The 144,179-nt window shown below is 39.5% G+C and overlaps 1 pseudogene; it reads left to right on the top strand.

Moving 5' to 3' along the window:
* Nucleotides 1-41,945: 41,945 nt before the first annotated feature.
* LOC149166859 (uncharacterized) lies at nucleotides 41,946-115,301 on the top strand (annotated as a pseudogene).
* Nucleotides 115,302-144,179: the final 28,878 nt, after the last annotated feature.

Genomic DNA, 144,179 nt, shown 5'->3' with positions numbered 1-144,179 from the left:
GCAGCTCCCATGAAACCAACATAATGGAGAGCAACAACCAAGCATAATGAAATGGCTTGGTTTCATCCCGCGCCTCGTGGCAATTTGTGAGGAACTCTTGGCATAGGTATTTGGACGAATTGAACAGTACACCTTTTGCACACTGAGCTGCTAGAGACACTATGGGTGTCAGAATCTCATCTGCGTGGCATTTCCTCATTACTCTTCCAGCTAATATCTGTGTAGCCAATTAAACTGTGGGGTCATTTATTGATTGGATGGAATACCTCCGCGCCTTCTTTACTAGTTCATAGTCCTTCTTCATTAATTTAGCAAGATCCTTCTCCCTTGTCTTTCGGCCAAACTTCTTGACAGGGTTCAAACCTTCATGCGATAGGTGGGTAATCCCATGGATAAGCATATATGTGATGGGTATAGGCCCTCCTAGCCATAAACACCCATAATGCACCAGAGTGAGCAGCTGGCGTATGCAAGTTGTGTTAATTGGGGTGTGGTGGTAATGTGGCACCCAAAGCAAGTTGAGCAGCCCAGATTTCTCAACACCATGGGACCCATTCCTCTATTTCCAGTGCTGTCACACCCGTGTCTTCATAGTATATGTGCTTCATGAAGTTATCTGTCGCTAAGTGTGGGAACTTAGCGTGATCTACTAGGTCCCAGTCCTCCATCTTCAATAATGGGACTCGCGCAAGCTGCGGACCTTCAAAAGGCACCTAATCAGGTAGCAAGGGTGTGGAGATGGTGAATTTGTACGAGTCGGGGTATTTGGTTATATTTTCCTTCCCCTTTCTCGAGTGGATATACCCTGAGAGCTTCGTTATGGGCTCTGCGCCTTCAAAATCGATATCCTCCGTTCTTGGGCCTTCTTACGCCTCAAAGTCTACAACTTTCTGCTTTCATTTTCCTGGTTGTTTATCTTTCTTCTGGGCTGGTGTCATAGTATGCTTCCTGGGGAAGGCACATATATGTACCGGCCTCTTCTGCTTCTCTTTTGCTGCAAGTTTCTTTTCCTTCGCCATGGATTGTTTCGGCCTTGGTGACCTTAACACCGTGGGCACCACAAGCATAGCTTTTGCACTGTATATTTCAGGTCTTGTGGCATCAGATACGGCTGCTTCCACACTCAAAGCCTCAGTTGGGTTGGTGGCAGACATCCTATGCATAAACAACTGATGGCCTTCAAGAGACATGTCTATGTGGGCGAAGAATTCTTCCCAAAACACTCGGCTCATTGACAAACAACAAATTTCAGCAAAAACTCTCAGGTTGCAAAGTGTTCTCTATTGGATTGGCATGCATAATTTATAGGGGTGTTTGAATTCAAATCTGACCACCCCCCGCAAATTTTGACAATTAATGTTATTTTGGCGACAAATCTTTAAATATTTTGGCCTTAAATGCTGCCAACCCGCTCCTCTTAACCATCTTCTGGTGGTCAAGTCATGAACAATGACTTCAATAGTCACTTTGTTGTTGTGTTGTGTGACACCTCCCTCCATAGTGAAACTTCATATATTGCAACTTCACCATTTTCTGCGTAACCTGCCTGGTGCGTAGTCCTCTGACCCTGGTAGTGTAGTTTATAGTCCCGCGCTCCCTTGCAACTTCCTGGAGCACTAAGATTGTCCTGTCGTGATATAGTCATTGGATAGGATCCCCTGTATACAACTTTAATTGACTTCCATTCACTCTTCCTGGAAAAGGCTCTCCATTTAGCTTTACGAGCTGAACTGCACCTCCATCTGTAATTTCTTTGACAAAAATATGGCCCCAGCTAATGCATCTTAAATTTACCTAGAAATTTAGTAAACTTACTATCATATAAAAAGACGATATCATTAATCTTGAACGTGCGAAGCTTGATGTGTCAATTGTGCCATGATTTTTCACATTCCTTTTGTACCTTTTGATGAAATCCAACCAAAAATCTATCCTCTTCGAGCTCCATCAGCTGCGCGAGCCATTTCTCCAAGGCATCGTGATTAGCCATATTCGTCATTACCACTATGCATAGACTAGGCACAATATATTCCATTGGCATGACAACTTCTATACCATCGACCAACCTGAATGGTGTTTGTCTTGTCAGCTTCTTACAAGCAGTCCTATATGCCCATAACACTGCAGGTATGCGCACATCCCAGTCATTTCATTGCACATTGCAGATCTTCATTAGCGTGTTCTCGAAATTCTTGTTGAATAATTCAACATTTCCATTGGCCTGTGGGTGATACGGTGTACTCCTCTAGTGGTAGACATGGAATTCCTTTGTTAACGCAATGATTGTTTTGTTCAGAAAGTGTGTACCTCAGTCTCTCATCAACACTTGCAGGAAGCCAAACCTAGTTAAGACATATTCAAACAAAAACTTCGTCAATCCTTAACTGGCTGTGCCTCTACCCATCTAGTTAGATACTCCATTGCGATGATGATGTAGCACGTACTTGTTTTCTTCCCTGGGGGCTGAATTGACCCAACAAAATTGATTGCCCATTTTTCAAATGGTTGCAAATATACTTGAGGATTCAGTGGCAACTCGTCCCTACGCGATGGTCTACTAGTTCTTTGACATCCATCACATGCCCTACAATACGCTTTGGAATCCTTATGCAACATTGGACACCATAGACCTGCGCACAAAATCTTCTGCGCAGTTGCTTTTCCTACATAGTGTCCTCCCGCAGCCCCTCCATGAGCTTCAACGAGAATGCTATTCCTCTCAAAATCTGGCACATATCATCAAAATATATCATCTGCACCCATCTTATACAGATGTCCTGCAATCACTGAAAAGTCTACCACGCACACTACTAATTCCTTCTTTTGCTGACTTGTATACCCTTCTTGAGCCATCCTTGTAGTAAAAAAGTCGATGATATCAACAAAATGATTATCTGCTACATGTACCATGAAGAGCTACATATCTAGCAACTTTATCCACTATGGCATCGTCCCAATAATCCCCAATTTTGGAAAAATTTCATTCTACTTCAGTCCCAATGTTGACTCGCTGATGAGTCTCATCATTGCATAATTATATGGGCCTTAATTAACTTCCTAGCATAGTTAAACCAACTTTTCTCATAACTTATTACATGTTTTTTTTATTATATTTTTCTTATGAGGTGAGTTAGAGTTGGATATTATGCTTAGTGGATTGATATGCATTGAATGCAAGATTAAAGGGGAAATTCAAGGAATTTTTGCAAATACTAAGGTCAAAAATCGAATGGGACAAGGGAGAGGGATTGTAGTGGGTAAATCCTCCTCATTTACTACTCCTCCATTCGAATATTCCTCCATTCATCACATCAGCTCGGAGTGCAAACAACCAAATCATGAGGATTAGAAGGAAGCCAAGCAACTGAGAGACAAAGCAATAGTTTATCTCGAGTTTGGGAGCTGAGCCTCCCTAATTTTAAGGAAGTTGTTGGGTAATTCAGTTGTATAAGTATAGATGCCTAGGACCTCAGTAGGATTTTGATTTTTTATTGTAAAACTCTAAGCTATTTTCGAGCTGCAATACTTGTGAAAGTTCTATTGATGTAATTTGATGTTTTGGTAATAAGAATGAGTTTTGTTTTGAGCCAGCACTGAGTTAACTCAGAGGGCTGAAGCTCTTTGTTTAGGGCCCAACCCTAGCAACCAAGGCTTCTCTTTCTTGTACGTGTATGTTTAGTGTAGTTTCATAACTTCATTGTTAATTTTCTTTGTAGATGCATTTCCATTACAAGTAGTGTAGATTAGATTGGTTGTTTATTAGTTTGCTTTAGTTTGTGCCTTACTTCAAGTAGTAGGTTAGTAGGGATAAAAAGGATCACCACAAGGTTTTCAGCAGGTGTCTTATCCTCACTTCCTCCCTCTGGGATCTTGACTTGAGGAAGGGACCCTTAAGCAACACCAAAAACACAGATTTCTAGTTCTTTTATGAGCTTTGGAGTTTGTTGTCTTTAAATTAGTATTTGGTTAGTTTTGCAAGGTAGATTTCAATTGTCATATTTTTCATCTCCATTTTGTTAGTAGATCTCATCCATGCTTTCATTTCTTTTAGCAACTTTCCTCATGCATAGTGTAGGCAATTAATTCATTAATTCTGCTTTTCTAGTTTATGAAAATGTTTCTTGTTAGCATAGCTTTTTGGAATATATACATGTTTTATGCAGAGAAGGTGCTTCAGGAGGAGATTAAGACTTCATAGCTAGTAGCCAGCTTCCACTCCATCCACCTTAGCCATCCCTTGTTTTCACCATCACCTTCACTAGTTTTTCATCATCTTTCATAGAAATTCTTCCAAGAACATTGAGCGAATCCAACCATCTACTATCTTGGATATTGACTTCTGAGTGATCCTAGACCTTCTCCCACTCCATTCCACCCATCACACACTTTTCCTAGGCCTTCCATCACCTCCAACAACTCACATTTTTCTCTTGGCTGTATCCTGTAGGTTTCTAGTACATCCTGTAGGTTTTCCCGAAATGGCCTGTTTTAAGGCCAAATTGATGGAAAACCTCTAGGAAGTCACCAAAAGCATTCCAAGGGTCTTCCACACCATCCAACCATCTCATAAGCCTTCCACCCATCCTCAAACATGCTTAATTCACCTTCCACATCCACAGAAGTAATTAGTTTGCGTACTTGATTCTGCATGAAAAGACAAAAAAGCAAAAACAGATTTAGTTCAGTCTCTTTAATTACACATTAGTGATGTTTGATGCTTCTTACTTCTATAACTTAGATAGTACCATTTGTTTCATGTTGATTTAGCATTTCTGCCAAGCATAGTTTCTTAGTGGTTAATTAGGAAATGGTGTGATTTAGCATTACATGTCGACCTTCTCCATTATTGCAGTAGAGTAACTCTCTCTTAGAGTAGATTTACCTTTCTTCCATCAAAGAATCAAGCTTCTTCTGACTCCATAGAAGTCTGGCTTGGAACCCCAGTGGTCTCTCGCCAGCTGAATAGTGAAAACAGGTAGAACCATCACTTTTACTTGTGTATACAACATTGTCACCTCCAAGTTTGTAAAAACCCTGGCTTGATAAAGTAAAGCTAGTAGTCTAGGAGTTGCAGTAGCCTTGCTGTAATACTAACGCTCATCACTTTTTGGCATCATTGTCAGGGAGGTGTCTGAGTAAAATGTGATTACTGCCTTCCTTTCTTCTATTTCTTGTCTTCAATATTTTGCCATTAGTTTATTTCTGCAAAAGTAATCTAGTTCTTTCCTTTCTTCCATTTTGCATTTTCTGCTTTCCTTTCCATTTTGCAAGAAAGATTTCAATTTAGCAAGTAGATTTTTCATTCTATTAGTAATTTTCATTCAGTGAACAATTTCAATTCTGCAAGTACTTTCCAAGTTTGAAAAAATACAAAACCAAACCAAAAATATTTCCTTTCATGCCTCGTAGGAATAGGGAAAGTTTAGGGAAATTTTTTGCCAAATACCTTCACTGCATCAAACAACCAACCTTCCTTGTTCTTAGGTGCCTATGAATTGGAGGAACCCTTAGGTGAGCAACCTAACATATTTGAGGAACCTACAGGGGAAGAAGAAGAAGAAGAAGAACCCATTCCTACTGAAACAATGGCTGAAAATAGAAATCATAGAGGGAATAGAGAGAGAGTTGAGGGTGACTTCCCCATCAGGGAAACAAATGGGGACACTAAGATGAAAAATATAATCCCCTCTGTCATACCTCATTTCCATGGCCTGACCACAGAGGACCCTGACACTTTCTTATTTGAGTTTGTTGTTATATGCCGAACCTATGACTATACAAATGATGAGAAAAATTTAAAACTATTTCCATCTACCCTCAAGGATGCAACATTGTGCTGGTTCATGGGTTTACCTGGAGATAGAATCACAACTTGGGCTTAGATACAACGAGCCTTTAACAACAAATATCGAGACTATTTTCGGTCAAAGGATACTAAAGAAGAAATTTTCAAGATGACCATAGGCAATGATGAATCCCCAGAGGATTACGAGGAAAGATTCCAGCTTAGTTACAAAAGGGCTAGGTGCACACTTGACCCTGAGTCACTAAAGATGGTCTTGTTTATGGGAGTAAGGGAAGATCTTCTGTATACCCTAGATTTGTTAGTAGGAGGAGATATCTACCAATTACCCTATGAGGATATCAAGACTGTCTTTATAAACCATTCTAGGGAAGCTAGGAAAAAGGGTAGGGGTAGTCAACCTATGGTTAGTACATCATATTCCAACTCATCCATCAATGGTGAAATTGGAAACATGTTGGAAGATTTCAAAAGTGAGATGTTTCAAACCCTTGCCTTGCAAATGGACACCGTGCACATTAAGAGGAAGCAAGAGGAATCATAGAGAGCCTTGGCCATTTCTTGTCCTAGATGCACCAGGAGGCATCTTAGGAATGAATGTCCATTGAATTCTATTGAAATATGCCCAGTTTGTGAACAAAACCACTCCATAGACAAGTGCCATTTTTTGTTTGGACTCAAAGCTGTATATCAAGGAGTTGAATGGGTCATTGAGCAGCTCTTCTATATTAACCAAAGGAGACCTCATGGGCCTAGACCTACTGGCAGGGCATACAAGGGTCGTCCCATACATATTGGAACCCCAACCAAACCATAGCCATACCTTCTTGAGGAACCCTTGCTCATCCTTCCTGGTCTACACCCCCTCCTTGGTCGTTTGCATCTCAATATCACTCCCAGCCAACCAGCCAGTCATTTCAACCTTATGCTCCACCACAACCTTAGTGGAATGCACCACCCCAGGGGTGGAGGCCCTAATACAACAATGCTCCAGCTCTATTGCCTTCACCACCTTCTGAATCACAACTTGTTACCAGGAATAGTGTCTATGTAGAACTGCTAATCCCACTAAGGCTGGTAGCTACGTTAGAAACAAACAAATTAAAACTACTTTCGTTTTCCTTTATGAAAGATATATGAGAGGAGAATAAAGGAGACCAACCTCTGTCTTACGCTTGGTTCCTTGCTCGATTCCTCTCTCTTCTGATAGTCCTTTGCTACTTGTTTTCATACCCAGCTTCACAGAATACCTGTAGAAACAAAGCAGCATAACACTATACGAGAACATGGATCTATTATCATAAGAAATATAGGATCAGATGTATATTAACCACACAAATGCATCAAACATCAATCGCACAAGTGTATGGAGGAAAAATTGAATAGTTTTATTGATAATCAAGAAAGAGCCAAGAGAATTACAACCGATTATTCTGACCCAGCATCATCCTCTCAGCAAGTAAGCCCTTCTTCACCTCATGAAAAGCTTAGATCACCCAACACTATGATGTTGTCTCAAGAAAACAACAGCACTTCCTTACAAGATGAAAAATTCCATCCTCTGGATCTCTGGGATGAGGAATCCATATATAGATGTCTGCAAGGGAGGTGAGTCAGCTCGTGATTTGATTAGTGTCTTCCCTCTGATAGTTCTTGATTCCACTTGGAGATTGATGATCTCTTACTCATCCCTGGTCGAATTCAGAGAGGCAAGTGTCACAGGAGAAGTTTCTGGAAGATTCCATGCCTCTCCACCTTGCGGATTGACCCTGCCATTTGTCCCTTCTCACCCATCGCACCCAATAGAAGGGATTTTTGAAATGCAATGCACCTACTCTGTGTATTTAGGTGGGATGCAATGCACTTTGCCTATGGAGCAGGTGAAATGGTCCAGTTTTGACCAGTTTTGAGTAGTTTTTCATGGAGAACTTCTGGGAGATGCTGTAATCAGTTAACCTTGTTCTTTTAGGGGTTGGAAAAACACCTTTAGGGACTTAGGAGCCCTTGGTTTATGGACATTTATGCTTGGGGTTGCAATGCCCAAAAATGTCTATAACAGTTGCCCCCTAAAGCATGAGGTCGTTAATCTTTTTATGTCGGGTGAAATGCTTTATCATGAGGATCCGAAGTTCTTTCAAGCTAGAAGGAGACCTCTAATAAGATACAATACAATACATTATCTTCATAATATTTTCATGATCTAGCTGAGGCGGGCATTCCCATGCTCAGATTTATAAATTCATTTTCATGTACATAGGACAGACAATCGTCTGAGTGTAGACTGATGATTCTGGTAGAGCCATCATCCCTTAGATTGGATGATTATCTGTGCAGCAATGATGTACATTTGATGTCTTTATTTTCTTGAATATATATCACAGCCTAGATGGATGAAACTAGATACGGGGTCTTCAATCTCGTTCGATCTTCACTCAAAGTACAAGTCGATCCATGTGATAGATGTTCTGGAGTCGAACATGGAAAGACATCGCCCGATTACCAACCAATGATGTAACTTGTTAACAGGCGCGAGAGGAATCACCGATAATGATAATGATCCTCAAGGTAATGCAGTACAATTCACGTGGTGTGAATAAGGGACTTGGCATTGAACACCACGTAAAATATTTTGGTCGAAGGCCATTGATGTAAACCTGTCGCCAGAAGTGAGAAACTTGCCATTGAGGCATGCAATCTTCAAAGTACTCAAAGGGTTGTTCCTAGATAGACTTCTTGGATAATGAGCTGATGTCGACAAGAAGCGATCCATCATAGGAGGGCCTTAATGAATTCCACATCAATGACATGGAATGGAGCAAATTATTTTAATGGAGGTGAAAACAATCTGGTGATATACAGTTCAGGGTGGCGGTCATGAAAGAATGGAGCGAAAATGTATTATAGTGGGTGAGACACAGGTGAATTCTCTAAGCGACTTCTCTTGAACATATCGACGACACTGACATGATGGATTGGTAGCATTAACCCCAAATGTGGATGGTGTGATGGAACCATGGTGATATGACCGGTGAATGGAACGACCCAACCCGACTAGGATGCAGAGTGAAAGTGTCATGTTCAAGAGCGACTTGCTACCAACAAGTTTCTTCAAGTTTTCTTCCCAATTTTTCCCCAGTCATTGCTGACCAGTACCTCTTTATTTTTGTCAAGCTTGAGGAGGATAACATATGCTTGTTCTATAATTTTCCCTTCGGGCAAACCCATCGCTATGTTTTAACGAGCCTAGCAATAGTGAAACTCGTTCTTGTCTGTTATGGACAAGTTTGTCGCTATTAGGTTTTAATGAGTTTAACGACAAAGATAACTCGGTCCTTTTCAATTTTAGAGAGTCTGAAAAGGAATGTAAAGGAAACTCCAAAATCCTTTTTCGTCATCTAATCCTTTAATTCCGAAAAAGTATAAAATAATACAAAAGGGATGAATTTTCGGTAATTTTAACGAGTCGAACAAGACAAGCGCTCGATCTTTTTGTGTAATAATCCCTCAGGTCCAAAAAGATTAAAATCTAAAGGAGGGATAACACTTCTGGTCACTTTAACGAGCTGGAGAGGCCAATGGCTCAACAATCTTTTCATATTTTACGAGTCAGTTGAAAAGAGCTTAAAGGAGACTCATCTTTGAGGAACGAGTGATAAATTCGGGTAGCAGCTGATTCCAGGTAAGGTTTGGAATTTTCCAATCACGGCAGTGTCACAAGGATGGTTAACAAGATCACTCTTCACAGCTGTTCCTCAAAAGGGGTAAATAATCAAGTGGAGGTGAATGATCGGCCAATACAAAGTGGAGGTGATGATGAGAACACGAACAAGGCTTCAAAGGCTGAAGTACTACATTCACGATGGTTATTTACCAGAAATTGGTTCATCTTTTATTTTAAAATGAGCTTAAACGCTGGGGGAAACACTTGCTCATTGCTTATGTTTATTTTTTAACGAGCATGAAGTCCACGTTAAAACTGCTCGATCCAGTCGTATAATAAGAATGTCTCATCTAAGATGCCATTTTTGTGGAGCTTGCACCTTACAAAGCTTTGCTCCGGATCCTTTCTTTATGCAAGTTAGGAAACGACCAATCCTATGAGTTTAAAGGGTTAGAGGACCTACAAATTTAAAAAATAAATGGTCGCTCTTCGCTTGCATGCCAAAAGGTTTGCATGCCCCCAGGTATAGTGAAATAGAGTTTCGAGGTTACCCCTCAATTTGTAGACAAAACATTTGTTTTATCAGGAAAGGCCTACCTCTTTCGGGTTACCAAAGATTGTTCTATCTGTGTTACAAACAAAACACTTCTTCGGCGATGTCTACCGAAATAGACAAAGGTGAATGGCACAGATGCCTCCACTCACATAACTTTGATGAGGGAATCTTATTCCAGTCTAATCCCATTTTCCTAAATGGACGAGTTTGTCAGACTAGTCATATATCCCTCGCGGAAACCTACCATATACCTGAAGTTCTCCTGCCGAAGCAGACCAGGGTGCATGCCCCCTGGGTTTCAGTCATATCCTCCGAATCAATCGCGCTCATCAAGAGGACGGACTGGGGATTGATGATACATTCCTTGTGTGAAAAGACCATTCAGGGGTGGTATATGATTATTTGCTATGTGTGAACCGGGGAATGAAAGCTAGTCTACAAGCTTGACCACTCTTCCTTTGTGCGGAAAACACATACTCTAAAGAGTGAGGAGACAATGGCTCCCACGCAATAAATATAGTCTCGTCAAAGGAGTAGATTATAATCCAGGGGTCCTTGGACTACCATTACGTTCATGTGAATGGTTTTCCCTCTCATTGTTATGGGCACATCGAGAAGGATCCCTAACGGTCGACTGGTTCCTTTGTCAAAGCCTGTTAGATTTCTCATTTCAGGCAAAAGCGATGGTGAGCCAAGCGCTTTCCAAGCAGTTGAGGAAAGGATACTCACAGAAGCCCCTTCATTTATGATGGTACCGGCCATAACCATTCTATATACTTGAGCGATGGTTCGGAATGGTACACTAGTCAGTAAACGGGGTCTGCCTAGTAGATTCCAGTCAAAGGAAACAACTAGGTTGCTTGGAGGTGGGGCTGAATAGACGGCAGGGTACGACTCTGACGAACTTCCTTCCTACGGTAAAGGAACCGGTAGACTACCCCCATGTTCATCGGAGTCTGTGTTTACGAAGAGAAATTGAACGGTGTCGTTCTTGTCCTCTTCGGTGACTGTATCATTTGAAGATTGATCCTCTGAAGGCACGATCGGGTCAACTGCCACCTCGACCTTTTGACTTTCGTCTGGTATGGATTTAGATGGTTTATCTTCAATGATAGATGCTTCAGCCGACCACAAGGGTGTGTCAGCCAGATTTTCAACTAGCGACGGATTCGGCAAGAGTTTCTTATATCCGGGAGGAAGCCGTAATGGTGAAACTGAACGGTCGTCCAAAACTCTTTTAGCCTCATCTAAGAAGGGACAACGGTGGATGGCATGATCGCCTTCACACAGTTTACAGGGAAATTTACATTTTCCTTTTTGTCCAAGGGCTTCACTTTCACTAGTTGATGGTGTAATTTCAACATGATCGTCAGAGGTTGACGACACTGGGTTGTGCAAACGAGGAGACCAGCCCCTTAAGATTCGAGGGATGCAAGGAAAATCTCAATGATAGTGGTCTCCTTTGCAAATGACACATGGCGATTTAGGCCTGGTCGGTGCAGTGTGTGGATTTTCGCTAGACAACGCTTGTTGTCCCCTTTTCGCCTTTGGCTCCTCCTTCTTCTTCTTTTCCTTCTTCTTCTCAGGTACTTGATTTTTGGCTTTACCAGCCTCATCAAGCGAAGAGGAAGGAGGAGAGGAAGAATTGGACGAAGTAGAGGGTTGGGGGGTAACTCTGGAATCGTTTAGTTGCTGACTCGATTGTTCAGGAATCGCGGTGTTCTGAACGACGGAGGTTGAGAAGAGCCATACGAGCAAGCCAATTGTCAATCCTGGAAGTGACAATGTGGCCATATGGGGTGCACCAACATCTCCCCAAGAGGAGAAGGGACTAGGATTTCCTCCAAGGGGAAATCCTTGGTTGGTGGACTCCATTTTCCTCAACCTAAGACCAACGTAGGAAAGGTGATAATTATTATGTTTAAAATAAATTTTTAGACGCTTTGACACAACTTGTTTTTTTAATTTTTAAGAGTCCAGAAAAAATGAAAGATGACTCTAGTCGCCTTTGATTTTTAATGATCCTGAAGTGACAAGTGCTCAGATGGACCTTTTATGTTAAGGAGTCTGAAAAGGAATGAAGGGGACTACTCAGGAAATCTAGACAGAGGGATTACTAAACCAATCACAAAACTACAGAATACTTTTTACGATATGGCAGTCAATCTTCCCGAATGCTGTGTTCAGTGCATTGCGATCAATAGGGCAGTAGACACGACTTCCTATGGATAAAGGATAAAGCCTATTGTGGTCTCCCAAAATATACTCGACGGTACGTGGGAGCACAAGTCCGTACTGGCACTTATCGTCTCAAAATGGAGGAATCACCCAACCAACAGTGAAAACAACAATTACCAGGCTTTACGACGCCGGAATACGTCTCTAGCCTAGACTTCTAGATGTTGTGCGTTAGGTTCCAAAGCGTTTTTAGATTCATTAAATTTATTTTATAGTTGATCTTGCTTAAGAAATTTGCCTTTCAGGTTCACCGCGTGATGCAGATGTACAATTCCTAAAATGAAATCTAAGATGATAAACAGTCGTTTAATCTTCCTTTTGCAAATGAAAATCCTAGCTACTAAGGAAAGAGAGATGGCGTTCTTTCAACAAAGAGCAAAGAGCACACACTATATGCACTGTCCTAAATCAAACCAACAAACAATATAAATGAAAATGCACGTGCATGTATTTGTTTTCAGCCTTCTTAATGTGTAAATGATAAAAAGAAAGCTAATGCGCAAATCTGAATTATTTTTCAAAGTGATAATTACTAACAAGCTTCTTTTCAAAACAAAATGAGGACAATGACAACACTTTGCGATTTGGAATTGAAAACTTGCTTTCGACACTAGAAAAACTACTAATTCAGATCATATACAATAGTAACAGGGTAATCGACTATCAAGAACAATCAGATTCTCTTCTATGATTGAAAACGACACTTGTGACACTTTCAAATCAAGAAACGACAGTACAATTATGCTACTTCTTTGTAAAGGAGAACTGAAAATGACTCAAAAAATACATAAAAACATTTACAGTTCTTTGCACAATGGAGGCGGAATATCAGCAAGGAAAGGGGTTTCAAATAGAGGTGTACTGACTACAGGCAGCAAAATTCCTAAATAGATCTGAAAAGAGTGAACACAAAGACCAAAATTTAGGAACAAGGCCTTGTCTGATCAGCGCACCTGTAACACAGTGAAACTGAAATGCAACGCACCTACTACACTCGGGAAGTGCGCTGCATTTGAAGTTGACAGAACAGACAGTGCGTTGGACCAGGGACGAGACTTTGATTATATTTCGGGTCACAGTTTGTAGTTTAGTTCAAGGATTTAGGCCAAGCAAGTGGTAATCAATAAATCAATCATAGGGGTAGATCTAAGGAGGTTACTAGAGCCACCATGAGGGCAATTAGAAAGCTCGTAAATCAATTGTTTAATTCATAAAAAAAACCCGAAGATTGACTGAAGCCGCATTGATCTACTTTGCACTTGCATAACAAATGCAGTTCGAAGGTTAGCTGGCTTGACTTCAGGCTCCGTCTATAAGTTTATAAAGTAAACAAATGTAGATGAACAAACAATCTACTCGCTCCCCAACGGAGTCGCCATTTTGTTACAGGGAATAGTGTCTATGCATAACTGCTAATCCCACTAAGGCTGGTAGCTACCTTAGAAATAAACAAATTAAAACTACTTTAGTTTTCCTTTATGAAAGATAGATGAGAGGAGAATAAAGGAGACCAACCTCTGTCTTGCGCTTGGTTCCTTGCTCGATTCCTCTCTCTTCTGATAGTCCTTTGCTACTTGTTTTCGTACCCAGCTTCACAGAATACTTGTATAATCAAAGCAGCATAAAACTATACGATAACATGGATCTATTATCATAAGAAATATAGGATCAGATGTATATTAACCACACAAATTCATAAAACATCAATCACACAAGTGTATGGAGGAAAACTTGAATAGTTTTATTGATAATCAAGAAAGAGCCAAGAGAATTACAACCGATTGTTCTGACCCAGCATCATCCTCTCAGCAAGTAAGCCCTTCTTCACCTCATGAAAAGCTTAGATCACCCAACACTATGATGTTGTCTCAAGAAACCAACGACACTTCCTTACAAGATGTAAAATTCCAGCCTCTGGATCTCTGGGATGAGGGATCCATATATAGATGTCTGTAAGGGAGGTGAGTCAGCTTGTGATTTGATTAGTGTCTTCCCTCTGATAGTTCTTGATTCCACTTGGAGATTGATGATCTCTTACTCATCCCTGGTTGAATTCAGAGAGGCAAGTGTCACAGGAGAAGTTTCTGGAAGATTCCATGCCTCTCCACCTTGCGGATTGACCCTGCCATTTGTCCCTTCTCGCCCATCGCACCCATAAAAGGGCTTTTTGAAATGCAACACACCTACCGTGTGTATTTAGGTGGGATGCAACGCACTTTGCCTATGGAGCAAGTGAAATGGTCCAGTTTTGACCAGTTCTGAGTAGTTTTTCATGGAGAACTTCTGGGAGATGCTGTAATCAGTTGACCTTGTTCTTTTAGGGGTTGGAACAACACCTTTAGGGACTTAGGAGCACTTGGTTTATGGACATTTATGCTTGGGGTTGCAGTGCCCAAAAATGTCTATAACACAACTCCTACACTTTACTCCAACCAAGCAACCCCAGATGCTTGCCCAGCCAAATCCGAACCCGAACAATAGGTAGGCTCATCAAGTATACAGTGGAGAGACATCATATCCAGCTTATGCTGTGGAAATCCAGGAGATTAACCTGAGATTTGGGAGAGTTCTCGCAGATAACAAACCTCCACCTCCACCTAGGGAGGTTGAGGAACAAAGAGAGGAAAGCAATCTTAAAGTGAATCCACCCTTTTCTGAGAGATTAGCCCAACAACTCCAGCCTACCCTAGAAGAGACTAAACTTCGAGGAGAATTGAAAAATCTATGTGTAAATATTCCACTTCTCCAAGCGATAAAAGATGTTCCTATTTACAATAAGTTGATTAAGGAGAAGTGCCTCAAGCATCCAGGGAGGCGAAAAAGGGATGCCCCTACCATTAATGTCATTGGGTAGCTGTCCGACTTAATGCTGGGGTAGGTAATATGTCCAAAATATTTGGACCTTGGAAGCCCTGTAGTAGATGTGCACATCAATATCACCATTGTCCCACACACTCTGATCGATCTTGGGGCTTCCATTAATGTGGTGACCAAGGACACCATGCTCAAGCTCAACCTCCAAGGTTCATTGAGGAAGACCAAAACAATTATGCAACTTGCAGACCGCTCCACAGTAACCCCTTGGAGGATTGTGGAGGATGTGATGGTCTCCATTGACTCTTGGGATTACCCTACAGATTTCCCAGTTCTCCAACCTAAGGCTAAGCTTACTGGTTATCCTCCCATCCTTGGGAAACCATGGTTGGCCACTATCGATGCTTACATTAACTGCAGAGATGGGAATATGACCATTAAGAATGGGCATATGTCCAAGCAGTTAGTCCTATACTTTCCTACTCAACCTTCTCTAGAGCATGATTTACCTTTATGGTTGGAGGAGGAGGAAGAAGAAATTTTATCCGCCCAACTTTATACTTTAGAAAAAATCATGAGAGGAGGACAGTAGGATGAGGATGACTTGTTTGAACACCTACTCCAAAGTCCAACTCCCAGTTCATTTCCTTAGAATAAGCAGTAAAGGAAACTAGAAAAATCATCCAATTGACTTATTCTTGGCCATTCCAACCGAATCCATGTCAAAACCATAGAATTCGGCCCAGAGAGAACCTTGAAAATCAATCCATCTCTTTTTGCTTTCTAGGAAGAGAAGTTATGCAACATGCTAAAGGAAAATCTAGAAGCCTTCGCTTGGATTTATAAAGAAATGAAGGGAGTACACCCCTCAATGTTTATTCACCACATATACATCAAAGAAGGATGAAAGCCGGTCTGGCTACCCCAAAGGAGGATGAATCCAACTCTTAAATATATTGTCAAAGAAGAACTGCAAAAGCTATTGGATGCAAGATTCATTCACCCTATCTCCGATAGTGAGTGGGTCTCTCCTTTGGTGTTAGTTCCAAAGAAAAATGGTAAGTGGAGAATTTGTTTTGATTACAGAGAGTTGAACAAAACCACAAAGAAGGACCATTCCCCTCTACCCTTCATTGACCAAGTGCTAGATGACCTGGCAAGGAAAAGGTTTTTCTCTTTCCTAGATGGATTCAGTGGGTACAACCAAATCCAGTTCAGCCCGGAAGACTAGGATAAAACCACCTTTACATGTCCTTAGGGTACTTTTTCCTATACGGTCATTCATTTTGGCCTATGCAATTCTCCTGCCACTTTCCAGAGAGTAGTCCTTAGTATTTTTGCTGAATTGGTCCATGACGTGGTGGAAATTTATATGGATGATTTTACACCTTATGGTTGTGATTTTCAAGAAGCTCTGTCTAACCTAGGCAAAGTACTGCACAAATGCATTGAAATGAACCTGTCTCTCAGTCTCGAAAAATGTGAATTCTTGATGACTGCAGGGACCGTGCTAGGTCATTCAATATCTTAGCAAGGACTGCAGGTGGACCCAAACAAAATAGCTATCATCCAAAGGGTCCCACCTCCTCAAAAACAGAGAGATGTCAAAAGTTTCCTAGGGTTAGCTGTGTTAGATACCTATAGTAATAGGTTTCATATTTCATGATTGATTATTGAAAATCCAAATATGCTCTGCTTTGCTACTACAAAGATCCCATATTTCCAGAAAATCAGAGGTGTGTGAACTATTTCAAATATTGAGGACCTTATTACAATTTTTTGGGTGATTCAACAGTTCAAACTGGATCATGCCATGTTTCAATTTTGAGTTGTAGAATAGAGAAAGAAGTCTGTCCAAACAGCTTAATCTTGGCAGACAAATAGTTCAGGTAGAGAAACAAAGGTTCCCAAAAGTCTAATCTGGGACCTTGAAAGAGATAAGGGTAGAAGTAGATAGAAAAAGCAAAAGAAAAAGCCAAGGAAAAGAAAAGGCAAGTAAGGGTCTGCAAGTCCAAATGCACCCTCCAAGAAGAAATAAAATGCTAGGCAAGTAGCTGGGTAGGTAGCAGGGGTTGCAGAAAGGTATCCCTATCATTGCAAGGTTGGTGATGGTGGGCAGCAAGGCAAAAGATTACAGCTGGAAGCATGACTAATTTCCCTCACTCCCCTCCAATTTCATTTCTAACATTCCCTCACTAGCCTGAGATTCATGGAAAAGACTAAGTTTTCATGGTGGTTCTTGATCTGTAAAAGCCACATTTCTTATCTAAAGTTCTTTTCATTTTGATCTACTCTTGAAACCAAGCTTGTTTCATATAAACTCAATGATTTCCACATCCACTTACCCCCTCCTCCACAACTAACACTAACCCTATTGTACAAATCCCTTATATCGCCTTTCTCCCTAATATTACTAACACCAAGGTGTATAAATCCCAGCATTATCTACATATTCTCCTTTTGGCATTATAGCCAAGTAAATGGTCCAAGGAGACTTCAGTCCACCTGGGACTGTGGTCAACCTTGTCTTGGATGTGCTCTGACCCCTGGTTATGAGCAGAAATCCTGTCCCTCAAGCCCTTACCGTCTCTCTGCTGAAAGCGCACAGAAAACCCCCTTTTCCTATGAAAACCCCTGAAAAGGCCCAAAAAACCCAAAACTGCGAAAAAACCCACTTGCCTATAGTCCTCCGCCCAAAAATTAAACTGAATATTTTATTGCGCTGGCGGGACCCCTCCCCAACATGCTCGACCAGTCGGAAGGCCCGCCAGCCGTCAGATCTCCGTCGCCCAGATCTAAGGGTGGGCGGTCAATTTCAGATCTCGATGTGCCGACATTTAGCGTCCGGGGAAAGCGGTTTTACCTATCCCGTACAATGGACGCGTGGCGGGCGGTAAGGTTGTTCGGAGCCCTCCTCCCACTTACCGCCTTTGCCCAAAGGTGGTGCGGGGAACCCACTTGCCGCCACCCCGTATACCGCTAGCCTACACGTCATGCCTACACGTCATGTCCACGCCGCTCTGACGTCACCCCGCCGGTGCCCGCCCCATCGTCCCTTGGTCCTCCACGCGGGCCCGCCTTTGCGCCCGCCCGCCACCGTGTCCTACCGACCTGGCTAACACCTCAGCATCCACGTCACCCCTCACCTGGGCCCCGCCATGACGTCATGCTGACGTCATCGGCGGAAAAGCGCCAAATTCATACTTTTGCCAAATTTACCGATTTAAACGACTAAACGCATATTTTTCGCTTATTTTGCATGCGAAGCTGAACTAGCCGTTGTCAAGCCTGCTGCCGCGAAATCTTGCATTCAGCCATCAAATTCGACGAGTGAACCGTTCAAAGTTCGAGGCTTGACTGCATTAAGCCTTTGCAACCCAGCCCGCAAGCTTCCAGGTCGATTTGCCAGGTATTTTGCCGTCTTCTCCCATTCTGCCCGTGAATTCCAATTTTCTGCAAAATCACCATTAAAGTCTGCTAAAAACTCTAAATTTAGCTCTACCTAAGCACCCAAATCAGACATAAGCAACCTGTGCCATCCATTAGCCCCAATTTAGCTCTGTACAAACCAGCTCGCGGGTTAAAACTGCAGAAATCGCCCTGAAGTACCCGGCATTGTTCCTTTTGCCAAGTACTGGTTACCTACACTCTTCCTGTACAAATACTAATACCTCAGTAAGCATTCCCTTAGACAATCCACATTCCTGAAAATCATCAGTACTTTGCTAGCTTCAGAACAACTTCACACCAGAAGAAGACATCACACCAATTGCACCTACCTGCTGCTCAAAGTCTTCAAGAGATTCATCAAAGCTCTGCATCCTGCTGCACACTTTCAGACTGTATCATGGCAGCATCTGCATCCTCCTCCCTCAGTGTCACTCCACTGAGTCAAACCAATAAGGAACTGGAAGCTATGCCATTAGTTGACAAAGACTGTCTCATAAATGATTTTGAGGGAAACAGAAACTTTTTGAAGACCTTCACCACATTAAGGGAAGACTATAAGGCAGGACTTGGTACAGATGGGATATGGGAGTCAAACCTGCCCTATTACTGCCTCCCAGCTGTGAATGTTTTCCCTGAAATCATTCACTTATGTGCTCAAAATTATGATCAGGAGCACAGAGCTGTCAACACTCAACTAGGGAGGATTTTGTTCTATATAAACGCTGACACCATCAACAAAATGCTGCACTTTGAACAGACAGAGTTATTAGTCCCTTTCTCCATGAGATCTTTAATGGAAGCAGGTGAGAAGATGACCAGTGAAGAGCTGCAGAAGGTCACCAGGAACTACATGTGGCCTGAGAACCAGCCTACAGGGCCACCTCCTTATCCACATGAGCACTTCAATGACTCAGGCAGGCTGCTCCTGGACATGATAGCCTATGTGCTAGGCTACCAGAACAGCAAGCATGTGGATCTAGCCATGCTCGTAATGCTATCTGCCTACAGCCCACGACAACCCCCTGCCCGAAAGTACAACTTTGCCAAGTTCATAGCCAATAGGATCCATGATCAATTGTGCAAATTGGACAGACAAGGAGTCTTTAGATATTCAGCATACATCTACCACCTGTTCATGTATCATCACTCTGAAGCTTTCCCATGCTACATCAGAAGGCTGGACAACAAAGGGGAGAAAAGATCAGTCATATTCTGGACCTCAGTCTATCATGAAATCACAAGTTCACCCTACAGCTATTGTGAATTTGTAGATCAGTTTGTATACCCAGTCTCCAGCATACTTATGAAATCCCCTCCACCTAGAATATCAAATGAGATCAAGAAAGCTTTACAGCTTTCTAAGAAGTACAAAATAGGTGATTGGTACCTATATGAACACCACACTGTGTTCAGAGTGTATGGGTGTGAGCTCTGTCCATACAGACTACCCAAGTATGTTCCCATGAGATTATTTGCCTTGGAATATTACAGGCAATTAATCCAGTCAGACCTCACTCACTTCCACAGCTCAAAGAAAAAAGCACACCTTAACTACAAAAATGAGCTGGGCCCTTTTATCATGAATAAGAAGGAAGGATGGGAGGCTGCAGATTTGATCCTAAAAGACAAATATAAGTTGTCTTACAGTTTCCGGTGGGTCCCATATGACCCTCAAGGTTTCATCACTGCCAGGAGAACAAAGTACAGACTCCTAGCCATCAAACACTGCCACTATCCACATCTAGAACAGTATGCAAACTTACAAGAGTGGCAGTTGGATACCCTTGTTGAGAGCTTGTCTGAAGAGGAAAAAATAGCTAAAAATATGAAAGAACTTGAAAAAACTATTGACCTGGACTATGTGATCCAGGTACCTTTCAGGCTGCCTCAAACATCAGGAGGAGGAACCTCAGTTACCAGGACAGCGCCGCCAACAACAGCACCAGGCTTGGATAAGGGAAAGGGAAAAATGGACGCTGAAGATGAAGCAAAAAAGCAGCAGTCAGAGCAGGGAAAGCAACAACCAGAGCAAGAAACAGGGCAGCAAGAAGAACAAACCGGTCTGCCACAAACTGGGCTGCCAGAAACCACCTTATTGCAGACACCACCCCCTCAAGTGGAGCCCCTAACCACTTCAATTTTACAGACCCCGGCACATGAAGAAAGGGGGACCAAAAGACAAAGAGAAGAGTCCACTCCCCTCAGTGGATCCTCCCAACGACCAGAAGCTAAAAGGCAGAGGGCAGACTCCCCAGAAGTAGAAGACATTACTGAAGATGTCTTCAATGATACAACCAAGGATAGGGAGGGCAGCCAACACACAGGGACTAGCTCCTTTCAGCAGGAGCAGAATTTACAACTTGGCTTGGAGGTATCATCTTCTTCTCAACAAAGCCAGAAGCTCAAAGGTGCTAAGGCCACCTTCAAAGAAATCAAGGCAGCAAATGAACTATTGAGGGCTGAGGTTTACAAGCAATTTATAGATGCCACTCCAGCCCAACAAGAAAGATTGATGTCGGTCTACGACTTCAAAGAGGAGAAGATGATATTCAGCCATTTCAAACCTAAGGGGCCCAACCCAATGTCCACTGCTGATTTCATCAAAACAAGGGTGGAGGTCTTGGCCAAAGACATACATCCTATGGACCAAATTGAGCTCCATAAGCAGACTAGAGAAATGGTCTATGCCACCTTGGTAGATAAGGCCACATTAGCTCATGAGCTGAAAGAATCCTTGAAGCACACAAATACTCAACTGGATTTTGAGAGATTGTCTTCCAGGGCCAAGGATAACAGGATAAAATCTCTTGAAGAGATTATTGTTGATCTAGGGCATAACCCTAGTGACCCAACCGGGGTAAAAGCCCTCCTGAAGAAAAAAGAGGATGATCTCAATGCCATGAAGAGGAGATTGAAGCTGTCACCTACAGAACATCCTCAGACAGCTGAACTGCAAAAAGAAAAACAAGTTGATCAACAACTTGATCTACTATTGCAGCAGGATCAAAGGATCCAAGAGCTAGAGAAGGAGCTGGAGAAGTCATTACAGGACAAACAGGGAGAATCCACACTACCAACTCCCCCAACAGATTCTACAGCAGCAACAGGCTCTGGGGCAGCAGTGGCCCCTACAACAGCAAATACAGTTGACCAGCCCAGCATAGAAGAACTAACTAAGGCTGTTAAGCAAATGGAGCTACAAGCAGATGAGATAAGGAAGGCAAAAGAAAAACTGGCAGAGATAGATGCCAAGTATGACCAGTCTAAAATGACAGTGGCAGAACAGGGCAGACAGATCAAGACCCAAAAGGACAGAATCAAAGCCCTGGAGAAAGAGCTTGATCTCAAAAACACCATGGCTGAGATCAAGAGGATCTTATGGAATAAAATCACCCAAAGCATGATTAAACAGTGGAAATCACTCAAAACAATCCATGAACATATGGATTTAATTGTGCAAGCTCAGATAGATATCCAGAGGGCTAAGACAGCACTAGGAAATAGACCTGAACAAGCTAGCCAACTGATAGACTTTCTGAACAGGCAAGACAAAGATGAGCTGGCAGCAGTTGGAATCACCAACAGAACGGAGGCCATCCTTATGACCAAAAAGGTGCTAACACTCAGAGGATATGTGCAGACAGCAGAAAGGAGGAGCTATGAGATACAGACTGAAGTTGAAGACTTCAAGCTCAGAATGGGGATGCTACAGGCAAGAGGAATGCCTAGCCTATTGAGCGGTACAGGGAAATTGATCAACAGAGATCAATTTACAAATAGGATGGCCGCGTACATAGAAAATCAAACCACTGCATCCAGCAGTGCTTCTGAAGAAACTGTTCCTCCTACAGGACAGAGTTTGTACACTCAGCTTGAAGGGTCATTTTTTATTGAAAATGAAGTTAATCATCTATTTGAAACTCCTCCCAGTTTTTTCAAATACACAGAGCTTGATGAGACATTGATTAAAATGCGAAGGCATCAAATGCCCAAGGAGGACTGGTGGCAAGCCATGCTCCAGATTCTGCCACAGTAGTTTCAAAACTCCGGGTCAAAAGCCAGCTCAGGTCACCGCAAGACAAGTATAAAGTGGTCGGTGACTGGAAAATATCTAAAAAGTGATTCATCACTAACAGTGACAGCTAGCCACATTTTGAAACACACGCCTTCAGCCGACTACAACTGCTACAAATTCAACAGCATCTGACAGATTTTGACAGCTAAAGGACTAAGAGCTATTACTGCATTTACTTCTTCATTTACTTCTTTGGCTACTGCTCACTAGCAGTTGGCAGCATATTTATGAGGCATTTACTCTTCTTTCAGATATTTTTCCAAATGTAAATCTGTATATATACCCCCCTTAGTAACGCATAAGGGGTTGCTGGAATTTTCTCTTGGATAACTTCCATCTGCTGTAATATTTTCAGAGAATTAATACAAAGGAGGAATGGAACTTCCAGAAGTTTGGTGTATTTGATGTCTGGTGGTGAAGGATGCATGTTACAGGATTCCATGGGTGTTGCATAAAACTATAAGTATTTTCAAATCTTCTGTTATGTGTTTTTTGAGTCTTTTGTTCTCTTTGGTTGTTTAAATGTCTTACACTTGATAGTAAGGTGAAAGAATAGTTTCAGGATTTAATCAAGCATTACCCTGAACTCAAACCTGAACTGTCGTCTATGTTTTCTTCAGAAACAGTAATAGAAATTGCAATTCTTAACTGCTGCACTTCAATCTGTCTCTTTGCTGTAACAGACTATTCCCAGGGATTCAAATTATTGCCCCTGTGACCTCTGTTTTCTGCTCCAAATTCTGTCACGTGGAAATATGTAAACAATAAGTGGAAATTCTTAAATGCTTTCACTTCGTGCTGCCTGTTTCCTGTCACTTAGCCAAAATATGTTTTAACAAAGCACTCAAAAGGCCCTGTAAGTTCCATCTTTCATCTCACAGATTCAAACACATTAAGCCACAGACTCCATTGCCCAATGATATTCAACATATCTGAAAGCTACATCACTGAAGTCTAAGGGAATTTCATCAACCGAAATACAAACATAACCTGTACTCAATACCTAGCCTAAAACACCATCACTGTAGATATAAATCATAAAGAGAGAGCCCTCTCTGATCACTGTTTGGCTAGAAACAGTGATTAAAAGATTGGTTAGTGGTTACCCCGGCCGTATTCCCTTGGGAGTCATAGGGAACAACCTGGGTGTTAACAAGCTGGATACTACTGAAGGTTCATAAATGACTTTAGCAAGTTGGCCTCTCCTTTATTGGGTTTGTTGGCCAAGGACTCTGAGCTTATATGGTCAAAAAGCTGTCAAGAGGCCTTAGACATCCTAAAGAACAAGCTAACCACTGCACTGATTCTCCGAGGCCCAAATTGGGCCCTCCTCTTTCATACTCATGCTGATGCCTCACATAAAGCCATATGAGCAGCCCTAGGTCAGATAGGTGAAAAACTACCTTATGTTATCTATTTTATCAGTAAGAATTTGTCAAAAGCTGAATTAAATTACACAATGACCGAAGAGGAACTCCTGGCTATTGTGCATTCATTGAACAAATTCAGGAATTATATTGCAGAATATCAAACATTTGTGCATACTGACCATGCTGCAATCAAATATTTAATGAAAAAACCAGATGTGAATGCTCGAATTATAAGATGGTTACTTTTATTAAAGAAGTTTGATCTAACCATTGTTGATAAGTCTGGTAAGGAAAATTTTGTTGCAAACTTTTTGTCTAGAGTAAATTTTCCTGTAGGTGAAGAAGGAATGGTTGATGATGAGTTACTAGACGAGCACTTATTTTCCATTTCAGTTATCTCACCATGGTTTGCTGATATAGCAAACTATTTGGTATCGGCATAGTTCCCACCAAACTTGTCCTCCAAAGAAAAGAGAAAGATAGTAAGGAAGAGTGCCCCCTTCACTTGGATTGGGGGCAATCTCTTCAAACTTGGCCCAGATCAAATCTTGAGAAGGTGTGTTAGGGAGGAGGAAGTCTTTGACATCCTTCTGACCTATCATGATGGACCTTGTGGAGCTCACTTTGCAGCAAAGAGGACAACATTCGAAGTGTTACAAGCAGGATATTATTGCCCCACTCTTGACCAGGATGTGAAAAAATATACTAGTCAGTGTGATTGGTTCCAATGGATGGGAAGGCCTACTCCAAGAGATTAAATGCCTTTGCAACCTCAAGTGAATTTCAAGCCATTTGACAAGTGGGTCATGGAACTCATTGGGCCTATTGACCCTCCTTCCAAGCAAAAACAATACATTATTGTGTGCACTGATTATTTGACTAAGTGGGCTGAAACCAAGGCAATTAAGGAAGCAATAGAGGAGAGGATGGCTGAGTTCCTAAGGGAGAATGTATTCTACAAATTTGGGTACCCTAGAGAGCTGGTCACAGACCAAGGTAGCTACTTTACCTCCAACATGATTGAAGACTTGCTCAGCCAGCACAAGATCAAGCATAGAACCTCCACTCCCTATCGTCCACAAGCTAATGGGCAAGTGGAGGTGACCAATAGAGCACTGGAGGGCATCTTGACCAAAGTGGTAAGCAGCAACAGGAAGGATTGGGCAGATAGACTAGTTGAGGCCACCTGGGCTTATAATACCACATGGAAGGTCACCACTAGATTCATACCCTATGAGCTAGTCTATGGGAAAAGTGCCTTGTTGTCCATTGAATTTGAGTATAACACATTAAGGATGGCAGCCCAACTAGATATAGATATCAATAGTGCACAAAAAGAGAGATTGTTCTAGTTGAATGGTTTGGATGAATTTGGAATGCAGGCCCTCCTACATACAGAGGTAGTTCAACTTCAAAGGAAGATCTGGCATGATAAAAACTTCAAGGAGAAGCAATTTCAGTTAGGCGATTGGGCATTGCTATATGATTCTAGGCATAAATACTTCAAGGTCAAGTTAAGGACAAGATGGCTAGGACCTTATGTTGTAGAAAGATGCCATAATAATGGTTCAGTGCAGATCAGAACCATAGATGAAGAGGCCATTCCTTTGTTTGTTAATGGACACCTGATTGAAAATTTACAAGAGACCTTTATCAAAACAAGAGTTAATTGATGATATCAATAAAATGCGATGATAGTGGAGCAAGTTCCAGCTCCTCCCTCATCAAATCACTGAGAAAAAGAAAAAAGAAAAAAAGGACACAGGTGAAAACCTCCATGAGGCATGTGAGTCCCATCATTGGGTTGAAACCTCTTGAGGTGGCCCAATGCTGTCAAAACAAAAAAAATAGAGAGAGAGAAAAAAAAGAGAATAAGAAAGATCCCTGGGTGAAAACCTCTCTTGAGGCACCCATGGAAAACAACTGGGGTGAAAACCTCTCAGAGGTAGCCTAATTGTTTTTCATTTTTTTTTAATTTTTAATTTTAATTTGATTTTTAATTTTTTTAAATCATGAAGTTTCCATTTGCAGGTCACCAAGAAGGATGGTCAAGGAGAAAAGGAGGATCACAAAGAGACCCTTGTCACTCGGATATTTATTTTTCCCACTCATTACCATTCATTCCTCCACCATTTCTGTCATTTTTTCCACTCTGTTGCTTCAGTTTACAAAGGGACTATGTTTTCTATATGATCCCCTAAAAACTTACAAGATGATCCTGTAGGAATTAGAATGACCCAGAAATCCTATAGGAGGCAGTGCTAAGGCAAATGAATGACTTGCTAGGCCAAAAAAATTCAACCCTTTCATCATTCAATCACCATACCTTGTCCACCATCATCACCCCTGAATCACCATTAAAAAAAATTCACTTTCAAGAGTTTTTTGTTTTTTGTTTTTATTTTATTTTATTTTATTTATTTATGTATTTATTTAATTTCTTTAATTATTTATTTATTTATTTATTTTTATTTATTTATTTTTTAATTTTATTTTTAATTTTATTATTATTATTATTATTATTATTATTATTATCATTATCATTATCATTATCATTATCATTATCATTATCATTATCATTATTTATTTATTTTTATTTTTATTTTTATTTTTATTATTTATTTATTATTTTATTTTATTTATTTATTTTTTATTTTATTTTTATTTTTATTTATTTATTTATTTATTTTATTTTTTATATTTTTATTTATTTATTTATTTATTTTATTTTTTTTCAGTCTTCGAAAAGAAGGGAAACATGGAGGAATAGAGAGCATCACCTGAGTATTCCTTGTTCTCCACACTCCTATTCTTTCTCTCCATCCATGTCACCATCCTCACAACCCCAGCAAAAAGAATGATTAAGAGTTCTGAGGGAGAAGCAACTACAGGACATCCTGTAGGAAATCCTGTAGCATCCTATCCCATAGAATACCAATCATAACAACAGCAAGCCTCTAGCATGATGATCCAAGAGCTCCAAAGCAGCAACAACACCACCATCTTCAACCATAGGTACTTGCACAAATAAAGGAGTCATTAGGAAACAACAAGAGGAGGAAAAAGAATAGCATGCAACCAATACACACAACAACACCTCTGGTCTTTGACAACTGCAGAAAAGCATTGGCACCACAAGTAAGTATCCCGCTCGCTCTCTCATATGCATCATGTAGTCAAAAAAATGTAAGGGTTACGAGTAAGTTGGTTTATAAGCGAAAAGGTGGCCAATTAACTTGGCCACCTTCGTTCAATCAACACATACACAACAGGGTGTCCTCTCACACATGGCAACAGTCAACTCAAAGACAGAGAGGGAGAAGGACAAAAGCGGTTAAAACTATGGATGCATAAGGTGGGAGATGATTACGAGGAGTGGGGAATGATGAGGTGGTAGTGGGGACCAACGGTCCAAAAATGGAAATGTACCTTTGCTGCCAGCACACCACCTCACCCCGAATAACCATAAGAAGAAATAATCATCGTCCCCATGCATTCACTTCCTTGAAGCTCACTCTCACAAGTCGCTCTCATACCTAGGAAACCTACCGGAAGCAAAACTCCATCGTTTTACTGCATAGGAATTCCTACAGGATACACAAAGACTGTCTACAGGATTGGCTGAGAGGAGTTTCAGAGGGGAAAACACAGGAGTTGGCCACTGCAAACAATATGAAGAGGTAGGCTCTATAATTACATCCCTCTTTACAAGTAATTGAACTAGAAATCCTCTAAGTTTGAGTGAATTTAGTAGCTGTGTAAGGGAATTACACACACAGTCATTTCAGTTTTGGTTTTGCATTTGAAAATTGTTTCAACCATCTCATCTCCTCAAACTTCACCAACAAGATGACAGGAGGGTTTAATAGGAGGGAGCCCATTAACACTATGAGAATCCAACAACACCCCCAAGTGCTTGAAATCTTCACAAGACATAATTGGATGGGGATTTTCAAAAAATTCAGAGGCTATAATGATAAGGTCACCCGAAAATTTTCTCTCTCCCTCATTCCACTCACTAGAATCCATGCCACTGTTGTGAAAAGAGGCCTCTCCATAGAACTCACCCCTAATATCATCAGCAGAGTCACCACACTTCCCCTAGGAATTCCATGGAGAAAAGAAGACAAAGGAGATAGCTAGGTTGCCTAAAGGAAATTCTTTTTAGAAGGTGAGGAACCCACTGAGGACAAAAATGGAGTAAGGAGGGAAAGTCTGCCATATCCATGGAATTACGTAAGCTACAAACTGATCAAATACATTTCATGTGAGGGTAGGTATAGTGTGGTCTATGGATATCATTTTATGCTTCTTGAAGAATTGACATTTGGAGCAGAAACAACCCCTCACCAAAGGCTCAACATACCATACTTCTTGCTGCAATCACTAATAGACTCAAGCATCAAAGTGCAGGAGAGAAATTCCCAATAGTTAGCACACCATGGGTTAATTAGGATCCTTATAGAAGATTCCCTCCAAAACCTCAGAATTCCTATAACATGGTTACTTTTTAGAGAGATTCTAGTAGAGGATTACATCAAAGCTCTCACATATGATGTTAGTCCTACTGTCAGTGAAGAGGGAGAGGAAAAGACTGAAGGAAAGGAAGATGAAGTAAAGTAGGAAGAGGAAAAAACAGAAGGAGATGAGGATGAGATGGATGAAGAAGGAGATGAAACAGAAAAAAATGAGGGAGATGAAGAAGAAGAGGGGACAAAGAAGGAGGATGATGAAGAAACAGAGGAGGATGTTAAGGAGGAAACTGATAAAGATGTTGAAGATATACAAGAGGAAGAAGATAGGAAGGACATAGGTGAAGAAGGCAATGGAAAAGAGGGGACAAAAAACAAGGAGGAGTCACCTAGGGTGTCTCTAGAAGCCACTGAGAGAGAGGCAACAGCTGCCCTCACTTCTCTTAGCACCCCCATCAAGAAAAAAGGCAAAAGACAGAGGCAGACCCCCTTATATTTCAAGACAATAAAAAGCACAAGAATAAGGCATGGGAAACCCTAAACATCAACCAAAATTCCTATTTTGATTGAAGACTCCCCTACACAAAAGGAGAAAATGCCTTCCCCTAAGTCTCCTATCACCTATGTGAGAAGGCCTACTACTAGATCAACCTCCTCCAAGGGAAAGGCAGTCCTACAGGACACACAGCAGAATCTATAGGAAGCAGAAGCAGTCCTACAAGATACTTTGCTGAACCTATAGGAAGCAAAAAAGTTGGAAAGGGAGGTAGGAAAGCAGCAAGAAACTAAAGAAGAGGACCCAGAGACAAAAGAACCCAGCCCCCAACCTAACCTGGACTCCTACTATAGGTTTATTGAAGGAGGCTGGGTCATACCTCAAGAATTTGCTATCCCACTCTTCTTCGAGCTTGAGAAGGAGAGGGCCATAACTCACCGATGGATGCAGATCACCAAATCAAAGGAGGTACAAAATAAAGTAGGCTTCTATGAAAAAGAGGAGGAGACCACAATAGAGGCATGGGATGTCAGAGAGGCCACTAGAGCCATGAAGGATATGGATATTGATTAAGTTGCTCAGAGCATGAGAAACACTTTCAGTAGGGGGGTGATGATGAGCCTCATCATTGGGTAATTATATGGGCCTTAATTCACCTCCTAGCTTAGTCAAACCAACTTTTCTCATAACTTATTACATGTTTTTAATTATATTTTGCTTATGAGGTGAGTTAGAGTTGGATATTATGCTTAGTGGACTAATATGCGTTGAATGTAGGATTAAAGGAGAAAATCAAGGAATTTTGGCAAAGACTAAGGTCAAAACTCGAATGGGACAAGGGAGAGGGATTGTAGGAGGTAAATTCTCCTCATTTACTACTCCTCCATTCGAATATTCCTCCATTCATCACATCAACTCAGAGTGAAAACAACTAAATCATGAGGATTAGAAGGCAGCCGAACAAGTGAGAGACAAAGCAACAGATTATCTCGAGTTTGGTAGCCGAGCCTCCCTAATTTTAAGGAAGTCATTGGGGACTTCAGTTGTATAAGCAGAGAGGCCTAGGACCTCAGTAGGATTCAGATTTTTTTATTGTAAAACTCTAAGCTATTTTCAAGCTGCAATACTTGTGAAACTTCTATTGATGTAATTTGATGTTTTGGTAATAAGAATTAGTTTTGTTTTAAGCTAGCACTGAGTTAACTCGGACGTGAATCTCTTGGGTTAGGGCCCAACCCTAGCAGCCAAGGCTTGTATTTCTTGTACATGTATGTTTAGTGTAGTTTCATAGCTTCATTGTTAATTTGCTTTTTAGATGCATTTCAATTACAAGTAGTGTAGATTAGATTGGTTGTTTATTAGTTTTCTTCCATTTGTACCTTACCTCAACTAAAATGTTAGCAGGGATAAAAAGGATCACCACAGGTTGTCAGCAAGTGTCTCGGCCTCACTTTCTCCCTCTGGGATCTTGACTTGAGGAAGGGACCCTTAAGCAGCCCCAAAAACACAAATTTCTAGTTCTTTTATGAGCTTTGGAGTTTGTTGTCTTTAAATTAGTATTTGGTTAGTTTTGCAAGGTAGATTTCCATTGTCATATTTTTCATCTCCATTTTTGTAGTAGATCTCATCCATGCTTTCATTCCTTTCAACAACTTTCCTCATGCATAGTGTAGGCAATTAATTCATTAATTCTGATTTTCTAGTTTATGAAAATGTTTCTTGTTTGCATAGATTTTTGGAATATATATAGGTTTTATGAAGAGAAGGTGCTTCAGGAGGAGACTAAGACTTCATAGCCATCAACCACCTTCCACTCCATCCACCTTATCCATCCCTTGTTTTCACCATCACCTTCACTAGTTTTTCATCATTTTTCATAGAAATTCTTCCAAGCACATTGAGCGAATCCAACCATCTATTATCTTGGATATTGACTTCTGAGTGATCCTAGAACTTCTCCCACTCCATTCCACCCATCACACACCTTTCCTATGCCTTCCATTACCTCCAACAACTCACATTTTTCTCTCGGCTCTATCATGTAGGTTTACAGGGGATCCTGTAGGTTTCTAGTACATCCCATAGGTTTTCCTGAAATCACTTGTTTAAAGGCTGAATTGATGGAAAACCTCTAGGAATTCACCAAAAGCCTCCCAAGGGTCTTCCACACCATCCAACCATCTCATAACCCTTCCAACCATCCTCAAACATCCCTAATTCACCTACCACATCCACAAAAGCAATTAGTTTGCATACTTGATTTTGCGAAAAAAATACAAGAAAGCAAAAACATATTTAGTTCAGTCTCTTTACTTGCACATTAGTGAATTTTGATGCTTCTTACTTCTATAACTTAGATAGTAGCATTTATTTCATGTTGATTTAGCATTTTTTCCAAGCATAGTTTCTTAGTGGTTAATTAGGAAATGGTGTGATTTAGCATTACATGTCAACCTTCTCCATTATTGCAGTAGAGTAATTCTCTCTTAGAGTAGATTTACCTTTCTTCCATCAAAGAATAAAGCTTCCTCTGACTCCACAGAAGTCTAGCTTGGAACCCAGTGGTCTCTTGCCAACTGAACAGTGACATTAGGGAGAACCATCACTTTTACTTGTGTATACAACACTGTCACCTCCAAGTTTGTACGAACCTTAGGTTGATAAAGTAAAGTTGGTAGCACAGGAGTTGCAACATCCTTACTGCAATACTGGCACTCATCACTTGCTTTGTCTTCAATGACGTGGTGATGTCCGGGTTCTCTATTTATGGATCTTCAACTTTGTGATGCCCCTTTGCTTCTAGGATATTAATGTTCCTTGGATCCTCATCATCCTCTTCAGAAGTCACATTATAACATTCTAGCACATGGTGCAACTGGGTGCTCCAATCTGGTTGAACCCATTCTAGAGGTTCTTGTGGTTTTCTAAAGGTCACTGCCCTAATCTCTTGTAGGGCTTCAAATCTGAAGGTCAATATGAATCATTCTCTCAATATATCCCACTCCGTGGTGCCATGGTGGAGCTTTGTTTCTAAATACTAGTTCATAGGGATTATGTCCAAATTATGGCAGAATAAGTGTACCCACTCCGGTTGTGGCTCCATTCCATAATAATTAGTCCATTTCTCTAGGTGATTGTGCAAATCATCCCTCCCATCATATTTCTCAGTCATGCTAGTATTAGGTCAACCAAACCGCAACCTCATCATCCTTTTGTACCCCAACCATCCATCAAAGCTATCCTTATTCATACCCCACCATCGTGCGGGCGTAGCGCACAGTGCAAAATCTAACACTTGGAAGCGGTGATGCTCAGGGACTTCTCACTCAGGCGCATCCAAAAATTTATCCACATACGTTAAACCATCATAATAGGGTAAATTCCTTACCTTGGATGAAACGAATCATAGCAATTTAGTAATCATGTTTTAGCGCAATGTAGATACTTCTTAAAGCCGATTTTGCAAATGATCCAACTCTTCATCTAAATTAGAGGTTCATGATCTTTCCCAGTCCCATGAAATTCATACGTCCACCATCGGATTGATCCAGTCCTAGTCTCGCGCTGTTATTTCATATATTTGATCCAATTCATCTTTATTTTCTTCATAGTCGTGGACTGGTTTAGTGTAGTGTGACCCTTCTGCAGGGTCCAATGACACTACAACCTAAAGTGATTTTCTTTCAAACGACATTGTCCTTTTCTTCAAATTGATGACCCCATTCATGTCAATGGCCCGGTCAATTCCTAGGAGTCCAGGGTATGGATTACTATCATCAACAATTTCTATCACCTCAAAATCAAGCATCGTGCTTGCACCTTCTATATCAACTGTTACTCCATATAGTCGTCCCAATGTAATGATCTTCTACTAGTTGGCCATTTTGAGCTGAATCAGAGACCATTGTAGTTCAGGTCTCCCCATTCTTTCCCATGTCTGTTTAGGCAAAACTTTCACGTCAGACCCTAGATCTAGAATGACTTGGTCCATCTCATATTCTCCTATCTGCGCGGTGAGCCTCATCTCGCACCATGTTCTTGCCTTATGTTTACCAATTTTTCTGACTACACGATGTCCATCTGGGACATTCTCTTTGTTGGCACATTTGTTTATTAACTCCTACTGGGCTTTCACAGCTTTGCTATCACGTAGTAGTTTCATGCAGGTCTCCAAGAACGTGGTAAGGGCAGAGGGATCAACCTCTATAGGCACACTAGTTTCTTGCATCTTGTCCTGACCTCCTGAGGTGGATGCCTCAACAAAGATTTTCTTGGCCTCCATAAATGTTTCCTTCACGCGCTCTAGATGAAAATCGACCTCCTTTTCTGGGGCCTTGCAGACCCATCCATCCTCTTCTGGTCATTTTCCCTTATCATTGCTAGTTGTTATTCCGCTTCTCAACACTATATTCACATTTTGATCTTCCTCTCGGGACTCAGTTCTCATCATTTGTAAGTTTTGCATAGGTTGTTGAGGTGGTGCTTTCTTTTCCTGCATCTTAGCTATCAGCATTGGGAATTCTTCTATAGTGTGGTCAAACTGGCTGCAATATTGACATGATGGGTGTGTCTGATTCTGACACTCCTGCAATTAGTGCCTTGGCATTCCACAACTATAGAAAATAACTTGTCTACAGCCTCTACCAAGTCCTCCTCCTCCTCAGTCTCATCCTCATCCCTGATATCCTCCATGCGCTCCTCTGACGCCCTGCTTTGGAGTGCGAGTCTCTACTTGCATGTGGTAGGTAGGTGTTATTTCCATCATCAACTCATAGTTGCGACAATGGTGCTCATCATGGCCCACATATTTATAGAAGTCACTGAACAATTTTTTTGGTGTCTGAATGACTTTTTGAACTAAATGAAAATTATATGTTGCATGTTTTCTAGCAACCTGACAAATATCGCACCATAGCGCACCCCCCATGCTCAGACCTGTTGGGGCTTCTGGATTCAGGGGAATTGGTCCCCCTCGTGTAATATAATTCATGAAGACAGGGCATTGGTATTTATCGTGCCCCTCGCTCTTGCACTTCAGACAACAGACTTTCATGTGCACCTCTGGTTTAGTCTCCTTCTCTTTCTTCAAGCTCTACAATTCCAACTAGAGGCTCTGTAACTGAGACTAAATTTTTTGTACCCCCAAGGTCGAATCCTGAATAGGTGTTGCATGCAACCTCATCATGATTTCTAAGGCTTCTACCTAAGTTCCTATCTTCGACTACGACAGAGCAATTCGCAGGTGAGGTAGTAGTGAAACTATAAACCATTCACGATGTTGACCATCTGTGAGATGCATATTAGCTTCACGAATTACACGCTTCAACCTTTGATCTAACTCCCAAGGCATCTCATCAACCCTCATTGTGATATCCTTAAATCAAACTACTAACTGTGAGTCAAACTTAGGCTTACTAAACTCTTTGTTTAAAGTAGCCTTGGTCTCTGCTAGTATTGCCACAGGATGATCATAACAATACTTAATATACTAGGTCAGCACACGATCCTACAGAGAGGTAACCAATTGTTCCTTCTTTATATTATCATCAATAATATACTACAATGTCCACACAACGTTTAGCACAAACTAAAACTGATCTGTATATTCATTTTGTATGCCCTTGAAAATCAACAACTTCATTGGGTTTGACATGTTGAATGGAGGTGGTGGTGGTGGAGGTGTAGGTGAAGGTGTATGTGGTGTAGTTGGAGGTTAGGGTGGAGTGGTTAGATGATTTTCCTGTGGAAAACCCTATCTTATCAGCTGAGCAACACTCCATAGTGAGGCCCATACCGTTCCCTCGTCATCGCTCGAAGGAGGTCCAATCAATGGGCTGTATTCAGGACATGATCTCTCTTGATCTCTGAAGAGTTTTCCACTTCGTGTAGCCCCAGAGATCAAGGCAATGGCATAACACATTTTTCCACAACAACATTTTAATCAAGGTATTCAAAGATCTGAGATACTTACCTCGCAGTCCCTTGAAAAACCTTCGCTCCGCCTTGTTGTAGCTGACGGAGGTATGAACTACGAATTTTGTAACAAATCCTCCAATAATTCAATCAAGCCAATGATCAAAAGCGCCAGCCGAGTGACTCGAGGGCGAGTCACAATCTTTATGTTGGGGGCATATTGGGATGGGGCCCCCTGGGTCAATTTTGGGGTTAAAAACCCAAGTTTTGATGCATTTTCTGTAAATTATGTAAAGTATCCCTGATTTGTGGATGTGGAGCACATAGATGGTTAGAATTCAAAGTGGTATTAGCCCCTTGATTAGGTAAAAGTTGAGTCGGTTTTTAGATCCACCCATGGTTCACGAACCATGGGATTGTATAAACAAATCTATATGTAGGGGTGTCTTAGAGACTCTAAAGGAGGAGATCTGAGGTCATGATGGATAATGAATGAAGTCTTGAAAGTCTTAGCGCAGAGAAGTGGGTTAGATAGGAGAGAAAGGCTTTGCAACTGAGTACACAGAGGCCTAGGTAGAGTCTGCAGCTGAGTGCACAGGGAAGTTTTGAGTCTGTATTTTGAACTAGAAGTCAATAAAGAAGCTGTTTCTAAAGAAAAATTGTGTATTGATGTTTACTTCTGTTTATGAATTATGTTGTTTATGAATAATATGTTTACAGAATATTGGTCTAATGATGTGTGATTCGCTTGAATAAACCTTAATAGATGTATGCAATACATATTAATTACTTTCGCGAAGATGGCAAGGAATTTTGTTATGTTTTATAAATAACTTAAGTAGATCTGAGCGAGCACTGATCTAGGGTTGTTTTCTGGTGCACGTAAGTGGATGAATAGACTGTTAGGGGTACGCAAAGATCAATCATAGGCCTTCGTGAAGGTCTAACGACTGTTTGGATAAAGTTACAGTACTGAGCCCTAGGGGCTTCTAGTTCTGCACGAAGGTAGATCTAGGGCGTTAAAAGACATCAAACTAATCTCTGGATGTGGAAACTTGGTTCCAACATACACCCATATTTCTTCGAGTGAGACTATAGCCTACGCTATGTAGGTTGTTGCCGAAAGGGCCAGTAGTGTAGTTTTTTGTTGGCTGGCACAACTAAATCTGAACCTGGGTCAGGAGCCCATAAGCCAACAAATGGTTCTGTTGTAGTCTAGCTGGTTAGGATACTCAGCTCTCACCCGAGAGACTCAGGTTCGAGTCCCGACAATGGAACCATTTGTTGGCTTAGGGGGTCTTGACCCAGGTCCAGAGTTAGTTGCGCCAACAAATAAAACCATACACGACTGGCCCTTTTGGCAAAAACACGTGTAGCGTGTGGAGCTCTGGAAAGGTATGTTTTTGACCAACAATTTAGTGACTTTTTGGTAGCAATTGTAACCATTTCGGCATAATGAATTTAAAGAGATAAATCATTTTTAGTAGAATATGTGAGAATTAGTATGAAAAGCATAATCACTAATAATTGCTATTTTTCTATGCAGGAAAGGGTGGAAACGAAGGATCACTGTTCAAGAGGAAAAGACAAAGGAAGAGTAACTGCTGTCCCTTTGGGAGGAAACCGGATGCGAACAAGATCAAGCGGATCGAAGCAGAACGACCCGGGAAAGAAAGAAGAATTGTCGATTCGGTGGAGCAGGGAAAAGAAAATCAAGAAGTAACGGCTTGGCGAATCCCTCAGGATCTCTAATCCTGAGGGATCGCTGTCTTGCTTATTTTTGCTATCTAGATACCTCCGCCAATTCTCTTATAAAAAGGGGCAGCAGTGTTAAGCTCAGGACCCTCTCTTTTTTCATATATGTAAACTTAAGTCTCAGTTTGAACTTTGATCATCGAGTCTCGTTAAGACTTGTTTTGCTGTACTTTTGTTGATGCATTAATACGAAAGACTTGGTGTTTTATTTCATCTCTGCGACTGGAGTAATCTAAGGCAGTGTATCCTTGGAAGCTAAGGGCCCGGCTCCGAAGGACACTTGCTTTTGTATCATTATAATTTGGTTTCTGTGTGGATTGTCTATATAATTTGGTAATCTGACGTGTTCGTCATATACTGTTCCATGCTCTGTTATGACTACTTCATTAATGGTTTCATTCAGGAGATTTATGTAAGTAACTTTGTATCGTGTAAGTGAACCTCTTCAGAGTTGATTGCATGGTCACTATTTAAGCCAAGCGTTTCTGTTACAGAGCTTTCATATTAAATATTGCTATTGGATTCATTTGAACTCCTATTCGTGGGAACCCGAAAGTAATATTATTTCATTTGGAAGCAGAAGTCATGTTCTTTGGAAACATCAGATTGCTGTGTGTTGTATATATATGATAAATGCTGTTCCATAATTCATTTGTGAATATTTCCTCATAAAGTAAGGTTCATTGGAATTTCTTTTGATGATTGTTGTTTGATTGCGGAATGAGAGTTCAGTTCTAACTCGCGAGATCTAGTTTACTGAGTTGCTGTTCCATTTATTGACGTTCCATTTACTGCTATTCCATTTTAGGTTTGCTGTTCCATTTCCCTTTCTGCTGTTCCATTTTCCTGCATTTACTGTTTTGATGTGAGAGGAGGTCGAAAGCTGTAGTGAGTCAGAAAGTCGCTGCTTAGCTCCCAGATCTTTGGTCCATACTCTATTTTTCCTTCCATCAGTTTCTAGAGGGATGGGTTATTGCTTCCGCACCCTTGACTGATAAATTGCCTGGTGTGATTCCTTTCTTTTAAAAGCAAATTAGTTATAGTTTAGCATCCATTTACTCTTGTATTTTCTAGACACTGTACTACGAAGCATTACTCTGACGAATAGCCTCGGATTGAGCTACTCTTTGCAATAACAAAGCGTTCCCGGATTGACTTATTAATGTAGCATAACTAGAGGTGAAAGAGACCCTTGTTACAGCCCTACATAGCGCAGGCTGCAGTCTCACCTGAAGCAGTATGGGGGGATGCTGGAACCAAGTTTCCACATCCAAAGATCAGTGTGATGTCTTTTAACATCGTAGATTTACATTCATGCAAATCTAGAAGCCCTTAGGTCTCTGTACTGTAACTCCACCCAAACAACCATTAGACCTTTGTGAAGGTCTACAATTGGTATTTACGAACCCTTAACAGTCTATTGATCCACTTACATGCACCAGAAAACAACCCTAGATTAGTGTTCACTCAGATCTACTTAAGTTATATAGAAAACATAACAGAATCTGTTGCCGTCTTTGCGAAAGTACTTAATATGTATTTCATACATCTATTAAGGTTTATTCAAGGGAATCACACATCATTAGATCAATATTCCATAAACATATTACTCATCAACATCATAAGTCATAAACAAAAGTAAACATCAATACACAAGATTTCTTCATAAACAACTTCTTTATTGATTTCCAGTTCAAAATACAGACTCAAAACATCCCTATGCACTCAACTGCAGGGGTCCATGCACTCAATTGAAGACCCTACCTAGGCCTCTACATAGTTAGATGTAGAGCCTTTCTCTCCTACCTGACCCACTTCTCTACGCTAAGACTTTCAAGACTTCATTCATTATCCATAATGACCTTAGATCTCCTCCTTTAGAGTCTCTAAGACACATCTACTTAGAGATTTTTTCATACATCTCAAAACTGACTCAACTTTTACCTAACCAAGGGGCTAAAACCCCTTTGACTTCTAACCATCTACACACTCCGCATCCACAAATCACAGAGACTTTACATCATTTACAGAAAATACATCAAAACTTGGGTTTTTAACCCCAAAACTGACCTAGGGGACCCCATCCAAACAACTTCCAGCAAGGAAGTTGAGACTTAGAGGGAGTCCAGAAGAAGAGTAGAGATGGTAATGAATGGACTGAGGGACCAGGACAGGTTGGATGGGGCCTCCAACTTTGTCATCTGGAAGGTCAAGATCCTATCTATTCTAGACAGATATTGCATCAAGGGCTTTGCCTTGAGAACTATGGCTATCCGAGTCAACCCAGCTGATAATGAAAGGTATGAGGATGCAATGGCGAAGGTAAAGTGCATAATCTTTGATGGGGTCAAGGATCATGTAGTACAACATATTTTCGAGAAGAACACAATAAAAGATATGTGGGATACCTCGACGATATTGTATCAGGGAACTTTCGTGTAGAGGAAGATGCTGTTGGAGAATCAACTGTGGTCATATCAGATGCATAAGGGGAAGCAGATAGATCTATACCTCAATAGGTTGTAAGAGATTCAGGACCAACTTGCTTCCATAGGGACCACACTAGATTAGGAGTTCATGGTGAGGACCACCCTGAATGCAATCTCCAAGGATTGGGAGACATTTTTCCAAATCATTTTTGGCAGAGCTACTCTTTCAAGATGGGGAGAGATGTGGGCATCTCTTCACTAAGTAAAGATCAGACGGCTGGCCAAGGTGGGGAGTAGTGGCAAAGGAGGCCGAATCAAGAAACAGGAGGAGGAGGATATAGCTCTAGCATCTACGAGACAACATGGGAAGAGGAAGAAGAAGGACATCTTCAATGTAAAGTGCTTCCATTGTGGGGAGATGGGTCATTATGCAACCCATTGTCCCAATAAGGGAGAGGATTCTGACTCCAAGGTAGATCTGGCTAAGGTAGAGAAATAAGTCGAGACAGATGACGACTGTGCCATGAGGGCTCATGCACCTCTAAAGAAGAGGTGGGGTGACATTGAGATGTAGTCAAGAGGACTACAAAAGATGAGGGGCATGATCCTTGAGGTACCCAAACTCTTGGATCATATCCGGCTACGAGAGCCTCGAGTGACAGTATCATGATGATGAATATCAGTAGAAGTGAGATGTGGATGGAGTGATAAGGCAATGCTAGAGTGCAGGGGTCTGTAGCAGTGCAGTGGGGATTGCAGTAACGTGAGAGGCATAAAGATGGTTGCAATAGTGTAGAGAGGTACAAATGTGGTTGCAACGGTGCGAGAGGCACAAAGGTGTTGCAACAACGTAGATGCAACATAAGGAGCACAAGATAACAACAGAGGTATCTTCAACATCAGGGGCTTCTAGACTAACAAGGATGTCAGTAGTTGGGTAGATTAGTTACTTACTTCTCGGTAACTGAGTTTCATTGCAACAGTTAGCAGTGGTAGTGCTATGGGTGGCATGATGCAGCATGTTGAGAGAGAGTTGTAGTGCAGATGCAGTGTTGGGAGGAAGGACCAACAGGAGAATGAATGTAGAGGGAGCCGCATTACAGATGTAGTAGTGGTAGTGGTAGAGCCATGGGCAATAGTACAGGAGGTAGTAGTGCAGAGGATGTTGGGCAACAGGCCAAGCATCAACACAGGTACCAATGTCGGATAATCAGGGTGATGTTCAGTGGTGGAGCATTAATAGAGCACATTCCTCGCTTAGAGGGAGTGTTGATTTGGGGTAGCATGAGATGTGCTCTAGCCATGAAAATTGGTGGAGAGGCTAAATCACACGAGAATCGAAGACCCAAAAATGGTTTGGGGAAATTCCACCCGATTAGAGAGATATTAAAACAATTAATATTTTTAATGGAGTTCCTAAGTCTAAACTTATGAAAATTAAAATATTAATGGGTATCAATATAAAACTGGGTGAGAATGTTCTAAATGACATGGATCAAGCCAAATCTAATCTTAGCCATTGATTAGAGATTTAATCTTGACCATTGAAGAGTCGACATAAAAGTATAAGAGGAGGCTTGAGGGTCAATTGGAGATACACCAAGTTTGATCAGTCAGTTTGATTTTTTAGAGTGAAGTTTGTAGAGAAAATTCAAATAAGTGATCTGAGTGGTAGCGAGGGGATATGAGTACATAGAAAAGAGGCAGAGATAGTGCTAGAGGGCCAGTGCACTGATTGAGGAGGCTACACAGAGCTAACAGGAGCCATGCAGAGGCAACTACTGACTGAACAGAGGCTGAGGGGCTTACGTGGGTGACGCAAAAGGCCAGAAAATTGACACAGAGAGGCAGAGGATTGATGCAAGGGGTTCCAGAGCTATGCATAGGCTAGCAGGGCTGACGTAGAGCCTTGGAGAAGCACTAGAAGGATTTTCGTGGGGTAGACTTGCTGAATATCTGCTTCCAAGGAGAGGTATTACTACTAGATAGAAATATTTGTTGGGTGAGCCAGATTGGCACCCTAGTTGTACTCAAGAAAGTTACTTAATGGTAAAACTCTCAGAATTGTTGCACCAGTTTTCCCAAGTTGGGTTTTTCTTGGGACGATTCTCCAAAAATAGTTGTGTCCCTTATGTGTTTGTCTATTATTTCAGTTGATGATCTGTATATGAGTTGAGATTGCATTTTTGTTTATTTTCAGTATTTATATGGTTACATAACTTGTTAAGGAATTAAAAAGTAGGCAAAATAAACCAGATAATGCAGTAGGAATTTCTAATGTGCTACATTAAAAAAATCAACACTAATGCCATGTCTTATTTTGATTTTTACTGAGATTATGTTTTAATGTCGAGATCCTTATTTGCCATTTTTTTTAGGATCCTTGTATGCCACTTCATGTGAGAGTTTAATATCTTGTCATGCTAATGGAGAGCTTTTATGAGTGAGAGTTCTTATAAAAGAGCGTCTCATGGATATACATGCCACTCTAGTTAAGGGAGTTATTCCTTGCATTAGCAAAGAACACATCATGTATTCATCAACATATTATAGCAATTAATGAAGCAACCTCCCTACTGTTTCCACCGGGCCCAAATGCGTAACCCACACTGGGTGAACTCGGTTATCAAGTTGTGTGTGTTCTTTGATTTGATGGTTGCCTTTATGTTTCCTCTTTTGTAAAGTATGAACATGTGTTTTTTAATACTCTTTCACATGTGATTTTGCTAACATCACATAAGTAAAAGATCTTAGTTAACTCTGGTAGCTAAGAAAATGCGGATCAAGTTGGTATGAGAGTGGTATTCTTGATGATATGAATTGTGAGTGTGAATACAAGAGATTGACTGTGCTAGAAGAAATAAAATGGAGGATCACGTATATCTCTACAAGGCCTTCTACAGGATCGAAAGCATGGTAGATATAATGTATGCTGGTTATGTGGAGAAAATGACAAATGAGGAAGATGAGAAAGAGAGAGAAGAGGACAATGATCCGTCTCCATCCTTGAGTGAATATACTTCATCTTCATCTTATTCTCATCATTTAAATGAAGGTATCAATGAAAGCCTTCAAGTGGAGAATTCTAAATCGAAGAGACTTCTACAAGAAGCAGAAGAGGACAAGAAAATATTGCAACTTCAATTGTGAGCCACAGGAGAGGCCTTGGGAAAGATGTAGTGCAATGAAGGCTCAACGAAGCCATCATCATTGTTATGAAACCAACTCAAGAAAATATAGAAAATATAGATCAACGCCTTAAAATTCAGCCTCTTCGAGGGGGCAACCTCCTTTACATTACATAAATGAACAATTCTTCGATGATACAAATGAAAAGACCTCCTTTCTATATATAGGAGTCTAAGGGGTCATAACATAATCAAAGTCGACATAACAATAATAATGTAAGGGCACAATAATAACAATAGTGGGCTTCTATGGGGTACAATAGTAACAATATGGGCACTACATGGGTACATCAATATAATAAGTGGGTTGTACTAATAACAATAAGGAATTACACTAGTAGTATAGGGGCCTAACATGCCCCTCTCCTTCAAAAAGCATTGTCCTCAACGCTTGAGTAGTTATTGATGCTTCTGTATAAAATTCTTGTCCTCCCATGTGGAATCTTCAACGGGTAAGTTCTTCCACTTGATGAGATACTCTGAAATTGATCGATTTCATAGCTGTCGGGTTCTCATTTATGTGACTACTCCAGGTTCCAATATGATTTTTCCTTCCTCTTCAATTTCTGGCAATATTGTTTGAATTGGGATCTTTTGCAACTTTTGAATAAGTGGCCATACTTCTTCGTCCTTCTTCCATTCATCCCTTGCTTCATTTATCCAATCTGGTTGGATAATAGAAATAGCACAAAACAATGCTTCCACATCCTCATCCTTGAAGAGTCTTCCCATTCGGTAAGGTTGCCATTTTTTAAGTGCATGTAGTATTGCCAACATTTCCTTCTCATAAATAGCTTTCTTGAGATGTAGCAGTAAAAATACCCAATCACCTACATCAAAACATTTTTCACTACGATGTTGATCTACCTGTTGTTTCATTTGATTTTGCACCAAAGTGGCGCTATCCTTTAAAATTTGGAGAACTTGTTGTTGATGCTCGATGTGATCTTTCATTGCTTGAACATTTTTCTTCTTGATATGTCCTTCTATCTCTAGAGTTTGAGGAGTGGTAATTTCTTCCAATCCTTTACAAGGTATGGTCGGATTCATTTCTTGATGCTCGATGTGATCTTTCACTTGTTGAACATTTTTCTTCTTGATATGTCCTTCTATCTTGATAGTTTGAGGAGTGGTAATTTCGACCAATGAATTACAAGATATGGTTGGATTCATTTCTTCTTTCTCAATGTGATCTTTCACTTCTTGCACCTTTTTCTTCTTGATATGTCCTTCCATCTTGAGAGTTTGAGGAGTGGTAATTCTTGCCAATGCTTTACAATATATGGTCTGATTCATTTCTTCTTTCTCTGGGGTGGGATCCTGGCATATATCTTCTTCTTTTGATGTTTCTGATCCTTTTCTTCCTCCTTTTCATATTCTATTTAAAATAATTTCTTCTCAGCACACTTATGACCTTTAGTGCATTTGATATCACAATTGTAACAAAGCCCTTTTTCTCTTTTTTCTTCCAATTGTTGTGGTGTAACCCTTGTAGGTTGTGGAAGGCTGGGATAAACAACACTTCCATCTTTATAGTTGTGAGGGGTAAGCTTCTTGGTTTCCATAATTTTTCTTCCCACTATGTCACAAAGCCCTTTTACTCTTTCCAATTGTTGTGGTGTTGCTTTAAAGAAGGTGTTGCGCTTTGTATCCTCAGAATGTGCTATCATTTCCTCTGTGAAAATTGACCACGTAACAAGTTGTTTACGAGAACAAAGCCCTTTATACCATAAAAATTGATCTGGTTCTAAATATGAAGATGAAATACATACCTTTTGTAACAGTGGTACACCATTTAGATCAAAATATTGCTCCATCTGAAGTATCCAATTTACTAGATCCTTGCCATCAAACTTCCTCATCTTGCTTTTTCTTGATTTTAGGAGCTCGATCTTGAAACGACTGTAACTCTATACTTTCGAATCTTTAAGTTCTGAAATTGTGACTTATGGTATCCCTCTTTGTTCTCTTTCCAATGCCAACAGTCTGATCCAAATTGGATTCTCCAAGGAAGAGTTATGCGAAATCTCCCACAGTGACTTGATTATAGACTAGTTCAGTAGAGCGAACTTGTACGACGTGCCACGAGTCACTGTTTCGACCTTTGGATCTGAAAATTGCATACACGAAACTATAGTCCATCCTCTTTCTGTACCTTCTTATGAAATTTCAATCCGATCCCTAGAGATAAAGTTATGACAATTTTCCCCAGGTCACCTGTTTGGAATGTAATTTAGGAGTCTGCAAAAATACCAACTTCCTTAGATCATATCTCTGCAAATATAGTGCGAAAAGCTCTAAAATTTGGACCTGAGGTTCAACATGATTTCTTATCAATTGGGCTTTTTTTGAAACTTCTGAAACACCGCAGAAAAAAGGTTATAGCGAAAATGCCACGAGGACCTGTTTGGAGCAGCGAAACCCTAGAATCCAAAGCTCTGATACCAAATGTTATGAAACCAACTCAAGAAAAGATAGAAAAGATAGATCAACGCCTTAAACTTTAGCCTCTTCTAGGGGGCAACCTCCTTTACTTTACATTAATGAACAATTCTTCGATGATACAAATGAAAAGACCTCCTTTCTATATATAGGAGTCTAAGGGGTCATAACATAATCAGAGCCGACATAACAATAATAATGTAAGGGCACAATAATAACAATAGTGGGCTTCTATGGGGTACAATAGTAACAATATGGGCATTACATGGGTACATAAATATAATAAGTGGGTTGTACTAATAACAATAAGGGATTACACTAGTAGTATAGGGGCCTAACAATCACCTACTTCAGGATCAACAGATGAGGTAAACAATGGCTGTAATTCTTTAGTTTCATTTTCACATGATATTATTTCTGTTGGAAGCCTTGAGGTACCCATTTCAATAACTCGCATGAGACTCCTTAACAAGATGGGATATAAAGGAGGATGACTTGGTGTTAATGGCCAACGAATGACACATTGATTGGAGCATGGAAAATTTTAGGGGCTAATATTCGTAGGTGGGCTAGTTTTCCATGATTTAAAAAAAAAAAAATCTTCAATTTCCATTATTCATAAAATCGATTTGCCCAAATTTTACAATGTAAAATTATTTTACCTTAAAAATCACCAACATTATATAGAGGGTACATATAAAATCATTATAAATTTTAATAAATTTACATCTACATCAATAAACATTTTATAGTTTTCATATTAGGGGCTAGTGAGATTCGTTAATGCTTTTAAACTTCAAGATAATTTTCCATCCTTAAAATTTTCCTTGCATTGGAGGTTGTAAAAATATGTCGATTTTCAAGACTAGGGTACATTGAAGGAGAGTGCTCGAAGCCATTGTCAAAACCATCAAGGAAACAGGATGATGGGAACACATCACAATCCTCCCATGACCGTGCACATTGCAGAGGAAGAACTAAGGCAAGCTCTCATCGTTGAGATTGCACCAGAGACAACCAAGAGAGGTATGAAAAGTATCATTATTCTAATGTTCATTTTGATTACAAGCACATTATTAAGGATGAACAAAATTTGTGGCATAAAAAACCATGTAGTTTTTGTGGCTTATATAACCATGTGGTTGTCGAGTGCTGGAAGATAATAGCAACAAGAAAGAGGGCAAGATGTGAAACATCTTCTCCACATCAGGGAAGGAAGAAGGTTAAGTAGGTCTGGAGAAAGAATAATTTTTGTAGTCACTGCAACAGATTTGGACATCAGAGAGACACATGTTGGGATATCCATCCAGAACAACATCTTAAGAAGGAAAAAGTGCATGTGCAAGAACATGCCCATGAATCTTTTTGACAAGCAAATCAACTCCAGAATGACGATCCATTCACTTTGATGAGTGAGAGATGGTTTGATTAGATATAGTAGTTTTTCATGGTCATATTATTTTAAATCATATGTTGTGAAATGATTGTAAAAGTGATGATGTGTTTTCCATCACTTATGAAAGCAACATGATGATGCTTTTGGCCCTTTTGTTGATAACTCAGGTATTAGTTTCTATTATTATGTAAACTTGACCAAAGATTCTTTGTTATAAACTCTTGGAAAGTATGGGGATGATTGGGTCATGATTGGTCATGTAATTGAACATGTAGTTTGCAAATATTGTACTATAGGTTTGCAGAGAACACATGTGTTGGTTCATCACTTATGGCTCCAAAGAACAAGGGTGAAGGAGAAGGAAGTGTGGCTTGTTAGGGAACTTGTTGTGTAGATAATGGAGTACAATAGATTTTAGATTGTGTTCATGCTTTTGGAGGACCAAAAGATCCTCATTGGGGAGGAATGGTCTAGGTGACTCCATAAATGTTTAGAAAAAAAGAGGGTTCAGGAAATTCTCAAAAATAAAATTCCTTATATTGAAATGAAACTAGGGTCAGATTGAAGAGCTCATTGTAATCTTTCAAACGATGCAAACAACACCTAAATCTGAGTTCGTATGCAAAAGTTATGGCCAATCAAAGTTTTGGTCAAACTAAGCAAAAAGTCAAAGTCATAGTCAACCCAAGGTGCCACATAGCACTCCCATAGGCTGCCACATGGCATCAAAGTTAGCAGGCTTAGTGGACCCACAAAGATGATGTGATAACCCAGTCAACAAACTAAGTGGACCCACAAACAAGTGACGTGGTAGCACCACAAATCGACACTTGGCAAGTAGGTGGCAGATGATGTGGACCAATGAGAGCCTGATACATGGCTTAATCACATGGTGCTACATGGTATCTCAAATTATGCCCAAGTGGCCTTGGCATGGTGCAACCTCCATTTTTTCCTTATTCTCATGGTTTTGGGAGTATGGACATACGATTTCCATATATTATATGGTTTGAAAACAATGTTAAAACCAAAATTGGGCTTTAAAAACATATTAAAGCGAAATTAGGAGGACATGGGTTTTGAAACAAAAACCTCCCTAATAACAAGTAACTTAATATGACTATGCCAACCATTATGCCAACCAACACACGTCTTTTTCACCCTCACACTTTGTTATAAAATGTCATTGAAATGGTTCAAAAGGAACCATGGAGAATACATGAGAGATGAGGGTGCAAGCAGACCAATGAAGTCATGAATCTCGAAAAGATTCTAGGAATATTTCTAGAGAATATGTTAGGGAATATTTCAAAGAATATTCTTTATGAAGAATCTTTAAGATTCCTTGGGGGCGGAATTTTGAAGGTGTCAGAAATATGTTGAGTTTATACTCATTTGAACTAGTTTTTCGCAAGGAATGTGATGGTGTAATTAGATTCTTCATTTGAGTAGCATAATTTCAGATATCTAGCAAAAGAGAATATTTAAGCAATCTTTGAGATTCTTGAGGAGTGCAGAATTGACTGAGTCAGAAGGGGGTCATGTTTATAGTCAAGCTTCACAATTTTTCACCAGAAATTCAACCGTACAATCCATTTCTTTAGTAGAGGTGTGCATTTTTAGGCCGTATCTAGATGTGGAGGTATAAGATGCAACGATTCTATGTCTTCTTTTTATTTTTATTGACATGATGTTTTTGATGTTGATATCCTTGTTTCCAATTTTGCTAAAGGATCCTTATATGCCACTTCATGTGAGATTTAGATATCTTGTCATGCTGATGGAGAGATTTTATGAGTGATTTTCTTATAAAACCATACAAACAAATGTCCCTCAAGCAAGCTAAGAAGCATAATAAATTATCACCAAAGTACTATGGTCCTTACAAGGTGCTGCAAAAGATTGGTACTATGGCATACAAATTGGAGCTTCCTGCATCTTCCTGAGTGCCCCAGTTTTCCATGTTTCATGCTTAAAGAAGGTTATAGGTGACAAGCTCCCAGTTCAAACTATTGTTGGAACTTGAAGAGAAAGGAAAAATCATATTGGAACTTGAAGCAGTCACGGAAACAAGAACCTAAAAGCTACGGAATTGTTCAATTTTAGAGTATCTCATCAAGTGGAATAACTTACCCGTTGAAGATTCCACATCGGAGGATGATAATTTTATATAGAAACATATAGAACTATTCAATCATTGAGGACAACACTTTTTGAAGGAGAGGGGCATGTTAGGTCCCAATACTACTAGTGTAACCCATTATTATTATTAGTGCAACCCCCTTATTATATTGTTGTGCCCATGTTGTTCTCATATTGTTATTATTGTGCCCCATAGAAGCCCACTATTGTTATTGTTGTGCCCTTACATTATTATTGTTATGTTGGCTCTGATTATATTATGACCCCTTAGACTCCTATATATAGAAAGGAGGTCTTGTCATTTGTATCATCCAAGAATTGTTCATTTGTGTAATGTAAAGGAGGTTGCCCCCTCAAATAGGTTGATTTCTAAGTCATTGATCTATCTTTTCTATCTTTTTGTGAGTTGTTTTCATAACACATAGTCAACCCACTCAACCAACTAGGATTGATTATTTAAAAAAATAATTCCCTCAAGCAATCTCTTGCCTCAAGTAATGGAATCTATGTCTCTCTCTCTACCCTTGTTTTAATTTATGAAAGTATTTACATTGCATATATGAGGATAATAAATTGGGTTGTTAGAATATCCTCCCCCTTGGGGAACACCATCCTCGGAGTTCAATGACACATATATGTTGAAACAAACATGAAAAATAAACATATTGTTCATGGAACTTTATAGACTCAACTATTTAAAACATTTATAATGTTCCATGCATTTGCTTCAAGCATCAAACAATATATGATAAGCATCAATTTAAAATTCAACGATTTTCCCAATGGCCCTTTGGAGTCTTTTGATGCTTTGGAGGCGTTCAATCCAACCTTGATTGTTCTCTTTACTGCTTTATTTACACACATTGGATCGGTTGCCATCCCGACAAGCATCCAGAGGTATATATATATATATATATATATATATATATATATATATATATATATATATATATATATATATATATATATATCTATATATATATATATATATATATATATATGTATATATATATATGTATATATGTATATATATATATATATATGTGTGTGTGTGTGTGTGTGTGTGTGTGTGTGTGTGTGTGTGTGTGTGTGTGTATATAGATATATGCATATATATATGCACATGCACATGCACATGCACATTTATATTTATATGTATATGTAAATGTACATGTATATTTATATTTATATGTATATTTATGTGTGTATGTATATATATATATATGATTAAGCCCAGTCATTGCCCAACAAATATGGACACTGCCAATCATGATAGTCTTCTTTCGATATGAAAATATGTGTATTCCACACCTTGGTAGGCCCAAGCAGTCCATACCTGCCTGTCCCATAGACATCATGTAACATAAGGGCCCAGACAATCCCATACCTATCTGCCCCAAAACATTACACACACATGCACGTATACACAATGTACACATACACATAATAGTCGCAAGAATACACATGTACAAGACATATACAATGAACTTAACACATAACAACATATACACAATAATGTTGAAATGCTAGTTACTACACTGTATCCTTCCACACACACCAGGAAACACTGCCTCTAATGTCCTTCCCATGCTACGCCATAAGAGTCCTCGATTCAAATATATGGTATGAGCTTTAGTCAAGCTTCCCTCAGCATGGCGCAGATCATAGTGCTTTCATTTTGCTGATATATTCTTCAACATTCCCTATTCTTAATATAAACATGGGCATAATACAAGAATCGTCTTCTTATGATGTTAAAATCATATGTCAGCTAGGCTACTTTTTCCCAATTGACTCACCACACAATGAAGAATCTTGTATGCAATCCACATTTACATAAAATGAATTTAAACCATCATTCTTCTACAAGAATTCCTATTGACAAAACCTATAAATCATAATGGCATTTACATATGTATATAAATATTGGCGTGATCATGGGCATCTCATGTATATATAGACATGTTAAGGTCAAAAACATCCTGTGTGCCATTCTCATGGATGCCATGCCTTTGTCCATCATTCCTCATGGACTGAGCAACAACTTGGCCATAATGTTATTTTTCACTTAGTCATAGGCATAACAAACATCAACTTATGTCAAATAAAACTAGGGCTTAGATAACTCCCTAAACATAACAAGGCACACATTAGTTAATGGAATTATCTTCCACAATTCCTCCTTTTACCTTTTTCCTTCTACATTGTTGTTCTGCAGCAACTTCCAGCCACTTATGTTTTCGCATATGCATGTTGTCGTGTAGAAATTTTCATCGTAGATCAACAAATTATGCAATATACTAAAGCAAAATACAAGATCTACTTCTACAACAAACTTGTGGAAGCTTAATCGAATATGAGCAAGATTAATCAGAACACATATAACAGAGAAGAAGAAATCATACACATGAAACATAGAAGAATACTCTAAGGAAAGCCTTAGCCTAAAACCCCAATCTCTGTAATATCATACAAGTGGAAATATCTCAAGATTACACAAAGCTTTAGCTCACAAGCTATCCAGCTCTCAGTACAATCCCTCACTGCTACTCATAGACAGAATAGACAACACTTGTGCCTTCCTTCAGTCCTCCAAGCCTCCTATTTCCTTGCGCAGTTTCTCCTAGGTCCTCAAGCTTCCATGTGTGTGTAATAATCCCTCACACACTACTCTGACTTCTGAAATAACTGCACAAACCTAAAGGAGATAATTCCTTTTGCATGGATGAGTTTCCTATATAGGAAAATTCCTCCAACTGATAGTACACTGTCCCTTCCTTTAATCTCAACTGGATCTTTGTCTGAACTAACATGCATGAGTTATTTATGAGAGAATATTTAGTTATTTGGAGAACACTAGTTGCATGCATGCACACATTAACTGACTGAACTCACAATTAGTTCCTCCAATTGTTTGGAACTAATTTAACCAGACTTAACTCAGTTAGCTAAGCTAGCTAATTACAACTCAAATACAACTCATACTTATCTCCTTAATTAAGGGATAACATCCTCAATCAAAGGGATAATTGTTTCATGTCTTCACATAGACTCCATGTTTGATTTTCTCCAACTAATTAACTCAAGATGAATTAATTAATTAATTTTCAAACAGCTAGTGAGACTGAATTCGAATTTTAATTCTCAATTTTAATTCAGGGACTAATTAAAATTGGAATCTATCCCAAAATGCTATTTATAGCATTTCTATTTTTTGCTATTTCCAACAAAGTTGGAGTATATCCTGAAATGCTATTTATAGCAATGCTATTTTTAACATTTCTATTTTTAGCATTTCTAGTTGCTATTTTCAACACTCCCTCTCAACAAAAAAGGCATTCAACTCGAACCCAATCTTGAACCTTTGGAATGTTCTGCATGCAACACTTCTCTAAAGTGTTGTTGCTCCAACAACTCTAGGTACACAAAAATATCCAACCTGAATTAGAAAGATGCCTCTGTCATCAAAGTCTCTGACTGCTATTGCCTCTGTTGACTGAAAACTCTGCACCTCTATGCTCTTCAGTATCTGACTGCTCTAGCCTCTATCACTTTGATCTTTGACTGCATCAATCACACTGATTCCTCCTGCTGCATCCATGCTGCTGCTGGTCCTATCTCCTAGCACTGCATCCACATTGCACCTCCTCTCATCATGTTGCATCGTGCTACCCACTGCTGCACTACAACTCAGTTACTGAGAAGTAAGTAACTGATCTCCCAACTGACCTCCCTGTTGAGCTAGAAACACCCTCTGATGCTGAAACTCCCTCTGCCACTGACAAGTGCTCCCTCTCTGACCTCTATGCTGCTACAACACTCCTTGCATCTCTCACCGTTGCACACCTCTCTGTGCCATCCTGCATTGGTGCAACACTTTTGTGCCTCTCGCATTGTTGTAGCCTGATAGAGGTTAGAGAGGGAGCACTTGTCAGCGACAGAGGGAGCTTCACCATCAGAGGGTGTTTCTAGCCCAACAGGGAGGTTAGTTAGGAGATCAGTTACTTACTTCGCTGAGTTGCAATGCAGCAATGGGTAGCACAATGCAACATGATGAGAGGAGGTGCAGTGCGGATGCAGTGCTGGGAGATAGGACCAGCAGAAGCACGGATGCAGCAGGAGGAATCAGTGTGATTGATGCAATCAAAGGTTAAAGTGACAGAGGCTAGAGCAGTTAGATACTGAAGAGCACAGAGGTGCAGAGTTCTCAGTGGATAGAGGCAATAGCAGTCAGAGTCTTTTATGACAAAGGCATCATTCTAATTCAGGTTGGATAATTTTTGTGTTCCTAGAGTTGCTGGAGCAGCAACACTTGAGAGAAGTGTTGCATGCAGAACATTCCAAAGGTTCAGGATCAGGTTCGAGTTGAATGCCTTTCCTGTTGAGAGGGAGTGTTGAAAATAGCAACAAGAGATGCTAAAAATAGAAATGCTAAAAATAACATTGCTATAAATAGCAATTCGGGTACCAGTGTTGGACATAACAACAAGAATGAAAAATGGAAGTGCTAAGAATAGCATTGCTATAATAAAATTTCGGGATGGATTCCTATTTTAGTTAGTCCCTGAACTAAAATAGAGAAGTAAAATTTGAATTTGATCTTAGCAGTTGTTTGTAAAATAATTAATTAATTCATCTTGAGTTAATTAGTTGTAGAAAATAAAACATGAAGTATATGTGGGGACATGCAACAATTTCTCCATTGATTGAGGAATTTATCCATCAGTTAAAGAGATAAGGATGAGTTGTAATTAGTTGGCACAGTTAACTGAGTTAAGTCCAGTTAATTTAGTTCCAACAGTTTGTGGAATTAATTGTGAGTTCAGTTAGTTAATGCATGCATGCATGTAACTGCTACACTTCAAATCACTAAATGTTCTCTCATAAATAACTCATGCATGTCAGTTCAGTCATAGACCTAGTTGAAATCAGAGGATGGGACAATGTACTATTAGTTGGAGGATTTTTCCTATATAGGAAACTCATCCATGCAGAAGGAATTATCTCCTTTAGGTTTGTGCAATTATTTCTGAGCTAACTGAGCAGTGTGAGGTGGGAATTCACACAAGTGGAAGCACTGGACCCCAAGAAAAACTGCACAAGGAAATAGGAGGCTTGGATGGCAGAGGAGAAGGTTGTGAGAGCCTTTGACTATCTATGAGAAGTATTGTTTGATTGCAGAGGGAGCATGATAGCTTGAGAGCTGATTCCTTTTGTAACTTGAACATATTTCCACTTGTATGATAATATATAGATTGGGATTTTAGGCTGAGGCTTTCCCCGGGTTATTTCTCCTATGTTATGTGTGATTGATTTCTCATTCTCAGTTATATGTGTTCTCATTGATCTTGCCAATATTTGATTAAGCTTCCGCAAAGTTTGTTGTAGAAGTAGATCTTGTATTTTGCTTTAGTATATTGCATAATCTGTTGATCTACGGTGAAATTTCTACATGGTATCAGAGCTAAGTTTATCATAGAAAAGGTTATCAGAGCTGAGTTTATCAGAGCTGTGAACATTATACTGAGAGGAGATTTTGAAGTTTTGAGTTTTCGGCCGAGAGTTTTTAGAGCAGATATGAAAATTTTTGTGCAAAATTTTTAGAAATAAATAGAATATTTGGATTCCTTGCGAAAAAATACCCAAATTCCAAAAAAAATTGGCTGAATCGGAGTTCAGATGAGGGAGATATCGCTGATTTAAAATCACCTCTTTTTCTAGAAAATTTCATGACGGCGGGAAAGATGAAACAAATTGGTGTGCTAGCCAAGAACCTGTATTCACTTGAGGTACGAGATGCATGCAAAGTCTTGAGGAGCAAGGCAAATGTTAGATACTTGGTGGTTGAGAGGGAGAGTAAATTACCTCTCAACATGCAACCATAAAAGAAGTCTCAGACAATTGTGGAGGAACCACAATTGGTGAAGCAACTTCAGGAAGTTGTGGAGCAGCCACAACTATAGAAGCCGAGAGGATACCGAGTGGAGGCATCCACTCATGCAGAGACCTCCAGTAGGGGGGAATTTCGAGCCAAGTGGGTAGAGGGAGCACATGCATCCATACCTCCAAGTAGGAGGTGGGGCGATGTGGAGTGACAGTCCCAAGAAGGCTGGAATGGGGGCAGGATCATTGAGGTACCCATCCTCTTTGATTAGACCTTGCTACGGGAGCCCCGACGAGGAGTAGCAGGACTGGCTGAGTGGGTAGAGGCAGATGTGGATGGAGCGGCAGAGAAAGCTACAATGTAGGAATCCCAAGATGATACAGAGCTAGTAGACTGCAACAATGCAAGAGGCACAGGAGTGTTGCACCAGTGCAGGATGGCACAGAGAGGTGTGCAACGGTGTGAGATGTATGGAGTGTTGTAGCAACTCAGAGGTCATAGAGGGAGAACTTGTCAGTGGCAGAGGGAGCTTCAGAATTAGAGGGTGTTTCTAGCCCAATAGGGAGGTCAGTTGGGAGATTTTTTGTTTCTAGAGTTGCTGGAGCAATAACACTTGGGATAAGTGTTGCATGCAAAACATTCCAAAGGTTCAGGATCAGGTTCGAGTTGAATGCCTTTCTTGTTGAGAGGGAGTGTTGGAAATGGCAACAATAAATGCTAAAAATAGCATTGCTATAAATAGCAGTTCGGGTACCAGTGTTGGACATAGCAACAAGGAATGAAAAATGGAAGTGCTAAAAATAACATTGATATAAATAACATTTCAGGATGGATTCCTATTTTAGTTAGTCCCTGAACTAAAATAGAGAAGTAAAATTTGAATTTGATCTTAGTAGTTGTTTGTAAAATTATTAATTAATTCATCTTGAGTTAATTAGTTGTAGAAAATCAAACATGAAGTCTATGTGGGGACATGCAACAGTTTCTCCATTGATTGAGGAATTTATCCATCAGTTAAAGAGATAAGGATGAGTTGTAATATTGAGTTTTAATTAATTGGCTCAGTTAACTGAGTTAAGTCCAGTTAGATTAGTTCCAACACTTTGTGGAATTAATTGTATGTTAATTTAGTTAATGGATGCATGCATGTAATTGTTGCATTTTAGATAACTAAATATTCTCTTATAAATAACTCATGCATGTCAGTTTAGTCAGAGACCTAGTTGAGATCAGAGGATGGGATAGCGTACTATTAGTTGGAGTATTTTTCCTATATAGGAAACTCATTCATGAAGAAGGAATTATCTCCTTCAGGTTTGTGCAGTTATTTCAGAGGTCAAAGAAGTGTGTGAGGGATTATTACACACAGGTGGCAGCTGGAGGACCCAAGAGAAACTGCGCAAAGAAATAGGAGGCTTGGAGGGCAGAGGAGAAGGTTTGTGAGAAGCCTTTGACTGTCTATGAGCAGCAAAAGGATTGTACTAAGGGCTGGATAGCTTTCGAGCTAAGGCTTTGTGTAATCTAGACATAATTCCACTTGTATGATAATACAAAGATTGAGGTTTTTAGCTGAGGCTTTCCCCAGAGTATTCTTCTGTGTTTCATGTGTATGATTTCTTCTTCTTTGTTATATGTGTTGTGATTGATTTAGCTCAAATTGATTAAGCTTCCACAAAGTTTGATTGTAGAAGTAGATCTAGTATTTTGCTTTAGTATATTGCATTATCAGGTGATCTACAGTGGTAATTTATACATGGTATCGGAGCAAAAGTGATAAAAGCAGAGAACAATATACTAAAGGAGATTTCGAAGTTTTGAGTTTTGGGCCACGAGTTCTCAGAGCAGATATGTAAATTTTTGTGCAAAATTTTTAGAAAAAATAACATATCTGGATTCTTTTTGAAAAAATACCCAAATTCAAAAAACAAATTGGCTGAATCGGAGTTCGGATGAGGGAGATATCGCTGATTTAAAATCAGCTCTTTTTCCAGAAAATTTTGTGACGGCGGGAAAGATGAAAGAGATTGGTGTGCTAGCCAAGAACCTGTATGCACTTGAGGTACAAGATGCATGCAAAGCCTTGAGGAGTAAGGAAAAGGTTAGATACTTGATGGTTGAGAGGGCGAGTACATTACTTCTCAACATATAGCTCCAGAAGAAGTCTCAGAAAATTGTGGAGGAGCCACAATTGGTGAAGCAGCTTTAGGAGGTTGTGGAGTAGCCACAACTAGAGAAGCCAAGAGGAGACTGAGTGGAGGCATCCACTCATGTAGAGACCTCAAGTGGGGGGAAATTTTGAGCCAAGTGGGCAGAGGGATCACATGCATCCATACCTCCAGGTCATAGGTGGGGCGATGTGGAGTGACAGGCCCAAGAAGGCTGGAATATGGGGTGGGATCATTGAGGTACCCAACCTCTTTGATTAGACCTTGCTATGGGAGCCTCGATGAGGGGTAGAAAGACTAGTTGAGTGGGTAGAGACAGATGTGGATTGAGTGGCAGAGAGAGCTACAATGCAGGAATCCCAAGATAGTGCAGAGCTAGCAAGTTGCAACAATGCGAGAGGCAAAAGAGTGTTGCACTAGTGCAGGATGGCATAGAGAGGTGTACAACGGTGACATATGCATGGAGTGTTGCAGTAGCTCAAAGGTCACAGAGGGAGCACTTTTAAGTGGCAGATGGAGCTTCAGCATCAGAGGGTGTTTCTAGCCCAACGGAGAGTTCAGTTGGGAGTTTTTTTTGTTTCTAGAGTTGTTGGAGCAATAACACTTGGGAGAAGTGTTGCATGCAGAACATTCCAAAGGTTCAGGATCAGGTTTGAGTTGAATGCCTTTCTTGTTGAGATGGAGTGTTGAAAATGGCAACAAGAAATTCTAAAAATAGAAATACTAAAAATAGCAGTTCAGGTACCAGTGTTGGGCATAGCAACAAGGAATAAAAAATGGAAGTGCTAAAAATAACATTGCTATAAATAACATTTTGGGATGGATTCCAATTTTAGTTAGTCCCTGAACTAAAATTGAGAAGTAAAATTCGAATTTGATCTTAGCAGCTGTTTGTAAAATAATTAATTAATTCATCTTGAGTTAATTAGTTATAGAAAATCAAACATGAAGTCTATGTGGGGACATGCAACAGTTATCCCATCAATTGAGGAATTTATCCCTTAGTTAAAGAGATAAGGATGAGTTGTAATTAGTTAGTTCAGTTAACTAAGTTAAGTCCAGTTAGATTAGTTCAAATAGTTTGTTGAACTAATTGTGAGTTCATTTAGTTAATGCATGCATGTATGAAACTGCTGCACTTCAGATAACTAAATATTCTCTCATAAATAACTCATGCATGTCAGTTCAGTCATAGACCCAGTTGAGATGAGAGGAAGGGACAATGTACTATCAATTGGAGGATTTTACCTATATAGGAAACTCATCCATGCAGAAGGAATTATCTCCTTCAGGTTTGTGCAATTATTTCAGAGGTCAGAGCAGTGTGTGAGGGATTATTACACATAGGTGGCAATTGGAGGACCCATGAGAAACTGCGCAAGGAAATAAGAGGCTTGGAGGGCAGAGGAGAAGGTTTGTGAGAAGCCTTTGACTATCTATGAGCAGCAGAGGGATTGTACTGAGAGCAAGATAGCTTCCGAGCTAAGGATTTGTGTAATCCGGACATATTTCCACTTGTATGATAATACAGAGATTGGGGTTTTTAGCTGAGGCTTTCCCCAGAGTATTCTTCTGTGTTTCATGTGTATGATTTCTTCTTCTCTGTTATATGTGTTCTGATTGATTTAGCTCAAATTGATTAAGCTTCTGCAAAGTTTGATTGTAGAAGTAGATCTAACATTTTTCTTTAGTATATTGCATTATCAGGTGATCTACAGTGGGAGTTTTTACAGTGTCCAGGAGTAACTCTTCGATATATTTTAGCATTGGTATTTTTCCAACCCATCTACCCAACTTTTAAGTTCCTCATTTCTTGTAACTCACTCAACAAATCATTATTCATGTCCAATACATGCGGCCCTCTTTGTCTCTCTTTTACCAAGCTTTTTGGCCTTCGTGCCACCTTCAGTCAATTTGACACAAGGCCCTAAGCCCCAAGAATGTAAATCAAAACCTTACATAATATCAATAGGAAATGCAAGAGGAAGAATAAGAGGTAACATCAAAAAATAGAATAAAATCCATGATTGCAACCATAGAGGAAATCACACACAAAATGGTATAGTCATGTACAAATCTAAAATCAAAATGATGTCATTCTTGGAAACCATAGATTAAAAACCACCACTTATAAACATTAACATAAAACAATCCCTAACATCAGTTTTTATCTCCATAAGTCTAGTGTTCATGGCACTTCCATCCATCATACAATGTGCAAATGTATACATGCACATATGCATAATCATATGCCAAAATCAATTCAAGACTTCTTTACAAGGCCCACAATAACCTTTAAGTCTTAAATTCCCCAAAAGTTTAGAGGGGATATTTTCAACACACACACGCACATGTGTGTGTGTGTGTGTACATGTCAAGGAGCTTGAGGGGATGCCCCCTCCTCCTTCTCGGCATCCTGCACTGTTGATTTGTGTCCCTGTGGTTTGTAGGGGATAATTCCTTTCTTCTTCTTCTTCTATCTACAGGGACAATCATTTTTCAGATTCTCTTCTCCACAACACCAATAGGAAAATATCCTCTACTCCTTTTTAACCTCTCAGAACTACTTTCGTAGTTTAGCATGCCACTCCACCAACTCTTGTTGTTTTCAAGTGAGATTTCTAAGTTCTTCCCTACATATATCTAGTTGATCTTGCAAGTCCTTGAGATCAACCTCTAAATTCTTGAAGGTTCTCTTCCTATGGAGGGATGTCCCTCCTCATCCTCGATGGACTTGGTCCATATCCTGCTGCACCATGCTACAATACATGCTTTTGTTGCTACTGAGTCTTACTATGTGTTGCCACACACCCTCAATTGTTAGTGCATTAATAGATATAAACAAATATACCAGTTTCCTTGCCCTGTTGTGCCGAGCACTCTACCCTGCAACTGTACACATGTATCAATTTATGTATTAGTCACATGTCTTCAAATCTAGGACATAGTTATTTCAACATGATTTTTCAAAAACCAGAATTTCTACATGCACATGCACATATCAACTCATTTATAATCATGCTTCCAAAAGATTCTATTTTCTTTATCAAGTTCAACTATAATTGGAAACCAAATACTATGCCAAAATCAACATTGTTGATTTCATTCAGTGTCTATATCGAGACCAAAGCAAAAGTTTAAATTCAACCTTTATACCGACGATAGTAATTAGGATGCCTGCAATCTTAAGGATTTAATTAGAAACCATTTAACACATCAACATCATTTCATGCTTATTTGTGTCTTCACTGGATTAAATTTCCAACTTTTACCTAAAATTATTGGCATTGATTACTATCAGCCTCCTTACTAAGACCCCTATTATCACCAACAAAAATCAATCCTTCACATGAGGAATGAGGATCTGCCTTCATGGGCTTCATTCAATCTCTTTACTGAGCCTATCACCACTAATCAAATGGTTAGCTTTTTCGCAAGCAACCTAAGTGGCATGCATATTCAACCTCTTCATATGTCACACCCATTCCTTGAATACGGAAGGCATTAACCACGAAGACAAGCATTCATAAAGGAAACAATAATAATCATAAATAAAGGGTCAAACTCCATCGACATTCTTTGCCATATAACAATTAGGTAATGGGACTCCCCCATCCCAGTCAATATATTCATACACATATCACTTTACAACTTATAACCTTTTCCATTTGTGCAATATACCATACGTATATAGGTAATGACTATATATATACCCAATCATGGTGCCACACCGAACACCTACACGGATAGGAAAGAATTCACCAAGGAGAACAAGTATTCATGAGGTGGAATATAAAATCAACACATTGGAAACATCATCCTCTAATGAGGTTCTTAACCTCCTACAACATACATACCATGGGATATCCACCTCCCAACCAACATATAATACATCTGCCTACCATTCACTGAACGAAGGAGGATTATTGAGAATATACATCACACAAGGATTCTTCCCCAAGTCCCTCAAGCCTCATGAACATAATTGTCCTAAGCATACAAGGTCACATCACCCAAATAATGGTGATTATATGCTACAAGTAACTCACTTCTCTACAAGCAATTCTATAGTACTAAAGAAAATTACAGACCTTTAAGGTCACAACCACCAGTTGTCCAGACCTTCAAGGTGCAAGATAGCAAGCTCATGCATTGCTAAGGCATTTATCTAAAAACCATGTCAAACATCCTTGTAGTTAATGTGCAAAACAAATCAAATGCTAAGAGTAAAATACCCCCATGCTTGCGTTATGTTATTACACTCATAATTGAGCTCCTCCCTAGGTCCAAGGATTCATGCATTACTACCATGCTACATATTCACATGGTAGTCACATCAATCATGCACAATCAGTCAGTCATAAACTAATATTTAACACTTAAATTCTTGTTTAGTTAATTTTCTAAAAATCATTATGAGACCCCTTACTCAGTTAACCAGGTAAACTGCATACCAAATCATTAGTTCATGATAGAGCCCATCCAATCTGAGCATTGAACCAAAACGCTTTGATACCACTCTGTAACAACCCCCCCTCCTAATCCTTACCATAACACCGATTAAGAGGAGGGGGTTACTATGTTAACCCAAGATCCAAGGTGTTGTTATGGAACTCAAGTCTATTTTTTTTTCTTTTCAACATACTCAAAACCTTAATTTTACATCACCACTGTGTTCATATCATTGAGACGATTCTGATGATATAAATTGTACGTCAATCCGATCTTCGAATCATGAGATGTGACAATTGAAGTCCTGGTGATTCAGAGAGTGTTGCCTCATCGACTTTGCCATGTGGCTATACCCCACATCTATCCTCCTAGTGCCACTTGGAAATTTCTTGTTGGCCACTGACTTGTTCATGGGGTTCGGTTCTGCAGTCCCACAATGTGCATTAAAATGCTAATTATATATATATATATATAATCGACCACACGATGGGTTGTTATCTACTTCCAATCTTCTCGTCACCCAACATATGTTACCTAGCCCATTGCAATTACTTGCTTAAAATTTCCTTCGAGGTTGACCCTCCAGGATGAACAGTATGTGGGCCCGCACATAATCCATGCCCCAATGAATGGGTTTCTAGACCTGTGCATATACCACGCAGCCTTCCCCGACGTCATCCCGCTCTCCCTTCAACATTACGTGAAGCCTCCTTTGTCAAGAAAAATTTAGGACATGAAATTTCCCTTTGGTTGCTGTTGAAATTCCTATCCATGTGAGCCCATTCTTAAACCTCTTAACACTATGATAGGCCCACTTACATGGGAAGTGGTTCCTCTGTTAGCTAATGCATGAATTCCATGTCATCTTGACCTTCCCTGCATTGTAGGCCCTACCACACCATTCCGGTCCTCATCAGCCTTAGTGTTTCTCTTGAGATACCTCCTGCAGATTTAGAGATGCAACCCCTCCCAACATATGCCATCATAGATTCCTTGTGAGTCATCGATATTCTTACCTTGAATCCCAGCCAACCATTATACAAGCTTCATGCTCAGTTATGCGATGCAGCCATATGGACTAGTGACTTAGCCTTTAAGACAACTTTCACCCAACCCAATAAATCTCATTGTGATCACACATGAGGTTAAAGGGGATAAGGATAAGGCTTTTCCTCCTGGCCATTTACAAAGGTTTATGACCATAGTTCTGCAACAATGGTTCTAAAAATGCTTAAACTCACACCATAACTCAAATATCACTATTAAAGCTATGAGAAGCATGCACTAGTGCTATGCATTGTGGGATATAACCATATTACCTCCTTTAGGTTCTTGATGGATGGAATATAAGGCAAAAAACATGGAATTGTCCATCCAAGCCAAGGAATTGTCCATTTAGACTTGTAGAGGTCTATGGTCTCCCTCATGATCAAATAAACATATCGAAACCTATATGTGTGATCACAATCTTGCAAAGGTATACAAGTCCATAAGGAACATATCTTAATCATGTTCATGGCTTAGAGATAAGACCATGCCAAACTACACATCATAAATATGGAGAAAGTAAAAAAACCAACCCAAAACCTATGTCTCCATTATGGAAAGCTCAAAGCAACATTCATACAAAATGAACAGGTTAGCAGGCGAACAAGGAGACATATATCTCCAATACGTACCCTAGAATGTATGCAGTGAGAAAGCAAACTTATTATAAAAAAAAATTCTTGTTCTACCATTCATGGCATAGTTTCCATTCAAATTACTATAAAGGAATAACCATTATATATATATATATATATATATATATATATATATTCACACTAATTGAGTACACATCCAGTTGAACACCATGATTATACTAGCCATTCAGATAGGAATACAACATATAGAATATAACACCCAACATTGAGGAATTCAACGTCATCATGTACATAGGAAAAATGCAACATTGGGTGAAGTGTAGGAACGTAAGTCAAATCATTCAAGCTCATGAAGTTGTACCATTGACAACATTGAACACAATGTTCACTCTAGCTTGAGCTCTTGTTACCATGGAAATATAAACATAGATCTAGAAACCCTGAACCCGGGTATACATTATATGTTGCAGCAAGAAAGAGTTCCCATACTAAATAATTCTATGACATAACCAATATTCTTACATGTCGTCCCAACACCTTCAAATAGTAACATAACACTTTAGTCACTCTTATAGATAATCATAACACATACATGCCTCATGCATTGTTAAAACCATCTCAAAGAGGAATGTAAAAATATTTTATTGTGAATAAAGAGCATAAGAAACACTTATCTTAAACAGTGCAAAAGTGTTCCAACTAAGAGTGGGACTTCAACTCTCAAGTCTCCACCCAATCATACACAAGCTACAACCACTATTACTTGTTGTTGTCATTCCTGAGCCAGATTCCAAAACTTGAGGTGGATTTCTTTAAGAGGGAAGCCTTCAACGAATGCACAAATGAACCAAAACGCCACTAGGACAACCTACCTTCATTCTCAAGACAAGCCATTATTCTTTTGTAATTCTTATGCCCAACAAGTTTCAAATGGGCTCTTTAATTGGTTTATAGCTATCTTTGGCACCCAACAACACAAATTGAGCTGCTACCTATTCTTCCTCTTATAAAAATTCTAAATATCACTATCTCTGCCTCTTTTACAACTTTTGCATGCTAGGAGGTTCTCTCTGTTGAGCCTCAAACTTGCACTCATTTACCCATCCTCCCAATAGCCTTTTCCTACTCATTTCCTTCTTTTATCATCATTTCCTTCATCAACTTGTTCACTTCATTGCATTATAGGACTTTTTAACATGATTTGCTAATCATGCTAATGATTGACTGTTGGTTTAGATTTTTGGTTTAAGTGCTGCAATTCCGCAGCTTATACAGGGTTTCCGCAGCCGATCTCTGATTCCGTAGCCGATCCCAGATTCCGCAGCCATTTTCTTATTTGCTATGCTCTAGGTGTCCTCCAGGGGAAAGAGCCACATGGGCAAGTTTGTATGACTATGTACATGGTGCGTGTGCTGTCAGCTCAGCCAAACTGGTCATCTATACCCCCGGTCAACGCGGAGGTAACTCTGGTCAAACGACAAGGTTGCAAACGGTGGCACGGCTCTGCGTGTTCAGGTGGAACATGGAACGAACAGCTGGCCTCTTCTTTAGCCATGAAGACTGTAGGGGACAAGAATCCAACAGCAGATTTATCATCCACGATGACCGTTTCCTAAATCCGTGTACGGTGCTGCTGAACGTGTCTTTTTCATAGCTCTTAGTTAGCTTAGTTTACGCACAGAACAGTTTGTGTTCCTGTTATAAATAAAGCGTTTGCACATGCTGATTAGTTAGCTTTTTAAAAGTTAGTCTTTTGTTGTTGTTAAACTCTGTTGCAAGACTCTTTTACATAGCGTTTACGCTCCCCACTGTATTTTATTATGTGCTGATTTAATACCAAGAAGACAGTTCTGTTCTTACCTGCGTAGCTGATCTTTTTAATTGGTTGAAGTGGATGGAGGGCCCCTGTCTGCTACAACCATTGTACAGTAGCTTTTAATTATTTTCCTGCATTCCTTTTTTCTAATTTACCATGTATATTAATGTACAGTTTGATTTCTGCAATTTTGATTTCTTTTGACATGTATATTAATGTACAGTTTGAATTATGCTGCTTTACGTTTCTGTACTTTTCATGACTGATCAGTGTGTGTTTTTGCAGCTTTGTTAGGAGCCCGAGACAGTTTGCTTTTCCTTCTTTTTATCACTAGTGGCATTTGAAGTTGTCTTATCTAAACTGCTGACTTTTGCTTTGATTTTCATTAGTTTCCTTGCTTAGTTAGTTTCCTTGCCTAGTTTACTTTATCAGGTTTTGTCAAGTTGCTAATCTCTTGATGGTTCTTTTTATCATAATTCACTAACTTTTATGGGACCAAAACATCATTTAATTGCAGCTTGGTTTATTTAGTTTTAGACTCATATTGCTAATTCACTCCTAACTCTTTTTCACATGATCAATTTAGCTAAAGGCAGAATGTTAAGGGAGAATTAAGTAGTGTGATTTGTCACTTAATTTTTGCATTGCTTTAGATTCAATAGAGGAGTTAAAATACTGTTCTTGCTTTCAATTGAGTTAAGTAGATGTCATTTTCATTCTTATCAACAGTAGAGGTATTGGACTAGTGCCATTGGTCTTTTCGTTTGATGCTTTACTTTCATTTGAAGCTCTAATTTCATTCCAAGTTATTGTTCAAGTTTTCTCTTTAAATTTCAAGAAGCATTCAGAAATCGCCACATACACACACATTCACTCACTTGTTTATAACTTCATCACATCACATTAGGAAGATAAGTCAAACATGAACTAAAAACGACAAAAAGAACTAGGAAAGGCTGCTTAAGTATATATTGTACACTTCACTTCATCAGCTTACGAGCCCCGGGTTGACAATTTATGATAGCAATTTAGACAACACTAAATTGACCAAACACTCTCCCTTTGCGTATTATGTGTGTCTGCTCTTCAATCCCCCCCTTAGAGAGCACATGTATCCATTCGTTGAATAACCTCTAGGTCCTCCCCTTTTCTCATGGACAACGTTGCCCATACCGCTTTAATGCTTTGTCCTATTTTTACTTGTTAAGGGAATCAAAGGACACTTGTTTCTATCCCTTTTGCGCTAGTTAATTTATGCTATAGTTAGCCCACACAACCAACCAAGGTTGATTATTTAAAATAATAATTCCCTCAAGCAATCTCCTACCTCAAGCATTGGAACTTGTGTCACTCTCTCAACTCTTATTTTATTTTATTTATAAAACTATTTACATTGCATACATGAGGATAAATAATTGGGTTATTACAAATTCTTTACTTTTGTTGTGTCCTCCAATAATTCCTTCATGCACTTCATATAATACTATGTCCCATCCATGCTCCATCACACTTCTACATAGTATACTAGTGGGTCCAAGCTTGTGCAATTACCTTGAATTCAATGGTAATCCACATTTCTAGTCATTGTTTGTTGCTGTTGTGCCACAATAACCTTTTGGTTGTTTTCCTATAATGAGATATATTGTAAGATCTATGAGTTGATCTAGTACTATGTCAACTCTAAATAATTGTGTCAGGTAATTATTCATGTAGTCCTCCTTCAACTTTCTTTGACACTATCCTAGATAAATGATCTAATACAACATTATGCTTATTAAATTTTACTACCACCTCAAAATCAAACTCATGGAATAGTCGCAAACGCTAACATATCCGTCCCCTCGACACTAAATTTTTATTAAATAGTTAAGTGCCAAATGATATATAACTAATTTGAACGGAATTCCTAATAAATAGTTCTTGACTTTGTATAATGCATAGATTGTTTCCAAGCATTCTCACTCAGTGGTAGCATAGTTCCTTTCTACATCTAATAGTTTTTACTAGTGAATGAGATAAGATGATCGATATCATCTTCCTTCAATTGTGCCAATATTGTAAGAAGGAAAAAATGACATATCCACATGTACACGGAACAATTTTTCCTACTCTAGGATGTTAGAATAGGCGCAATAACTAACTTCTCTTTTAGCACATCTAAGGGTAATTGATGACATGTCCACATGTGTAGAATTCTATTTTTCCTAGCACGACTTTGTGATCCCTATTAAGGGTGATTTTTGACATATTGTATATGAGAAACTTATATGTTATGGACTTGGATAGATCACTTTATTGGGGAACATTATTGTATATATTACATACATAGTTATATTTCCTCTTTTGTGTGGCAATGTGATTGATTAAATGTGATGAGCCTCATCATTGGGTAATTATAAGGGATTAAATGTGATGAGCCTCATCATTGGGTAATTATAAGGGCCTTAATTCACGTCCTAGCTTAGTCAAACCAACTACTTCATAACTTTTTGCATACTTTTCATTATATTTTGTTTATGAGATGAGTTAGAGTTGGATATTTTGCTTTGTGGTCTAATGTGCATTTAATGAGGGATTAAAGGATAAAAGCAAGGAATTTTGGCAAAGACCAAGATCAAAACTCGAATGGGACAAGGGAGAGGGATTATAGGAGGCAAATCCTCCTCATTTACTACCCCTCCATTTGAATATTCCTCCATTAGCTTAGAGTGCAAACAACCAAATCATGAGGACTAGAAGGCAGCTGAGCAAGTGAAATACAAAGCACCAGTTTATCTCAAGTTTAGGAGCCGAGCCTCCCTAATTTTATGGAAGTCATTGGAGACTTCAGATGTATAAGTAGAGAGGCCTAGGACCTCAGTAGGATTCAAATTCTTAATTTTAAAAATCTACTCTATTTTTGAGCTGCAAGACTTGTGATAGTTTTTGATGTAATCCATTGTTTTGGTAATAAGAATGAGTTTTGTTTTGAGCCAGCACTAAGTTAACTCAGAGGGCTAAAGCTCTTGGGTTAGGGCCCAATCCTAGCAACCAAGGCTCCTCCTTATTGTACATGTATTCTAGTGTAGATTCATTGCTTAATTGTTCATTTGTTTGGTAGCTGCATTTTCATTACAACAATGTAGGTTAGATTGGTTGTGTGATAGTTTTCTTCCATTTGTGCCTTCTTTCAAGTAACAGGTTAGCAAGGAGAAAAAGGATCACCACAAGGTTTTCAGCAGGTGTCTCGGCCTCACTTCCTCCCTCTAGCACCATGACTTGAGGAAGGGACCCTTCAACAACCCCAAAAACACAGATTTCTAGTTCTTGTATGAGCTTTGGAGGTTGTTGTCTTTGATTCAGTACTTGGTTAATGTTGCAAGGTAGATTTCATTGTCATATTTTTCCATATCCATTTCTACAATAAGATCTCACTCATTCTTTCATTCCCTTCAGCAACTTCCTTCATGCATAATATAGGTAATTGATTCATGCTTTTCTAGTTTATGAAAATGTATCTAGTTGCATAGTTCTTGGAAGACACACATGTTTTAAGTAGAGTAGGTACTTCAAGAGGGGACCAAGACTTCATCACCAACAACCACCTTCCACTTCATCCACCTTAGCCATCCCTTGTTTCACCATCATCCTCACTAGTTTTTCATCATTTTTCATTGAAATTCCCCTAGATACATTGAGTGAATCTAGCCATCTCTTATCTTGGATATTGACTCTTGAGTGATCCTAGACCTTCTAACACCCCATTCCACCCATCACACACCTTTCCCAAGATTCCCAACACCTCCAACACCTCACAATTAGCTCTCGAATGTATCCTCTAATTCCTACAGGATCATCCTGTAGGTTTTCCTGAAACGACCTATTTTGAGGCCGAATTGATGGGAAACCTCTAGGAAGTCACAAAAAAGCCTCCTAGGACCCCTGCACACCATCCAACCACTTCATAAACCTTCTATCCATCCTTAAAAACCTTCCATCCACCTGTCACATCCACAAGAACAATTAGTTTGCATACTTGATTTTGCCTAAAAAACCCGAAAAATTGAAAACAGAATTAGTTTAGTTTCTTTGCCTGCACATTAGTAATGTTTGATGCCTTTTACTTCTGAAACTTAGATAGTAGCATTTGTTTAGTGTTGATTTAGCAATTATGCTTAGCATAGCTGCTTAAATGGTTAATTAGGGTACGGTGTGATTTAGCATTACATGTTTTTTTCCCATTACTGCAGTAGAGTAGCTCTCTTAGAGTAGATTTTCCCTTCTTCCATCAAATAATCAAGCTTCTTCTGAGTCTATAGAAGTCTGGCTTGGAACCCCAGTGATCTCTCGCCAGCTGAATAGTGACAACAGGCATAACCATCACTTTTACTTGTGCATACAACACTATCACCTCCAAGTTTGTACGAACCCCGGGTTGATAAGTAAAGCTAGTAGCCCAGGAGTTGCAGCGTCCTTGCTGCAATACTGGCACCCATCACTTTTTGGCACCGTTGTCGGGGAGGTGTCTGAGTAGAATGTGAATAATTCTTTCTTTTCTTCTTTTTCTTGTCTTCAATATTCTGTTGTTAGTTTATTTCTTCAAAAGTAATCTAGTTTCTTCCATTCATTCATTTTTCATTATCTGCTTTTCTTTCCATTCTGCAAGTAGGATTTCAATTTAGCAAGTAGCTTTTTCATCCTGTCATTGGTTTTCATTCAATCAACAATTTCATTTCTGCAAGTACTTTCAAGGTTAAAAAAAAAAGAATACAAGACCAACCCAAAAATATTTCCTTCCATGCCTCGTAGGAATAGGGACAACTTAGGGAAATTTTTGCTAAATACTTCCACTGCATCTAATATCCAACCTTCTCCCTTCTTCAGTGGCTGTGAACTGGAGGAACCGTTAGGTGAGCAACCTAACATATTTGAAGAACCTACAAGGGAAGAAGAAGAAGAGAAACCCATTCCTACTGAACCAATGGCTAAAAACCAAAATGAGAGAGGGAATAGAGAGAGAGTTGAGGGTGCATTCCCCATCAGGGAAACCAACAGGGACACTAAGATGAAAAATATAAGCCCCTTTTCCCTACCTCATTTCCATGGCCTAACCACAGAGGACCCCAACACTTTCCTATTTGAGTTTGTTGTTATATGTCAAACCTATGACTATAAAGATGACGAGCAAAAGTTAAAAATATTTCCATCTACCCTCAAGGATGCAGCATTGCGCTGGTTCATGCACTTACCTAGAGATAGCATCAAAACTTGGGCTCAGATGCAGCATACCTTTAACAACAAATATCGGGACTATTGTCAGTCAAAGGATACTAAAGAAGAAATTTTCAGGATGATCATAGGCCATGATGAATCCTTAAAAGGCTACGAAGAAATATTCCATCTCAGTTACAAAAGGGCCAGGTGCACACTTGACCCTGAGTCACTAAAGCTAGTCCTGCTTAGGGGAGTAAGAGAAGATCTTCTAGATACCTTACATTTGTTAGCAGGAGGAGATATCTACCAATTACCCTATGAGGATATCAAGACCATCTTTAGAAACCATTCTATAGCTGCTAGGGAAAAGGGTAGGGGTAGTCAACCTATGGCCAATACATCATCTTCCAACTCATCCATCAAGGGTGAAATTGGAAACATGCTGGAAGATTTCAAAAGTGAGATGTTGCAAACCCTTTCCTTGAAAATGGACACCATGAACATTAAAAGGAAGCAAGAGGAAGTATAGAGAGCCTTGGCCACATTTTTTCCTAGATGAAGCAGGAGGCATCCTAGGAATGAATGTCAATTGAACTATATTGAAATTTTCTCAGTCTATGAAGAAAACCACTCCACTTACAAGTGCCCTTCTTTACCCGGACTCAAAGTTGTATATCAAGGAGCTGAAGTGGTCACTAAGCAATTTTGCTGCATTAATCAAAGGAGACCTTCTGGGCCTAGACCATACTAGCAAGGCATGCAAGGGCCATCCCATGCATATTACAACCCCAACCAAACCACAACTATACCTTCTTGGGTACCCCCTACTCATCCTTCCTGGTCTACACCCACTCCTTGGTCTTATGCATCTTAGTATCATTCCCAACCAGCTAGCCAATCATTTCAACCTTATGCTCCACCACAACTGCGGTGGAATACACCACTTTAGGGGTGGAGGCCCCAATACAATAATGCTCTAGCTCTATTGCCTCCACCACCTGCCCAACCAAAACTCCTACACTCTTCTCCACCCAAGCAACCCTAGATGCCTACCCAACAAAATTTGAATCCGAACAATAGGCAGGCTTAACAAGTATACAATGGAGAGACATCATATCTAGTTTATGCAATGGAAATCCAGGAGATTAACCTAAGATCTAGGAGTTTTCTCCTGGCTAAAAAATCTCCCCCTACACTTACGGAGGTTGAGGAAGAAAGAGAGGAAAGCAACCTTAAAGTAAATCCACCCTTTCCTGAGAGATTAACCCAACCAATCCAACCTACCCCAGAAGAGACTGAAATTCTGGGAGAATTGAAAAATCTATGTGTAAAGATCCCCCTTCTCCAGGCAATAATAGAAGTTCCCATTTACAATAAGTTGATTAAGGAGAAATGATTCAAGCATCCAGGGAGGTGAAAAAGGGATGCCCCTACCATTAATGTCATTGGGCAGTTGTCCAACTTAATGCTGGGGCATGTAATATGTCCAAAATATTTGGACCCTGGAAGCCCTGTAGTAGATGTGCACATCAATGGTACCATTGGCCCACACACTCTGAACAATCTTGGAGCTGCCATTAATATGATGAGCAAGGACACCATGCTCAAGCTCAACCTCCAAGGGTCATTGAGGAAGACCACAATAGTTATGCAACTTGCAGACCGTTCCACAGTAACCCCTGAGGGAATTGTGGAGGATGTGATGGTCTCCATTGACTCCTAGGAGTACCCTACAGATTTCCTAGTTCTCCAGCCTAAGGCTAAGCTTACTGGTTATCCTCTCATCCTTGGGAGGCCATGGTTGGCTACAGCCGATGCTTACATTAGTTGCAGAGCTGGGAATATGGCCATCAAGAATGGACATATGTCCAAGCAGTTAGTCCTATACCATCCCACTCAACCTTCTATAGAGCATGATTTACCTTTATGGTTGGAGGAGGAGGAAGAAGGTGAGGTTTATTCTGACCAACTTTATGCTTTGGAAGCAACCATGGGAGGAGGAAAACAAGACAAGGATTACTTGATTGAACACCTACTCCAAAGTCCAACTCCTAATTCATTACCTTTAGAAGAAGCAGTAAAGGAAACCCAGAAAAATCATCCAATTGACTTATGCTTCACCGATTTCAACCCACTCCATGTCAAAACCATAGAATTCAACCGAGAGAAAACCTTGAAAATAAATCCATCTCTTTCTACTCTCGAAGAGGAGAAGCTATGCAACATGTTAAAGGAAAATCTGGAAGCCTTCGCTTGGAGTTACAAGGAAATGAAGGGAGTACACCCCTTAGTGTGTACTCACCACATATACATCAAAGAAGGTTGCAAGCTGGTCCGACAACCACAAAGGAGGATGAATCCAACTCTTAAAGATATAGTCAAAGAAGAACTGCAAAAACTGCTAGATGTAGGATTCATTTACCCTATCTTCGACAGTGAGTGGGTATCCCCTTTGGTGTTAGTTCCCAAGAAAAATGGTAAGTGTAGGATTTGTGTCGATTACATGGAGTTGAACAAAGCCACAAAGAACGATCATTTTCCTCTACCCTTCATTGACCAAGTGCTAGACAACCTGGTAGGGAAAATGTAATTCTCTTTCCTAGATGGATTCAGTGGGTACAACCAAATCCAGATCTGCCCAAAAGACCAAGATAAGACCACATTCACCTATCCTTGGGGTACTTTTTCCTATAGGGTCCTTCCTTTTGGCCTATGCAATGCTCCTGCCACTTTCTAGAGAGCAGTCTTGAGTATTTTCGCCGAATTAGTACATGATGCGGTGGAAATTTATATGGATGATTTTACACCTTATGGTTGTGATTTTCAAGAAGCCCTATCTAACCTAGGAAAAGTACTGCACAAATGCATTGAAATGAACCTGTCTCTCAGTCATGAAAAATGTGAATTCTTAATGACTGCAAGGACCATGCTAGGTCATTCAATATCTCAACAAGGATTGCAGGTGGACCCAAACAAAATAGCCATCATCCAGAGGGTCCCACCTCATCAAAAGCAGAGACATGTCAAAAGTTTCTTAGGGTTAGCTGGATACTATCGAAGCTTCATAAAGGACTTCAGCAAGTTGGCCTCTCCTTTATTTGGTTTGTTGGCCAAAGATTCTGAGTTTATATGGTCAAACAGATGTCAAGAGGCCTTAGACATTCTAAAGGATAAGTTAACCACTATACAAATTCTCTGAGGCCCAAACTGGGCCCTCCCCTTTCATATTCATGCTAATGCCTCACGCAAAGCCATAGGAGCAACCCTACGTCAAGTAGAGGAAAAACTACCTTATGCTATCTATTTTATCAGTAAGAACTTGTCAAGGCTGAGCTAAATTATATAATGTCTGAAAAGGAACTCCTGGCTATTGTGAATTCATTACACAAATTCAAACATTATAGTATAGGCTATCAAACATTTGTGCATACTAACCATGCTGCAATCAAATATTTAATAAAAAAAGTAGATGTGAATGTTCGAAATATAAGATGGTTACTTTTATTACAGCAGTTTGAACTAACCATTGTTGATAAGCCTGCTAAGGAAAATGTTGTTGCATACTTTTTATCTAGGGAAAATGTTCTTGTAGGTGAAGAAGGAATGGTGGATGACCAGTTACCAGATGATCACTTGTTTGCTATTTCAGTTCTCTCTCCATGGTTTGCTGATATAGCAAACTATTTGGTATCAGCGCAGTTCCCACCAAACTTGTCCTCCAAAGAAAAGAGCAAGATAGTTGGGAAAAACGACCCCTTCACTTGGATTGGGGGAAATCTTTCAAACTTGGCCCAGATCAAATCTTGAGAAGGTGTTTCAGGCAATAGGAAGTCTTTGAAATCCTTCTGACCTATCATGATGGACCTTGTGGAGGTCCCTTTGTAGCAAAGAGGACAACATTCAAAGTGTTACAAGTAGGCTATTATCGGCCCACTCTTCATCAGGATGTGAAAAAGTACACTAGTCAGTGTGCTCGGTGCCATAGGATGGGAAGGCCTACACCAAGAGATGAAATGCCTCTGTAGCCTCAAGTGAATTTTGAGCTATTTGAAAAGTGGGGCATGGACTTCATTGGGCTTATTAACACTCCTTCAAGGCAAAAATAGTACATTATTGTGTGCACTGATTATTTGACTAAGTGGGCTGAAACCAAGGCAATTAAGGCAACAATAGAAGAGAAGGTAGCTGAGTTCCTAAGGGAGAATGTATTCTACAAATTTGGGTACCCTAGAGAGATGGTCACAGACCAAGGCAGCCAGTTTACCTCCAACATGATTGAAGACCTGCTCATCCATCACAAGGTCAAGCATAGGAACTCCACTCACTATCATCCACAAACTAATGGGCAAGTGGAGGTGTCCAACAGAGCACTGGAGGGCATCTTAACCAAGGTGGTGAGCAACAGTAGGAAGGATTGGGTAGAAATACTAGTTGAGGCCACCTGGGCCTATAATACCACATGGAAGACCACCACTAGATTCACACCCTATGAGCTAGTCTATGGGAAAAAGGCCTTGTTTTCCATTGAGTTTGAATATAACACATTAAGGATGGCAGCCCAACTAGATTTGGATCTCAGCAGTGCATAGGAAGAGAGACTTTTCTAATTGAACGTCTTGTATGAATTCAGAATGCAGGCCATCGTACATACAAAGGTAGTTCAACTTCAGAGGGAGATCTGGCATGATAAAAATATTAAAGAGAAGAAATTTCAGGAAGGCGATTGGTCGTTGTTATATGATTCTAGGTATAAAGACATCAAGGGAAAGTTAATGATAATATGGCTCAGACCTTATGTTGTGGAAAGATTCCATGATAATGGTTCAGTGCAAATCAGAACCATAGATGAATAAGCCATTCCTTTGCTTGTTAATGGACACCCATTGAAAATGTATAAGAGACCTTTATCAAAACAAGAGTTCATTGATAATATCAATAAAACAATGATGATGGTGGAGCAAGTTCCAGCTCCTCCCTCATCAAATCACTGAGAAAAAAAGAACAAAAAGAAAAAGAGAATAAGAAGATCTCTGGATGAAAACCTTCCTTGAGGTGCCCAGGGCAAACAGCTAGGGTGAAAACCTCTCTAAGGCAGCCTAGTTGTTTTTCAATCATAATAATAATAATAATAATAATAATAATAATAATAATAATAATAATAATAATAATAATAATAATAATAATATATATATATATATATATATATATATATATATATATATATATATATATATATTTGTCATGAAATTTGCATTTGCGGGTGGGTGAGAAAGACAGTCAAGGAGCAAAAGAGGATCCCAAGGAGACCCCTGCCTCTCACACATTCATCTTCTTCACTCTTTACCATGTATCCCCCCATCATTTTTTTCATTTTTCCACTCCATTACTTCAATTCATGCAAAGACTGTGGTTTCTACAGGATCCCATGTATTCCTACAGGATCCCCTGAAAACCTACAAGATGATCATGTAGGAATTACAGTGACTCGAAAATCCTATAGGAAGCAATCCAAAGGCATATTATGGACTTGTTAGGTCCCTAAAATTCACCCTATGCATGATCTAGCACCTCGTCTCATCCACCATAATCATCCCTGCACTCACCATTCAAAACAAAAAAGATTGGTTTCAACAGTTTCTGCCAATCTTCAAAAGAAAAAAAAAAACAGAGAGGAATAAAGAGAATTACCTGAGTATCCTATTCTCTCCACACTTCCACTCCTTCTTTCCATCGATGTCACCATCCTCACAACCCCAGCAAGAAAAATGATTAAAGAATTATGACAGAGAAGCAGCTACAGGACATCCTGTAGGAAATCCTATAGCAGCCTATCCCACAGAATTCCAAGCACACCAGAAACAAGTCTTCACTAGGATGATCTAGGAGCTCCACAACAACAACATCATATATTTAGCCGTAGATACCTACAAAAGCAAAGAAACCATTAGTAGAAAGCAAGAGGAGGAACAAGAATGGCATGTAGCAAATATACACCGCAACACCTCTAGTCTTCGACAACTGCAACATAACATTGAAACCACAGGTAAGTATCCCACTCACTCTCTCATATGCATCATGTAGTAAAAAATTATAAGGGTTACAAGATAGTTGGTTTATAAGTGAAAAGGTGGCTAGTTAACTTGGCCACCTTCGTTCAGTCGGCACATGCACAGCTGGGTGTCCTCTCACACGTGGCTACAATCAACTCAAAGAAAGAGAAGGAGTAGGACAAAAAGCACTTAAACTATGGATCTACAAGGTGGGAGCTGATTATGAGGAGTGGGAAATGAGGAGGTGGTAGTGGGGACCAACGGTCCAAAAATGGTAATGTGCCTTTGCTGCCAGCACACCACCTCACCCCACATCACCATAAGAGGAAATAAAACATCGTTCCATGCATTCATGCATTTCTCCTCCTTGAAACTCCCTCACTCAAGTCGCTCTCATAACCCAGTCCACCCACCAAAAGAAAAGATCCATCGTTTTGCAAAGGAATTCCTACAAGAGCATGCACAGGAATTCCTACAGGATATAGTCTACAGGATACACAGAGACTATCTACAGGATTGGCAGAGAAGAGTTTAGAAGGGATATCACGGGAATTTGCCACTGCAACTAGTCTAAAGAGGTAGGCTCTAAAATTTCATCCCCCTTTGCAAGTAAATGAACCAGGGATACTCTAAAATTGAGTGAATTTAGCAACTGTGTGAAGTGAATTAAATACACAGTCAACTTTGTTTTGCTCCTGCATTTGAAAAATTGTGTCAACCCTCTCATTTTATCCTCAAGCTTCACCAGCAAGATGACATGAGGGTTTAATAGGAGAGAGCCCACAAACACTGTAAGAATCCAAAAACACCCCCAAGTGCTTGAAATCTTTACAAGACACAACTAGATGTGGTTTTCCGAAAAATTCAAAGGGTATGATGATGAGGTGGCTCAAGAATTTTCTCTCTCCCTCACTCCACACAACATAATCCATGCCACTATTGTAGTAAGAGGCCTCACTATAGATTTCACCCCAAAGCTCATCAGTAGGGTTACCACACTTCCCCTAGGAATCCCATGGAGAAAAGAAGATAAGGGAGACAGCCAGGTGGCAAAAATAAAATTCTTTTTAGAAGATGAAGAACCCACTGAGGAAAAAAATGGAGTAAGGAGGGAAATTCTGCCATACCCATGGAGTGAGGTAGGCTACCAACTCATAAAATAAATCTCTTGTGAGGGTAGATATAGTGTTGTCTATGGTTATCATTTTAGGATCCTTGAGGAGTTAATATTTGGAGTAGAAACACCACCTCACCAAAAACTCAGCATACCATTTTTCTTGCTTGAATCACTCATAGACTCAAGCATCAAAGTGAAGGAGGGGAATTCCCAACAATTGGCTCACCATGGGTTGATTAGGATCCTCATTGAAGATTCCCTCCAAAACCTCAGAACCCCTATAACATGGTTAGTTTTCAGAGACATGCCAGTAGAGGATGACATCAAAGCCCTCACTTATGATGTTAGTCCTACTGTCAGTGAAGAGGAAGTAAAACAGGAAGAGGAAGATACAAAGCAAGATAAGGATGAGATGGATGAAGAAGGAGCTGACACAGAGGAACATGATGAAGATGAAGAAGAAGAGGGAGAAGAGAAGGAGGATGATGAAGAAACAAAGGAGGAAATTAAGGAGGAAACTGATAGAGATGATGAAGATCTACAAGAAGAAGTGTTGTGGGGAAAAGTATCCAACACGGAATGACCCTATCCCACTCTAAGGGTGATAGTTCCTTAGCAACAACTGAAGCAAAGCTATCTAAAGTTACTTCTTTATGACATGCAAGAGATGAAAGGAAGAGATCCACTTACCGATGTCTTGCGCAAATGGTCGATCCAATCTCCTCTATTTGCCGCTCGCTCCTAGCTCCAAGTCTTCTCACTGGCCCAGCTACACGAGATCCTGCGAACAAGACAAGAAAAGGAAACTACAAGAAGCATGCATTCATAATTGATTCAAGGATTAGCATAAATCAAATACACAAGTAAGACAATACACCATTGAAACACATGCGAATAGAAGAACCTCAAATGCTTTATTAATATAAGGAAGTAAGGTTCAGGCGGTGATACAACCGTGAGAGGTCCAATCCAGCATCACCTTCCCGACGGAAAGAAATCTCCTCTTCACCTCCCTCAAGCAATCACCCAATACTCACAACTGTAAACCAACATCAATTCTTTGCACAAAATTCCGGCCTCTAGATCCCATGGGATGAGATCCTTATATAGAGTTTTGGAGTGAAGATAAGTCAGCTTGATGTGTGACTTGTTGTCCTCTTCAACTCCAGTTGTTCTTCAGTCCTTGAGTCCACTCGGAGTTTCTACCTTCCACTTGGAGTTTTAGAATCTCTTAACTCATCATTAGGCGAATCTTTTGATCCAAGTGTCATTTTGGAAGCTTCCTGGGCACTGGCACATTGAGAAAAGATTCCTCCACATGTCAAAGTACGCCCAGCGCAGGTAGCCTTTGTTGCACTTGCTATGCAGCGCAGGTACACCATAGAGCTTTTGACATTCAGCGCAGATGCTTAGTGGAGCAGCTGCTTTGATCCAAAATTGACCTGTTTTTGAGTGTTTTTCAGTGGAGAACTGATCTGTAGTGCTGTGGTTTGCTGACCTTGTTCCTCTAGGGGTAGGAACAACATGTTTAGGGACTTAGGATCCCTTAGATTATTGACATTTCATGCTCCATGCTGTAAGGCACAAAAATGTCTATAACAGTTGCCCCCTAAAGTATGAGGTCGTTTATCGGGTGAAATGCTTTATTAGGAGGATCTGAAGTTCATTCAATCGTCGGGAGGTGACCTGTAACAAAATACAATACAATACATTATCTTTTCATACTTTCTTTTCATGATCTAGCTGATGCGAGCATTTCCCATGCTCAGCTTTATAAATACATTTGCTGTACATAAACAGACGATCGTCTGATAATAGACTGATAATTCTCTGCTTTTAATTATCATCCTTTTAGTAGGATGATCATCTGCTGCACATGTCTATGTTTTTATCTCCTGAATATATATCGCAGCCCGGATGGATGAAACTAGATCCGGGGTCTTCAAACTTGTCCGATCTTCACTCTAGTACAAGTCGATCCATGTGAGAATTTCTTGAAGTCGAACATGGAAAGACATCGCTTGATTACCAGTCAATAATGTAAACTGTTAACAAGCGCGAGAGGAATCACCAATAATGATGATGACCCTCAAGGTACTGCAGCACAATTCACGTGGCATGAATATAGGATCTGACGTCGAACACCACGCAAAGTCTCCCAGTCGAAGGTCATTAATGTATACCTATCGCCGGAAGTGAGAAACTTGCCATTGAGGCATGCAAGCTTCAAAGTACTGAGGGGGTGTTCCTAGATCAACTTCTTGGATAGTGAGCTGATGTCGACAAGAAGTGATCCGTCAAAGGAGGGCCTTAATGAATCCCACATCAGTGACACGGAACGGAGCTAGTGATGATGGTGAAAACGATCTGTGAAATATGATTCAGGGTGGCGGTCATGGAAGGATGAAAGATGATGTATGGTAGTGGATGGGACCCGGTTGACACTTTCTGAATGACATCTCTTGAACATATAACGACACTGATGTGATGGATCAGTAGCATTACCCCATGTATGGATGGTATGGCGAGACCATGGTGAAGGGACCGGTGAATGATAATAACCCAACCCGATATTTACGGAGGCAAAAGTGTCATGTTCAAGAGCGACTTGCTACCATTAAGCTTTGAGGTTCTCCCAATTTTTCCCCAGTCATTTCTGACCAGTACCTCTTTATTTTTGTCAAGCTTGAGGAGGATAACATATGCTTGTTCTATAACCTGCCCTTCGGGCAAGCCCATCGCTATGTTTTAACGAGCTTAACGATAGGGAAACTCGTTCTCGTCTAAAGACAAGTTTGTCGCTATCTAATATTTTTAACGAGCCCAGCGACAAAGACAACTCGGTCCTTTTCATTTTTAGAGAGTCTGAAAAGGGTACATAAAGTGGACTCCAGGGGTCCTTTTTCGTCATCTAATCCCTTAAGTCCGAAAAAGTATAAAACAATACAAAAGGGATGAATGTTCGATATCTTTATCGAGCCGAACTAGACAAGCGCTCGATCTTTTTGTGCAATAATCCCTCAGGTCCAAAAAGATTAAAATCTAGAGGAGGGATAGCTCTTCCGGTCCTTTTAACGAGCTGGAAGGCCAAAACTCGGCAAACTTTTCATATTTTACGAGTCAGTGAAAAGAGCTCAAAGAAGACTCGTATTTTGAGGAACGAGTGATAAACAGGGATAGCAGCAGATTCCAGGTACAGGTTGGAATTTTCCAATCACGGCAGTGTCACAAGGATGGCTAGGTGAAATCACTCTTCGCAGCTGTTCCTCAAAAAAGGTAAATAATCAAGTGGATGTGAATGATCGGCCAAATGAAAAGTGGAGGTGACGGTGGACAAACACGACCAAGGCTTTTATGGCTGATGAATCTATGGTCTCAAATGGTTATTTACCGGTTCATTTTTTCTGGATGAGCTCGAACTCTGGAGGAAGCTTGCTCACATGCTTATGTTTATTTTTTAACGAGCATGAATTCTGCGTTAAAACTGCTCGGTTTTGCGTTTATTTTTTAACGAGCATGAACGTTGCCAAAACTGCTCGTTTATTTTGCATGCCCCCAGCATCATAATAACGCATGTCAAAGGAGGGTGCCCCCCAAGCTTCATTGCATTCAACTTGGTGATTGGAATGAAGGTTTACCTTTGAATTTTGAAAAGGGGATTTGTTTCATTTTTTAATGAGGTTGACACAGTAAAAGAACTATCCTCATGATTTCTTGTTTCATTTTTTAACGAGGTTGACACGAGATAAGAACCGTCCTCGGGGCCCACTGTATTTACAGTATTTCCATTAGGGCGATGATCCATGCTGAAAAAATGTTTAGGAATCTTCTGAATCCGTTAGATATAGAAGATTTCATATTGTAGGTTTCCACTGTGGCTACTTCTGCCAGATTACTCGCCGGCGGTAGGGCAAAAGTACCCATTAAGGCAGGGTCTTTTAGGAGACCTACTCCAATATTTTGAAGCGAATGATTGCTTCCATGGATCATTGGAGTGCCTCCCGTAACTTGTGAACTGTCAGGCAAGAAAGTTTGTTGGTCGATGACTGTAATTCCTCCTTGAAAGGGAAATGCAATCTTCTTGAAGTAGGTCGACACAACTGCGGCCATGGCGTATATCCAGGGCCTTCCCAGTAGGATGTTGTAATCGAGGTTTCCGTCGATTACTTCAACATCAACTTCTACTGTTTTTCCCCCCAGTTCAACTTGCAAGTTACTTAAAATCCCGTATGGAGTGTATGATCATCCATCAAATGCTTTTAACGTCGTTGACGATTTCGACAAGGGTGGTGAGCCTAAATTTTTCCAGCAACTCATCGACATAAGACATGTAGATGCCCCCTCATCAATAATTGTTCGGTGAACAGTTTTGTTGAGGGCTTTCACTTGAATAAGGAGAGCTAGTTGAGCTGGTATCTTAGGGTCATATCCTTTATGATCGAAGGCCACAAGATTGGAATCCATTGGGCCGATCCCACCTATGGCTGATAATAAAGCTTGCTCTTGGGAGGTGCAATTTTGCGCTACCTCAAGTGTCGACATAGCGGACGACGATTGAGCCAGGTCCTCTATTATATTATAATCCTGTGTTATTTTTTCACGAGGATTAAATGTCGATTTGTGTACTACTCCCTTTGGCGACTTTATCATTGGTTTAGGAACGATGGGTGGCTCAACTTTGGTCAAAGTTGTTGTTGAACTACTAGGTTGTTTATTTGCCTTGTTGTTCAACTGCTTTGGATTCCTGTAATCTTTATTCCTTGTCAAAGCATTATTCTGCTGCTTTGAGGTGGACAACATAAGCACTTGGGATCGGGAAGCATTTTGATTAGCAACCAGATTTTGTCTTGGATTAGGAAACGGATCAGTCAATACTGCTGGGGTTTTTGAACTCTTGAAGAGTTTCTTAACTTCAGCTATATGTGGACAATCTTTCGTCCAATGATCTTCATCGCATATATGACACCCTGTCGGGGGTTTCCCTTTCCTTTTCTTTTTCTTCTTGCCCCCTGGTTGCTTCAGTCGTTTGCTCTTGTCGGTCGACATGGCATTTACTTCTGAGGCAAAAAGTTCCTCATTTGCATTTTGACTAGAGATTTTGCGTTTGCCAGTCACGCCATTACCGGCGTGAGAGTTAGTATTCGATTTAGGAGGGGGAGGAATTGAAAATTCAGGTCTAGGGGCGTCAGGTATTTTGTCGTAGAGCGTGCCTGACTGAGTATATACTAAGTCTAAGTATTGAGCACGAGCAATGACTTGCTCCTCTGTTACGACTCCTCCCTTGGCCACATCTTCCGTTATAGCCGGAAGTAACGACTTTATAAACCATTCAGCTAACAGCTGATCGGGAACGTAAGTTTTCACCATCCTACGACGACGTCGCCACTCATGTATATGATCAGATATGTGAGTGGCCGTTGTCTGTTTGAAGTTGGTAAGGAGTTCTGTTCCCGTTTCATACCTTATCGGTAATTGAAAATGGGTTAAGAAAGTCGTGGCTAAGGAGCTGAAATTGTCGAAAGAGGCTCTTGGCAATTCAATGTACCACTTAACCGCTAGACCTGTCAATGTCCTCTGGAAGAGGCGAAGTCTTATCGAATCATCGTTTAGAGTGTTCGATGAAAACCACAGATGAAAAGTCATGACGTGATTCGACGGGTCTTCACCTGGATTTCCATTGAATTTAGGAATGTCCGATGGAATTTTATGCGGAATTGCTGGCCACCAAGGGGCATAATCAATTGGATCATTCGTCAGCCGGTTTAGATCTGGTAATTCTAGAGTTGCTACAAAGGGCAACTGTTGGTTCAGGTTAGGCGAAGCATATCCAGGATAAGATGGTATCGCCTGAGCAATGGGTCTTTGCAGACCAGCATAATGCTGACAACTTTGACAAAGTTGATGGGCATAACCATTATAGCATGGTTGCCCATTACTTACAAATACTTGTTGCTCAGGTCCTTGATATGATTACTGGAATGGCGGTTGTTGAGATTGAACCAGCTCTGGTTGTTGGACCATTTGCTGTTGACCAATATTGGATGATTGACCAAGATGAGGAGTCACAGTACTTGTTTGAGCCTGAGTCGCTCCAGATAAGGAGGCACTACCCTGAGATTGTGATTGAGCCGCTGAGACAAGAGGTTGTTGTATTACAACAGGTAGCGCTTGTACTTGTGACGCATTCGCCATAGCAGGTGTGGTGGTAATATTCGACGCAGGGTGTACTGGTTGCATTGAATATACAACTCCTGGTTGTTGGGGCAGTATTGGTACCCAACCGCTGGATGTAATTCCAGTTTGACTTGAACCTTGTTGTAAACTCCCATATGGTTGTTCTCCGGGAGGGAACAATGAAAGAGCATACTGCCCTCCATATGGTGGAAATCCAGTACTTAAAGGGTAAATTGGCCTTTGAAGACACATTGGATCAGTTTGTTGAGTTTCAACATAAGAAGTACCAGATGATAATCCGGATGAAGAAATAGGTACTAACCATATTGTCGCCCCCGATTGGACTCTGGCTTGTTGTTGAAAATTTGCCGGGACAGATGGTATACCAGCGAACATCGTTGGAGTAGCAGCAGGAGGTTCTGCTGCTGCTGTGTTAGACGACACAATCCTAGATGCCGACGGTTGTTCAGACATATCTAGTCTATCCAAAAGATTTCTTAGCGATTCTACAAGAACTTACGATGCCAAAAGACTAACTTCGAAGATCAACGCAGGAATAGGAGGTGATTATGTTCCGTTTAAAATGAATTTTATATGACGACGCTTTAGACACAACTTGCTTTTTCACTTTTTAAGAGTCGAGAAAAAGCTAAAGATGACTCTAGTCTCCTTCGATGTATTAACGAGCCCGAAGTGACAAATGCTCAGATGGACTTTTTCAGTTATAGAGTTTGAAAAAGGCCAAAAGAAACTACTCTGGAGTTCTAGGCAGAGGGTGTGCCAAACCTTTCGCGAAACCACAGAATACATTTTACGGTACGAGTGGTCGATCTTCGTGAATGCTGTGTTCACTGCATCGTGATCAGTAGGGTGGCCGACACGGCTTCCTATGGATAAAGGCTTTGTTCCTATAGGGGTCCCCCAATATACGCGACGGTACGCGGGGGCACAAGTCCGTATTAGTGCTATCGTCCCTTAGGAGGAATCACCCACCTTCGTAGAGATCGACGGTCACTATGTTTAACGACGCCGGAACACGTCTCTACCTAGACCTCTACTGTGTTTCGTTATGTTTCAAAGCGTTGTTAGATAAATTCAGTTCTTTTTAGGTTGATCTTGCTTAGCAGTTTGCCTTTATGGATCACCACGTGATGTATGATACAACTCCTAAATGTAGTCTCAGAATGATAAGCAAGCTTTTTCAATTCTTTCAACTTATGAAAATCTTAACTACTGAGGGAAAAGAAAGACATCATCTTTTCAAACAGATCATAGAGCACACACTGATGCACTTTTCCTAAATCGACATGCAAACTGTCAAAATGCACATGCACAATGCAAATATTTCTTTTCTTCTTCCTTAATGTTGATGTATTACAAAAAGAAAGCTGTTGTATAATTTCGAATCCAATTTCAAGTGAAAGCAAACAAGTTTTGTCCAATAATCAAAAGAACACCTTAAGATTCACTTGTTTCAACACAAGAAATACTGAAATTCGAACCATATAACGAAAGCAAATGCTCAAGCAGCTATGAACAGCAATAAACTAGCTCTTAGAATCACAACGACACTTTATCACAGGTCTGGATTCAAAAGGCCACAGCAAGACTAGTTCACTTTCGTTATGGGAAACTGTAAATGAATATAAGAAATACAACAAGAACAATCACAGTTTCTTCATACAACTGAGGTGGAATGATGGCAAAGATAGTTTCAGATGGGTATACAGGTTGACAACAGGCTGCAAAAACAATATAGAAAACTGGGCAACAGACAGTGGGGAATCCCAGTTGCACAAGGCAAAACTGGATCAGCGCAGGTGCTGCACTGTCAATCTGACATGCAACGCAGGTAGCCCCTTCGGGACCTGCGTTGCAGCGCAGGTAGCCTTTGCTGCAGCTGCACTGAAGAGACAAGTCTCGTCTCTCTCAGATTCCGGGTCACAGTTTGCTCAAAAATCAATGGTTTTTGGCCAAATCAGAGGCTATCAGTCAAGTATACACTAGAGGATGATTAAAGCAATATGAACACTATCACAAAGAGCTAAAAAGAGTCCTTGTGGATCAGCTCTTCAAATCATAAACATGCCTAGCACTGAGCTAGAGTAGCTGCCCTCTACTTTGCATTCGAAGGATTCGAATGCAGTTCGATTCGGTACTCCCTTTGTTTAGGAAATGAATAGCAAGAAACACAAGCTACCAACAAGACATGATCCCCAGCGGAGTCGCCAGTCTGTTGTGGGGAAAAGTATCCAACACGGAATGACCCTATCCCACTCTAAGGGTGATAGTTCCTTAGCAACAACTGAAGCAAAGCTATCTAAAGTTACTTCTTTATGACATGCAAGAGATGAAAGGAAGAGATCCACTTACCGATGTCTTGCGCAAATGGTCGATCCAATCTCCTCTATTTGCCGCTCACTCCTAGCTCCAAGTCTTCTCACGGGCCCAGCTACACGAGATCCTGCGAACAAGACAAGAAAAGGAAACTACAAGAAGCATGCATTCATAATTGATTCAAGGATTAGCATAAATCAAATACGCAAGTAAGACAATACACCATTGAAACACATGCGAATAGAAGAACCTCAAATGCTTTATTAATATAAGGAAGTAAGGTTCAGGTGGTGATACAACCATGAGAGGTCCAATCCAGCATCACCTTCCCGACGGAAAGAAATCTCCTCTTCACCTCCCTCAAGCAATCACCCAATACTCACAACTGTAAACCAACAGCAATTCTTTGCACAAAATTCCGGCCTCTAGATCCCATGGGATGAGATCCTTATATAGAGTTTTGGAGTGAAGATAAGTCAGCTTGATGTGTGACTTGTTGTCCTCTTCAACTCCAGTTGTTCTTCAGTCCTTGAGTCCACTCGGAGTTTCTACCTTCCACTTGGAGTTTTAGAAGCTCTTAACTCATCATTAGGCGAATCTTTTGATCCAAGTGTCATTTTGGAAGCTTCCTGGGCACTGGCACATTGAGAAAAGATTCCTCCACATGTCAAAGTACGCCCAGCGCAGGTAGCCTTTGTTGCACTTGCTATGCAGTGCAGGTACACCATAGAGCTTTTGACATTCAGCGCAGATGCTTAGTGGAGCAGCTGCTTTGATCCAAAATTGACCTGTTTTTGAGTGTTTTTCAGTGGAGAACTGATCTGTAGTGCTGTGGTTTGCTGACCTTGTTCCTCTAGGGGTAGGAACAACATGTTTAGGGACTTAGGATCCCTCAGATTATTGACATTTCATGCTCCATGCTGTAAGGCACAAAAATGTCTATAACAAGAAGAAGACAGGAAAAATAGAGAGGAAGAAGGCAATAAAATAGAGGGGAAAAAACATAAGGAGGAGTCACGTAGGGTGTCTCCAGAGGCCACTGAGAGAGAGGCAACAAATTCCCTCACTTCTCTCAGCACCCCAATCAAGAAAAAATGAAAAAGGTAGAGGCAGACTCCATTTCAGGACAAGAAAGAGCACAAGAATAAAATAGGGGAAGCCACAAAGATAAACAAAAGTTCCTATTGAGATTGAAGATTCCCCTACACAAAAAGATAAAATGCCTTCCCCTAAGTCCCCTATCACCTATGTAAGGAGGCCTACTACTAGATCAACTTCCTCAAAGGGTAAGGCAATCCTACTGGATACTCTGCTGAATCTACAGGAGGCATAGAAATTGGAAAGAAAGGTAGGGGAGTAAGAAGCTAAAGAGGAGGACCCAAAAGCAAAGGAACCTATCCCCCAACCTAACCTCGACTCCTATTACCATTTATTGAAGGAGGTAGGGTCATACCTCAAAAATTTTCCATCCCACTATTCTTTGATCTTGAGAAGGAGAGGGACAGAACTCACCCATGGATGCAGATCGCCAAATCAAAGGTGGTGGAAGAGATTGGGCACATGGAGGAGAAACTCAAAGTTATGGGTAGAGAGCTAAGTGGCTTAAGGGACTATTGTGCTCTACAACAACCCCCCATTTCATATCATTATTTATTTAGGAAAACTATCATATGAAATGGGTCCCTTTAGTTTTGATTGGTATCAACATTGTATTATTCAAAAAAGGTCCGAAAACAAAATGAAAAAATATTATGAAAACCTTTTCGATAAAGCCATTTTGATCTTAATAATACAAATAATCAATCTTTTATCATTGCGTTAAAGCAATCACAAGATCGCATATCGCAATGACATAGGAAGCATACTTTAACGGCCCATTCATTTTCCCTGATGCGATATCGCTATTGGTGATCGACAATATACTATACATGTTCTTAGAGCACCCCAGGTAAGTCACTTCGATGCGACGCGATATCGCTATCGGAAATCAGTGATATGTTATGCATGTTTTTAAAGCACCCCAGATAATACACCCGATGCGACGCGATATCGCTATCGCCGATCGGCGATATACCATCCATGCGTCCGTAAAAGTGCTCACACTCCCGATGCGATGCGATATCGCTATCGGTGATCAGGGATTTCAAAAGGTATCAATATAAGGAGTTACGTTTCCCCTGACGACCGATTGCTATAAAGCCAAAAGTGAAAATTTCAAAAAAGCCGTTAAGACAGAGGGATATTATGATCAATTCATATTAAAAGCTTGATCTGTCGAACAATGATTTACCCGTGCTCAACCGCCAAAACATCCAGGCACGCTTAAACAAATCATTCGGCCGATTAATGATATGATGGGCATTTAAAGGATTGGCAGGTTCTAAATGGCCATTTAATGTAATTGTAAGTCCTAAAATCTTACCATAGATTGTATCCGCAGCCACTTTAAAGTTAATCCCTCATCACGCATTGATCAATATATCTCTCTCATATTCGATTTTCACCACCAATTCTCTGTGTTACGCTTATTTTCACGCATGTGCAGAATTCTTCCAAAGCAGAAAACTAAAACAAAATGGGGAAGAAGTCTAAGAAAACCACAGTCGCTTCCGCTACGCCAGCCACAAAACAAGCCGTCGCTGATCCAACAAATAAAAAGAAAGGATTGATATCTGATACTACATGTTCTGGTCTCGATAAAACTACTTGGCAAAGTACCTACAATTTGATTGAAGTCGAAGAACCTGAAGTGACAACAGTACAAGCCTCTGCAGACTCAACTCGGAAATCTGATGGTACTTTAAAGGACTTAGCTGACTCCTTCCTTCATCGAATAGCAGCTCGGGAACAAATTCTCCCATATACGGATGTGGTACGGTGGGCAATTGAGGAAATCCCAATCATGGACAAAACCTTCTGCACCAGAGACGGGAGAATTTTCGGGTCATTCAAGGCTGATGATTTAAGGCAAATGTATCATTTGCCTGAGCCAGGGAAGAAGTACAACAAGGCGTTCTTGGAGAAATTCCGAAAAGAGAATGAAATTAAATCTGAATCCATCCGGGATTGGAGACAAAATCCAGCAAAACACAAACATGAATCTTCCGGTAAGCACTCGGTTGATTCCCTATGTTTTCCTTATTGTTATGCTGGAATAATGATGTGTAGATTGTGGGGATTTCACGATTCCGCTAATTTCACTATAGAAATGGTTCCCTTTATGGAAGCGGCGTGTAACAGTGAAATAATGGATTGGGCAACTATACTCTCAGATAAACTAGCAACAGCTGTTCTTGAGTTTAGAAATAAGACCCGTGTTACTGAAAGGTTAATTCCCCCATTCTACTACAGTGCCTATATTTTAGATACCTTGTGTTTTAATTCTGAATTTCCTGTGCTCGGCTGGAGGTGGACGTCACAAGACCCCATGCATATTCACATATACCATCAGAAATTGTGGAAATATTCTTATAAGCACCATTTATACCAAGTCTGCAATGGATTTATGTTACCCATTCATTATTCTATTTTTGATAAACCTACTCCCAAGATTTCCTACCAAGCCGGGATTGACTTAACATCAAATTATTTTGCAGGTAGAAGAGATTCCTCCCTTGGATGTCTTCTACAGCCCAAGGCATAAAGCTGTAGTAAAACGACAGAGGAAGAGAAGAAGGACTGATCAACCTTCCCTTTTCCCAGAACATACGGTCACGGGCAATGTGGTTTGGAAGGAGGAATTTGACCCCTCTGATGACCTGACAAAACTATCACAATATGCTGGAGCCTATTCAGCAGCAACAATAGACAAGGCATCAGAGGTGAGTCTTTTATTGAAAACAAAAGACCAGGAAATCTTCTTATTACAGGCACAACTAACTGAAGCAAAGCAGAAAGCGGAGCAGGCAGAACAGCAATTGTTGACACAACAGCAAGTGAACAATCAACTAACTCAACAATTGTAGTCAGAGAAACAAAGGATTGACCACAGCGCAATCCAAAAGCAGAAAGAATTGTTAGAGGCCTTGGCACAACTGAAGGCAGCAAATGAGAAAATGCTGAAAACCAAAGATGAGCAGATTGCTCAACTATCAGCAAAGCTTGAGAAGACAAAGGGCGTTCCACAAATAACTGAATTTAGAGTAGAAGCACTACAGATAAATATGACACTGATAGCACAAATCAAACTTCTATGTCAACAAATCGCCCAAGCAGAGCCACTATGTGAGTTAACGGCATCAATAAGTGAGAAAGTAGAAAAGGATAGGATGGAATTGGATCAAGCTGAAGAAACAATAGCTACATTTCTTGACTGGCAAGATACTGACCAAGGACAAGCGGCGAATTTACCAAGAATTTTAGAGTCACATAAAGATATATTATTTATAGAATGGTAGTCCCAGTTAATGAAAGCAGAGAGGGCCAAGGAAAATTTTAAGGATGGAAAATTTTCTTGAAGTTTAAAAACATTGGCGAATCTCACTAATCCCTAATATGCAAACTATAAAATTTGTATTGATATATTTGTAAAATTATTCAAATCTATAATGATTTTATATATAGTCTCTATATAATGTTGGCGATTTTTGAGGTAAAATAATTTTATATTCTAAAATTTGGGCGAATCATCTTTTATAAAAATTGGTAATTGGCGAATATTTTTTTGGAAAAATCAAGGAAAATTAGCCCACTGGGCGAACATTAGCCCCTAAAATTTTCCATGAGGGCAGTTTCAAGGTGCAAATCAACTTCAAGCAATTTGGTTGAATTAGTTAATAAAACTCTCTACTTGTCAAACATGATTTCCCAATGCACACCAGGAAAATTGACAGCGATGAAAACATTGGAGCAGTCATGTTATCTGGATCTAGAGGAAAAGGGGAGATTAATTGCTGGAATTAACAGTTTAACATGGGACACCTATTGGTTCTTCTTGGTAAAACCACATACTCAAAGAGACGCCCTCAAGTGCCTTACAGATGCAATCGGGTATATTATCCCCGATATTCATGATGCCACCTATGTTGCCCAGCTTAGCTCTCGCCTCAACAGACCACCTAAAGTGGAGCCGATGCTTGTGATAAGTCAGCTCAGATTCAAAGGCAAACAGCCTACTTGATGAGTCATGCCGCCGACTGCCAGATTGCTGAGGAAATTATGATCAAAATTAATTGATACCAATTAAGTAGGATTTCAGTTTCATAGATAGTTAGCTTAATTAAGTATTTATAGACCCTTTCATGTTTTTAGAAAGGGTCGTAAAGTTTTGTACTTGACTTAAAGACTGAAGTTGCACTATTGTGCTTCAGCCATATTCTTTTATAAAACTGGACCAGTTATTCTAATTTTGACAAGGAAGCTTTTATGCAAATGTGCACTACTGTCTTTGTTTGAAAGTATTTCTGCGTTGGAAGAAGAATCTCAAATAGCGATTGATATTGGGAGTGTTTAGCAGCTCATATGGTACTATTATCTATGTCTGAATTCATTCTTTTCATATGAATTGTTATTTGATTACCTTTGCTATTATCGAATATATGTATGTGTTTTAACAGCATTTCTTTATTCCCTCCACTATTGGATGTTTATGGGATGCTTTTCCTTTGATCATATATGTATCGATGATATATAAAGTGTAGCAATATTGTGCTAATCCCTTTGTTTAATGACTTAAGCAGAGTAATTCTTGAATGAGTAAAAGTCCATGTTTATTGAATAGAGTCATATACATGCCTGTTTATAAACATAGATCATCAAGTGCTACACTTTAAAAAATACAATAGTTCCCAGGATTAGTAGTATTTCTTTTATTTCGCCGATAGATTAAGTTATTCGCCTATCATTAGATTAATCAACCAATCATTCATTCATCCCGTTTATCCATTACTGGGAAACTGGTCCCATTATCCCCAGTCGGAGCCACCATTCCAAACGGAAAAGGAGCTGTACTAAGGTCCGGACCGGGTGGTTATCCCCCAATGTTGATACAACGATTTTCGGGGCATCAACATTTTTGGCGCTAGAAGGAGGGCCCAACTGTGAATGGCAAGCAAACCCAAATTTACAGGCCATTCTAAGAGTAATTCTCCCTCCGTATCACCTCGTACTTCCCAATTGCATGCTGGTTCTCCAGTATCCAAACAAGAAGAAGAGGAATCAACTACCACTGCTCAAACCCATCATACTCCAGAACAATTAAGTCTCGAATCCCCTGAAGTCCAGTCTCTTATCCACAAACTTCAGAGCTTCTCGATTTCACCACAGAAATCTGAGGTATCACAAAGCAGTGTGACTTCACAGTTCAATTTATCTCACCCTCTCACTAGACTTCAGAGAGAAAAGCTCGGTATTGAACCCACTGAGTTCCCTTTACCCAAAAGGAAAAAGGCGAAGAAATATACTGAAGGATCTGACAGTGAAGAGCTTTCATCCACATCCACCATCTCACTCTCCCCTGTGCGAAGTCAACCATCCACTCCCCCATTACATATTGTTGTTCACCAGGGATTAGGAACTTTAACATCCCAACCTGCTCACTCTGCAATATCATTTCCTTCCCAGACATTTGGAATTTCAATAGTAGTATCACCTACTACTGCTGTTATAATGGCAAATCCATGGACCAGGCCTGGTGCAGTCAACATGCCTGCACCATTGCATGCATTACTTGATGCTCCTGAAAAATGGCTACCCAAGTTTAAGCCAAATGATGGGACCCAAGTTGAGGAACATATTAATAACTTCATGTTGGTAGTCAACTTGAAAGGAGTAACAGAACAAGATGTTGTTGTTAGAATTTTCCCTTATACCTTGCAAGGATCAGCAGGATCCTGGTATTTTTCTTTACCCTCCGGTTCCATTACCAGTTGGAACACTTGCCAAGAGAAGTTTCTTACTAAGTATGGAGATGATAGGTCTTTGGCTACATTAATAAAAGATCTCTCCAATCTTAGGATAGAGCATAGGGAACCGATTAAGGAATTTAACGCCCGATTCAATAAACTCTTGAATAAAATCCCTACGGCCTCCAAACCAAGTGAGCAAATCCGAAGCGAATGGTATATAACTGCCCTACCTGCCAATATAGTTATTTTTGTAGACAGGGCTGGGAAACCTACTTTAGCTGAAAACATGAAAGAAGCACTTGCTGTGGAGAAACACATTAATGCTCTAGAAAAGAAAGCTGCTCTGGAAGACAGAAAAGCCAAAAAAATTTCCTTTAAAGATGATTCAAGGAAGAAAACGCCAAAAGATCCATATGACATGGAGGGTCTGCAAAAGGTCCTCAAGACTTTGTCAAACGAAATGGTTGAATTCAAAAAACAGGTAGCCGAAACCTCAACCAAAAGACCCTTTAGAAATTATAAGAAAACTGAATCAAAACCACCAAATGTTATATCAAATGCAGATTTAGATCTTGAAGAAGGAGAAGAAGAAACAATTACACCTACTGATGAAGAAGAGGAAGTTGTTGAATGTCATGGAATGTGGGATTTCATACTGCCTAACTCCGATACAGATAATGAAGAAGAAGCATTTCCTGTCACTACAAGGAGTAAAAGTACCTCCGAACCTGTTCAGGCAACTTCAAAGAAAAGGAGTGCGGGTGCTGCTACAACAAAGGAAAAAGTATCTACAAAGAAGCCACCTGCAGCAGGTCCTCAAAACCAACCTTCAACCTCAAACACTCCTCTAACATCTAAAACGTTGGTATTATCTGATTCAATGGATTACAATATTGTTGATGATATGAAGAAAACTAAGGCAAACATTACCATGTTTGAACTTAGCAAGTTAAAACATCAGCAGAAATTGCTTCTCAAAGAATTAAATGTTGTTCCCACTTCACCTCTTCCCAGTGCTAAAGCCGCTAACGATGTAGGTCAACCACCTTCTGGTATGGTTGAAGCTACCGATGCAGTCCTAATAGGAGATATATCAAACTCTCATACTCCACCTTTCCTTCTAACCTATGAGATTTACAATAGAAACCTGCACAACTGTTTGATTGAATCGGGGGCGTCTTCTAACATAATGCCAGCTTCAGTTTGTTCCAAACTGAACATTGAACCCCAGAAGTCTGCTATTCATATTGTACAACTGGACAGGACTAAAGTACAGGTTTTGGGAGAGATTAATTCCGTAACTATCAGGTTATCTGCTGATCCCAGAATAGTACAAAGGATTGATATCCTAATAGCCGATATACCTGAATTTTACGGTTTAATCTTGAGTAGGGATTGGTCTGAGAAACTACATGGGTATATTTCTACTGATTGGTCACATATGTGGCTTCCCTATAAGGGGAAGCCAAATCAAATAAGGATCGATCGAGAAAAGCATATGACCCATACAGTCACTGAGTTTGAGCAAGAAAACCAGCCAATAGCATTTAATAACAACATTTTGGGGAATTATTAATCAGAATCATTCTTTGGCAACTTCACTGCCCAACCATCCCCTTTCTCAGTAAACCATTTTACATCTCAGATTGAAATTTTTTCACAAACAGATAGGTCAAGATGTTTCAATGGTACTGAGAAAACTGTAAATAAAATTGTCAATACTTCTTTATTTTGGTCGTTATATTTTGATGGGTCCAAATCTAGTGAGGGCTCAGGAGCAGGATGTATTTTGATTAGCCCACAAGGGGAAAAAACAATGTTGTCCTGTAGGTTATAATTTGAATGCACAAATAACACAATAGAGTATGAAGCCTTAGTCCAAGGACTATATAAAGCCATCGGCCTCAAGGTCCAATATTTGAAAGTGTTTGGAGATTCTGAAATTATTATCAAGCAGGTAAGGAATACTATTCATTGTCTTTCCACCCATCTCAAGCATTATCAATCGCCGATACAGGAACTTACCTCCCACTTTTTGGCATTCAATATTTCTTCTATTCCAGGTCTCAAAATTTGGCAGCTGACCTGCTAGCCAATGTTGCCTCCAAGCTCCTACCTTCCGAAGACTACAACCCAGATAGATTTTCAGTAGAATTGCTTTTTAGGCCATCAATTCCTGACAATGTTATTAATTGGAGAGTATTCAACCATGATGAAGACATTTTACAGTTCTTAACTTCCGAAAATTCCTATGATGATCAAATCATCGAGGAAAACGAGCATTACCTTCAAATAAGAGGTAAACCTAAGGAAAATTCAATCCCTAAGCCTGTGGTAAAGCTTGAGGATCTTTATGATATTAAAGACAGGTTTAAACCTGTGACTAATGCAAAGCTCCAAAGTTCTACCCTGAGGTTTGAGTTGATAAATCTTGGCACTGAGAAAACTCCTCAAAACATTAATTTAGGATTAGGACTTTCCTTGGAAGAGAAGGAGGCATTCATGAGACTGTTAAGGAAAAATAAACAGGTTTTTGCTTGGAAGTGTGATGATTTAAAGACATATGATACATCCATCATCCAGCATACCATTCCAATGCTTCCCGATCAGAAACCAATTCAACAGAAGTTGAGGAAAATACATCCGAACTTAGAGAGTCAAATAAAATCTGAACTTAACAAACTCTTGAAAGCTAAGATTATTTTTCCCGTTCGGCACTCAAACTGGGTCTCCAATATGGTGCCAGTCAGAAAGAAAAATGGCGACATTAGGATTTGTATTGATTTCAGAAATTTGAACAAGGCACGCTTAAAAGATAATTTCCCATTACCTACTATGGAGCAGATACTCCAATTAGTAGCAGGCTCTGAGCTAATGTCCTTTCTAGACGGTTTCTCAGGATATAACCAAGTTCTGGTCCATCCTGATGACCAGCTTAAAACCACATTCAGAACAAAATGGGGAACATATGCATATCAGAAAATGCCTTTCGGACTTATTAATGCAGGAGCGATGTTCCAAAGAGCGATGGATATAGCCTTTAAAGGGTTGATTAATAGGACAGTAGTCGTCTATCTAGACGATATTACTATATTTTCTAAGGAGAAGTCCAATCATTTGCATGATCTAAATCAAATCTTTCAACGCTGCAAAAGATATCGTATTTCTCTTAACCCTAAAAAATCTTTCTTCGCTCTTGACCAAGGAAAGCTCTTAGGCTTTATTGTGTCTAAAGATGGCATTTATATTGATCCTGACCGGATCAAAGAAATCTCTGAAATCCCTTTCCCTCATAATAAAAAATACATGCAGTCATTTTTAGGCCAAATCAATTTTGTCAAAAGATTTGTTCCAGATTTTTCTCAAGTTATTTTGCCACTTCAAACTATGATTAAGAAAAATTCAGTCTTTAGGTGGGGATCAGTAGAAAAGGAAGCATTTGATTTAATCAAACAATCAATAATCAATGCCCCAGCCTTAAATACTCCTAATTTTTCTAATCATTTTACATTGTATACTATCGCATCCAACTTGTCCTATGCAGCAGTACTCACGCAGCTCAATGATCATAATTTGGAAGCACCCACTTCATTTATAGTTCAAATTTTCAAGGTGCTGAATTGAATTACTCCGAAGTAGAAAAACAAGCCTTTGCTGTATATAAAGCTGTCAAACATTACAGACCCTTCCTTTTAAAAACCCACACAAAAGTTATAGTTCCTTTTCCTGCAGTAAGGCAACTATTGATCCAAAAGGAACTAGGTGAAAAAAGGGCAAATTGGGTTACAACACTTCAAGAATATGACTTAGAAATTAAACCAGCAAAGATTGTTAGAGGCCAAGGTTTTTGTAGGTTATTAGCAGGAGCATCCAACATTCCAGAATTAGGTGATACAGATCAAATCGAAGAAATCAACCAGATAAGTATTACTGATTCTGAGTCACAATATGCTGACTTAATATTTTATTTGAAAAATGGATATGCACCTCCTAACTTGTCTTACAAAAACAAAAGGGCCATTAGATTGAATGCAAAAAATTTCACAATTATTGATGATGTGCTTTTTAGGCGAAATTATGGTTTAATCTTATTAAGATGCCTAGAAAAACCTGAAGCACAAAAGGTTTTGCAGGAATTACATGATGGACCAGCAGGAGGACATTTTGGAGCTGACACAACAGCCCATAAAATCATTCATGCTGGCTATTATTGGCCCACTCTATTTAGAGATGCTCATGAATATGTAAGGAAATGCCAAAATTGTCAAACTTCTAGTGGAAGACAAAGAAAATCAACTTTTCCTTTGCAGCCAGTCAACATTGAACAGCCATTTGAGCAATGGGGATTGGATATCATTGGGGAAATTACTCCACATTCTTCCAAACAGCATAAGTATATCCTTACTGCTACCGATTATTTTACTAAGTGGGTTGAAGCAATTCCTTTGAAGACAACAAATTCTGAGGCAATCATTGAGTTTATAGATTAATTCATCATTACCAGGTTTGGTGTCCCAAATGCTCTTGTTTTTGATAATGCATCTTACTTTTCAGGCAATGCTATGTTTGATTTCGCTATTAAAAGAGGATTTAAATTAAAATATTCCGCTAATTACTATCCTCAGGGTAATGGTTTAGCAGAGTCTACAAATAAAAATCTGATTAAAATTATTAAGCGAACTATCGAACAGAACCATAAAACATGGCACAAATCCTTAATATTCGCACTATGGGCTGATAGGATAACACAGAAGGCTTCCATAGGATCTTCTCCATTTAACCTTGTGTATGGAAAAGAAGCAGTGTTACCAACAAATCTTGTTCTTCCTTCTCTAGCCTTAGTTCAGTTTATTGAGGAAATCCCTTCTTCTTCTATTCAACTTAGACATGACCAAATTCTAAAATTAGAAGAGGAAAGGGAAAAAGCCAAGGTTATTCATGCAAAACATCAACAAATCATCAAGTCATCCTTTGATTCAGTCTCATCCGGTTTAAAACAATTTCAAGTCGGTGATTTAGTTCTAAAATGGGACAAAGCCCATGAGGACAAGGGAAAACACACCAAGTTCCAGAAGATGTGGCTTGGGCCATTTCAGATCTATGAGAAGATAGGCCATTCGACCTTCATATTACAAGATTTATCAGGTTTGAGAGATTCTCTCCCTGTTAATGGCCTTATCTTAAAGAAATTCTTTAATTGAGGAGGTAACCCCTTCTCCTTTTTTTAGTTTAATAGAAATTTGTAGTTTGTAGGACCATTAGAAAATAAAGTTGTAAGGTATCTTCCATTGACCTTTGCTGTATTTGAAAGTTGCTCCACAGAAGTAGTGTGGATATTTACTTTTAAATAATAGAAGTCTTACATAAGAGGGATAATTTCTAGATAACTAGGTATAATTTCATTCCAAAATCACAATTCAATTTTTGTGAACCCTTCTCAAAGTTTAGAAGTATTGTAAATCATTTTATGTTTTCAGATTGGCCACAAAAAGGGTTATCAATATCAGAATAGAAACTAATCCAACTTCAGCATCTTTAACTCTTACCTTGTCATCCATTTACTCTTAAGGAGAAAATTGTCCATCCCATTCACCAAAGTTTATGGTTACTCAGAGTGTAATTCTAAAATATCTGATATTAAAGATAAGAGGTCTTATTACAATCCTGCTTACCATGATCATAAGGAAATAGTTTAACCGACATTACCAATACTGCATACCAAAACAGGGTAATGGCTTAGAATTATAAGACAAGGGGTCTCATCACGAGCCAGCTTGTTCGGTTAGATTACTACCAGTGAATGGCATTGTCGATAGCTGGCCACCAAACCAGGACAATGGCTTTTTATCTTAGCAATAACAGAAAAAGAAAGGAAATACAAAATGTGAAAACATGTTTTGAATTCATTTTGTTAATCACACTCTTAAATGGATGGGACAATGGACAATAATATGGTTTAAAGGTATCCCTGTCGAAACTATGAACGTTTGCTGGCAGCAGAGGCTCTACCTATGACAAAGGAGTCAATTCTAAAAGCTGATTTGGAAAGGTTCTCTGTTTTATCATTATAAACCAATAAATGCCAATTTAAAACTTAGAATGTATCTAATTTTAAACAAGAGAGGAAATTAACAAAGATAGATTCATTTTATTGATAAAGCCAAAAGCGCAAATTTCAAAAAAGCCATTAAGATAGAGGGATATTATGATCAATTCATATTAAAAGCTTGATCTGTCAAACAATGATTTACCCGCGCTCAACCGCCAAAACATCCAGGCACGCTTAAACAAATCATTTGGCCGATTAATGATATGATGGGCATTTAAAGGATTGGCAGGTTCTAAACGGCCATTTAATGTAATCGTAAGTCCTAAAATCTTCCCATAGATTGTATCCACAGCCACTTTAAAGTTAATCCCTCATCACGCATTGATCAATATATCTCTCTCATATTCGATTTTCACTACCAATTCTCTGTGTTACGCTTATTTTCACGTATGTGCAGAATTCTTCCAAAGCAGAAAACTCAAACAAAATGGGGAAGAAGTCTAAGAAAACCACAGTCGCTTCCGCTGCACCAACCACAGGACAAGTCGTCGCTGATCAACCAAATAAAAAGAAAGGATTGATATCTGATACTACATGTTCTGGTCTCGGCAAAGCTACTTGGCAAAGTACCTACAATTTGATTGAAGCCGAAGAACCTGAAGTGACAACAGTACAACCCTCTGCAGACTCAACTCGGAAATCTGATGGTACTTTAAAGGACTTAGCTGACTCCTTCCTTCATCGAATAGCAGCTCGGGAACAAATTCTCCCATATACGGATGTGGTATGGTGGGCAATTGAGGAAATCCCAATCATGGACAGAACCTTCTGCACCAGAGACGGGAGAATTTTCGTGTCATTCAAGGCTGATGATTTAAGGAAAATGTATCATTTTCCTGAGCCAGAGAAGAAGTACAACAAGGCATTCTTGGAGAAATTCCGAAAAGAGAATGAAATTGAATCCGAACCCATCCGGGATTGGAGACAAAATCTGGCAAAACACAAACATGAATCTTTCGGTAAGCACTCGGTTGATTCCCTATGTTCTCCTTATTGTTATGCTGGAATAATGATGTGTGGATTGTGGGGGTTGCACGATTCCGCTGATTTCACTATAGAAATGGTTCCCTTGATGGAAGCGGCGTGTAACAGTGAAATAATGGATTAGGCAACTATACTCTCAGATAAAATAGCAACAACTGTTCTTGAGTTTAGAAATAAGACCCGTGTTACTGAAAGGTTAATTCCCCCATTCTACTACAGTGCCTATATTTTAGATACCTTGTGTTTTAATTCTAAATTTCCTGTGCTCGGCTAGAGGTGGACGTCACAAGACCCCATGCCTATTCACATATACCATCAGAAATTGTGGAAATATTCTTATAAGCACCATTTATACCAAGTCTGCAATGGCTTTATGTTACCCATTCATTATTCTATTTTTGATAAACCTACTCCCAAGATTTCCTACCAAGCGGGGATTGACTTAACATCAGTAGGAAGATGGTTCGGGGAGGAAAAGTTCACTTATATAAGAGTTTTTGGTAGCCAAGCCGAACCTCATGTCCTTCCCTTGTACATACCTGATAAACTGCTGGCGAGGGAAATAGCTTATCAGATCATTGCCGAGGGAGTCACACAGACCCTCAAGAAAAACAAGAAGCAGGGCTGGCCCTCTTTTCCTTTTAGATGCGGTGTCTACACGTTGCATGATTTCAAACATGCAGAGAAAGAAGCTACAAAGATAAAATCATTAACTCTAGCAACTCTCCCTAATAGGCAATTTGATCCCAACAAAGTCGCCTATAATGCACTTGAACAGGCCAAATTGGCAAAGTTTGATCATAAAGAAGATATGTTCGATGACCTGTTCTCCTCAGCCGAGTCAATAATGCAGGTTAAGGCATTTGCCAGAATGAAATATCAAGATGAAGGGTTGGTTGAATTCAACAGACTTAGAGAACAGAGGTTGCAAACTCTGCCTCTAGATCTGTTAGCGACAACCCCAACAACATCATCAAGCGAGCCTGAACAGGAACAGTCAAAGGAACCTCCGGTTACAACAAAAGAACAAGAAAAACCACAAGAGGAAATTCAGACTAAAGAGGAGGAGAAAGTGCGGGAGGAGACCCAGACTAAAGAGCAAAAACAGACCAACATTGAAGTAAATGTGGATACTCATATTGATCCTAAATTGCTCCAGGAATGGCAGCAATTTGATTCTATTATCAGCAGTCTGGAATGTTCAAAGAACACTGAAACTTCGAAAGCAGCAGACACACAGGAAACCACTTCAAACCAGGTCCAAAGTGGAACCAGTGACCCACCCATTTCAAAGGAAGTAGAAATAATACCAAAGGACCCCTCCGATCAAATTATTTTGCAGGTAGAAGAGATTCCTCCCTTGGATGTCTTCTACAGCCCAAGGCATAAAGCTGTAGTAAAACGACAGAGGAAGAGAAGAAGGACTGATCAACCTTCCCTTTTCCCAGAACAGACGGTCACGGGCAATGTGGTTTGGAAGGAGGAATTTGACCCCTCTGATGACCTGACAAAACTGTCACAATATGCTGGAGCCTATTCAGCAGCAACAATAGACAAGGCATCAGAGGTGAGTCTTTTATTGAAAACAAAAGACCAGGAAATCTTCTTATTACAGGCACAGCTAACTGAAACAAAGAAAAAAGTGGAGCAGGCAGAACATCAATTGTTGACACAACAGCAAGTGAACAATCAACTAACTCAACAATTGCAGGCAGAGAAACAAAGGATTGACCACAGCGCAATCCAAAAGCAGAAAGAATTGTCAGAGGCCTTGGCACAACTGAAGGCAGCAAATGAGAAAATGCTGAAAACCAAAGATGAGAAGATTTCTCAACTATTAGCAAAGCTTGAGAAGACAAAGGGCGTTCCACAAATAACTGAATTCAGAGTAGAAGCACTACAGATAAATACGGCATTGATAGCACAAATCAAACTTCTATGTCAACAAATCGCCCAGGCAGAGCCACTATGTGAGTTAACGGCATCAATAAGTGAGAAAGTAGAAAAGGCTAGGACGGAATTGGATCAAGCTGAAGAAACAATAGCTGCATTTCTTGACTGGCAAGATACTGACCAAGGACAAGCGGCGAATTTACCAAGAATTTTAGAGTCACATAAAGATATATTATTTACAGAATGGCAGTCCCAGTTAATGAAAGCAGAGAGGGCAGTTTCAAGGTGCAAATCAACTTCAAGCAATTTGGTTGAATTAGTTAATAACACTCTCTACTTGTCAAACATGATTTCCCAATGCACACCAGGAAAATTGACATCGATGAAAACATTGGAGCAGTCATGTTATCTGGATCTAGAGGAAAAGGGGAGATTAATTGCTGGAATTAACAGTTTAACATGGGACACCTATTGGTTCTTCTTGGTAAAACCATACACTCAAAGAGCCGCCCTCAAGTGCCTTACAGATGCAATTGGGTATATTATCCCTGATATTCAGGATGCCACCTATGCTGCCCAGCTTAGCTCTCGCCTCAACAGACCACCCAAAGTGGAGCCGATGCTTGCGATAAGTCAGCTCAGATTCAAAGGCAAACAACCTACTTGATGAGTCATGCCGCCGACTGCCAGATTGCTGAGGAAATTATGATCAAAATTAATTGATACCAATTAAGTAGGATTTTAGTTTCATAGATAGTTAGCTTAATTAAGTATTTATAGACCCTTTCATGTTTTTAGAAAGGGTCGTAAAGTTTTGTACTTGACTTAAAGACTGAAGTTGCACTATTTTGCTTTAGCCATATTCTTTTATAAAACTGGACCAGTTATTCTAATTTTGACAAGGAAGCTTTTATGCAAATGTGCACTACTGTCTTTGTTTGAAAGTATTTCTACATTGGAAGAAGAATCTCAAATAGCGATTGATATTGGGAGTGTTTAGCAGCTCATATGGTACTATTATCTATGTCTGAATTCATTCTTTTCATATGAATTGTTATTTGATTGCCTTTGCTATTATCGAATATATGTATGTGTTTTAACATCATTTCTTTATTCCCTCCACTATTGGATGTTTATGGGATGCTTTTCCTTTGATCATATATGTATCGATGATATATAAAGTGTAGCAATATTGTGCTAATCCCTTTGTTTAATGACTTAAGCAGAGTAATTCTTGAATGAGTAAAAGTCCATGTTTATTGAATAGAGTCATCTACATGCCTATTTATAAACATAGATCATCAAGTGCTACACTTTAAAAAATACAATAGTTCCCGGGATTAGTAGTATTTCTTTTATTTTGCCGATAGATTAAGTTATTCGCCTATCATTAGATTAATCAACCAATCATTCATTCATCCCGTTTATCCATTACTGGGAAACTGGTCCCATTATCCCCAGTCGGAGCCACCATTCCAAACGGAAAAGGAGCTGTACTAAGGTCCGGACCGGGTGGTTATCCCCCAATGTTGATACAACGATTTTCGGGGCATCAACAGGGACAAAGAAGCTATAATGAGAAATCAACTTGAGACAGAAAATGCATGGCTGAGGGGACAACTGCAGGAAAGAGAGAACCAACTAGCATGTATGGCCAGCCTCTCCTTGGATGAAATCCAGTGTAGGATGCCAGCTAAATCCTATGCTCTCTACCTCAAAGAAAAATGGCTGCAATTTCAGATTAAGACACTAGCACAAAGGGGAACCATGCCATTTCAGGACTACAGGCAGTTTATTGATCTTTGTGATCAAAGTACACTAGAGGATAGGGCCAAAATGGCTGAGTTTTATTTGCACAACATGGCCCTCACATACATGAATGTTTGGGACCCTAATGCCAAGCTAGGAGATCTACAATTAATGGCTTTGACATCATGGATGAACCATGAGGAGTCAAGAGCTACAAAGATGAAAAGGATATTGGCCAGAGAGCAAACTGAACCTCTTTTGATTAGAGCTGAACAATCAAATCCCATGGCCCTCATCAGTACCCATAATTTGATTGCAAATGATCCTCAACTGGCACCTAGATATCTTGCTGCCCAAGAGCAAGCAATTTCACATTTTGAGGACATGTTTAGGCTGCTAGGAGATGATAGTATACATGCTTGCCTAAGGAGATGGAACACACTGCCACACAGCTTAAAGATAAGAGAATATCACTCCCCTCAAAGGTTGAGAGAGGTACTCAACATGAAACCTATGTATAAGAAATCTATGCAAAGGTTGAAGGTCAATTGGATAGGCCTGAAACTCATTCCACTGCTACTCTTAGGGATGCTAGAAGGGAGAAAAGAAGAAGAAGAAAAGAGGCTATGGGAAGAGGTAGAAAAGAAAGAAAGCTTCTATGAACAAGAAGGGGAGACCACAATAGAGGCATGGGATGTCACAGGGGCTACCAAAGCCATGAAGGATATGGATATTGACTAATTTACTCAGAGGATGAGCAACACTTTCAGTAGCAGGGTGATGATGAGCCCCATCATTGGGAAACTATATGGGCCTTAACTCATCTCCTAGCTTAGTCAAACCAACTATTCTCATGACTTATTGCATACTTTTGATTATATTTTGTTTATGAGATGAATTAGAGTTGGATATTTTTCTTTGTGGTCTAATGTGCATTTAATGCAGGGTTAAAGGATAAAAGTAAGGAATTTTGGCAAAGACCAAGGTCAAAACTTGAATGGAACAAGGGAGAAGAATTATAAGAGGTAAATCCTCCTCATTTAATAGCCTTCCATCCAAATATTCCTCCAGTAGCTCAGAGTGCAAACAACCAAAACATGAGGACTAGAAGGTTGTCGAGCAAGTGAAAGATAAAGTACCAGTTTATCTTGAGTTTGGGAGCTGAGCCTCCCTAATTTTAAGGAAGTCATTGGAGACTTTAGATGTATAAGTAGAGAGACATAGGACCTTAGTAGGACTCAAATGTTTGATTGTAAAAATCTACTCTATTTTTGAGCTACAAGACTTGTGATAGTTTTTGATGTAATCCATTGTTTGGTAATAAGAATGAGTTTTGTTTTGAGCCAGCATTGAGTTAACTTAGAGGGCTGAAGCTCTTGGGTTAGGGCCCAACCCTAGCAACCAAGGCTCCTCTTTATTGTACAGGTATGCTAGTCTATATTCATAGCTTAATTGTTGATTTGTTTGGTAGCTGCATTTTCATTATGACAATGTAGGTTAGATTGGTTGTGTGATAGTTTGCTTCCATTTGTGCCTTCTTTCAAGTAGCAGCTTAGAAAGGAGAAAAAGGATCATCACAAGGTTGTCAGTAGGTTTCTCGGCCTCACTTCCTCCCTCTGGGACCATGACTTGAGGAAGGGACCGTTTAACAGCCCCAAAAACACCTATTTCTAGTTCTTGTATGAGATTTGGAGTTTGTTGTCTTTGATGCAATACTTGGTTAATGTTGAAAGGCAGATTTCATTGTCATATTTTTCCATCTCCATTTCTGCAATAATATCTCACTCATGCTTTCATTCACTTCAACAACTTCCTTCATGCATAATATAGGATGAAAACGTATCTAGTTGCATAGTTCTTGGAAGACACACATGTTTTAAAGAAGAGAAGGTGCTTCAAGAGGGGACCAAGACTTCATCACCAAAAACAACCTTCCACTTCATCCACCTTATCCATCCCTTGATTCACCATCACCCTCACTATTTTTTCATCATTTTTCATTGAAATTCCCCTAGATACATTGAGCGAATCTAGCCATCTCTTATCTTGGATATTGATTCCTAAGTGCTCCTAGACCTTCTAACACCCCATTCCACCCATCACACACCTTTCCCAAGCTTCCCAACACCTACAACACCTCACAATTAGCTCTCGGTTGTATCCTATAGGTTTCCCGTAATTCCTACAGGATCATCCTGTAGGTTTCTAGTACATCCTGTAGGTTTTCCTGAAATGGCCTGTTTTGAGGCCGAATTGATGGGAAACCTCTAGGACATCACAAAAATCTTCCTAGGACCCCTACGCACCATCCAACCACTTCATAAACCTTCTAGCCATCCTTAAACACCTTCCATCCACCTGAAACATCCATAAGAATAATTAGTTTGCATATTTGATTTTGCCTAAAAAGCCCAAAAAACTGAAAATAGATTTAGTTTAGTTTCTTTGCCTACACATTAGTAATGTTTGATGCTTTTTACTATCTAAGTTGCAGAAGTACCCTAATTTAAGCAGCTATGCTAAGCAGAATTGCAAAATTTCTTTTTACTTAGATAGTGTTGATTTAGCAATTCTGCTTAGGATAACTGCTTAAATGGTTAATTAGGGTATGGTGTGATTTAGCATTACATGTTGTTTTTTCCCATTACTGAGTAGAGTAGCTCCCTTTGAGTAGATTTTCCCTTCTTCCATCAAAGAATCAAGCTTCTTCTGACTCTATAGAAGTCTGGCTTGGAACCCCAGTGGTCCCTTGCCAGCTGAACATTGACAACAAGCAGAACCATCAATTTTACTTGTGCATACAACACTATCACCTCTAAGTTTGTACAAACCCCAGGTTGATAAGTAAAGCTGGTAGCCTGGGAATTGCAGCATCCTTGTTGCAATACTGGTGCTCATCAATATGTATCATATCTACATTGATTTATGTCTCCTTTTGTTTTATATCTAGCTTATGACATATGAATGGAAGCTACAATGTGGAGTAGTTAACAAACCATAATCTTGTTTTATTTATGATTTATATGATTATACATGCTTGACCTTGTATTTATCAGGTTTTGGCAGGGAACTTAGTTATTGCCGAGAAGGATGCTCAGATGACTATGGAGGTAATGTATACATTTGGGTAAAATGTGATAATTAAATTCATTAGGAATTTTATTGATGCTTTTAGTCTATGAGGTTATGATGTGCAGGTATAGGGAAACAAGGCCTTGCCAATAGATCATCAGATGCATATGAGCTCACAACTAGTACCTTGAGGAAAAGCATGTAGCTTCAAAGAAGAATAGATGAGAATATCTGGGAAAGATTAATGCGTTGAGTCCTAACTTTTGAAATATCAAGGTGTGGAGTCTTGGATCTTTGGAATAGATCAAGGAATGGAGTATTGATTCTATTAGGACGTGGAGTCCTAAGTATAGGACAAGGGCATGGAGTCCTAACAAGTCAGGAGAGGTGCACAATAGGGGTGCGAAATCCCTATTATCTGAGTGAAAAACACCACTTAAGGGATTACACCAACTAGGTGAATTAATCTAAGTTAAACTTTGAGTTGAATTAAATCCAATTTACCCACTTTAGAGGACCATTCAAAATAAATATATTTTAATTCAAAATATTAATTATCTACTTTTGAAAAATAAATAATAAGAAAAATCCTTAAGTAGACACATGGGTGATGAATATTACATAATTTGGGCACATAAATAAAATAAAAACGGGGAAAATTTGGAGAGGTGCCACCTTAGGGGGGTGGTGAATAATAAATTTTTTTATAAATTAAAATTTGATTAATTTTTGCATGAAGGGGGTGAGGTGTCACACCACTCTATGATTATAAATATGGAAGGATTTTTCCACATGGGGGCAGAGACTAGAAAGAGTAGGGAAATGTTGCCAAAAAGACTACCCAAATCCTAAATTAAAATCCCAATGGTTTTTCATCGTTGATGGAGACTAATTGGTGTGAGAAGAAGATAGGGTATCTTCCTTAGCTTGCCCAAAATTTCTCACTATTGTTGAAGTTGGTATTGTTTGTGAGCTCATAGAGCTTGGGGGTTCCAAGGAAAAAGGTTTCCTTTGGATATGGTTGGGTGGTAAAACTGACTAGTATATTCTAGTTGGCAAGTAGAGTTGTTAAACAAAGTAGAACGGCTAGTTATCACGTAAAATTTCCAGTTTGTTATATTTTTCTTTAACTAAACTCTCTTGGATGAATATGTAGCTACTTTAACTTTTGAATAGTTATTGTCATTCTAAAAGATTTGATCATAGTCAATGGTTTACCATTTATTTATTTTGCTATACATATGTTGAAATTAAAGAAGTGCAATAGTATGTTTTTTGTTTTAATCAATGGGTGAATCGATGCTCTAATTAGTAATTCATTCATTTAAATGGGCTGCGAGCTGACAACATGGTAGTGCTAATTGTAGTCTGTATGTTTTCTATCCATTACAAGTGCACTGTTCTTATTTTCAATTTTTGCCTCTCTATTTTATTGTACATTTCTGTTTATGAAAGCATATGTTGAAGACGAGTTATTATCCTGTTAATTTTTGTTGGGGAAGAAAGAAGAAGGATTACAATTTAAGATTGTAATTCATGTGTTTTGAGTATTTTAAAAAAAACCATGTTATGTAAAATATAATTGGAAAAGATGATGTTCATATTCGTATTCTTTGACATCCTCCTTTCGTTACTTGGTTTCCTTAAAGGTTATATATTTATCTTTCCTCTAATAATAGTGCTATGCAAAAGCCTTGTTTCAGAGTTCTATCATTGTTTTGAAGACACTAGGCACACTTTCTCGTTTATGTTTCCTTTGAAATATAACACGTATTCTTTTTGCATGAAAGAAAGTTCTCTTGAAATATAACATTTATTCTTTTTGGAGAAAAGAAAGTATTCTTTGAAATATAACATTTCTTCTTTTTGCAGGAAAAAAAGTTTTCTTGAAATATAACACTTATTATTTTTGCATAGAAGAAAGTATTCTTTGAAATATAACCCTTATTCATTTTTGTAGAAAAAAACATATATCTCTACTTCTTGATTTTTTTCTACCAATGTCATTGTGTTAAGTTGGAGCATTGTATCATCAAATTCTATGGTGGATAATTTTATTAGTTTGAAGGGTGTATATATTGGTATGTTACATCTACTTTGGTTAATGCGTGTATACCTACTCATTTGTGAGATAAATTAGTGTGGTAATTTTTTGTAACTTTTACTATAAAACATTACGAGGTAAATTGGTGTGGTAATATTATATAACTTTTAATATAAAAAATTATATACATTCTTGGAAAATATGAGTTTATGATTCCTCCCTTTGCAATATGTAGTTTGTAACACCCTCATCCCACATCTACCCAAGTAACTGACCAACCGGGGTAAATATGTGATGAGAGGCCACTATAATGGGGTTCAACCTCCTAAGTCACCTTAAGGAAGTGGAATCGATGGGAACAAACCAGACAAACCTTCCACATCAGCGACAAAACTCCTAGAAGCCATCCCAACCCTCATGTAACAAGCCCCTGAGACCAACTGAAGTTTTTAGACGATTAAAACCCTGGACGCTCCCTTGATATGGACAAGGGTGCATCTGGGAGGCTCCAGTCACTCCCATAGTAATGCATGGGTGCATGTGGAGATTTTTCTCCTCAGTCATGTGCCTACAACTCCAAGATTTGTGCCACCTTTCAAGCCTAGAGCCCAGGTCACTGCTTGAAAATCAATGATAGGTTAAAAAATGAAATTACACAACAGAATAATGATACATTTGCAAAAACATCGACAAGGACTAGACTGGACCCCTACTAGCCATTACATGCATTTCACCAAACATGCCACAAATATGCAATCTACAAGTTTAAACAACAAATATGAGCATAGGAGTCTCATACTTATTTGAGAATCACTAAGAAGCATTGTTTCCTTATATCATTAGTTGCATTATCATTTATGAGGTCATAGATACATTGTCCATTCATTTACAAATCAAAACATGAGGAGAGCCATACATCATCATTGCCATAATACATGATTATAACCATCATAATAACAACATAAATACCAAGGATACACAAGCCATTGAATCCACATATAAACGAGTACATTTACACATAAGATACCAAGGAAAGAACTTCTTATTAATTAATGAAAAAGCCAACCTAGTATGGGGCTATCACGTTCCACTCAACCATAGATTGGTTGAGCTAAATCTATCTTCATCCAATCACACCTGTGCCATATTCCAATCATGAGTGTGGGACTCAAACCAAAAGAACCAACCAAGGCATCCTGAGGCTAAACCACCTCACCCTCATCAATAGAAACCAAGCTCTACTGCAATCCACACCATATCACTAGGCAAAAACAATAAACATGTAATAACAAGATTAAACATGATCTCCACCAGATCAATATGCCAAAACTATCATGGATGCCACCAAATTTCTCCATCTACACTGTGAGGAATTTTCCTGTCTCCTTGTCTCTAGGCTTTACCGCAATTAGACCTTAACCGAGGCTCCACTCTCCAGGATTTACTGTATGTCCCATCTTCAGGTTACTAGGCCTGATGGAGAGAACCCTCCTCTAGGCTTTATCGTATATCCCTCCATTCACGGTCGAGGATTCCTAGGCCCACTGAGGCAACACAAAGTCCATCTTTACTGAAATCCACATTCCAATTCAGGGGTTACTATTCGATGTTTTCTTTTATTTATAGATCCACCTCACTCAGCTTCAAATCCATCTGGAAATCCAGCTCAACCAAAACCCATGCCAATGATAGAAATAGAACCAAGAACACACATGCAACAACATGCATGCCAAATATAGCAAGGAATCCACACACGCAAATCGATACCTGCAAAGAATCCAACTGTAGTTGCTTGATCTTTCTCTTCCTTGCTTGGTCCTTCCTTCATCTTACCTTCTTTGTCTTTATTGATCCAATCCCAAAGTACTCCAAGAAAACTCTAAGTGTCCAAGAGTGGGAGAGAGAGAGAAAATAATGAGAGAGTTCCAAAACTGAACTAACAAAAGGTTACACTAACAAAAATCCTGAGAAAAATATTGTCAACTGATCCTCAAAAGCTTTTTTCTCAATTAGACCTCTAATTTCTCCATTTACCATTATTTTCATTCATTTTCCTCCTCACATGCAACCTACAACCTTTCACCTTCATTTTCTCCTATTTTCCTTTATTTTCATAAATAAATGTGCCAAAAATGCCATTTTTCCTTTCCAAAGCCTTTTCCATTCCCTTTTCCAATTTCCTTGGCCATAATAAACCAAAGTGAACAACCACTATGATGTTTTACCCAACATTCAGCTTGGAATACATGTCCCATGACCTTGGCCTTATATTTGTTTTACATGGATTTTTAACCAGGGATGTTATAGAACCCTTCCCCTTGGGGGAACACCGTCCTCGGCATTCAATGACACCTATAACCAACAAGATTACTAAAAACAAAACATACTTCCCATGGAGCCTTGTAACACAACTCGTCACAATATTTACAATGACCATTGTTGAAACATGGAAATTATACCATTTACTAGAGCTTTATAACATAACTCATTATGATATTTACAATAACAACCACATATACTTAAGCACATTTTATTCAACCAACAAATAACCATTCTCTTTGTCAAGATTTATAAATCTAGCTCGATATGGTATTTACAATAATATACACATATACACATATGCACATTTTCTCAACTAGCAAATAAAATGATACAATTCATGCATCTGCAAGAAGGGAATCCAGAGGCTCACACCTCCACCATAAAAGTAATGTAACCAGGATTCACCTCCTTCCCAGGAAGTCTAGAATCCACTACAAGGTCAAATCTGCATCCAATGTCCAACACTATAATCCTGCGCCACTTGTCCTCTTAGTGAACAATTACTGACTCATTGTTCTAGGGTGCACTCCCAATGTGCGTATGATTCCATCTGGAAATCCTAATAAAAAAAAATCCATCCCCGACCTTCCCTTCTCTTCTACACAGTGCCTTGGGAAATCCGGTCACCCCCTTCCATGCAGTCACACACCTTCCAAGTTTCACTGGCACCCCCATCCTAGGCATTAAATCCCTTGGCAAGGCTTCCTCGCATCAGAAAATACAAAAACTAAGGTATATACATGCCTCAAAACCACCATACCAGTCACAACATGCTCATGGAAAGAAATGGACACTGTTATGTAGTAGTGTCCCACAAAGGCCCTACTCCTAAAGTGCTTTACCAACATACTATTTCCTATTCCAATTCCCTTTTGTTGCTGTTGCTAATCCTTGTAGTCATTTTCAACCACCCAACCAAGAATTTCCATGCTTCCTGTACCAGGCATATAACTTCAATTAGATTAAAAATAAATTGAAATAAATTCACATCATAACTCATTGGTAGCTTGTCAATAAGGTACACTTGTAATTCTTCTCACTTCTTGTCACAACAAGTCAAACTAGTTGTTGACCAAATCATCATGTATAAACATATGACATCTGGTTAGCTCAAAACACAACCATCATAGATCAAAATCATAAATCACATTTAACCATCATAAACTAGAATCATAGATCACATGTAATCATCATAGACCAGAATCAGAAATCACAAATAACTTTCATAAATCAGAATCATAGGTCATATGTATAATAAAATTGAAATAAAATACTAATACTTATCCATTATCGGTCCTTCGCTTCTATCTTTATTCTTTGCCCTTTTCGTACACATGCTGGATTGGTTGCCACAAGTGACCAAATTTGAAGGGCTGGTCTTAATTTCAATTAGAAAGGCAAATATTTATGTCACCCTTCCATGATGAAAAGCTTTAAAAAACTCAATTTCAATGGACAACATTATATTATATTTACATTTCATTTTCAATCAAATTTATTTCCATTAAATAAATTAAATTCCTAAAACTAGATGGCAAGTAGTGTTGTAGATCAAATTGACCCAATCAATTCGAGCTTTTTCAATTTCTTTATATGACTTAAGTATTCTTGCAGTACAAAGATTACAAGAATATTTTGGACCACTTATATTATCTTTGCAGCCTTAAAAGTCAACGAAAACACTATATTTTTCGAAATCAACCATTTTAACACCACATACCCATATTTTAACTAAAAAACCTTTGATATGACAAGCACCTATATGCTCATAGTTTTACTGAATATTCTATTCCAAAGTATCCTATACAATTCAAAGCCAAGACATGTCTACATTTCCAAACCAATAACATGATCTCCTTATTTGGAGAATATCCTGCACATCTCAATGTCACTGCATGCAATGGCTGAGGAGAGACAAAGACTTTATATATTCATGTACTCTTTCCTAGTGGATTTTCCATGGGAAAATGCCAAAAAAACTCAGGTTGATGCCAAAACGAGGATAAAGAGTGCTTTCATGGGCAGTGAAAATTGAAAAAGAAGTCCATGGGGATGACTGGAACCGAATTGATTCGTGACAAAATCTCTTTGAACTATATGAAAGTACACAAGAAGTTGTGAACGAGATTTGGGGATCTGTGAAAAAGTTTATAAAATCACTTTCTGTAGAATGACATGTAAATACAACAAATGAAAAATCCTGAAGGGATGTTTACCCACCGTTCTTTTTTCCTTTCCAAGTCAAAGCTACAATGATTAATGCATTACAACACATATATCAGGGGCCTAACGAAAAGTTTCAACTCCCCATGAATAAAGAAGAAGCAGATAACTAGCTTAACCCGAAATTTAATAATCACACTTGTGTGTGGTCTATTCAGTGGTCTAATAGTCACACTTGTGACCCATCAAATCAGATTTGAGCATGGTCTATGCAGTTGAACCAACAAATTTCAGGGATCAAATTGGTCTCCATTTTGATGGCAATAACTCTAGAAGGAGGATTTGGAGACATCAATATCTATGGATACTCAATTTTAGTTTTGGACTAGTTAAGGCGATCCAGAAGATAGAGAAGTATTGATTTGAAACATTATTTTTTTTGGGAATTATCAGGTAAAATAGTTCATTAATCATATCCATGTCTTGTTAAGCATATCCAAGTCTCATGAGCATTACTAGGAATAAGTGTTTGAAAGTTTTATGGACAAGCCATTTAAACCAGATTTTTAAAAACACACTTTCATAACATCTGAGCACAACCAAGAGGCAAATTGTTTATCCAAACAAGCTTGTGGAAGAGATCTAGGCTCTGTCCATTTGAGAGTTTTCAGAGATGGGGATGAGGAGATCCTCACATCTCTGGTGATTTCTTTGTAAGGTGTATAGTGAACCCTTGTATAGGGTAGTTTTTCTCTTGTGATCCCTTGAACCAATGATTGTTCTGTGTTTCAGTAGTTTTGTAATGATTTGGAGGGTATTTTGCTGGTTGAACTTGTGCACCTTTGATTATATGCTAAACTATCAGATGTAATCCTTTTATTTTTCAATCATGGAGGAATTTTTTCTCCTGGGAAAAAGACAACCAAAAAAACAAAAACAGAAAAGAATATACTAGGCCTAATAAACTAATTGGTCGGAAACATCAAACAATTCAATCAAGCAATCCAATAACAAATAATGAAGGCCTTTAAACTTTTCAATATATTTTTAAGAACTTTATGTCATAGATGTAAGGATGTTTTTCATCCTCGGAGATGTGTTGTTTCAACTGATAGTTACACGGATTCTCTCCATGGTTTATGGTCAAAAGTTGTTGATGTATGTGTTGGAATAGCTTTTGTGGATCAAGACAGAAATGAGATTATTAAAATGGAACAACTAGATCCAATCAAAGGGATATGTATATGCAGGAGGTGACCTATGAGAGAAAACCTCACAAACATAACAATATAAAAAACGAAAGGAGGCTCAACAACCATTGCATCTGAATTTGAACTAGTAATTCCTATGAGAAGATTGTTTAAAAAGAAGTTGATTAGCCGTATTATTCTCACGTACCTGAGGTTTCGAGGAGAAGAAAAATTATTGATGGAAATGGCCTTCGTTTTCAAAAGTCTGTGTTCTAATTTGTATCTCTGGAATAAAGTTTGATGTCGATTGGCTTGTGTCTGAACAATAAATTAATGGGAATTTTCGATAAGTTCTATAGTGACATGTCCTAGGAGTAAAATTTACATCTAAGTAATGTATATCAAAAGAAACCCAACATTGTAATAACTTTTAATGTAATTATTTCTATCCAAAAGCAGCCCAACAATTACGTATTTCCTCTAATTTATTTTTTTTATGATTTCTATCCATGGAAACAGAGCCTTAAGTTTTTGTGGTCCACTTATACACAGTTACTTACTTGAAGCAAGTGCTATCACTAATTTTAGATTTAACTCCGTAAATGTTAAACAATGCTTCAAATATTGAAAGTTGCAGTGCCGAGAAATACCTGTGATCGTTGGAATTCTGGTGAGATTCGTGTTACTGAGGAACACCCACATACAAAAATGCCTCAAGGCAGTGAAATTGGGCAACAAAGTATGTAATGATCATATTTACCTTGGCTACATAGCCCTTTTGCGTCCCAATAAAATTTTGATAGATCCTGTGTTTAAACAAAGGGTAGGGTGTTTCATAACGAACAGAGAAGGTAGTAATTTAGGAAAATTCGTGGCAGGTGTTTCACTCATCAGTGCCAACATTATGATCCACACAGTGGGCTTCCTTTTCATCTTCTATTTGGGGTTATGGCACCTCATATGCTCCTTAAGACACATGGGCGAAGCCCGGGAGGTCTGAAGTTCAAATCTCATTGAGTACAGTGACCTGCTGTGGTGGCGGCTAGAGGGGCGGACCCCCCTACCGTGGGTGTGCTCTTGCTAAAACCATAGGATCTTAGTATACCCGACTTGCAGGTGGTTGGTTATGCTCTTGGTGTTATAGTGGCAGCAATGAGGTTTGATCCTGGGTCTCCCGTGGATTAAACTTGATAGTTACCGATTCACCATGTGGTTAAAAAAAAAACAAAACTATGGCATTACCTATACTCCAGATGCTAAAAGCAGCTGGAACTCTACCTAAAACTGGTGGGTATATTATTAGGCATCTCATATAATATCGCGATCTCATCATACTTCAATATGATCGTAAAGGGCACCATGCTAGTGCACCGCCTATTTTCGCTACAGTTCACAAACGTGCTCTACGTCTTCTTGGTCATGGTCTTGGTGGTGTTGGTAAGTCATAAGAATGGTGGCGAGGTGATATTTTTGACGAATAGTTCAGGGTTTGGACTCCATGGGTGATGCTTAGGGTCGGCACGTCCCTATCGTTGAACATCGAGGGCAAGTGCTAATCATTGCTCGGAGCCTGAAAGCCATGACCACCCTCTATTGTGCTTTCACAACCGTCTTAGCCTTGTGGATGAAGGCATTTGTAGCGGACGTAGTAATATCCTCAGCTCTATGTCTTCCGGGGTTGTGGTTTCTTTAGTCGATGCTCTCACTGCATGTCAAGAGATACGTTCCCCAAGGTTACCACTACCTCCTGGATGTGCCTGACGAGGTTGACGGTTCTACTCAGTGCGATCTCGACAAGTATAAAAGATGCACTCCTTCAAGCTGCTCAATCTTCTCTTTGTTGTCCATATCATCATTGTCGTGGTCATCGTTTTTTACCATCTGATGTCTGTTCACTAGGGTTTTGGGTGTCAGGACTCACGAGGCATTGGGGTTACAATTTACAAGCTTATGGATAATTCTAACCATAGGGAAATGGTATTCCTCAAGGCCGAATCCTAGGGGTTTCGATCACCGGTTTTCTCTGTTTTAAAAGTGAGAGTGAAAATGAATTTGTTTATTTTCATTTTATTACTGGTATTGTAGTATATGTGACATTAATCGAATTATCTCAGATCAACTGTAGCCTCATTTTATTTTCAGGTTTGTACAACATGAAAAGTTGCTTATCAAAGTGATGTACAAAATTGTTTACCTACCTTGTGTATAAGAATCAATTTCACATCATTAAGAATTGAGTTTATGACTGCTGGCAACAAACTCCATTACTTAGTTTCATATTAGTAAGAGTTGATTTTATGACTCAGAGAAAACCTCCATTACACTATAACAACTTCCTGCGTACTCTATACGTTAAGTTGAACAAGGAAATTTGCAACGGGGGCTCGACTCAGGGGTCCACTGGTCCAAGCTTCCAACCCAGATAATAGATATCCTATAATTTATATGGAGACTAGTAGCTCTTCCTACGATATTATATAATATCTTTTTATTTTTTTAAAAACTCCTAGAAATCAAAATTTACATTTCTTTTGACAGGTAATTTTACTGTGATGCTTATCTGAGGTGCTAAAGGCCTCTTTACTGACCACGACATGTTCAATTTTGAACAATGGTTTCCACACCACCAAGTTCCTTCTCTTGAACCATCTGCACATACACATAGTTTAAATACCACACACAACGAACAACACCATGCAATACATGCACCTACACCTGACATACAACACATACACCTACACCCAGTGCACAACACAGCACAACACATACGGCTACATCGGGTGTACACCACCACACAATATATACATACACCTACACCCTATGTATTACACAACACATATACGTCACATTGTACAACACAACAATACACATGTCACGGTACCACGACTACACAATGCACGTACATAGTACCGCATGCCTACAACACAACATGTATGACATGCACACAATACGATATGTACACCAATACCATATGTAAAACATGTACATAGTACCACCTGTACACAACACCACTTACACAATGTGTGCACCACATCACATGTACACGACACCACCTGCACAACATGTACACAACGCCATATGTACACTGCACCACTTGTATAATGTGTACATAATACTATATGTACACAACACTACATGCATGGTATGTACATCACACCACATGTACACAACACCACATGCACGTCATGCACAAAATGCCACCTGCACACAACACCTTATGTACAACATGTACACAACACCATGTGCACACAACACCACATGTAGAGTCATGCACACGACACCATATGTAAATAGTACCATATTTACAACATGCACACAACACCATATGTACACAACACTACATATACAACATGTACATAGCATCATATGTACACAACAACACATATCCAATATGCGCACAACACCATATGCACATAACACCGCATATCCAACATATGCACAACACGATATGTACACAACGCCACATATCCAACATGTACATAGCACCATCTATACCCAACCCTGCATATGAAATATACACAACACCATATATACAACAGACACACAACATCATATGTAAACAGTGCTACATATACAACATTACACATCACCATATGTACCATCACTGAATATACAACATGCACAACATATACACAACAATAGCACTGCACATCCAAAACCATACTGCTTCTACCAAGCAACCTTGCTTCCAGTGTCTCTCCATCATCCATGCTTACCCTAGCATGTCACAGATCACTTTGTTTTCATTCTGCTGATGTATCTCTCAGAATTAGCCTGCCCAAAACATAAACATATACATAGTGTAATCACATAATATCAATTCATATCCACATGATATTGACTTCAGAGATATGTCAAGCTACTCTTCCCACTTGACTCCTCATGAACTAAGAATCTCTTCATGCCACTCACCTGCATAAGCAATCATTCCTCCACAAGAATGATTCTTGATGACCCTGTCAAACAACGGTATATATATATATATATATATATATATATATATATATATATATATCAACATAAAGCAATCATGATCATGTCAGACAATGATATACCTACATACATATATACATATAAACATTAGCATTAAACAATCACTATGCATGGCGACTCTGTCAGACAACAATATGCATACATACATACATACATACATACATACATACATACATATATATATCTATGAGCATCAACATAAAACAATCATGATCCTATTAGAAAATGACATAAATACATAAATATATACATACATGTCTACATATATAAACATCAACATAATCACGATCACAACATAATTACTAGATCTTAAGGTCAAGGTTACGAGAACTTCCTTTATTCATGCAAAACATGCATAATATTGAGAACAATAGTTCCCAACATAGCCAAGGCATTTGCAACCTCAAATCCATTTACTTTACCCTTTCTGTTACCTTTCTCATGATTGTCCTACCATCGTCCATTTACCTCAATGGACCCAACCAATCCAAATAGCTGTCATATGATTTCCTTTAGCTTCCCTTATTCATGCACTGAGCTTCATCCAGCCCTTACATCACCTATTGGATACCACACAAATCTCCCCGAACTCCATTAACTTTCCTCTTTCCAAACCAATTACCAAGTCGCAAAATATGAAAGGAAAGACAAGAAATAAACAAGAAGAAAACCATGAAAATCAATAATAGTATGACACTGCAAACAAGGTGGCAAGGCCTTGCACCTTACATAACAAAGATGCAATCGAACACAACCAAATAAAAAACATTGAAATAAAAAAACTGGTAATAGACACCATGAATCCATCCCCATGGTTCCTGGTGCCTCCAAGTGAAAGCTCATCTCGAGCCTTCTTTAAGATTTCATGGAAATCTCTTTTGCCATGCAATCCCTTGAATCATACTACCATAAACACATAACTGCCAGTGCATAAGAAAACATAACAACATACTAGTTACCATACCTTGTTGCACCAAGCATGTTTCCCTGTAACTGCTCACACATGTCAACCACATGTTCCAAATATCAAGACAATCATATCTATCAATTTGAAATCAACCTTTACCAAGAATAACAATCATGTCATAATTAAAATCAACTCACATTCGTAAGTCATAATACATAATGTTACATTGAAGTACATATCAGTTGTCTCAACACATATGTGTTAGTATGAGTATCTTAAAACAATATCATTTCTTCACGCAATCTTACAGACACATACCCATATCATGCAATTAATCAAACATTCAAACAAACTATAAATGTAACATGTTAAATAAATCATCTAGATGACATAATCAAACACTCAAACATCAAATAAATGACACAGTCAAAGTCATACCTTAATTTATCTCAGGGGAGGCTAATCTTGTCTACACAATCAATCCATATTAGCATGATATAACTTTACGACATATCAACTCAAAAATAAATAAGGTCATGATATCCATAATAGTCACTAGCTAACATGTTCACATCATAAACTCATAAAAAATTATCATTCATACATAATAATCACATATGCATATTCAGTCTAGATTAGTATGACATAATATCACAACATATTAACTCTTACCTGAATGTCATAACCCTAACCATTTACACCGACCAATCCAAATTAGTATGATACATATAACATTAATATCTTAGTTGTAATAACCCTAATCATCAATTTACTAGAATATAACAACAACAAGTTATATATCATACTCATCAACAACATATAACATAATCATCAAGTTATCAAACATAAAACAACAATAACAATGCATACAACCACAAGTTACTATCATTCATGACTATTCGACACATGTGCATATGACTACACTAATCAACTAGAATTTATCATACATGTAGGCATAATAATAATAGAATTACAAGCATATAAGTAACCCTAAAACATTAACCAACATACCTGTATGATGATCTTCTCTTACCCCGAAGTCCATTGTTGCAACTTCACTTTAATGATTTGCATCTCTTTCTCTATCTCAACCAACTCATTAGCATCATAACATACCAATAACATCATGATGACCTAATTGCATACAATGACCTCACAATGCATGATTGACCTACCATACATGCATAACCATAACCGTGACAATGCATACATAACAACATATAGACACTGACATACATAACAAATGCATATACAACCAACATGCATTCATGACAAACGCATCCCAACAACAACATCATCAACTCCTACATGGAAACACAACTATAACGATGACCACTACCATGCATACATAACAAGCACATATACAACCTACATGCATGCATGATAGACAAATTCTGCCCTTCTAGTCCAAGTGTTGAACCATGCTTTGATACCACTATGTGGTATTAGATATCACCCCAAAAAAACGAAAACTAGACACCAACCAAAGAGAACAAAACCATCTCTGATACCACTCTATGATATCATATATGACCCAAAGAGAGTGCAACCCACTCTGATACCACTCTGTAACACCCTCATCCCACATTTACCTAAGTAACTAGCCAACCGAGGTAAATATGCATTGAGAGGCCACTATAATGGGAGTCAATCTCCTAAGTCACCTTAAGGAAGGGGAATCGATAGTAACACACTACACATGCCTTCCACATCAACAACAGAACACTTAGGAGCCATCCCAACCACTCAGGTAACCAACCCCTGAGACCGCTTGAAGTTTTTAGAGTGTTAACCCCTGGATTCTCCCTTGATATGGCCAAGGGTGCGTCTGGGAGGCTCGAGTAGCTCCCACAACAAGGCATCGGTGCATCTAGGGACTTTTCTCCTCAGTCATGCCCCCACAACTCTGAGATTTATGCCACTTTTCAAGCCCAAAGCCCAAGTCACTTCCCAAAACTCAATGACAGGTTCAAAAATGAAATTACACAACCGAACAATGATATATTTGTAAAAACATTGACAAGGACTAGATTGGACCCCTGCTAGCTATGACAAACTGTTCATCAAACATGTCACAAATATGTAATATACACGTTTAAACAACATATATGAGCATAGGTGTCTCATACTTATCTGATAATCTCTAAGAAGCATTGTTGCCTTATATCATTAGCTACATTTCATCTATTAGGTCATATATACATTGTTTATTCATTTACAAATCAAACATGAGGAGAGCCATACATCATCACTAACATAATACATGCTTATAACCAGCATAATAACAACAAAAAATTCAAGGATACATCAACCATCGAATCCACATATAAATCAATACATTTACAAATAAGATACCAAGGAAAGAACCTCTTATTAATGAATGAAAAATCCAACCCAGTATGGGACTACCACGTTCCACCCGAACATAGATTGGATGAGCCAAATCTTTCTTGAACCAATCACCCCCGTGTCATATTCCAAGCATGAATATGTGATTCAAACCAAAAGAACCAACCAGGGCATCCCGAGGCTAAACCACCTCACCCTCATCAATAGAAAACGGGCTTTACCGCAATCCACACTGGATCACTAGGCCAAACCAATAAACATGTAATAATATGATTTACCATGATCTCCACTAGATCAGTAGGCTAGAAAAAGCATGGATGCCACCAACTTTCTCCACCTTGACCATGAGGAATTTTCCTGTCTCCTAGTCTCTAGGCTTTACCGCAATCAACACCAGATCACTAGGTCAAAATAATAAACATGTAATAACAAGTTTTACCATGATCTCTAGTAGATCACTAGGCCAAAACAAGCATGGATGCCACCAGCTTTCTCCACCTACACCGTGAGGAATTTTCTTGTCCCCTAGTCTCTTCACTTTACCGCAATCCACACTGGATCACTAGGCCATAACTGAGACTCTAATATCCAGGATTTACCGTACATCCCATCTTGGGATTACTAGGCCTGATGGAAAGAACCTAACTCCAGGCTTTACCGTATGTCCCGCCATTCACCGGTCAAGGATTCCTAGGCCCATTGAGGCAACAAAAAATCTAGCTTTATCACAACCCACAGTCTAGTTTAGGGGTTACTAGGCCATGTGTTTGTTTATTCATAGATCCACCTCACTTAGCTTCGAATCCATTTGACAATACGACTCAACCAAAACATGAGAACCCCATCACACTATGTGTTGGGAACGAGATTCCCTAAGGAAAATTTTGGGGCTAAAAGCCCATGTTTTGGGTCAAATTTTGTAATAAACTTGTAAAGACTCTGCATGTTGTGATCACAGAGTGCGATGTAGGTTTTAACCCCGTACATAAATTACTTGCAGACGAATTCTAAAACACAAAAAATAAACAATGCGAGAGCATAACACATAAAACACATATACACAGATATTTTCCCCCGGATCCCAAAACCGGGACTACCAGCTTTATTTTTCATTATGTTCCTTTCAATGTTACAATACATATTTATACATGCTGAAGCATCCAATACCATGGATCGAAAAACCATCGCGTCCAAAACCATGGACCGAAAACCATCGCGTCCAAAACCATGGACCAAAAACCATCGTGTCCAAAACCATGTGCAAAAATCTTGCACAAAACCATAGGTAGGTGTTATAGACATTTTTGGGCACTGCAACCCCAATCATAAATGTCCATAAACCAAGGGCTCCTAAGTCCCTAAAAGTGTTGTTCCAACCCCTAAAAGAACAAGGTCAACTGATTACAGCCTCTCCCAGAAGTTCTCCATGAAAAACTACTCAGAACTAGTCAAAACTGGACCATCTCACCTGCTCCATGGTCAAAGTGCGCTGCATCCCACCTAAATGCACACAGGAGGTGCGATGCATACTGAAAAGCCCTTCTATGGGGTGCGATGGGCGAGAGTGGACAAATGGCAGGGTCAATGTGCAAGGTGGAGGATCATGGAATCTTCTAGAAACTTCTCCTGTGACACTTGCCTCTCTGCATTCACCCATGGATGAGTAAGAGATCATCAATCTCCAAGTGGAATCAAGAACTATCAGAGAGAGAACACTAATCAAATCTCAAAAGCTGACTCACCCCCTTGCAAACATCTATATATGGATCCCTCATCCCAGAGATCCAGAGGCTGGAATTTTGTATCTTGTATGGAAGTGCTGCTGGTTTCTTGGTGTAACATCATAGTGTTGGGTGATCTAAGATTTTCATGAGGTGAAGAAGGGCTTTCTTGCTGAGAGAATGATGCTGGGTCAGAACAATTGGCTACAATCCTCTTTGCTATTCTTGATTATTAATAAAGCTATTCAAGTTTTCCTCCACATTCTTGTATGATTGATGATTTATGCATTTGTGTGGTCAATATATATCTGGTCAACAATGTAAACTTTGAAACGGGAACTATAAACTCAAAACGGGAACTCTGGCCAAAAAACCCCAAAAAAATATCAAAAACAGTGCTAAAAACGAAAAGTGTGTATACTGGAACGATGTTTTTTTTTAGGTGTCAATTTTGAACGTGTTTTAAAAATGGCAGTGACTACGAAATTTACTACGAAATTTTCGTGCAAAATATAGCTTCAAAACGAAAGTGATGCTACTGGAATAACGTTTTTTTTTTTAGGGTCAATTTTCAAACTTTTTAAAAAATGCTAATAAAACCAATTTTTTATGTCTCAAACAAAGTTAATTTTTAAGGAAAAAACACATTAATGTTTCTGGTAGAATATCATTTTTCTTTCCTAAGTATAAATTTAACATGTTTTCAACCACACCATGCCAGATACAAAAGAAATTGAAATTTTTTCAACTATAAAATTAAAAAACCATGACATTATGAACAAAGTATATCACTGAATGAAATCAAAAGTCTTTATTTGTATACTAAATAAAACAGACATTATATCTCTAATTTGATATTCCATTGTAGATATTTAAACAATAAAATTTATCATACTTAAGACATAATCCAACAACATAAAAATTCTTCATAACTTCTCATTTAACAACATATGGAAAACATTAATTTTATTTGAAGATATGATGCATACATCAGTTATATAATCTGTCTTAAACAATTATTCAAAATCCCTCATATTTTCTTGCACACCATCACAATTCACATCTTCAGATGAGTGACTGGATGCTGACAAAGATGTTCCATATTCTTCTCTTTCATCAACTAGTGCCCCATATGAGTCCACATGCATGCCCAACATTCCAGGTTTCAAAAGTCTTCTAGATGTACTACTGGTTTCAGCAGACTCCCATGTCAACACTATTTCTTCTGGTAACAACCTTTTCAGAATCTCTATCGTCTTGAAGCGAAGAGTTCCTCTCTTTGTTAAATTGAAGTCATAAACAAGTATGTCAACATCCTCCAATTGTAATATGTCTGTGCGGCGACGATTTATATTTGTACCCTCTCTTTTTCTTTTTCCACCATTTTTTTTGTCAACTACCATCTCTGGCTTATACACACCATTGAATGGGTGTGTATTTGTGGCATACCAATGTACTTCAACACTTGTAACATCCTGATTTTCTGTAAAGACCTTTATAACTTTAGCAACCCAAAATGGATAGCCTTTGGGATCTCCATCTGCTAGCACTGCAATCATGCAACCCTCCTTAATATCACGTACTGAACCCCTATAAAGGTCTTCCATGGCTTCACGTTTTGCACGAGATCTTCTGGAACCAATATACATCTCTCTTTCCATTGCCTGTGAAGAATTAATAATACCTTGAGTATGTTGCTGTTCAACAATGTTTACTTCCTCTTGTTCATTCGACACATTTTGTGGCCAAATAAATGGATTTTTCAAAGGTATATCTTCATTGGTTGTTGTTGAAATGATATCACTTTGATTATTGAAAAATGACTCCCACCAAACTGAATTAGCAATGTCAAAGTACTCATATGTATATCTAATACATTTTTTAATTTCTTCTAGGCAATCAGAATAATTTATATGTCTATTCTGTCTGCGTGCATTCTGAACTTCACCAACTGATTGTAATAACAATATTTTTGATGCAAATATTGGACGATCTGGAATGAACTTCAAAAATTGCAAACCTGATGACGGTGCCCATTCTGTAGTAGTTGAAAACTTCTTGCCCCATATTAGTGTTTTCCCATCAATTTTTTTTATACGAAATTGATGTTGGAAGCTAATATCATTAAGTTTTTCAATGCATTTCCCCTCACCATATGATCCTAGAATAAACCTTCGCATGTCAACAGTTTCTTCCAACACTTCAAAAGCAGGTTATGGCATGTATGATTTTTTAATACATTCAATTAGTGATGGCAAGCTCCCAACTTCTTTCCTCCTCAATGTGACTGAAAAACGACTGAACATCTGATCAATATGGTCATGAGTGTGCCCAACAAGAAGTAAACCAACCTTTACCTTTTGAAAAATTCTCAATTCAACAAGCATGTTCAGATACCCAAAAACAACCTGATTTTTGTTTTCACGGCAAGTGTTGTCCAATTGTAGATACAAAACTTCAGGAAGATTACCAGACCAATGAGAAATCACATCATGAATTATGGTTATGGTCAGATTTGCATCATTATGAATATTTGGAGCTGTGAAGTACACCCTTGGCAACATTTTCCCATTGAAGACCATACAACCGACCAAGTGAAACTGAATAAAATTTTCCTCTTGTAGATTTTTGGGTGTGCGAACAAAATGTGGTAAAAGTGTTTTCTTCTGGTCCATACCATCAATTATCAAACCAAAATATTTATTTGGATTATATAACACTTCTTTCGATGCTTGTACAACATCTTCCTTTCATTTGTTTGTTGTTCGCGATGCTCCTGAAGTTCTTTGACAATTAAATCTACACAACATAAAAGAAATTCATTAAGAAATATGTTTTCATAGTTGATGACTATACAATTTTAAAAGTAAAAGTTATGAACACTTACCTCTTTCTGAGCCTTCACATTTGTCCCTTTTTTATTTAAGAGAAGCACATGTACTGCAAATCCCCATCCTTGTCTTCTTAGGAATACGAACATTATTGAATTCTTTCTTCCATATCTTCACAAAATATTGATATGTAATAAATTGGCCCTGTCCCTCAGCACTTTCTGCATATTCTTTGTATAAGTTGTAGATTTCTCGTCTTGAAAAATTATCTGGAATATGTATTGTCTCTCTATTTGGCATACACTCTCCATGCTTTGAAAAGAAATCTTTCATCCATGGCATTGCAGTATTTGATAATGGCCCAAAATGTCTTTTATAACATACTTCTGAATAAAATGTGGGATCCTTTTCCAAATTTTCTTGAATTCTCGAGAGACGAAAATTCCCAATTGAATGAAACATTTTGAAAGCTTTTCTACACAATAATAAATTCCTAATATGATAATCATAACCTGACAATGTAGATTGCATGCAGCCAACTAAATATGAGTTTTGCATGCTTTTATTCATTGACAAATATCTCTTCCTGCTTTCTAATGCAAATGTGAAATCCATACGTTTCAAGCAATTTTTTTGGCAACATTCACTTGAAATGAGAGCGCTGATAGAACTTCTTCTCGTCAGATATTCTGCTCTACCCCTTGTATAACTAGAATAGTTTGCATTGATACGAAAAGGTCTGCTCCTACTCCTTGATACAATATTTCTTGGCAACATCTCCATCATTGGATCATCACTGCTGCTCTCATCCTGTTCTTCATCACTGCTGCTCTCATAGTCCTTAGAATCAGGACTAAGAGGACATTGTGATACTCCAATCTTTTGAAAATCATCATCCCGCGCTTCATCACTGCTGCTCTCATAGTCCTTAGAATCAGGACTAAGAGGACATTGTGATACTCCAATCTTTTGAAAATCATCATCCCGCGCTTCATCACTACTGCTCTCATAGTCCTTAGAATCAGGACTAAGAGGACATTATGATACTCCAATCTTTTGAAAATCATCATCCCGCGCTTCATCACTGCTGCTCTCATAGTCCTTAGAATCAGGACTAAGAGGACATTGTGATACTCCAATCTTTTGAAAATCATCATCCCGTGCTTCATCACTGCTGCTCTCATAGTCCTTAGAATCAGGACTAAGAGGACATTATGATACTCCAATCTTTTGAAAGTCATCATCCCGCGCTTCATCACCGCTGCTCTCATAGTCCTTAGAATTAGGATTAACTGGACACTTTGACACTCCATTCTTTTGAAATTCATTATCACACTCATCATCACTGCTGCTCTCATAGTCCTTAGAATTAGGACTAAGTGGACACTTTGACACTCCATTTTTTTGAAATTCATTATCACACTTTTCATCACTACTGCTCTCATAGTCCTTAGAATTAGGACTAAGTGGACACCGTGACACTCCATTATTTTGAAATTCGCCATCATGCACGTCAAAACTGCTGCTCTCATAGTCTTCAGAATTAGGACTGAGTGGACACCGTGACCCTCCATTCTTTTGAACTTCACCATCACACTCTTCAAAACTGCTACTCTCATAGTCCTTACAATTAGGACTAAGTGGACATCGTGACACTCCATTCTTTTGAACTTCACCATCATGCTCTTCATCACCGCTGCATTCATAGTCCTTAGAATCGGGACTAAGTGGAAGAATTGACTTTCTATTCATAGTGGAAGAATTCCTGCTATATTCATAAATATGAATAGAGTTGTTACACGATGAAGATGTTGATGGTGTATAAATCGAAACCTCACCATCAGAACAATCCATCCCTTTCAAATAGAAGATGTTGAATGATACAAATGGAGTCTCCTAAGAATATTATATAGCTTAAAGAATGAAATATTCCCTCCAAAAATTTTCGCGAAAATATTTCCCTCCAAAAGTTTGTTAGATTTATTTACCTTTATTATTTTATTCTACAATTCATTGAAAAACATAAACTAAATTTTTTTATGAAATCAATCACTGAAATTCAAATTGTAAACTACAACTTCTATATTAATTATTCTAATAGTTAAAGTATATAATATTTACTAAACAACTAATTTTTTTTATAAATTTTATAATATATTCTAAAACAAATTAATCCCACATTCAATCCATTGTAAAATAACTCTACAATATTCACTCTATAATATTTTAAAACAAATTATCCCACATTAATCGTACAGAAAAACATCTTCGTAATTTCACTTATATATTAAATTTCGTTATCACTATTACTTACCTCACATCCAGGTTTTCTGAAGTTCGTTGAAAGACGTGAATTTGTGGAGCAGCTATATTGCTATCAACAACATATTCAATGAAGAATTATCGCAATTGAAAGGTAAGTTCAATTTTTTTTTCAAAATTTTCATATTAAATTAATTTAACATCGAAGAAGATTTTTTTTTTTAATTTAATAATTTTTCCAAGCCAAAATAACAATTATGTCAATCGTGAGCATGGTGGGCCCAATCAAACTCAATCACCCAATAACCATGGGTAGGCCGTCGTCGTTCCCCCTTCCCCCAACCCATTACCGATCTTTCCCATTCACCCACATTAATCGTACAGAAAAACATCTTCGTAATTTCACTTATATATTAAATTTCGTTATCACTATTACTTACCTCACATCCAGGTTTTCTGAAGTTCGTTGAAAGACGTGAATTTGTGGAGCAGCTATATTGCTATCAACAACATATTCAATGAAGAATTATCGCAATTGAAAGGTAAGTTCAATTTTTTTTTCAAAATTTTCATATTAAATTAATTTAACATCGAAGAAGATTTTTTTTTTAAATTAATAATTTTTCCAAGCCAAAATAACAATTATGTCAATCGTGAGCATGGTGGGCCCAATCAAACTCAATCACCCAATAACCGTGGGTAGGCCGTCGTCGTTCCCCCTTCCCCCAACCCATTACCGATCTTTCCCATTCACCCATGCCCTCTTCCCCCTTCTACCCTACCCATGCGCCAGCCCTTGCCACCCCCAACTCACCCACCTATGAACCCTTTCCCCAACTCTTCCTTCCCTACCCCACAACTCTCCTCCCCATAAGCCGACCCCCTAACTCCCATTCCCCTCCAATCTCAACTCCTCCCCCCTTCCTTAACGTCGGCCCCATGGGCCCCACCCCCTAACTCCTTCCCCATTCCCCCTCTCCCTCCACCCCCTTCTACCCCCCAACCCGCACCCTACCCCCCCCTTCTGCCCCTGCCCCTACCCCCCCCCCCCCACACCCTAACCGCTACCCCTACCCCCCCCTTCTGCCCCTACCCCTACCCCCCACCTACACCCTAACCCATACCCTTACCCCACCCCTTCTGCCCCTAGCCCTACCCCCGCCTACACCCCCCCCCTACCCTACCCTACTCCATCCCCCCACCCCCCTACCCTACCCTACCCCCCCTACCCTACCCTACTCCATCCCCCTACCCCCCCGCCCCCTACCCTACCCCCCCTACACCCTCCCTACCCTACCCTACCCCATCCCCCTACCCCCCCATTTCCCTGCCCCCTACCCTACCCCCCCCCCCGCCCTACCCTACCCTAATCCCCCTACCCCCCCCGCCCCCTACCCCTACCCCTACCCCCCTACCCCCTCGCCCCCTACCCTACCCTAACCCCCCTACCCCCCGTACAACCCCCCTACCCCATCCCCCTACCGCCCCATTTCCCGCCCCCTACCCTACCCTAACCTCCCTACCCCCCTACCCCGCACACCCTCCCCGGCCCCTACTTGGCCCACCCCTCCCCCTCCCCCGCCCCTACCCGGCCCACCCGCCACCCCTCCCCGGCCCCTCCCCCTCCCCCGCCCCCTCCCCGGTGCCTCCGCCCACCCCTCCGCCGCCCCTCCCCGGCGCCTCCGCCCACCCCTCCACCTCCCCTCCCCGGCCCCCTCTGCCCACCCCTCCACCTCCCCCGCCCCTCCTCGGCCCCCTTCGCCCACCCCGCCCTCCCCTCCCCATCCGCCGCCCCCTCCTCGGCCCCTCCGCCCACCCCGCCCTCCCCTCCCCCTCCCCCGCCCCCTCCCCGGCCCCTCCGCCCACCCCGCCCCCTCCGCCCGCGCAGGGCCACCCCTGGGCCGCCCCGCCCCGCCCGACCGGCGGCGGGTTGATTCTGGGAATCGACCCGCTGCCGGTCGGGTGGGGCGGGGCGGCCCGGGGGTGGCGCTGTGCGTGCGGAGGGGGCCGGGGTGGGCGGAGGGGCCGGGGAGGGGGCGGAGGAGTGGGAGGTGTGGGCGGAGGGGGCCGGGAGGGCCAAGGGAGGGGGAGGGGGAGGGGGAGGGGCGGGGGAGGGGGAGGCGGAGGGGTGGGTGGAGGGGGCCGGGGAGGGTCGGGGAGGGGGAGGGGTGGGCGGAGGGACCGGGGTGGGCCGGGTAGGGGCGGGGGAGGGGGAGGGGTGGGGGTAGGGATGGGGTGGGCCGGGTGGGGAATGGGGATGGGGTGGGGAATGAGGGGGGTAGGATAGGGGGCAGGGGGGGGGGGAAATGGGGTAGGGTAGGGTAGGGGGGTGGGGGGGAGGGGTAGGGGTAGGACAGGGGGGGGTAGGGTAGGAGGCGGGGGGGGAATGGGGGGGGTAGGGGTAGGGCGGGGGGGGGGTAGGGTAGGGTAGGGCGGGGAATGGGGTAGGGTAGGGTAGGGGGATGGGGTAGGGTAGGGGGCGGGGGGGAGGGGAGGGAATGGGGTAGGGTAGGGGGCAGGTGGGGAATAGGGGGGGTAGGGTGGGGGGGAATGGGGTAGGGCGCGGGTAGGGTGTAGGGGGGGGGATAAGGCTTGGGGGGGGGTTAGGGGGGTAAGGGGTAGGGCGCGAGGATGGGGGGGGGGGGGAATGGGGTAGGGAGCGGGGATGGGGGGGGATGGGGTAGGGGGCGCGTGGTGTGGGAAGTGGTGGGCGCAGTGGGGAGGGGCGGCCGCGGGGAGGTGTTGGGGGGTGTAGGGGGTTTGGGGGCGGGGGATGGGGGGGGAGGGGGTTTTGGGGGCGGGGGGCGAGGGGGGATGGGGCGCGAGAGTGTGGGGGGATGGTAGGGGGTAGGGTGAGGGAAGGGGAGGGGGGCCGGGGAGGGGGGGAATCTTAGGGGGTTGTGGGGGGCGTGTGGGTAGGGGCTCGCCCATACTTGCCTAAATGTCTACTTAGCCTCATTAACCCTCACCTGACCTCCCGCTCGCCCATCGACCCGCCTGCCCGTTAGAGGTGGCTGGGCAATTCTGATTATACAAATAAAAAATTTATGGTATATTTTTGGTATTAATTTAAGTTAATATGTTTTTTTATTTACTAATTTATGTGTTTTTTTTTAAGAAAATGGCATCAAGGAAAATTTCTGTGAATCTTTCTGGACCAAAGAGTCTTAAAGGTGTATCTTCAAAAAACATTGGTGAACGAACTCCACCTGAGCTCATGCCTACAAATATTTCAAGTGCTTCAAGTGATAAGAAGCTAATCTCAGATTGGAAAAGTTCAAAAGAGGTGAAATTTCCATCAAGAGTCTGGTATGTGAAAGAAAGAGAGAGCACAACTATGAATATATATCTATACATTGATATACCCCATAATAATGAAAAATTTGGAGGTGATGGGAAGAGTCATAGATATGTGTTCGGTACCAAACACTGAAGTTATTTACGTACTTACAAAAGCTCCCAAGTCACATGAAAGGATTAAATACCGACTATTATATTCATTATATAACACGAGAGAGGTATCTACAAAGTTGTGTAAACAAATCGTTAATGAGATGACACAAAACATCGTAAGTATTGTTATTTGTATTTTTATTTTGCATTTTGAAAGTGTCTCGCTATATTTTTTTAACTTTGTTTATATTAACATATGATATTTTGTTTGGCAGAATTTTGTTGAAAGCTTTTCAATTAGGTTGGGAGGCATTCATTTCATAGAGCATGATATCATGAAAGTTGTTAGCCATTTTTACTCATTGTCAGAAGAAGATATGGAAAACATGGAAAATGTAGTAATTGATGATGCTACAAAACTACATCCAAAGAATCAGAAAAAAAGGCCTCTGGTGGATAAATCTAGCAAGGGTAAACAAGTTACTTTTGAGGACGATGAAGTTGAAATTGACAATGAAGCATATGTTTCCATTATTGAAGATGACATTGGAACTGAAGAAGGTCGTAAAAGACCAAAAGTAACAATGCCAAAGAATAGATCTCTTGAGAATGTTATGACAAAAAAATTAGAGTTGAAGATCTTGAAGTAGTCATTACCAGCAGTCAAGAACCTAGTGAAACTTCAAAAGAAAGCAGAGAAATCATTATACCAGGAGCTGATTTAGATGATGGCATAATCAAAACAAAACAAAATGTCATTCGACAAAATTTGACAAAGAGAAACTTAATTGATGGTGGTCGTACATTTCAGTTAAATGTCAGACAAACCTATAAGGCAAGTGAAGGACAATGCCAATATCAAATCAGAAAGCCACATCATCTGCATGTTCACAACTTGAAGACATTGATGAGGTACAATCCATATGCTCATGTGGTTAGTTATGTGCTTCTTGTTGATCCACTTCAAGTTCCCAACAAAGAAGCATTTGATAAGTCAAAATGTTTTGAATACAATTATTATGTGCTTGGGGGGAACCATTCTGTTGAAGCTCAAAGACAATTGATGGAGGAATATCCTAATAACCCACGTTTTGAAACAATGAAATGTATCATTTATGCTGGTTTAAATGAAACAGAAGCAAAGTTAGTGGCATTGGATCATAATTCAGATAATGAATATAGGATGTCTATGACTTTGATCCAAAAGGTTAGATTTATTCATTGTGAATTCCTAGAAAAATGTGGTGGGGATAAGATAAATATTACTGCAGATTTCCGAAAGGAATGTTGTATGGAAATAGGCTATCAAATTGAAGAGAAAACCAATTCAAAAGGTGGAAAAGACAACAGATATAGCGATTTATTCAGAGGTGTTGATAACATTTTCCAATTGGCATTTAGAACTGGAGATATTTGGAATTTGATTGATGACATTTTTAGCATGTGGGAAGACATTGGCATTAAAAACAGAGGGTCAAAAAGTCTAAGCCATTGATATGTAGCAATAATAAATCAGCTCCTGAACTGAAGCAACTTCCAGAAGATATGACCATCACGCCTTGGAGGGCGATGCAAGGAGTGAAAGATGAAAAAATTGTCAAAACAATATTATCTCGTGTGAGGTCAGGGGAATTATCATTGGAAGAAATGTCTGAAGAATTTCAAAAGTAAGTTTGCTGAATTATTTTTACTTATTTCCAGGATTATAGTTATCTTTTAAATAAAACATGTTGTTATTGGTAGTATTTGTTATACATATCATTATATTAACTTTTTCTTACTTTATCTATGCAGTCACAAAGTTTACATGAAAATTCAGGAACAAATGGTTAAACTGTTGAATGAAGATAGTCGGGATGATGTTGTACGCAACTATCCAGATTCAAGTTCTACATCAACATAAAAAGCTTTTTATCTTGCATTTAAAAAGGTAACTTGATTTATACATTTAGTTTTAATCATCTGTGTACTATTTTTAATTTAAAACTTACACATACATTTGTTTGTTTGGTAAAAGATGAGGAAAGAAGATAATGGAGCACCAGACAGTTTCAAGACTTTTATTGAAAAAATAAAGATTGAAAGATTGAGAAAGCAACGTATTAAGAATGTTGAACTTGATCCAACTCTTAATCATTTCATTTGGAATGGGCTAGACACTATTCAATATCAAGTAATACAAGGCGACTGTGAAGACATTGCTAAACTCATACCAAAAAGGGATTATGCCCTGGTTATTGCAGATATTCCCCATGGTTTCAATATTCCAAACATTTACTATGATAGTGACCCTTATACTTATCAAGCTTTTCATAAAGTGGTGGCGGGATTTACGGAAGTGACGTCATCACCATTATGGAGATTTGTGACATTTCATTCAGACACACAATTGGCAATGGTATTGTCAAGCTTCAAGGGGAAAACAAATTCAAGGATGCAGCTTACATGGTAAGATGTTTAAAGGTATATTTGATTAATGTTGAAAAATTCATTTATGTACAAGTTAATTGAACTTTTACTATTTTATGTTACAGGAAAAAGTCAAATCTTCTTAACAATGCAGATCAACAATTTATAAATGACTGTGAGTTCATTCATATTGATAGTTGGGCAAAAGATGATAGCCATATGTCTATGATTTTTAATCGGGTGGAGAGAAAGAGTCATAGCCAAATACTGACTTATGATGCTGTTGTGAGAAAACTAACATATGAAGACAAAGAAACGAAAGGAGAGATAGTTAACATTTATCAGAAACCACAATTATTGATTAACTATCTTATAGACATATGTTCAAATGAAGGAGATTGGGTTCTGGATTTATTTTCTGGCTCAGGTAGGTTTTGCCACATGGAATTGAATTTCAATATGTTCTTTTTTTTTAATTAATATGTCATTGTACTAATTTACTTCATTATTTTTTTGTGCTTGATAATTTAGGTACAACACTAGCATGCTGCCTTCAAAAAGGAAGAAATTGCATTGCAATTGAGAAAGATCCATTACAATGCAATTTCATTCAGCAAAGAATTAATGCTCTTCAATTTCTTCCAGATGAAATGCAAGAAATTGGGTTGAAGAAAGGGGACTTTAGTGAATCACCTGTGGCAAAAAAGGCAAAGGAACCCCAACCACCATTACGTGGAATGTTTGGAAAGACATATATTGGGAGATTTGCAGACATCAAAGACCCATTAGAAGAGGAAATTGCGCAAAAGGAAGCAGAAAATATTGTGGAAGATGGCAATGATGAAAATCTAGAGGACGAAGAGTTTGGATTACGTGACATTGTTGATTAAATTTAAGTTATACCTGGAAATCAAACTTTGCAATGTTTTGACTCTGACATTTCAAGAAAAGAATAATCAATGAATTAAAGTTGTTATGTGTTCAATATTTGTAATTTGTGATTTTCGCATTGATTTTTAAGTTAATTATTATTTTTTGAAAAAAAAGTTGTTATTATTATTTTTTTGACATGAAATTCATAAAAAAAATTATTATTTGACCATTTTTAGTTAATATTTTTGTATAAAAATTGTGATTTTGATATGTTAATTCTAGCAAAAAATTATCAAAACGTTTAGTTTTTTTGTTATATTTATGTCCATTGTTAAAAAATGTTGTTTTTTAGAAACAATTATTTCATGTGGATTGAAAAATTAATTAAGGATGTATAAATATGTAGATTATCTAAAATTCAAACTATCGACTTTCTAATTTAAAAACGCAAAACAATAAAAACCCCACTAAAAAAAAAAAAAATTAAGATAGAGAACAAGAAAATATGAATAAAATGACCACTTCAAAAACTATCAAGTTTAGAAAATAATTTTTTACATTTCACACACTAGAAAATTTAAAGTCAAAAAATAGGTCTTTTAAAAAAAGGGTGTGATGCAGAATACTCACTTTTTAAAATCAGCATGAAAATCACTACCATTCTAAAACTTAATGCACATGAAAAAAATTAAAATTCCAAAAACCATGTTCTAAAAAAAACAGGTGTATTCTGCATCACCACTTTTGAAAATCGGGTCATTTTTTTGCTATCTCTACGAAACGGGTAATAGTATCAGTTCCCGTTTCAAAGTTTACATTGTTGGTCCTATATTGTTTATGATAGTAGATCTCTGTTCTTGGATAGTATTATGCTGCTTTGATTCTACAGGTGCTCTTTGAAGCTGGGTAGACGAGGAAGCGAGTGGCAAAGATCTATCAGAAGGGAGAGGAATCAAGCAAGGAACCAAGCGCAAGACAGAGGTTGGTCTCCTTTATTCCTCTCTTATCTACTTCTCATAAAGGAAAACGAAAGTGGTTTTAGTTTGTTTGTTTCTAAGGTAGCTACCAGCCTTAGTGGGACTAGTAGCTCTGCATAGACACTAGATTTCCCGATAACAAAATGGCGACTTCGCTGGGGAGCGAATAGATTGTTTGTTTGTCTATATTTGTTTGCTTTATAAACTTACAGATGAAGCCTGAAGTCAAGCCAGCTAGCCTTCGAACTGCATTTGCTATGCAAGTGCAAAGTAGATCAATGCTGCTTCAGTCTATCTCCGGGTTTTGTTTATGAACTGAACAATTGATTTACAAAATCTCTAATTGCCCTTGTGGTGGCTCTAGTAAGCTCCTTAGATCTACCCCTGTGATTTATTTACTGATTACCACTTGCTCCGCCTAAATCCCTGAACTAAGCTGCAAACTATTACCTGGAACCTAGTTGAAGTCTCGTCCTTGGACCATTGCACTGTCTCTTCTTTAGAATCTGGATGCATCGCACTTCCCGTGTGTAGTAGGTGTGCTGTATCTCACTTTCCCTGTGTTACAGGTGCGCTGATCAGACAAGACTTCTTCTGCTCTTAGATTTTGGTTTCTGTGTTCAATATTTTCAACTCTATTCAGGAGTTTTGCTGTCTGTAGTCAGTATACCTCTGTTGGAACCCCCTTCCTTACCATTATTCCACCTTCATTGTGCAAAGAAATGTAAATGTTTTTATGTATTGTGATCCATTTTCAGTTCTCTTTTACAAAGAAGTAGTGTAATTGAACTGTCGTTTCTTGATTTGAAAGTGTCACAAGTGTCGTTTTCAGTCATAGAAGAGAATCCGATTGTTCTTGATAGTCGATTACACTGTTACTCTTGTATTTGATTTGAATTAGTAGTTTTTCAAGTGTCAAAAGCAAGTTTTCAATTCCAAATCGCAAAGTGTCGTCATTGTCTTCATTTTGTCTTGAAAATAAACTTGTTAGTAATGTCACTTTGAAAAATAATTCAGATTTGCGCTTAGCTTTCTTTTTATCATTCACACATTAAGAAGGCTGAAAACAAATACATGCATGTGCATTTGCATTTAGACTATTTGTTGGTTTGATTTAGGACAGTGCATATAGTGTGTGCTCTCTGCTCTATGTTGAAAGAATATCATCTCTCTTTCCTTAGTAGCTAGGATTTTCATTGCAAAAAAGAAGATTAAACGATTGTTTATCATCTTAGATTGCATTTTAGGAATTGTATATCTACATCACGCGGTGAACCTGAAAGGAAAATTTCTTAAGAAAGATCAACTGTAAAATAAATTTAATGAATCTAAAAACGCTTTGGAACCTAACAAACAACATTTAGAAGTCTAGGCTAGAGACATGTTCCCGCGTCGTAAAACCTGGTAACTGTTGTTTTCACTGCTGGTTGGGTGATTCCTCCACTTTGAGACGATAAGTGCCAGTACGGACTTGTGCTCCCACATACCGTCGAGTATATATTGGGAGACCACAATAGGCTTTATCCTTTATCCATAGGAAGCCGTGTCTGCCGCCCTATTGATTGCAATGCACTAAACACAACATTCAGGAAGATTGACTGCCTTACCGTAAAAAGTATTCTGCAGTTTTGTGATTGGTTTGGTAATCCCTCTGTCTAGATTTCCAGAGTAGTCTCTTTCGTTCCTTTTCAGATTATTTAAAGGAAAAGGTCCATCTGAGCACTTGTCACCTCAAGCTCATTAAAAATCGAAGACGACTAGAGTCATATTTTGTTTTTTCTCGACTCTTAAAAATTGAAAAAACAAGTTGTGTCAAAGCGTCTAAAATTTATTTTGATCAGAATAAAGATCACCTTTCCTACGTTGGTCTTAGGTTGAGAAAAATGGAGTCCACCAACCAAGGATTTCCCCTTGGAGGAAATCCTAGTCCTTTCTCCTCTTGGGGAGATGTTGGTGCCCCCCATATGGCCACATTGTCGCTTCCAAGATTGACAATCGGCTTGCCCGTATGGCTCTTCTCGACCTCTGTCATTCAGAACACCGTGATTCCTAAACAATCAAGTCAGCAACTAAATGATACCAGAGTTACCGCCAAACCTTCTACTTCATCCAATTCTCCCTCTCCTCCTTCCTCTTCGCTTGATGAAGCTGGTAACACCAAAAATCAAGTAACTGAGAAGAAGAAGGAGAAGAAGAAGAAAGAGAAGAAGAAGGAGCCAAAGGAGAAAAGGGGCAACTAAGCATCATCTAGCAAAAATCCACACACTGCACCATCTAGGCCTAAATCGCCATGTGTCATTTGCAAAGGATACCACTATCGTCGAGGTTGTCCTTGCATCCCTCGGATTCTAAGGAACTGGTCTCCTCGTTTGCACAATCCAGTTTCATCAACCTCTAATCATCATGTTGAGAGTACACTATCAACTAGTGAAACTGACCTGGACAAAAAGTAAAATGTAAATTTCCTTGTAAACTGTGTGATGGCGATCACGCCATCCACCGTTGTCCCTTCTTAGATGAAGCTAAAAGAGTTTTCGATGACCGTCCAGTTTCACCGTTACGACTTCCTCCTGGATATAAGAAACTCTTGCCGAGTCCGTCACTAGTTGAAAATCTGGCTGACACGCCATTGTGGTCAGCTGAAGCATCTATCATTGAAGATGAACCCTCTGAATCCACACCAAATGAAAGTCAAAAGGTCGAGGTGGCAGTTGACCCGGTCTTTCCTTCAGAAGGTCCGTCTTCAGATGATACAGTCACTGGAGAGAACAAGAACGACACCGTCCAAATTCTCTTCGTAAGCATAGACTCCGATGAACATGGGGGAATTCTACCCGTTCCTTTACCGCAGGAAGGAAGTTCATCAGAGTCGTATCCAGCTGTCTATTTGGTCCCACCTCCAAGCAACCTAGTTGTTTCCTTCGATTAGAATCTACTAGGCATACCCTGCTTACTGGCTAGTGTGCCATTTTGAATCATTGCACAAATATATAGAATGGTCATGGGCGGTACCATCATAGATGAAGGGGCTTCTGTGAGTATCGTTTCCTCAACTGCTTGGAAAGCGCTTGGTTCACCATCGCTTTTGCCTGAAATGAGAAATCTAATAGGCTTTAACAAAGGAACCAGTCGACCGTTAGGGATCCTTCCCAATGTGCCGATAATATTGAGAAGGAAAACCGTTCACATGAACGTAACGGTAGTCCAAGGACCCTTGGATTATAATCTACTCCTTGGACGTGACCATATTTATTGCATGGGAGCCATTGTCTCCTCACTCTTTAGAGTAATGTGTTTTCCGCATGAAGGAAGAGTGGTCAAGCTCGTAGAATAGCTTTCATTCCCCGGTTCACACATCACAAATAGTCAAATACCATCCCTGAATGGTCTTTTCATGCAAGGAATGTCTCATCAATCCCGAGTCCATCCTCCAGATGAGCCCGAGTGATTCGGAGGACATGACTGAAACCCAGGGGGCATGCACCCTGACCTGTTTCGACAGGAAAACCTTGGGTATAGGGTAGGATTCTGCGAAGGATATATGACTAGTTTATGAAATTAGACTGGAATAAGATTCCTTCGTCAAAGTTATGTGAGTGGAGCCAGTTGCGCCACTCACCTTTGTTTATTTTGGTAGACATTGCCGAGGAAGTGTTTTTCCTGAAGTATGGATAGAACAATCTTTGGTAACCTGGAAATTTTTCGCTATACCTAGGGGCATGCAAACCTTTTAGAGTGCAAGTGAAGAGCGACCATTGATTTTTTAAATTTGTAGGTCCTCTAACCCTTTAAACTCATAGGATTGGTTGTTTCCTAACTTGCATAAAGAAAGGATGCGGGGCAAAGCTTTGAAAAAATTCCATTTTAAATGAGACATCCTTATTATATGACTGGATCGAGCAGTTTTAACGCGGAATTCAAGCTCGTTAAAAAATAAACATAAGCAATGAGCAAATGTTCCCCAAGAGTTTAAGCTCATTTAAAAAATGAAACAATTTCAGGTAAATAACCATCGTGAATGTATTATCATTAGCCTTTGAAACCTTGGTCGTGTTCTCATCATCACCTCCACTCTTTTTGGCCGATCATTCACCTTCATTTGATTGTTTACCCCTTTTGAGGAACAACTGCGAAGAGTGATCTTGTTAGCCATCCTTGTGACACTGCCGTGATTGGAAAATTCCAAACCTTACCTAGAATTAGCTGCTACCCAAATTTATCACTCGTTCCTCAAAAAATGAGTCTCCTTTAAGCTCTTTTCAACTGACTCGTAAAATATGAAAAGATTGCCGAGTAATTGGCCTCTCTAGCTCGTTAAAGTGACCAGAAGTGCTATCCCTCCTTTAGATTTTAATCTTTTTGGAATTGAGGGATTATTATATAAAAAGATCGAGCGCTTGTTTTGTTCGGCTCGTTAAAAGTACCGAAAATTATTGTTTTATACTTTTTCAGACTCAAGGGATTATATAACGAAAAAGGATTATTGGAGTTTTTTTTACGTCCCTTTTCAGAACCTCTAAAATTGAAAAGGACCGAGTTATCTTTGTCGTTAAACTTGTTAAAACCGAATAGCGACAAACTTGTCCATACAGACAAGAACGAGTTTCACTATCGCTAGGCTCGTTAAAACATAGCGATGGGTTTGCCCGAAGGGAAAATTATAGAACAAACATATGTTATCCTCCTCAAGCTTGACAAAAATAAAGAGGTACCGGTCAGCAATGACTGGGGAAAAATTGGGAAGAAAACTTGAAGAAACTTTATTGGTAGCAAGTTGCTCTTGAACATGACACTTTCACTCTGCATCCGAGTCGAGTTGGGTTGTTCCGTTCACTGGTCATATCACCATTGGTCCATCACACCATCCATATTTGGGGTTAACGCTACCAATCCATCATGTCAGTGTCGCCGATATGTTCAAGAGAAGTCGCTCAGAGAATTCACCTGTGTCTCATCCGCTGCAATACATTTACACTCCATTCTTTCATGACCGCCACCCTGAACCTTATATCATCAGATCGTTTTCACCTCCATTAAAATCATTTTCTCCATTCCGTGTCATTGATGTGGGATTCACTAAGTCCCTCCTATGACGGATCGCTTCTTGTCGACATTAGCTCATTATCCAGGAAGTCGATCTAGGAACAACCCTTTCAGTACTTTGGAGCTTGCATGCCTCAATGGCAAGTTTCTCACTTCCGGCAATAGGTTTACATCAATGGCCTTCGACTGAAAAATTTTGCGTGATGTTCGATTCCAAGTCCCTTATTCACACCACGTGAATTGTACTGTAGTGCCTTGAGGGTCATCATCATTATCGGTGATTCCTCTCGCGCCTGTTAATAGCTTACATCATTGGCTGGTAATCAGGCGATGTCTTTCCATGTTCGACTCCAATACATCTACCACATGGATCAACTTGTACTTTGAGTGAAGATCGAATGAGATTGAAGACCCCGGATCTAGTTTCATCCATCCAGGCTGCGATATATATTAAGGAAAATAAAGACATCAAATGTACATCATTGCTGCACAGATAATCATCCAATCTAAGGGATGATGGCTCTACTAGAATCATCACTCTGCACAAAGACGATTGTCTGTCTTATGTACATGAAAATGAATTTATAAAGCTAAGCATGGGAATGCCCACCTCAGCTAGATCATGAAAATGTTATGAAGATAATGTATTCTATTGTATCTTATTACAGGTCGCCTTCCAGCTCGAAAAAACTTTGGATCCTCATGATAAAGCATTTCACCCGACATCAAAAAGATTAACGACCTCATGCTTTAGGGGGAAGCTGTTATAGACATTTTTGTGCACTACAACCACAATCATAAATGTCCATAAACCAAGGGTTCCAAAGTCCCTAAAAGTGTTGTTCCAACCCCTAAAAGAACAAGGTCAACTGATTACAGCCTCTCCCAGAAGTTCTCCATGAAAAACTACTCAGAACTGGTCAAAACTAGACCATATCACCTGCTCCATGGTCAAAGTGCACTGCATCCCACCTAAATGCACACGGGAGGTGCGATGCATACTGAAAAGCCCTTCTATGGGGTGCGATGAGTGAGAGTGGACAAATGGCAGGGTCAATCTGCAAGGTGGAGGATCATGGAATCTTTCAGAAACTTCTCCTGTGACACTTACCTCTCTGCATTCGCCCAGGGATGAGTAAGAGATCATAAATATCCAAGTGGAATCAAGAACTATCAGAGAGAGGACACTAATCAAATATCAAAAGCTGACTCACCCCCCTTGCAAACATCTATATATGGATCCCTCATCCCAGAGATCCAGAGGTTGGAATTTTGTATCTTGTAAGGCAGTGCTGTTGGTTTCTTGGTGCAACATCATAGTGTTGGGTGATCTAAGCTTTTTATGAGGTGAAGAAGGGCTTTCTCGCTGAGAGGATGATGCTGGGTCAGAACAATTGGTTGTAATCCTCTTTGCTATTCTTGATTATTAATAAAGCTATTCAAGTTTTCCTCCACATTCTTGTATGATTGATGATTTATGCATTTGTGTGGTCAATATATATCTGGTCCTATATTGTTTATGATAGTAGATCTCTGTTCTTGGATAGTATTATGCTGCTTTGATTCTACAGGTGCTCTTTGAAGCTGGGTAGACGAGGAAGTGAGTGGAAAAGATCTATTAGAAGGGAGAGGAATCAAGCAAGGAACCAAGCGCAAGACAGAGGTTGGTCTCCTTTATTCGTCTCTCATCTAATTCTCATAAAGGAAAACGAAAGTGGTTTTAGTTTGTTTGTTTCTAAGGTAGGTACCAGCCTTAGTGGGACTAGCAGCTCTGCGTAGACACTAGATTTCCCGATAACAGTAGGTCCACCCAACCTAATATAGGGGATTACCTGCACCCCTCAAACCCCCTGCGACCCCCCCCCCTACTCAATCGGCGCAACTAAGGGGCGTCTCCATCCCCCCTCTAACTCCCCGGTTAACTACGTGGGCTAGTCGTGGAAAGAATTTATCACAACCCAACATTCTCCTGCTTGTTATTTTCTTTCCACAAGGGCCATAAGAGAGCTTAGTCATTTATCCAACCCTACAATTCCCATTGTTTCTCTACACCAAGAGAACTTCTCAGAGGTCACAGATTTTGTCAATGCATCTGTAGTATTCTTCAAAGTGTCCACCTTTACTAGTAATAACTTTTTGTCTTCTATCATATCCCTCACAAAGTGATACTGAACATCAATGTGCTTTGTCTTTGAATGATTTGCAGGGTTATTTACCAAGAAAATTTCACTTTGGCTATCACAGTCTATCCTTATAGCTCCCTATACTAACCCTATACTTGAACACAATCTCTGCAACCAAACTTCTTCCTTGCTTGCATGAGTGGCTGCCATGTATTCTGCCTCTGTAGTTGATAGTGCCACTACAGATTGTTTCTTACTGATCCAACTGATTGCACCTCCAAATAGGTTAAACACATACCCACTTGTAGATCTTCTCTGATCCAGATCTCTAGCCCAGTCTGCATTAACAAAGCCACGAATATCCAACACTCTGTCCAATCCTGGTCTTCCTTGGTAGCACAAACCATAATACTTGAAAACTCGCTTCACTGTTGTCCAGCTCCTTCCTTGGTTTTGACATAAACCTGCTCAATACTCCCACTGCATGTGCAATGTCTGGTCTAGTACAGACCATTGCATGCATCAGGCTACCAACTGCACTTGCATGTGGAACACGGGACATGTCCTCTTCCTCTTCTAGTGTCTTGGGACACTATTAAGTATATAACTTCACACTTATAGGAATAGGAACCTTCATCGATTTAATATCCTACATATTAAACCTCTGCAATATTTTCTAGACATACTTCCTCTGGTTTAACTAGAGCTTCCTCTTTGCACGATCTCTTTTAATTTCCATGCCCAAAATATAGTTTGTGGCACCAAGATATTTCATGTTGAATTTTGAGGACAATTGGGTCTTCAAATCCTGGATAATTTCTTTGCCATTTCTAAGCAACAACATAGCATCCACATATAAGACCAGATAAATAACATGGTCATCAATTAATTTAAAATACACACAGTGATCTGCTTTGGTTCTGGTGAAGCCAAGTCCCCATATAAATGTATCAAATTTCTGATACCACATCCTTGGTGTTATAGACATTTTTGTTCCTAACAGCATGAAGCATGAAATGTCGATAATCTAAGGGATCCAAAGTCCCTAAACATGTTGTTCCTACCCCTAGAGGAACAAGGTCAGCAAACCACAGCACTGAAAATCAGTTCTCCACCTGAAAACACTAAAAAACAAGCTATTTCTGGATCATGTCAGCTGCTCCACTGAGCATCTGCGCTGAATGTCAACTGCTCCACTCTGTACCTGCGCTGAATGTCAAAAGCAATGAAGGCTACCTGCGCTGGGCGAGATTTGCCAAGTGGCACAGTCATTCTGCAAGGTGTCAAATGCCCAGGAAGCTTCCAAAATGACACTTGGATCAGGGAATTCGCCTTGTGATGAGTAAGAGGATCTAGATCTCCGAGTGGAAGCAAGAAACTCCAAGTGGACTCAAGAACTGAAGTATAACTGAAGTGGGAGAGGACACTAGTCAGCTTCATGTCAGTCTCAAGCTGACTCATCCTTTCTCCAAAACTCCTATATATAGAGCTCTCTCATGAGGTCTAGGGAGGCTGGAATCTTGTGAATGTAAGGAAGTGCTGTTCGTTTGTGCATAGAACTATTGGGTGATTGCTTTGAAGGAGGTGAAGAGGAGATTTCTTTCTGCTGGGAGGTGTTGCTGGATTGGGCCTCTTATGGTTGTAACACTCTCAGAACTTTACTTCTTCCATTAATAAAGCATTTGAGGTTCTTCTATATGCATGTGTCTTTGTGGCGTATTGATGCTTGTATATTTGATTTATTCTAATCCTTGAATCAATTATGGATGTATGCTTCTTGTAGTTTCCCTTTCTTGTGCTTTTGCAGGATCTTTGTGTAGTTGGGCTAGTGAAAGAGCAAGGAGCTGGGAGCAAGCAGCAAAGAGGGAAGATTGGATCAACCATTAGCGGAAGACA

The sequence above is a fragment of the Pinus tabuliformis genome, chromosome 5_1 (genome assembly GCF_031772625.1).
Source record: "Pinus tabuliformis cultivar Carrire ecotype Pingquan chromosome 5_1, CPIR1, whole genome shotgun sequence".
Classification (NCBI taxonomy): Eukaryota; Viridiplantae; Streptophyta; class Pinopsida; order Pinales; family Pinaceae; genus Pinus; species Pinus tabuliformis.
The sequence above is the reverse complement of the archived record's forward strand: the minus strand, read 5'-3'. Positions and strand labels throughout refer to the sequence as shown.